Source organism: Pleuronectes platessa, chromosome 14, assembly GCF_947347685.1.
Source record: "Pleuronectes platessa chromosome 14, fPlePla1.1, whole genome shotgun sequence".
In the NCBI taxonomy this organism is placed as follows: domain Eukaryota; kingdom Metazoa; phylum Chordata; class Actinopteri; order Pleuronectiformes; family Pleuronectidae; genus Pleuronectes; species Pleuronectes platessa.
Genome location: NC_070639.1, coordinates 8,199,217 through 8,320,252, shown reverse-complemented (window position 1 = coordinate 8,320,252; position 121,036 = coordinate 8,199,217). Strand labels below are relative to the sequence as shown.

Sequence of the window (121,036 nt, the reverse complement as noted above, 5' to 3'; positions counted from 1 at the left end):
CTGTGTGTGTCTGTGTGTGTTTCAGTCAGTGAGTTGTTTCGCTGCATGTGCACCCATGTGTGTGTGTACGTGTCTGAGTGTATACATGAGTGTGTGTGAGTTGTGTCGTCGTCGTCCATCCATCATCATAAACGTTGGGCAGAGGAACAGTATCTCTGTGTCTGGGGTCCTCGGTTGGGTGGTTTTACAAATGTGGAAGGAAATGAGGTTTTCTAGCTGCAGGTTTGTTCCGTATTTTTTGTTTCATTAAATAAACACTAGTGACTTGATGATTAAGGTCCAGTATCCTCCCCATTGACTCATGGGAGATCGTGGCTGGTGGTCCACTGCTGTATAACCATTAACTGGAGTGTCTGTTCGCACCAGAGCAGCAGTCAGTGGGACAGTCAACATACAAGAGGGACATTTTCAGCTTCTGTCCCCCCTCCTTACACAAATAGACTTTATAGAAGACGTACCCTTGGCGGTAATCAGCCCATGTGCACAGATTGTTATCTTTTAACCTGGAGAATTTTCTGTAGTCTTCTAAATAATCAAAAAACCACAGCTTCCTCCAAACCAGGGGTGGATGTAAATGATGTGTATCGATTTACATTCAGGAGGATCCCATCTTTACTGGGGATACACATTAATAATCAACTGAACAAGGAATTCATTCAATGCCAGGGCTCTTAGAAGAGTGCATACCACCGCCAAGGCCCAAAAGTCCCCTTATGAAACCACGTTTTAAATTAAGATCAAGATTATATATGGATTTGCACCAAATTGCACCTTAGCATCAGTTCCCTAAATCTGTAAATATCTGTGAAAAACTTTTAACCTGAATACGTTTATTTATTTTTATTTGTTTATGTAGTAAAAACAGTGAATGTGCAAGTCAGCAAGAAAATAAAATAGGGTGTGGTACACAAAGGTGGTGAGGGATCACTGGACCATCCTCCTTAAGCTCTACAGGCCACACACATGTAAAGAGATGAGGTTCACAAAGCCCACTACTTGTGCTTAAAATCACATGAAAGACCCTTTTCATACCAAATAGATTCTGATGTAAAATGAACAAACCATTAGTTGAAAGTTGCAGTATTGTAAGGCTGCACTGATATAATCCATGGACTGTATTTAAAGATGGACGACACGTCTCCACTTCCTCCCACCATCCAGAAGTAAAGCGGAAATGTCTTGGATACAAATGCCAGCATCCAGCAGATTTGGCGTCTATTCAGTTGTCAATCTTGACAGGATAGAAGGATAAAGAACGTTGTCATTGCTGATTCAGCAAAGTACCCTGTCATCCCTCTGTTCTACACATTTCTTCTTTCTCTTCTTCCTACTCAGTCTCACCATCCTTATTTATGTAGTATTTTTTGTCTGAGACAAACTGTTTGCAAACTCATGCCCATTCAATAGAAGATGAAGGTACAACGGCTGTCCAGAGCAGTAACATACACACAAATGTCAGTTGCTCCCACAACAAACCTGGCAAAAATATCACTGAATAGTATATATATAGCTCTAACTTGTTAATAGCTCTATATCTAACGTTCTAACTCCACTAATGTATCTTGGCTTTAATCATGATTTGTATCTGCAATAAATGCTTTTTAAGATATTTTAATTTACATTTTTAAATATTTAATCTTTTTAAAAGTGGTGTTGATTCAGCTTCAGCAATTTCTCAGGCTGTACTTTGTGGTGTTATGATAGCATGCACTATTTTTCTGTTCTTCTATGTTCATTTATGCATATATTTACAGCATGTGCTTGAAGTATTACAATAAGAGTTTTACAAGCTATGATTCTGGTTTGGATGTGGGACAGAAGTTCAGTCTAAAGTTTCTAAAACTAGGATAGATTTTATATTTTAACCGGTGGTTTTTAGGAAAGTGCTCGGGAGGATCCGAGCTTTTCTTGTGGTTGAGATATTTGGACCTGAGCTGCATGGACGAGTTATCTCTGACCGCCCAGGATTCTTTCTTGGCTTTCCGGACACATTCCTGGTCCAGGTGCTGTGTATTTTCTTTTTCATTCTGCAGGAGCACCACATGTAAACTTTTCCAGGCCAAATTCATTTATTATTCAAACATACAATAAAGGGTTTCATCTCTCTGGCAGCCAGACCGAAACTTAGTGGGTAAGATAATCTGGTCCAAGCATCAACTCTGCCCCTTTAAACATGCAGCTTAAGAAGCATTGATAACATCTGTTTAGGGAAAAATTAATTTTGTGATTCATAGATCTAAAATAAATTTTACATTCATAAATGAAGGAAGCAGGATCTACTCTTCAATCACTCATACTCTTTTTTAAAACACATCAACAGGGGGTATAGTTTGTTACGGTGTCAGTTTTTAATGGGGGGAGGGAAGCGGATATTATAGGTGTTTCATCTTCCAAGACAAAATAAATAAACTGAAATGTGCTTTTCAAAGTTCAAAGGTCAACTTGTAGGAGGTCCATCTGCCCACGCTCAACGCCCTTCTACTGTATATGGAACGTGTTTGTGTGTGTATGTGTGGTCTAATGTTTGCATATGTGCTATGTGTGTACATTACAGGTTTTATTGTATGGTCTCCCAAGTAGTAACGAGCAGCCCAGTCAAACATTAGTGATAGATAGAGTGAGACTAGACACAGAGTAGACCACTGCTCCTGTTTAGTGTTATAATACATTACATTATTACATGTCATTTTTATCCAGAGCGACTTACAATTAGTGTATTCAACATCTATGAGGGGCCATTTAGGGTTCAGTATCTTGCCCAAGGACACTTTGGCTTGCAGATGGGGAAGACTGAGGATTGAACCGCCAACCTTCTTGACGACCACTCTACCCTGTCCTACACACATGGAATTGTGTATTGTTAAAATTCACTTTATTGAATTATACTGAATATTTGTTTGATTAATTTACTTTTATTTAGACATTTGAATTGTCGATGAATTTGAGAAAGCTTTTGAATTAGTTTGAAACAAGGATATATGGGTTACTAACACCTCCTGTGCCCCTGGAGGAGACGCATCTTTCACGTCCTGGAAAAATAAAACCTATATCGGATGCCACCATCTTGCGCTGAAGACGTCATTTGGAGCTGGAGTCTGCGCAGTAGTGATTGTGGTGTCACAATACATGTGCTTAACCAATAGTGAGTCTCATCTGTAAATCTTGATGTTTCACCATATTTTTGATAGCATCAGAACACTTTTTAAAATCCCCATTACAGTAAAAATTTGAATTTGAACAAATACCAGTGAAATAAGAACCACCTGAGATGACAGAAACAATCTTATGGTTCATGACATGTACTGCAGCCAGCCACCAGGGGGCGATCAAGATGATTTGGCTTCACTTTGGGGGAGTTGTCATGTCGTCCATCTTTACAAACAGTCTTTGATCCTACTAAAACTACGAATACTGTTGTTTATGCAACTGCTACAACCACCTCTACTGCTCCTACAAGTGGGACTGCTTTGTCTATCACTCCTACTTTCTATTTCTATTTCTATGCACTTTCCCTTTGGGATTATTGAAATACTCTAATCAACCTACATTCGACTACGAAACTCCTACTATTAGTACTAAAGAGACCTCTGCTGACAGCACTCACCACTTATTTCTGATGTCGCCATCCTGTTTTCGACATGGTACAATAAAGCCAAACAACTAAAACCTTGTGCCGTATTCAAGAACACACCTCTGTCATTAACCACATGTCATTTGAGGTTAGTGTGGATAAAGTTCTGCGAAAACTTGGACAAACACAAGTCACAGTTCTTAGAATAAATTTTGGCGCAGGGTTTATTTCAAGCGTAGTATACCTGTCACGCTTGCCTGCCATGTCAGAGCTCTTGGTTTGACATGTAATGAGGACAGCAGTCTGTGTAGTGTTAAATAACACAGGGCAGTGCGGTGGGACGCCTAATACGCAGCTCATTTGGGACTATGGACTGTACATTAGCTGTTCCCCCCCGGCCATGAGGAGGGCCAACATTTTAAAGTCATTATGCAGATTATTTCATCGAGCTTGCAGACACAAGGCATACATTAAACAGGGCTTCTGTGTAAGCTGAGCGCGGGTTAGCACAAACAATGATGGGTGGTTTGGTGTCAGAGGATAATCTTTTCATAATCCATGAAGTAAAGTGTAGTTAAATGTAATTTCAGCTATTGAGTGTTATGAGTTGTATTTTCAGCTTGTGGCACATTTCTGACTCAATACCATAGCGTAGAGAAAGAGAGGGTTGGAAGCTGGTTTATCCAGTTTTCATTATCCAGATTACAGCAAATCAAGTTTGTTTTTTTGTGGGAAATAATCACCAAATTGTCACTTTTCCTTTAGATAAATATTATTTTCCTCAGATTTTTCTCTTCCTGGATGTTTGTCTTCTTTTCAGGGCACCAAATGCAGACATGTTTTTTTCTTTCTGACTGACTCCACTCTGTGTTTTCTTGGTTGACTTTTGCCAGCGATTAAAACTTTTGAGACCTGGCAAATTGCAGAAGCCGGAGATGTCTTGTCTCCATGTGTTGCATCCCAGCATGCTATCTGTTTGTCCCAAGTCAACAATGAGTCCTATCAGCATTCCACACATACTAACACCTCACTGTAGAATACTCTACCCACAATGCCTTTTCAGCGAGCACCCGTGTTTAGAGCCTAATACCTTAACCTTTTACCTAGTGAGGAACACATGTATTATTTTCTATTTTATTCAAAAACAGCAGATAACAGAAAAATAAGGTACAGAATCATCATTTAACCTCTAACCTTTTAGCACCTAAAATTCTGCAACGAGTATGAGGTCGTATTCTGCACATCTTGTTTGTGCTCTGACAGGAGACGTTCACACTGATCCTCTTCCTCCTCTTTAGGCTAATTACTACAATGCCTCTCCAGCTATGGAATTAGTCAGTAGAGAGTTAGATCAGAAACTTGAATTTCAACGTCCTATCTGTTTTTTTTTATATGAAACTGTAGCCAACTTCCAATTAGAGAATCAAGACAGATAACGGCTAAAGAGGCCTGATTCTATCCCAACACAATTTGCCTACCAGGGCCTCCAAAGCTCACTAGCTTACACGTTATACTGTCTCTTTGTTGTTTATTTTATACAAGCACATTTTGTATCTTCTAGGAGTTTGTGGGACTATTTTCACTGATGACATCACCCGGGTCACTGTCTCAGGCTAATGTTAAGAACGTGAAGCATCAACATCTCCCACAGCTGACTGCTGAGGTTGGCTCCATCATTGTATCATGTGAGAGGTACATTTCATTAATGGCTTCCATTCTTGTTAAGGTTTTATTTCATACTGAGATAAGCCACTCAAGGGGCTTTGTCATGCTTTAGTTTTATTTCAGCAGTAAAACATAAGCAATTGTCATGAGTTCACAATAAAAATCAGACAGATTCAGGGTGTGATGGTCTGCGGCTTACAACTCTCTTATTACAGGATCGTTAATGGGTGTGTTGCTCCTCATGGAAGATAAATGTGAGGTGGCAGCTCAGCCTTTCTCCCTGGTGTTCGATCTGGCTGTGCAACTGAATGAAGGAGTATGGTTGCGGTCAGAGAGGCTGTGTTAATCCCAGCAGAGCGTGTGTGATATGCACACAGCCTGGCAGGAGGTGTTGCCTGGGAGGCTTGTCTCAGAGATGAAACATTCTTTTGCCTCTAAATTCTCCTGAGACCAGAAACTAGGGTAAATAGTCCATAAATCAGTGTGTTGATTGGAAAAATAATCAGTTAATCTCAAGGGTCAGCACAAAGCTATGACATTGAGATGGACCACACGAGTAGCTGAGTCTGTATTCTACGCACAGGACATGGGACAAGGACATCAGGTAATGAGACAGTCAGAGGACAGGACAACAGAACAGGCTTGAAACAACCAAAGCTTTATGCCCCTGTTCACTCCTTTAAATTTGTCACTATCACGTTTCTCCAGCTCACCTAAGTTCTGACCAGTAAATCATACACCTACACCTACAGACTGTCTGTCTCCCTCTGACATGTCCACTCATACCATTGTCTCTGTTTGCCAACTTGTGGGTGCAGGTGTATGGGGACAGGGCAGTCGTACAGTAGTGTGATGAGGGCGTAAGTGGAGGTTATGTATATATGTGTGACTTTAGACTGTTTTTGATTTACAGGTAGGTGTGACTTTAGCGTAAAGATTTCTTCCAGTGTGCACGTGAGCGGGGATCACAGCAGGCCAAACCCGTGTGAAGTGTGTGAATCCATGAATTATTCCCTGGGAAAATGGTGAAAATGTTGAAATAGGCCCATCTTACAATGTTAAAGAAAGGGGAATCAATTTCCTGGATCCGACCCCTGATGCAGACCTGCAACCAAATTTATCGGATTCTACTCTGGACCGTACCACCTCCTTCCAGCAAGATCTTTTCAGTTGTTTTTGTGTAATCTTGTTTACAAACAAGTATAAAAAGAAACACATAACATTCCGGAAGGATTTTCTTGAATATAGTCCAACCCTTTCTTTTTTTGAAGGGATTTCCAGAAAAAAGTGTTTGTGGATGTGCATTTTTAAGTCAGAAATGGGTTGTTATGGTAACTCCAATAGTACACAAATATGGCACGAGTGAGGAGCTGGGGTTGGGACGTGTTTAGGTTTAGTTTAACTTTCCATACCTCCCTTGAAGAGAAAGCAGACATGGAAATGTGCCAAAATGGGAACTATTTCTATAAAATATACGGATCACAGACTTCACTCGTGCGCAAATTCCTCTCAGACAAAAGCACGGCCCTTAAGAAACATCTCATGAACATGATTCATCCTTTTGGATGTCTTGTAAAATATTTCTAAGGATATATTCTGTTTTCACAAGACCCCAGGAAAAGAGAGAGACCATTGAAGCAGCCTCGACCCACCAGGTCACCTCATACCTTGTAAACCCCAGTGTCTCCCGGGACAGTGATGTCATCGTTGGACAGACCCAGGTGAGACGCAGGAATGTAACAGCCTGTTGATTGAGGGACAGGAGTGTGTGATGGGTGCTGTGTGTGTGTGTGTGTGTGTTTGTGTTTTAACATGTGGTATGAAGAGAGACTGTGTATGTGTTTGTGCATGTGTACCTCCACAGTATGTGCATGTTCGGGGGCTCTGCTGCAACACCGCTGTGTGAATACTCGGTGCCACCAGCTGTGAGCGGGGGAGTGTGTGGGCCGCCTGCACGTTCACAGCAAACTCACAAAGCTAAATAAGACCACTACTCACTTTGAGACTGAGATACATATACAGCATGATGGATATGCCACTGTAACCACAGGGTTTGTTCCTGGTCCCTGGATAGACAGAGTGGAGACTGTGTTGTTTGGGGTCATGAAGACTGGTCTCTGTGGTTGGGTCTGAAACATTGGCGCCTCCAGGGACGGTTACGTTACACATTTAGTTCCACTTTAGGAGAAAATTTGCTTAAATGTATGTTCAAGTAGCTTGTGTTGTTTTTAAGGAAAATTTCGTAGTGCATACTATTACTGTGACTAATGGCTTAGCATAGGAGCCATTTTTAGAGCTCCAGAAATTGTCAGGAAATTTGTATGGACATTTTCCAGAGGTTGCCTTTTACATATGAAGAGCGCAGCAGGAGATTGTGCAGGTCCGACACTTTCACTACAACACTAAAATCTGCGGAACATTCAGGCGAGGGGTGGAACATACAGGAGGCAGGACATGACGAGTAAATTCAGCTCTGGGAATCTTGTTGTCTCATTGTCATCCAAGTTGTCTTTATCATCATCTGTATCACTCCTCTTTTTTATCCTGAGATATTTGTATTCTTTTTGTTCAATTATTTTAGTTTTGCATTGGTAGCTTTATAGAAATGTAATCAATATGTAGTCACTTGTCATTCTCACATGGTCTCACTTGGACATTTTCCAAACATTTTACAAGGGGACTGGCAGGAAACGTTCTGTACGGAGCAACTGATTCAAACATTTGTGTTCTCACATACAGCCACTTCGGTTAATTTCAGGAAAATATCTGGAGTTCAGTGCATGTCTGAAAGCAGCAGATAAAGTAAAGCTTGTTGGACTTTGACTTTTTTGAAAAGGTCCCTTGATAGAGGGGGGAGGCAGTACAAGTTGTTGGAGCTCAACTGCGTGAGCAATGACGTTGTTTTCTTAAAATACTGAATAACAAACCTCTGGCCTTGTTGGTGGCGAGTGGGGCATTTTTTTCAAGTGACACAGGGGACTCTTAAACCCAGTGATTCATGAATAGACCTGAGGTCGGGGTAAAGAATGAAAGGTACCCACCCTGAGTGAAGCAGGTGTGGGGTGAAAGCTGCAACAGCGATGAAGTCATGATGAAGAGTGAGGGCTGAGCCTACTTCATGGTAACTGTAGCCTTTAATACATCTGCTAGCAAGCTAGCTTTCTAGGGAAATTATGAACATTTTACTGCATCAATTAATTGCTGCTATAAGAAACCATGGCTGAAAGATAGAAAGTCTCAACAAATACTATCAACTGGTATGATTCTGATTATTAAGCTGCTTCTGACAGAGATCGGTAGACAAAAGTCTTCTAAAAAGAGATGAAATATGATCTTCAATCAGTCCGGATTGAAGCTCAATTTGTTTCAAGAAAGAGATGAATTTAGCTTTAGGTTAAACCAGTAATGATAATGGCAGCTTGCTAACATCCTAATTAATACATATTTTACCATGCCTTCATAAATTTGGTTTCTGCTATATAGTAGTTTCTCCAAACATTGTTTTGAGTTTCTTGGTTTACTACCACCTCCTTTGTTAATGTTTCGGGTTAGTTCAGTGTGACCCCTGGGGTTAGAGAAGGAAGGTCAAGGTTCATTGTGCTGGGCACTGGGGCAAAAGTTCAAAATAGTAAAAGTCTAAAAAGAAACAAGCTGATCAAACACTTGTTGAAAAGCATTGTGGGCATAACCCTAATTTAGTTGTGGTGAGCTGAAAGAATCCTCCAGCAGCTGGATGCCCCTGCGTGACATCATGAAGAGGTCAATATTAACTCAGTGTGTGAGATCAGAATCTGGCAACAGGCACATGGATATTTCAGACTACATTTAGGTAACTATCTAGTAGAGGGATGCTCTTATTTTTAAGAGAAAGAAAGCAACAGATCCATGACTGACAAGGTAGATTTTAGTTCTTGTGTTGATGCCATTGACTGATCAATAGATCACTAGTATTTTTGGGTGCTTAGCAGAGCGAAATTCCACAGCTCTCTGTCCCTACGGGTGAGGTGACACAAACACTTTCAGATATTTACTTTTGTTTGCACTGCAAATTCCAAGATTGCCTCATGGTGAAGAGGGAAGGAGTGAGGAATGCGGACGCCTCACAAACTCAGATGCCGTAAACTCATCTGAAAATGTGACAGGACTGTGGGACGGCCCCTCTTAAACTGTTAAAAAACAGATTCTTAACAGAGAGTAACTGTGGTGATGGGCTGATTGTCTCCGCTTTATGACTGTAAAATGTCAACTCAAAGCCAAGCAAACGTTTAAAACTGCATCTATAGCCATGAGCTGCTTGGACCCTGCAGGCCTTTGGGCAACATGTGCATTCATTAATAAAACTAGAGCATGTACAGTTTGAGGAGCAGAGGTCGCAGAGCGTAGTGGTGGAAGTTGGAGACGGTGAGTCATATACAGCGATAAATAGCAGACTGGGCACAGATTGCTCTGTGGGTTACAAATAGATCTAATAAGAACACTTCAACCCATTTCCCCACTGTGACAAATTTGACAAAATGTCATTCACCCTGCCAGCTACTTTTAATTAACTCTGCCTGTAAGTGGCTTTCCACGGGCACGCTCTACCTAAAACACAAATAACAAATGTAACTTTCACCAGGGGCTCTGGACCGTGTCATGCAAAATCTGCATCATAAACTTTCTCAGGGCACAGAAGAGGTGTGTCAGCTGGTGGCAAAACAAAGACGCTCTATCTTACATACATACATCAGCCTGTTCTCACTAGGACTCAGCTGATGGAAGTATATGTTTCTGAAACGTTGCTCACTGTCATTCTTAACCCCACAGGAGAGTTGAAGTCGCGTGACAGTCCGAAACATTCCTTCTTCCCCGATCAACATTATATTTTTGATGCAACATTCTCATTTATTCACTAATTTTGAAGTTTTATCAACCATATTTTCTTCGACAATTATCATTTTGCATATTTTTAATGACTTATCATATACATTCAAAATGTACAACTGTTCATCTGAATGTTTATTAATAGATGTTATAGCTTTTTAGCTCCTTGTTTGATATGATCATAGTCATTTAAATTGTCTGAGTGTCAAATCCTATTTTGTTTTTTGAAACTCAAGAGGCAAATCATAAATAAGTTTTTCCCTATGTAACAAGTCGATGTACATTCTATATTAACGCTACTTTCAGCTCTGCTTTGGTCTCAACACACTCCTGACGGACACATCTGTTTCTTCAGCGGCTCAATGCTGCAGTGTGTTCATCAGCCTGGTTGTTTTGTGTGGCTGCTGTTTGGGGCTGCACAGGTTGAAACTAAAAGTCTCAACATTCAAAACAATCAGCAGATTTGAGGGGAACTGTACAGTATATTTAAAGGTTCACCATTATGAGTGACTCCGTCCAGATGAAGGCAGCTTCAAGATACGACTAATTTGTGGAACTGGCGAGAAGAGTCAACGATGAGGGTTTTACTGAACTCACGTTCTACTTTCACACGCTGCAGTATACAGTGCAGGCCGCATTGCGAGAGGCAGCGCTGAGGCCCATTGAGGCTTCATTAATGGAACAGGAAGAGATTTGAAGCACAAGGGCAAACACACACACAACTCATTACCCCCTGGCTATCGTGTACCTTTCACACTGCAACTCAAAGTGTGTCCGTGTGTGACCCTGTTTGTGTGAGTGTGTGTGTGTGTGTGTGTATGTGTGTGCGTTTCTGTGTGTCGGTGTGTGTGTGTGTGTGTGTGTGTGTGTGTGTGTGTGTGTGTGTGTGTGTGCGTGTTAGTGTGTGTGTATGTGTGTGCGGTGCATTTATTGCATTTATGTGAATTTTGTGTTTGAGTGAGTGGGCGGGTGGGGAACAGTTACAAGCTTAATTGCTCCTTAGAGATGAAAACTATATTTTGACTTAGTGTATAAACCATAGCAATGGAGCCAACATGATGGATTTGAGCTGATTACCTCATTAACGAAGGATGTTGTCATTGGAGCATTCTCTCACACCTTATAAGAAAATACAATATTATTATTTTATTGTGTTATGGACAAAATGTTATACACTGTTGGGAACATAACCGTGATTGAGAGTCTAATCCCGCCAAAGAGCAGAAAGTGGACTAACCTGACACCTGGCTGTTGGAGATGCAGCAGGACGTCCACCCTTTAACAGCACTGTGTCACTTTGGATCTGCATGCATCCCTCATAACCACAGACGTTGAGCCCTCACCCCGGACCCTCACCCAAGACCCTCAGCTGGGACACACTGCCGGCCTCTGTTCTGTTTCTTGACTTCAGGGAGCATACAAGTGCAGTGAAGGAAATAAAAGAGAAGGCACACAGTCACACAGCAGAGGTACAGTACTATTCATACTCTGTATAATGAGGTGGCTGGACACGTCAGAGTTGCTAGGTTGTTGTACGCCGGTGTCAAACCTGCCCTGGAAAGTGTCTGTCGTCAGAGGCCAACAAAGAACCTCTGAGAGAAAGATTATTTTTAGTCCGTGGTTGTGACTTAATGCTACTTCAAAATGTTTATCACATTTTTTACCAAAGCTTAACTCTGACTTCACTTTTCACCCGTGTGCTATGAAATGGTATAAAAGCATGGATGTTATTTTTCCTTCTGCTTATAGACAAATGCAGGTGTTGAACTAAGACTGATGGAGGATGTTTCATTCTACTGTTCTCATTGGTTGAAAAGGAGCCTAAATAGTTTAATTATAGAAAACTAAAGTAGCATTACCACAATAACATAATTACATTTTTTAAGTTAGTCTTGAAGTTAGATTTTGCTCAATTAATAGTTGGGTGGTGTGGTAGAATTATAAATATAAGGAAGAAAAAGGAATTATCAGAAGTAAATGTTTTCGAAATTTAAATTAATATGACTTCAGAAATTATACTATAGTAGAAATTTTAAAATAGTTTAATTTGTACTTAACACTCTATTGGTCAATTGACACTAACACTGATTATTGACTAACTACAACACTGACTCAACGCTTTATTGCCTATTTTAATGCTTAATCCTTAAGTTATCAAGTTATTTAATATGAGGTACAGCAAATCGTTATTTCTTATTTTTGTCTCATACTTTAAAAAAAAGTTAATTCACCCTATAGCAGCTGTGACATGCATATATGCCATTATATCACATGATTTGGGTAACGGAAAAAATAAATACTTACTACTTGAGGTTACCCTCATAAATAAATTGTTACATATCCGATCTGACAACTAGCTCCAGTGTGTCGAGGCTCATACACACAAGTAAAGATTCATTCTTTATCACATTCAGTGACAGTAGATCACACCGTTAATGAAATAAAATTCCCTCTTCATCACTGTCATTCTCTGCGGCTGCTCAGCATCGGGACGTGAGCATGTTTTGGATCTACAAATGGTGGCATAAGATTTTGGGAGGTTATATTTATTTGCGATCAAGTCCCCATCCCTCCATCCATCCATCCATCCATCCATCCATCCATCCATCCATCCATCCCTCCCTTCCTCTCTCGCTTTCTCCCTCTCTCTCTCTCTCTCCCCCTCCCACCCACATGGCTCCACCCTCCAGCAGATATAAGCTGTGTCCTTAAGGTGTGCGTCTGTTATGAGCACATATCCCGGGGCTCCCTCTGTGTGGTTGTCCGTCTGCCTGATATTCTGTCCGTTAGTCTGCAGTGATTATTTCCCCATAAACGACCACTCAAAAAGGTAAGCACCGCTCTATTCTCACTTTGACTAATGTTTCATATGCTTTTGATTTTAACCTCTACAAGTCATTCATTTGGGATTTATGCTAGAATTTTTCTCGTTCATCTTCATGAAAGTTGGTTTATTCCCTTGAGTGAATTCTTTGCCCGTTCTGTGATTTACTACGCAGCCAATAGAGCTTTTAATTGTGTGAATTCAGGAATGCAGAGTCGTTAAACATCCCATTTCTCACTCTGTTAAAACATTTTCCGTAATAAGATTTGATTCAGGTTTTAAACAAAAGTGCTGATTTAAATGAATCAATATAAATATTAGATATAACACAATGAAGAGAAATAATTCCTAATTCAAGCCCGAAATCACATGTTTATTCTCTGTAGTTGAAATGACTTAAAGTGTCAGTGGTATCTGTTCCCCGCTGCTGATGGGTTTTTATAGGCCTCACAGATTTGGCCTTCGATGTGGAGCTAGTATCATTTCGGTGCCTCATCATGGAGAGAACATATTCAGAGTGGTGTCTCTCAAATTTCTGTTTCCCTGTAGTTTAGCTCCTTTATCAAGGTTGACACAGAGCTGTACTGTGATGATCTCTGCGAGAGAAAGTCTGTGCTAAAGGCAAATATTTCAGCACATTCAAATGTTTCTAGGTTTGTGTGTGTGTGTGTGTGTCTCTCTGTGATTGTGTGTGTGTGTGCATGCAGAAAGCTGAACCCAAACTGTCAGATGTATGCGACGGGGGCAAGTGCAGCAGTTTGGTGAGACGAGCCTGCAGAGCAAACAGGGCAGCTCTGTCTCTGTGGCCTGGTTTGCTTTGTAACGCTCTTTCTCTGACGATAATCTTCAGTTCGAGGCCTCAGTCACACAAACTTTGAGATGATTCACTTGCTACAAAGATAAAATCTCCTGGCTTATATTCAATACTACCGCTTCGGAGGAGTGTACAAACTGAGGAATGGATCCGAGGCCTAAAGAGACAGAGCAATGATACGTTTATATGGGTTAATGTTAAACGTTATGTTTTCAGGCCTGTCACTATGAGGCTACACCTCAGATGTGATTTGTATGATTCAGAAGTAAGAATTGAATTCAGAACTTTTGCTTAAGATCGTCACACTTTCATACCCATACAGTAACAACCAGAACCCTTTCAAGACCAGAGTCCTTTGGTTGCATGAGTATGAATAAAAAAGCTGAAAGAAAAAGTATTTTCGTGTTATGTGGATTTGTTTTATCAATATGTGGCACCTAACCATAGTGTCTGCCAGTTTTCTCTGAGAGTTCTAATCTTTGGCTAATTATATTCTTGCTTTATTTGGAGGAAGATGACACTTTTTCTCCTCTTGGATGAGCAATATGTCACTTATTTCTACTCTACTTTGATCAGATGTGTTTGATTGGTGTTCATGGACCTACAGGAAAATACACATTATGCTGTGTACCAAAAAATCTATTAAACAATCTTCTAATGTCTTTTGATGTTCAGCATTTCTCCTTCTCGCTTTTATTTATCTTTCTCTCTTCATACTTTAAAACGAATGTATCGGCCCTGCATTGACCTGAGACTGTGGATGGTCCTGTGCACAAGAGATGAACTTTCAATGTAGTGCGTGCTTGTATTTGCATGTGCACGTGCATTGCACCTCCCTGTATCCGTTATTTGACAAACTTCAGGAATGTGCAGGACAAAGAGACAAAAGAACCCAATGAAAACCAAGAATGATGGTTGGGTAAAATAGAGGGAAAGAGGCAAACACTTGCTGCACAGCTGTGTCAGTGTGTGTGCGAGTGTGCGTGCGTGTGTGCGTGTGTACGTGTGTGTATGTGTGTGTGTGTGTGAGAGAGAGATTTGTTTGAACGGGGACAATCGTAGCGTGACGTGAAGAGGTGTTAATTTTATGAGGTGAGCTCTGTGATAATAGCTGCATTTAGGGAGCCGTGGAGCTGCAAATGTTGTTCCCTGAGAAACCATAGCCTCGGTGCACTTACCAAGATTGAGTGCGAGTGCACCGCTGGCTTAAGTTTGAATTTGTAAATGCTTCTCAGTGCGGGCAGGAAGGCAGAGCGGTTTGCCAAACATGTTCAGTGGGATTTAAACACTAGTTTTTGGACAGGCTTTCTTTTTTAAGCGAAGCAATGGGGGCGAACTTTAAGTAGGACCTAATGTGGCTGAATAAGTGACTGTTTTAGGTTGTAAATGCTTTTGCAGGCACACATAAACTCAAAGCACAAGTAATACGTGCATGTAAGAACACTTAAACCTCAACAGATCCATTGTTCAACCTCAAATGGCCACCACTGGACTTTTCTGTAGCTCTTTTCCCTGCTCTGTTGACAAGGTGGCTTAAAGAGACCTACCGTCTCCCCCTCTGACCTCCACTGCAGTAGGCAAGGTCACTGAGTGGCTCCAGGGCACTGGAGCTGGATGTTTCCAAAGGGAAGAAAAAAGGCAGATGGGGGCAAACAGACAGATGGAGACAGAGAGGAGAGAAGTGAGATAGAGGGTGACGCCGGTGAAGAACAGACACGGCTCTGTTCGTACAGAGATGCAGGAAGAAGTGGAGACGGTACGAAGAGAGGTGTCTGCATCCGACGGAGGTGGGGGGATGGACAGATGTGTCTGGAGACGTGTAGACGTAGCTGATATTTCCATCTTGGTCAGAGGAAAGGTTGAAAAGTGCTTTTGTGGAAGAATGTGGCAAATGTCAGTCCTGTCCCATCAGCTGAGCAATATACACAGATCAGAACTGGTTTTAATCTTGTTACAGATCAAAGTAAATCCAGGGCAACAGATTCAGGTGTGTTTCATGAGTGAGGAATCATGAAACACCTTCCTAGTCCTCACCTACATTGTGATTCTTATGATAAAAATCACACCATCTATATAGACATTAACAATTATTACATTTATGATGCAAGCATAACAATCATTTAGCTTTTTTGGCACACAATAGCAATATCCCTGCAGTCTTTTATCCCCCAAAATAATGGTCTCCCTGCCTTTCTTGCAGAAACAGATACATTTGTTTATTGATTTCTCCTGAAACTGCAGTAACGCTACACACCAGCGTTCATCGTTAATAGTAGCCATGATACTTCAATTATTGACAGGTGTTTCCAAAGCAAACTGGAATAGAACTCAGCAGAGAGCATACCGTACCTCGGCCAAGGCCCAACAGGCCCCTTATGAAACCTCTTTAAAATTCTCTAGATCCAGATTTTTATTGTTGTCTAGATGTATTTTTTTAATCAAAATCCATGAGTTATTCTCTGTAGAAATCTATGAGAATATTGAAAAAAATCTCATATTGTTACAGAAAGTAGAACAAAATCCAGGATCCCCCCAGATTCACAGTAAAGTTTCATGATGATCTGTGGGGTCTTTTTTGCATTATCCGGCTGACAAACAAAGAAACGCAGATGAAAAGAAGTAATAAACTTCATTATTGAACACAGCATATATTTTTTTTAGGTTGAAAATCAGGTAGATGTTGCTGCCTGATGCTCCCTGACCACTTTCCTGTAGTGGGAAATCACTAGTACAGCGGAGGTTGTTGATTCGCGGTATTTTTTTTTTCTTTCTTTCTTTCTTTCTTTCTTTAATCTTTATGGAGATTGCGTCTCGCATAATGTTTGGAGAAGGTTGACTCAGCAAAAACAACAGCTTACAGATAAATCACTCCCCCGAGTCTTCTAACGTCATACACCTGACGGACAGTTCACTGTGTTCCGCTTGTGTTAAATGTCAAGAAGACGGACATCTGGAAGTAGTCGAGGAAGCAGGGGCACACACATGCGTGTTCATACACACGTGGCACATGTAGACAAATGATGTAGACGACTCTAAGGTTTGCTTATTTTTTAGGCTGTCTGGCCCAGACAGGACATGCTGAGAGCTCAGTGGTGTATGACCAACCACATATGATTCTGGCAGCAGATGTTGAAACCACAGATATTTGTCCCTCTGGGCTGTTGTCTAATGGTAAATGTGTTGGCTGAATGTGTTTGGGTGATGGGATGGGATCAAGTGGGTGTGAACAAATTAAGAAAGGGTTTTTTACTTTTCTACAGAGCTATTCACACAATGGTTTGCAAACATTAGCTTTTACAGCCTGAGCAAATGTTAAAAAGTAGATCCTGGATGGGCTATTTACACATACCAGCAGGGACAACAGTGTCCAGACTGAAATACCTCAACAGCTACAGGACCAATTGAAATTAAACATTCATGGATCCCAAAGAATGAGTCCAAGCAACTTTGGTTATTTTAATCCAGCACAATTACAGTTCGTCCAATCCTTGACCTTATGACCAAGTAACCACAAAACTAATCTCATCCCCATCAGCCTCAGCTGTACTTTGTGTTTAGCACTAGCAAACATTGAAATGAAGACAGAATATCCTGAATGCAAACACCGACATCTCACGCTGATGATGTCATTTGACGCTGAGGTCCTGCTGATACACATGCTTGACCAATCACGAATCAGTCTCAGCTGTCAATCATGAGGTTGCACCCTGTTGTTATTGCATCAAATAACTAGTTATAACCAAACTTGCCTGAAAATGACCATTTGGACATAGATTGGTGTAATAAGGACTATCTTAAATGAAAGAAATCCTGTTGGAGAAAGATTGATTTAATGTGTACTTTGACTCCATGTCCTATCTGCAGCCAACCACCAGGTGGCGATTCAATGCATTGGCTTCACATTTGGGGATCAGTCATGGCGTCCATCTTTACAGCCTGTACTACTACATGTTAAACATAGTAGCCGCTGGCGTGCCTGTAGACTTTTCATTTTGTTTAATAAAAAAACTATGTAGTGCAATAAGATATAAATATGCAATTATATGAAACTCAAGTGATTATCAAACAATAGAAATGGTTCCAACTTGGTTTTAAAATGATTAAGTCTCAGAAAGTAGTAAGTAAGTAGTGTCCATTACATGATTTGTGTTTTTGTGCATATGTCTACAATTCTTATATATTTTCACGACTGTGCATGTGTGTGTCCTCTCCTGTCTCATGAACCAGTCAGCTAGTCGGTGTGGAAAGGGTGTGAAGTGAATCAACACACTCATGGTGAAATCTGCCTGCTATGAAAATGTAGACCATGGCAGCCATTCCTGTTCCTGTCACTGTTACGAATGACCGCATTTCAGAGAGTCATCACTGTGTGAACCAGAATGTTTTACACCAGACTGTGAAAATTTAACTGTAAATCCTACAATTGTGAGAAACAGCTCACATCACGTTACTCACGCCTTCAGGAATACTGTCAGCTGTCACATAGTCATATGTGACTTCATGTTTGTGTAAGAATATAGATGGAGGGATGACGCTAGCACTTAAAGGCGAATGTAAAGGGCATAATAGTCGTCTTTATAGTCACTTTGTTGTAACTGCTGCCTTCTCTTTTCCTATTTAGTCTAATAACAAGTTAAAACATGGAAATTGCTGGTGAATGTTTATGTCAGAGTCTGAAAGTGGCTCCACTGTGTGTACTAGTCACTCAGGAGGCAGCACCTATGGAGAAGAATGTACTTGAGAAAAAACGAGCAGGTGAAAATGGAAGGTGTTTCCACTACTCTGCGGTTGCCATGACAATGTTATGGCGTTGCTATGTGACACAGAACAGACCCTCGTTGTGCGGGTCCCTCTGATCTGTAGTTCAAATTTTTGTTATTTTTACAGCCCTTTAAAAACACCCACCCGTTCACACATACCAACACTGAGCTGGGACGTTCCTAAAAGGTAGTAAAACAGTTTTTTTCTTAAACCTCTCTATGAAAGTTGACATGATCATGTTCGCCTGAACGCTTACATCAAATTTCACATCAGATATTATTGAATCAGAACTATCTATCTAATTTAATAAATACATTTTTTATTGTAAATTGACCCTAAATAGCACAATATATTGTTTTGTTTTTATCTGATTTCTCCAGACTTTTTTGTTAGGTGGTCAATCTCTAAAACCAAGCCTGCGCTTTAATTATCACTCCTAATTTAACCTGATGACATATGTAAATAAAACTAGTTTTTTGGTATCATGACAATTGTCCTCTTATATAAGTATGGAAATGTTCTTTTTGTGTCATGAAAGCTTCTCTGTTTTGCTATTTAAATGTAGTGACAATTTCTGGCATGCAATTAGATAGAGGAAGAAAGTTTGCACCTCTTTCACAAAAACATGTCTTGGCTCTGAGTGCTTGTTGTCAAACATGTCTGATTATTTTAACCTTACAACTGTCTCAGTGTCGATGCTTCCCTTTTTTTCTTATCCTCACACCCAGTTCCCACCTTTCAGAAGTCTTTCATTTGCTATATATAGTAGATATACGATTCTGTAGTTTCAGCTTTTCTAAAGAACTATCAATGTCATTTGTTAGATTAATGAATCCACTTCTAAAAGATAGTTGTACTAATGAGAAAAGTTAAAATGCTATTAACAAATCAATATATATCCTCCCCCATTTCCAGCTTCTCAGTTTGTTATCTATCTCGTCATACATAGCATCAATCTGTGCAGCCTGAGACGTTAACACAGCCTCCCACACACAATGGGAAAAGCTTAATGCTCAGGTTTGACTGTGTTACCGGCCATTCCTGCGCTTCTCTCTGCAGACCACGATCCACTGAGGCCACAGCTTCCGCCCAGTGGTCAAAAATAGGCTCCGGTTCTTGTTGGGAAAAAAATAAATGGCATTCCTCTGGACTCTTCGGCATGTCTGGCCTCTGTCTTCGTGGAAACTAGGTGGGCTTCCTTCAAAGGCCAGTTCTCATGAGGGGAGACAGTGGCACGGCCATGTCAAAATCACCAGTCGACTGAGAAAAGGTGAAAGGGCGGAAGAGATCCAAAGAGCCAGTGATGGAGTCGACAGCGAGGATGTGGTTTAGGATGTAAATTAGAAAAGCTACAGATGACTTGGATGTGATAAAACTGTGAATGAAATCACGGTTGATCCTGGAGAGCGGGAGTAAGGCAGGAGATGTGACAACTAAGATGGAGATGGTAGTTGTAAAGAATGATTTAATAACAGAACTGAAAGTCTTAATCATGGACTGTGGAGCCAATGAAAAACCCATTGTTCTATTAGTGAGTATTTTAATCAGAAAGCTAAGAGGTGAATAAAGTACATAGCTGAACTGCCCAGCAGGACCAGTGTGTTTTCTCAGAAATCCGTATACTTGTTGGACCAGACGTTTGAATGCTAATAAAAGACTTCATATTAGCACAGTCACGTGAATGGCTTGTTCTTCCTCACTTGTTTTGAGTTTTGTTGTTGGATGTATGTTTCTTTTAGTTTGAGCTACTTTAAGTATTTCTTTAATGCTGTTCTCCTTCCTATGTCATCTATTCACTTTACTTTTCTTGTCATTAATCAGTATTTTTATTGTGTTGAGATTGAATTCATGGTATTCATGCAGGAACCACAAGAATGCTCCAATTAATGCCAATGGAAGTGATGTACAAACCAGTGCATTAGCTAGTTGGTGACAGAAAAAATTAACCCACTACCTATAAACTTAAAAGTTCAAGTGTCAAGCAAATAAAGTTCAGGCAAATTGTTTTAAAGCAGTGCTGAAGCACAACTTGTTGATTTACAATAAATTCTATGTAAATCCTACCTATTGTGTACATTGTCCAAACTGTCCTTTGACAAACGTATAATATTGTGCACATCAGTATGTTACAGGACTGCAGATCTTACCTCTCTAAAGATGAAATGTGGGGCTGCCAACTCAGATAATAGACCTGCTTAATTCCCCAAAGTATGAAAGCTTTTGATGCCCTCTTGTGGACAGCTGTAGAAAGATCACTCCAGCCCCCATTTTCGTGAATGACACACGGTTATAATGTCTTGAAAGTGTCAAACTAAAACTGCAATAGGAAGGTACAGAGCAAAATATATGGGAGGAAAAATTTGCTAAATAACAAAAGGTTAAAACTCTATTGCAGAAACCATTATGAAAATTGCTCACACAGTTATTTCATCTTTATGTTATAGCTCGGAATTAGTGGGTGTCTGATTTGGAACAAAGGCAATCGGATATATGTCTAAAAGTTATTCCTAAAAAGGAAAACTTTTCAAAATCCTGTTCTGAACGTTGTTTTAGTGTCACTGCTACGAGTAGAAACTCCTTAAAGGTCATTTATATAGAAGTCCACAACCTAACATATACCAGTGTTCAGCAGATCAATGCATAGTTCCAATGTATAACCAGCAGAGGTAGACAGAGTGTTGCCTTGAACTGCCTACACTTTGCAAACAAGTTTCTTGACTTTACTGACTTGAGGGTACTCATGATTTTTCAAGAAGTGCTAAAATGTTACCACACTCTAGCATACAGAACTGAAGAAGAGATAAACCCCTGGCTCATATCTTCTGTTCTTTATCTTCCATTCAGATCTTGGCCATGGCTCCTCTCCCTGCCCCCCTCTCCCTTACTGTGCTACAGCTTGCAGCACTGACTTATGTGTGTGGTGGTGCATACTACGGACACAAGCAACACCCTCAGCCATACCAGCCAGTGCAGCATCACCAACATATGGGCATGGGCAAAGAAGGCTTTCCCCAGCAACAGTACCTTGGAAAAGAGGTGCCTTATATGCAGTATCCACAGTACAGGAAGGAGCTACCACAGATGCCCATGCACAAGGGCAAAGAAAATGCTCGTAAAGGGGGTGGTTATAATGGTGGTCAAGATAAAGGTGAGAAAGATAAATATTTTCTACAGGTAGAAACACCCTTCAAATATAATATTTATATATATTCATATCTTGGAAATGTGACACAACCTGCTAAACCATGACAATGGCACAAATGCGTATATTTATCAGGCAAATTTTTTCCAAAAACCAAAAGTTTTGTATATATAATTTTTTGGTCTGTGTATTTTGTATTGTCCACACGGAATTAGTTTGTTCTGCCATGTTTGTGAATTGATTATGAAGAATTTGGATTTTCGATTTTACAATTTCACGTTGAATGTGTTGGTCATTCCTCACAGGACAGACAATTCCCAGTGGGGCTGAAGGAATTCCTCAAGGAGAGCCTGGTCCAGCTGGACCACCTGGACCAGAGGGGCCTCCAGGTCCTCCTGGACCTCCAGGAAATGGACAACCAGGGCCTGTGGGGCAACCTGGATCTTCTGGTCCACCAGGAGTGCCTGGGATGGGAAAACCAGGTTTGCCAGGGCTGCCAGGCAAGCCAGGAGGAAATAGTGAGGCTGGACCACAGGGTGAAATGGGTCCTAGCGGTGAGAATGGACCAGCTGGACAGCCAGGGCCTCAGGGTCCCCCAGGACCAGCTGGGCTGCCAGGGATAGGTAAACCAGGGATGCAGGGACTACCAGGTCAACCAGGGACAAAAGCAGAACCAGGTCACAAAGGTCTACCAGGACTACCAGGATTACCAGGACCCAAAGGTGATAAAGGAATGGGTCAGCCAGGCCAACCCGGTCACAAAGGTCTCCCAGGGCCCCATGGACCAGCTGGCCCAAGAGGACTGCCTGGTTTTGGAAAACCAGGCTTGAATGGGGCACCAGGCCCACATGGACAACCAGGAGAGAAAGGACATCCTGGACAGCAAGGACCAGCTGGACCACCTGGTGAAGGAGGACAGCCTGGCCCAACAGGGCTACCTGGTCAAGGAAAGCCAGGTCAAAATGGCCTTGCCGGACAGCCAGGTGTGTCAGGTGCCAAAGGACATCCAGGACCACCAGGTTTGCCAGGGAAGCCAGGACTGCCTGGGTTTGGTAAACCAGGTATCCCAGGACCAAAGGGTGATAAAGGTATGGGTGGTCCACCTGGCCTGCCGGGCTTAAAAGGAGAAAAGGGACACGGAGGGCTGCCTGGTATGCTTGGATCCCCTGGGCCAAATGGTCCACCTGGTCATCCAGGTCCCTTGGGACCACATGGGGGTATAGGTTCCCCTGGGCCTAAAGGAGACTGTGGGGAAGGAGGGCCTAAAGGGCTTGATGGAGGCCAGGGTGAACCTGGTCCTCCTGGGATACCTGGTAAGGGTGGTCTGCCAGGAGACAATGGAGAACCAGGGCCAAGAGGACCCCCAGGGCCAAGTGGTGTCAAAGGAGATGATGGACACAAAGGTCTGACTGGTACCCCTGGTCCTTCGGGACTTCCAGGGCTAAAAGGACACAGTGGACTACCCGGTGAAGTGGGACCTCAAGGCCCTAAAGGAATCCCAGGAATGGATGGTGCAGCAGGACCAATTGGGCCTGCTGGTCTTCCTGGGGCAAAAGGAGATGGTGGTCTCCCTGGTGTACCGGGAATTGTAGGTGAGGGGAGTCCCGGTATTCCTGGTCCCTTAGGACCCCAAGGAAAAGAGGGCCCATTAGGACCCCCTGGGAAACCAGGTCAGCCTGGCCCTCCTGGGCCACCAGGCCCAGCTGGAGCAACTGGACTGTCTCCTGACATGGCTGGAGTACTCTCCGTAATGGGCCCTGGAGTCGATGGTGTTAAGGCTGGTGGTTATGATAAGAAGGGCAAGTATGGCGGCAATGGGGAAGAAGTAATGGGTGTCAGTGGGTTAGAAATGCCAGCATTCACAGCTGTATTAACAACTCCCTTTCCACCAGTCGGCACTCCAGTTGTCTTTGACAAGCTCCTATACAATGGTCGCCAAAACTACAACCCCCAGACAGGAATTTTCACCTGTGACATGCCTGGCATTTATTACTTTGCCTACCACATCCATTGCAAAGGAGCCAATGTTTGGGTGGCTTTGATGAGGAACAATGAGCCAGTGATGTATACGTATGATGAATACAAAAAGGGTTTCCTAGACCAAGCGTCAGGGAGTGCAGTGATACCTCTACAACCTGGAGACACTGTGTATATTCAACTGCCCTCAGATCAGGCTTCAGGACTTTATGCTGGGCAGTACGTGCACTCCTCCTTTTCTGGGTATTTGTTGTATCCAATGTAGAACCACAAACTGCAATGAGAGAGAGGTTTTAGTAAGAACTAAATAGGTGCATAGTTTTGTATAATATAAAACAACTGAATTACCTGAGACAGAGCAGTCTTTTTTAATGTTAACAAGCTGTTGATCAATAACAGAGATGATAGGAGAAGATAATGAAGGGTTGTACACACAGCAACGTTTATCCTGTAAACCCTTATAGCTGTTTAATTGGGAAATAAAGATCTTTGTTTTACAGCTTTGAAAACAAAAAGAGTGCGGAAAAGACATTCCATGAAGACCTAAAATGGCTCTCAATGTATTTTTATACAGCACTGAAAAAAAAAAACAAGTGTGCAATTTGTAAACACATCAGAGGAATGTGTAAAGTTTATGGAAAATACAATTTAAAATGTAAAATTCTAGTGATACCATTTTGACCGTGTCAGATTTTGTCCCTGCACCTCCTCAAAACTGGCAGCTACTCCATGTGGCAAGGATGTGAAATACAGTAGGAAGACATTCTAGCCGGATATTCATAATTTTACGTTCACACCTTTGTAAAAATGTTGTCTTTGTATCTCCACTCTTCACAGTGATGCAGATAATGAAAAGTTTTGCATTTGCAGCAGCTTGAGTATTTTAGACATTCATGTAACCTGCAAATTGAGTGAGGTTTGTTATTTGAGAGAGAATCAAAGTAAAAAGAATGTAATGCAATTTTTTGTATTTGTTCATGGATGTTTTAGGGTTAGGTTAAAACATTTTTTTTATGCAAAATCACAAAGGTCAAACAAATTTGCGAGTGGAGTGGTTTTGATAGCCACTCCTTTGAATGGATAATAAACACTGCAATACATTTAACCAGATAGTTTGTCTCGATAAATATAGTATTTCCATAGGTACTAAATACGAAGAAACGTTGATCTGCGAACATGTACAATTGCGCAGTTATGACTTAAATTACTCGACAGAGGTTAAGTTATGTTCCCTTCAATCAAGAAGTCTAACAGAGGAGGATTTATATGAAGATTTCACTGTATTGTATTTTCAAACCAGAATAATTTAAAAAATAAATTGTTACCTAAAAGATTCTTACTTATTGTTTTTAATTTAATTTTCAACTGTTAATACTCTGTAACTGTTCTTTAAGTCATGATTTCAAGTTGTAACAACTTTATACATAACCCTATTGTAATTGTAATGGCAGCATAATTAAAAAAGTGACAAATGAAAATTATTGGTTACTATATTTTTTAAATGAAACTCTTTAACAGTGGGACTTCATATGTAACCAGTTGGTCTTGTGTAATTTTTTTTGTGATATAACAAAATTATGTTTAACAGTTTCCTTGGTGGGCTTCATTTAATATCTTGTTGCCAGGTTTGTAAGGAAAATATCCATTTGCAGTACAGTTATTGGACTCAAAGCAAGTCATGAACATTGCAGCAATTCATAGCAACAATTATGTCAATAATTTATTATTTTATCTGTTGATTACCTATATGCTATGAAATGGACATCAAGCACCAAAAGTTTTAAAGGAAAAAATAAATGTTTATTCTTTTAACCATGGTGCTAATAATTTAAGTGTAACCAATGAATATTGTGTTAATGTTTAATGTTTGTTATTATTGTTTATTGTTGTTTTTCTAAATAAAAATTGTTTAATTAAAACAACCTTTGACTTTTGTTCGGACATCTTTGTTTCAAAACTTACGGAAGACAATCCATTTGAATGAAGCTGGAATATAAAATAATAATTCCCTGACACTTTTACTGTTAAGGCCACACCATGTGTACAACAGGTTGGGAACCTGTTTTACTTACATCATCCTTCATCAATGGGAAAGACTTTATGTGAGGGCCACTGTAAATGCACCAACAATATGGATACTTATTCAGTCATAAATATCGTAGAACATATATAAGAATCCAGCGGTCTTTTCACACAGATGTAAAGTAGAGCACAATCTACAATTTCTGCTGGAAATCCTTATGTTGACAGCAGAGTGGAGAAGAGCGGATGAGTTGTTCCTAAACCTGTGTTGCAGGAACATTGAGCAGATGTCGCGGCTCAGATGACGAGAGGAGGGCAGATGCTGATGCTGCGGTGGGAGGACTTCCGGTTGTGTGTTTGTGTCTGAGCATGCGCGGACCCGTCGGCAGCATCTTTTCATCCCATCTTTTGTTTGCTCAAATTTAAGCAACGAGCTCGAGCGCACGTAAAGGAAAACACAGCGGTAAGCTTTGTTCATAAGATATGTTTGACCTTGTAACGTCTGTACTGACGACAAGAAGACGCCAGTCCTCATGTTCAGTGTGTGTGTTTGTGTGTGTGCGTGTGTGTGTGTGTCTGTGTGTGTGTGTGTGTGTGTGTGAAGGGAACGCTGAATCAGGTTAGTTAGCAGCAGCAGCAGCTAACCTGCCTCAAAACGAACAATTAGCCTGTAAGCTAGGTGTGAGCATTAGAAAGTGTCTGCTGTAGTTCTTATGGGTTTTTAAACCTAAACCACTGGTCTCATGTGTTTCTTATATTGTGACGTGAGCAGGTGAAAAGTGTAAAATGTTGCGTACCTATTTTAAACAACGAGTATATTTATTATGTTAAAAAAACTGCCTTACAGATAAACTGAGATTAGCAATGCTTTATTTCAGACGTATAGGTGCATGCCATTGTAAAAGATAATAAATAATTGACAAAATATAAACAGTACATGAATACAGAGATTCTATGATCAGATTTGTTACAGTCTTTCCAAACACAAGATGGCTTTTCAATCGTTTTCACTATCTTCTGGTTTGGAATTGCAGACAAAACAAACAATGTGAAATCTTGCCCTCTGTAGATACAGTTTTCACTTTTTCCTGACATCTCATGTATACTGGCAGCTCTGGTTTCATCATGTTCTGCCTTTGTGTTTTTTTTTTGTGTCATCAGGTTTCTCTCAACATGACGTCACGTGTAGGTCCGAGACCTGGTGGGACCAATGGAAGTGAATTTAAACTCAGAGAAAGGGGGACCCCACCCTACCAGATGAGGCAAGTCAACTACATCTGATGTCGCCTGTTAAAAGTAAATGTTATCTTCAAATTGATTTACATAACCTGTTATCCCTCTTTCCATTTCTCAGTGCTTCCCTTAAGTCAGAGGTGCGGAAGTTAAACTTGGTTCACCTTCTCATTTGGCTGCTGGTTGCTGCTCAGGTGGTCGTCAGCCACTTCAACCTGGTGTCACATGACATAGTGTCCATGCCGTACCAGTGGGAGTACCCCTATCTGCTCAGCCTCCTCCCTCTGGTCGGCAGCAGTCTGTCACTTCCAAAGAACAATATCAGTTACCTGGTCTTGTCCATGATTAGCGCAGGGCTGTTCACTATGGCACCTCTTATTTATGGTGGAATGGAGATGTTTCCTGTCGCGCAGCAGCTCTACCGCCACGGAAAGGCCTACCGCTTCATTTTCGGTTTCTCCGCAGTGACTGTTATGTACCTCATCATGGTGGTTGCTGTTCAAGTGCACGCCTGGCAGCTGTATTACATGAAAAAGCTGCTAGACTCATGGTTCAATGCCACAGAGGAGAAGAAGAAGAAATAGTGGAGCGATGAATGTTGTGACTGGGCAAAACTGTGTTTTCATCTTAATTTATAAATCAGTTATGAGACTTATTTAGTTAATAAATATCATAGAACATATATTATAAACCAGTGTTTTCTCACAAAGATGCTAAATAGAGCAAAATTTTATGCTAATAATTTACAATTTATGCTGGAATTTATTTATTTTAGTGTAATTTGAATTCAACCATCCTTGCACCCTCTATATCACTGCTTCAGGACTGCTACTTTAATTCAAATTGAGAAAGTGGTCCTTTAGGAGCAGGACTCATTCTCAAATAAATAGGTTGCTTATAAGTACATAAGCTTCTACTGTTTGTGTTAAAGTGACATTATTTTATTTTTTCTCCACATGTGCTTATGTTTGCTCCTTCATTACGTCTTCCTCTTTAAATGTAATTTTTACCTGATACATTTTTACCATTATTAAAGGAAGTAACCCACGGTAACTGCATGTATTGTTATGTTTTCAGGTAGTTTACCTCAGCATCAGATACCCAGTCTGTGCACATTGATAAAATATTCATTGTAAACAGCATAAATACAAAATAAAGGACTCTTCCTAACTTTAAAAGTGATGTTTTATTATCTCTATGAGTCGCATCACACTATGTCCCCGAGCTGTGCGGCTGCGCCCTGTGAATGCCACGTACTGTCTGACGTTGACAGTGAAGAGGACGCTTCCTGATGCTGGCCAGGACCCGGCTAGGCTAGCTAACATATTTTATTTTCACGGTTCGGGAGGAAAGCTGTGAAACACAGCGAGGTCTAGTCGTCTGATTCAGGTAAAGGACCCTCTCTGTATTGTGTTGTGTTTTCATTTGGTTTTAAACAGGCGGCGCTTTCCGTGCTAGCAATGTTTGACTGGTATGTTGCTAGCTAAGCGGCTAGCGTTAGCCGGCTAGTGTTATGAGCTAACTCTAGAGTAGCTCGCCCGAAACAGGTGTCGAGTCATGGCATGCAATTTCCAAATGATTCGTAACTAGTTCATTGTTGTCCAAATGAACAAGGTCAGAAAATACCATTCCGTTACAAATATGTTATCTTACATAGCTCTGAATGCGAATTAAAGGGAGCTAACACAAGTTACACAGGAAAACGCTTTTGCCGACCCATTGCTAAACAGTGAAATGAAGTGGACACTTATGCTCCAGCTCTTGTAATTATACAATGATATACTGTTGCTCTTGACTCAGTATGGCTGGTTATATTATATAACTGTGGACACCTTTAACACAGCAGTGGTGAAACGATTTAGCTAAGGTTAGCATTCAGTAGATAACTACTGTTTATGGGCCACTGACCGATGACTCTGCGATTGATCGTCTGTCCCGGTTAGCGTTAGCTTAATTACACCGTAATGACACTGTAAACACTCGGTGTGGTAGAGGTAACATCAGTAGAAAGCAGGTTGTTGTTGCTGTCCTCTTTTACTACTAGTCTATGCTATTGCTAAACGTTAGCTACAGCAAAATCCCTAGCATCCAGCCAATTATTCATCTGGCTACTGGGTCAAGCAAAGCCGCAGCATTTCTGGAATTAAACTGACAGCAGTGAACTGTGCAGCCGAGATCATGACCAGGTAACGTCATAGTTAATCCAGCTGGTGCCTACACGCACCCACGATAGACATGTTGTTTTATGGCAGAATAATTCAAATACCGTTAATATCTGCGAGTTTTCACCTATACGCGACATCGTCTTACCTAATCAGACGATATTTCGGGTCAAAGTCTGCAGGGAGGCTCGAGCCACCTCACTGGCTGATGTTTGACCCTGAGACCGCAGTTCAAGAGATACTGTGATGTTGGCGAACAGGATTGTTTGATCAAATCATCTGAGCAAAGGGCATCTCTTTCCTTTAATTCAAAAGGAGATATTTAATCAAGATAATAAAGCTCAGTAAAGATGAGTTGCTAATTTCATCATGATCTCCTCAAGAAACTACCACACAAGGCCTAAGTTGATTATGTTATCAGTTGCATGTGGTTAATATAAGGTATCTTGGATGGATAAATTCACCAAACGTTGTTATTCCCAAAAACCTCTAATTTATAAACCATACAAGGCCAGTCTCTCAATCTGTCAACGAAAACTAAAAGCAAGATAGTACATCATCAGAATATATATAATTCTGGGAATGAAATCTATCAATACTGAACAAGTGATTTTCATTGTTTTTAATCATGGTCTTTCTGCACAAAGTGCAGTTTTTTTAGCTCTCCAGAATGCAAGACTTTTATTATTTGCAAGCCAACATGCTAAGTTTTGTCATCTGTCTTGTTTGTTTTATTACTCACAAGACGGATGAAGTGACGCACATCAAAGTTTACAAAGCATTTTGAGTTTATTTCAGGTTTTTCATGAATCCATCCTGTCTCATAAATACAGGCAATGATCTAAGCTGAGGTTCACACAAATGATGTGCTTCCAGCAAAATAAGTCTCATGAAACACTTTGTTATAACACTTCATCACTATTATCTTATTAGTACATCTCAATCTCCATATATCCCTGTAGAGAACATCAATGATCTGTTCAAGTAGGGGCTCTGATGTGGCTAGAGCAATTTGGTGTCAATTGGACTATGTTACAGCAACTTCATTTTCACACTGATCAGTAGATGGCGCTATGACCCTGAGGAAATATTGACACATAGAGCTGTTCAGGCTTGGACTCTGATCATGAGCCAGAAGTTTTGTGATGATAGGACTATGCACAGTGGAGTTATGACAACATCGTATCCTTTGGCGAAGGATGAACCTCCGTCGTACCTCAATGTTTACACGGTTTGAGGAAATGTCCCAACTCTGAGAGAGACACAGAGAGATAGAGACGATTCCTTTGACCTATGACCACTGACACTGTCACTGCAGAAGTGTAGTGGCTCAGCATCAGAGGATTGATGGTCCATGTATGTCCGAGATACAGAACATTGTGTTTTGATGGCGTGTAATGTAACGAAAAGTTCTGTAAGAATTTGAGCATGTTAAAGCCCTCAAAAAGCAAATTCATTTACGTGAAGAAAACAACAAAAATCCTTACAATTTCAATAGGGCCTCCCACTGTCTCCTTCTGTTCGGTTCTCGGGCCCTAATAATCATGCATCTGGTTGCTAGTGTGCCAATCATACAAAATCAAGTGTTTTGTTTAACTTAAGGACCAAAACTTATATGACCTCAAACTGACATTAAGAAATACAGAATGGTAATGTTGATAAGTTTGTTGTTTATAACAATTTCCTGTCTTATTGTAGAGCGGTGGGAGCAGAGCAGGTCGAACTTCACAATGAACGGCCAGCTGGACCTGAGCGGGAAGCTGATCATCAAAGCACAGTTGGGTGACGACATCAGACGTATCCCTATCCACAATGAAGACATCACTTATGATGAGCTGGTGCTGATGATGCAGCGCGTCTTCAGGGGCAAACTGCAGAGTAATGATGAAGTTGCGATCAAATACAAGGATGAGGGTAAGTTTAGACACAGATTCTTTATCCGAATTGGTATTCAAAATAAAAGTAATTGTTGATAATATCTTTTCCTCAGTGGAAGATCATAGGGAATCATCTTGCATCTCTTTTCCGTTTTTCAGATGACGACCTCATCACCATCTTCGACAGCTCTGACCTCTCCTTTGCAATCCAGTGTAGTAGAATACTCAAACTCACTTTGTTTGGTAAGATGTTAAAGCATTTACTTTCTCTATTGGTAAATTCTGTCCAAAGGAACCGAAAAATGTATGTCTGCAGATGTTGAAATATTCTTAATCATCATGATAACCGATATGTCCCACATCAGATGTTACAGCAACTGGTCACTGGAGGGCAGTCTAGTTTATGTTTTACTCAACCCGTTTCAACTCTTCACTGACTATGCACTCCCCTCTGACACAGATTAGATGGAATTTCTGTGCGTCTCTAAGCATTCGTACAGCAAACAAACAGTGTCAAAGACAAAAGGTTTATTCACAAAAGACATTTGTGGCAGTTTTACTAGTTCCTAATCACGGTTTTAAATATGTGCCAGTTGTTCAGGAGGCCTATAGCAGTATCACTTTAGGTTTATGCCATAGAAGAATTAATAATAATTCCCAATCATCCAATAGGCCTCACCCTTACAAGTCAAACCTGTTAAGGTGTGTCAGAATACCAACAAGTTTAGATACAATTCATCATTAGACTGATTTGAGATGGCAAACTATTATACAGGGATTTGCACTTATGGAAACATCGATGTGAAGAAATTCAATTGTCCAAGAGTCATTTAGTATCAAAAACCATAACGCACCATATCATGATGCTGTTTTTATTAGGTTATTTGTCATGACGGTGTTTGCTGTGCTCCACTCTGAGTCAGTCTATCCCCCAGTTGCTGCTTTAAGATATATTTTTTTTCCCCTTTAAAAAAGGATTTTACTTACTCCCAGTCTAAACCCAGTCCTGGCTCATCATCACATGACATGACGTCACATGTAAATTATATCTTCAGATTCAGGGAGAGCGAGAGTTGCTGGGTTTTAATTGCTGCCCATGTTTGAGCACAGCGACTCGTGCCCCCTTGCAATTCTGTTCAACATTATCCACTAAGACAGGGAAACGTATGTGAGAAAAGAATGTCTGGTGATCACTACTCTCCTATTTATTCTTCATCAGTAATATATTTCACTCAATCAATTTGGAAAACAAAGGTTAAAAGAAGTGTCTCATGCCATGCAGTCCATGTAGGGTTGAATATTGTGAAGTACCTTATAATAAACTACAAACTATAATTTCATTAAGTGAACACAGAAAGTTCAAATCGGCTTTTAAGAGCTGCCTGACTGAGAGACGAGCTGGGTGGCAAACCAGTGCGCTCATGCCCAGTGTTCCCAGCTCCGGTGCCCCTCTGGCAGGGTGGAATTAATGAAGATGAGGCTCTAATTCCCTCTGTGAAAGATGATCTCTGTAGAGCCAGGTGTTCACACTGTGGAGCTAATAGAATTTGGGCAGATCGTCTTTCATAATCTGCACATACTTAGTATAGAATTATCAGCTTTTCCAGACCAATGAACTGCAGAAATCAGGTATCTCCTGTATTTATTTTACAATGTCGTTTTCATTATTATTATATATATAATCATTATTTACTTAAACATAATGCAGGATTTAACTTGCTTCTCAATATTATCAGTATAGTGTCAGTATTAATGTTCCTACAAATACTCACCAGAATCATTAGTCTGTATTTTCAATCTCTTTTCTTCCAATGTGAGGTTATGCCTGTTGATATTCTTGCCAGATTATATATTTGGTTTACCATCTGCGAGGCTATTGAGATATTTCTGTACAGTCTTACCAAGAGTTTCCTCTGAGGTCAGTTGGAGACAACAATCTGTGTCAATGATGCCCTATTAATAAAGGTGTTGACTCAACTAGAGGATTGTTGTATTCTGTAAAAGCAAGACTCAGCAAATATTCATCACCCTCCTGGAGGACTAATACAAATGTTAGTTTCAGTATCTCGATTGGCTCAACTGGGTCCCCTCTCTTTGTCTTACGCTCTGCAGTGAATGGTCAGCCGCGGCCTTTGGAGTCCAGCCAGGTGAAGCACCTGCGCAGGGAGCTCATCGAGCTCAGGAATAAAGTCAACAACCTCCTGGACAGTCTGGAGCCCCCCACAGACCCTAGCCTGGCTGCCGCAGCACCGGATAGTGGTAAGGAATCCGATACGAATGTACATGTCAGTACTTGAGCAGTTAGCTCAATATTGATACATCAATATTAGTGCACATGTGGGCTGATTTAAACAAATAAAAATCTATTGGCTAATATATCGTTATCTGATTTTTGTTGAGCTCGACCACCCACAGTCCAGCGCTACAGAATGAATTGGTGCCATCTTTTATCTCATCGGGGGGGGGGGGGGCATTTACAGACATTGTGGCCAATTTAGCACATTTTTGCTGGATTTACTGACCCAAATACCCATCTAGTTTTCTAAGTTTCTCTTTGAATCGTCTTTCATGGATACATATAAATTCTGCCCATCGATGTGACGCACCCACACATACTTGTGCGTATAAATAGGATTTAAAGTAGAAAACAAGTTTACAACTCTAAACACCTGCATCTTATGCGCCATAGAAAACTCGCTGGATCCACAACAAGCATTATGCCCCATTAGGCACTGGCAGATGTGCATACACGCATCCAAACATGAGTTTTCTCTGTTTCGTTTTTTATTAACAAACGTTGTGTTGGTTACCATAATCCGGCTGATTGGGACTACACAGCCTTCTTAACAAGCCCCCACTTGATCATAATCCAACCTTCTCGGTGCTGTTTGTATGAAATTATATACCACATTTTTATTAAATTATTTACTGTATATATACCATGTTAGAGATTTCAGCAGTTTGATTGTGGACACTCACTATCATACTCATAGCTCATGCAAAAATACGTCCCTCCCTTGTCTGAACATGTTTTAAGCTGAGGAGCATGTGCTGTCTAATTGTAGTATAATTTTAGACTGCTGTATTTTTCACCACTGCCTGAAAGCTGTAACTCAATGCAGTTTTTTATTTCTACTGACCCCTGAACTCGCAAATATTCATATATAATTTGGCTTGAATCAAAGGTTGGTTAAACCAACGTGATGTTAGGTTAATTACCCCCCTTTACAGCATGTTATTGTTCGTGTAATAACAATGTTTATAATTGACCAAATTTGCTACATATATCACTCTATTGCCAATTTTTTTTCCTCTTCCTTGCTGGTCTTTAAGATTTTCTCTGTCTATTTTTCTAGAATCAGTGGACGGACGTGAAGGCAAAGTTGTGGCAGGAGACCACACAGTTAAACAGGCCACTCCGGTCAGTGCGGCCAGCATGTCAGCCTTCGACCCTTTAAAGAACCAGGACGAGGTCAGCAAGAATGTCATCTCTGCTTTCGGCCTTAGTGAGGACCAGGCCCAAGGTACTGCTCACTGTCGAGCTGCAGAAATTAAAGGTCCTGTCTTAAGGTAGTCATGTGAAAAAGTAAGTTCTCAACATGGACATTTTTTAACATATTTGAACAAACACACATTTGATCCTCTTGGAAACAGTGTCGGTTAATAAAGGTGACATACTTTAACACATTACATGCAGTCGTTTTCTCGATTTAAATAAAATGAAACAGCAATTCATCACACCTTCAAATCCATAAATTAGACATTTGTTTGAAGTATGTCACCTTTATCTGCAGCCGCTGCATGTGAGAGGATCAAATGTTTGCTTGTTCAAATATTCAGAAAAAGTGAACAAAATCCATGGGATGGCCCTATGTTTTTTCACATGACTGTATTTGTATTGTTTCACTGTGTGGTTGTCCTGTGGAGTGGTCATATGTATATATATATATATATATTCAAGTTCCGTCTCTGTCTTTTTTACCTTAGTAGCTCCACCATCAATTGCAGCAGATGAGCGCTCAGGAACCCCTGACAGCATTGCCTCCTCCTCATCTGCGGCCCCTCTGCCAGGAGTACCGCCCCAACCACAGGCTCCCTATCCTGGAGTACAGCAGGGACCCCCAGCTGGCATGGATGGTAAGACACGTCCACACAGAGATATTTCTTGAAAAAAAACACTTATTCCTGTCATGTTTACAGCATATAGCTAAACACACAGACTGAAGCAGATATGTGGTGTAAAGTCCTAAAGACCAGAGGGAGTCAGAGACCCTGCAGTTTGTATGGTTAAGCAATTCCATGTGTTTTACAGTTTTGCAGTTAAATGTGATGTTTATCCAACATTATGACCAAAGTAGCCTCATTACATATGACATCATGTTGAGCCAGACAGTTTGAATATATTGCCCTAAAATACGGATCCAATTGGTTTCCAAAAGAGTTCTTCCTGGGCTCATATAACCTTAGTGTAGGAAGCCTATATCTCGTGACTTTTAGCTGATCTTATCTAGTTTACAGAACAGATCATTTTACATTCACATTCGCAGTATTGGTTTCTGTAGTAGAGGTGGCAGACGACTAACCAGACATATGGATAATTCCCAAAGTTTTGCTTCACATTTTAATATCAAGATTTATCTCACCTCAAATCTAGAGTCTAATCAAATGTTTCATAATACAAAAAAGGAAATCAGTGTGTCAGAGGGGTCAAAATTGCATGAATATTACAGAAAAATACACAGATACACAAAAGAGATAAAAATGAAAAACAGGCAACACTAAGAAAACTGTGCTTTGTCTCTGGCAGCACTCTGAAGTTGCTGATCCAGTGCATCAAGTAAAACGCAAATTAGCTTAATTGATTGAAGTCATTCAACCGGAAAGTAATGAGCAACTACTTTGTTACTTGATTAATAATCATAGTCACTTTTAAAGCAAAACTATGCCAAATATGTTATGGTTACAGCCTCTCAAATGGACAGAGCTCTATTTTCATTGCACATTAAATATTTTGAGGTATTTATTTTGTACTTTTGGCTCTGTGAAGTTGTGATGGGCATTTTTGGATAATTCCTTGATCTGTCATTGACAAAATGATAAGTCTGAAAAAAAATTGGGATTAATTAAAAGAAATTACCTGCAGCTTCTGAAAATGTACGCCTGTAAAATTGTTTATAGTTCAGTCCTCTCTTAACTCTAGTCATGCACATACTGTACATAACACTTGCATAATTCTGTACAAGCCAATGAACATACAGTACATGTATGACCCCATACTGTACTTTGGCCTGTTATGCAAGTTTTTTGTGCTTTTTTCTTTCTATCTTGCCAACTACTTTTCAGATATATTGTTCAGTCAATGAAACATCAGAGAACTGTCGCCAATCACAACTTCACAGAGCCAGAAGTACAAAATGAATACCTCAAAAAATGTGTTGAAGAAAGGCAGGAAAGGCTCCCACTTGAGTTTCTGGAACCAGAGAATATCAGAGTCACTCTTGACGCGTTACTGTAATTCCACTACTTTTAACGGTAACGCGCATGTAACGAAGTATTTTTTAAATCAAGTAGCGCAGTTACAATTTCTGAAATTTAAATGAGTTTGTTACTCGCGTTACTCTCTTTTGAGAAAACTGAACACTTGCAGACAAGAAGACAAGTGAACCAGATCCCTGAAAGATGGTCGAGATTTAAACTGATGTTCTGGTCGTTTATTTGAGCCGTCCTTGTAACACCGTACACCTTAATACAACTTTGAACAACTTAGAAACACCTTAAAACAACCGTGGACACCGTAAGACATTGTGCTTCTTCGGAGGGTTGCTAAAAACATAAACCTTTCCCGTAGCGCCGTTGTAGTCATCACAGGATGTCCGCGACTCTACCGGAACCGTTTCAAAATAAAATCATGTAACATTTTCACAATAAAACATTTTCACAATAAAATAACAGAAGTAACTTAAAAGTTACTTTGCCTAGTTACTAATTACTTTTGATATACAGTAACTGGTGAAGTAATTCAATTACTTTTAAAAGAAGTAACTAGTAACTGTAACTAAGTACTAATTTTCAGTAACTTGCCCAACTCTGCTCTTGACTGACCCACTTTTATTCATGTGTAATTTAGTTGCATGAAAGAATATTCTCAGAGAATGTCATTCCCTGTTACTGTCATTGTTTAGTGAGCTGTGTTTCCTTCTCCTCTCTATATTTCTCACTGGGACACAGACAGTATCTCTTTCATCATGTCAATAATCCTAAATTGATTAGATTAGGTATGTTTGATGTGAAGAGAGCAACAGATTCTGATAAAATGTTGCAAATAATTTAAATTAACTAAACAAATTGTAGATTAACTAATCATTGAATGAGTATATATCCAGAATCTTAGTTACCAATTGACATTGACAAATTTTCACAGTCTCTAGTACTACAAGCTTTTTAACTGTTTATAACTTTTTTGGTAATCAAATCCATTGTGTTGTTAAAACAGAGGGTTTCATTGAATCACTAGGGTGGAGTCTTAATCACAGTTTGTAAACAAGAGTATCCATCAAATAAAATGTATCTTACTCAGAGGAGGCCTTGTTGCAGCTCTCCCCCTGTGTGGGATTTTTAATATGATGTTTTACATACAAATTAAAGCTTCAGATAAAGATAAATGTACAAAGGATCAGTGAATATGCAAAAAAGTACTTTATACTTCCCTTATTTTCTCTGCACAATAATCTCAGGGACGTGGCTCAGGGGTTCTCTTTGCCAATATCCCATGTCTTTTTTCCCTTACTCGTAACTTAACTTTAGGGAATTCCCTTGTGTCCATTTTTGTTTTGAAGAAAGTCCCAGGCAGGTGCAGCCATGAAGGTGAAGCACTTTTGTGGTTAACCATTCTACAGTAAGCAGACTGGATTGTTTTCAGCTCATGGTTTTGGCCCAGATAAGGCATAAAAAAGATGCCTCGTGTTGCACCCTACGAGAGCTGTAAATTGCTCTTCGAACCATTACACCTGCCACACTAAAAACCAGCGCACATGTGCAATGAATACTTCCATTTGAACTGGTGGTTCGTGGTTTGGCCTGCTTGGCGTTGCAGGGACTATCCTCTCAGAATGAGTTAAGATGGTCCAGAAGTGTTACTCAGTCAGTGTTGGCCAGTGACGCACCATGTTGCATACTAACAGCTCAACTGAAGGCTGTTTATGTTCTTTTTCGTTCCATTAACACAAGGACAGAGAGAAATAACAGACCTCGTTGTTTAATTAATGACTTGTTCTTGCCGATGTGATGTTTGATTCTGATGCGGTGACTAAGGGACATCATTGTGGAGGTCTATACCTCGGTCCAAGCTCTGCATGAGTTTGAAATTGGCAGTTCAGCTTAGCTTGTTTTGAGGAATGATAGGGCATGGGTTTGTGGAACTGTTATTGTTGAGCAATAGTTTCAAGTTGCTCACGCTCTATCAACATTACACCGCATCTTTCTTGCTCTGTGACGGTTGCATGCAAGTTGACATTGGGTCTTTTTTAGTATATTTCATTTAAGTTATGATTATTAATGAGTTTTATGTCAGATGCATATTTAATCCACAGTTATAAATTAGGACACATTTGGAACAGGAACAGGGTTTTAAATGAAAATGTTCTCATCTGATGGGGCTGTTGAGGTATGTCAGTAAGCTAAGGGAATCTCTGGTCTAAGATCAGAATAATAAGTAGTAGGGCTGTCAATTTTTCCATAAATCCAGTCTCAACGTCTGTTGGGTGTAACCCACGGATTTATTGTCATTCCTTTAATGTTCAGTTGCATGGTACAAAGTTGTCAAACAGCCTCGCCTTTGCCTATTGTTTTGCTGTCTTAAGGTGTAGAACACAAAACACCTGTCATGCGCAGATGCTTTGGTGTCGTGATTGCACACTTAGAACGGATTGGGCTTTCCATTTTATATTAAATAAACGTAATGTCACTGGCTTACTTTACAAAGGCAAACTATATGAGAAAGCCTGATACACTTCTGGGCTTTATATTTTTTATTTGGTCATTAAGCTTTGAATATAACCCCATTAAATTGAATGTTCAAATTTTGTATAAAAAGTGAGGTAGGCTGAACCCCCTGTTTGATCAGATATTAACTCAGCTGAAGTATCAGCATTTTTGTACCAGATGCAGGGTAATTATCCTGCATCTGTTACCAGAGGTGAGTTTTTACTTTCCTGTGGAGGGAGACAAGTAAAAAGATAATGCACCCACTGAGATAAGTAAAGTGTTGACATTACCCACATTGGCAGCTCTGGCTAGTTTCCGTCACATGGCAGGTTGTTAAGATACTTCCAAGCCCAGCAGTAGACAATGAACGTCCTCTCTGTATCATTACCTTACAGTTTCCACTCTTCATCTCTTTTCTTAAATCCAAAGCTGCAGATGGTTGGCAAACAGAGACATGAGCTTGATCCTGCCCAGCCGCCTTTCCCGCTCAGCCGTTTCTTCACCCTTTGTCCTTGCATTATTCCCGTCTTTGCTTTCAGACTGTTTGTCAGTATGACATCCTCAAGGCAAAACAGAAAGCCAGTCGATGCACGAGAATTAAAAAAGGTAATGCATAAGATTCAGCGCCAGCTCAGCATGTGTGGCCTTTTAAAGGTAGCCTTAAGCTCACTTTTAAAGCAAGCTTAGATTGTTACCATAAGAATTCAGCTAACGAGATCCATAAGCAAATGGTAAACATTTCAACCTGTTGTCTCTCAGATGCTGAAGGAACCTTGGCAGTAATTTACCTCAGTGTAAGAATGAAACTGTAAACATGGACATTTAATTAACTGAGCAGCTGAGACGTTTGCATGCAGGTCTTTATCAGTTGGGCAGATGTGTGATATATTTATTTTTAAATAGGACCGTGCATACACAGAGGTCAGCAGAACTACAGCCAAACACTTATTTGTTCCATTGAGCATTATTCTTCTAATTTAGGGATTTTCTCCTGTAACAATGCTACGCTGTCTTCAATGAGTCCCTGGTCATTTCCTCGGCCGATATTTGACTTCTTGGCTACATTGGAGTAAAATGCTGGTCAGCGGGGTCAAACAGTTATTCTCCCATCCCTCTTACATAACACTCATGATGGATTACAGACCAGGGAGGACAGAAGGAGAAGCCAATTTCACACACATGCAGTTTCACACAATAAAGCGCACGGTGTTCATGTTTAAGCTGCTGTCAGAGAGATAACAGATGGTGCATCACTTCAGTGCCTTTAAAAAGACACCAGAGAGGTGCATAGTTTCTCGCTAAATATTTAGTTGTCAAGTGTCTTCCTGACCAATCAAAAATATTTGGCCTCTACTAGAGAAGAAAGAGTCTTAGCTGCTTGACTGTACAGCCAAAACATTATGACCTCAGCTGCACAGACATGCACTCTTAATGGTTAGTTTGGTCATTTGTTTCTGAAACACTTTATCTTATGTATTGAAATCCTCCTGAAAAACCTACGAATATAGACGAAAAAAACGAAAAGAACCCAGTGGACTGCGTAGGACCATTATAAACAACACCAATCATTGCACTGCCTGTACCAGTATCAGGCAGTGTGCGTTCATAGGTTCTCGAGGAATAGCTTTAAGAAGCAAATCCGTCACATGTTGCAACATCCTTGAGCTGAGTCATGGTTTGTTCCTCCTCTGGTCACTATGGACGCTGGGGACTGGCAGCACCTCATGAGCTTAATCGTGTTGGTCGTAAACATTTGACTTTTCTCAAAGTAGCTCAGGTGTTTGCATCTGCCCAATTCTACTTTATCCAACACATTTAACACGAGAGCCGGCTGTTCTCCTTCCATCTGGTGTATCCCAGAGTTTGACGTGAGCTCTTCTTACAGATGAAGTGAATATCGTTGATTATCTTGTGAGTGATCATAATGTTTTGGCTCACTTGTGTATACTTATTCAAATGTGCTAACAGAAAGTGTATTTTTTTTAAGTCTATGCTCTGCATGCAATGGTTTCAATTATGAGCTATTGGATACCTATTTAGGATTTTTTTTCAATTGGAGAGTATATTGATGATCTCTGACAGGACAGAATAACTCAGTAGTTCTTAGTGTCCTTTCGACTTTGTAACGGTTTTGAACTCTCAAGAACAGAATGCAACCGAAGCATCAATCCTCCCTTAAGACTGGAAAATCAGCACCAGTTTTACCAGCGGTTGAAAAATTGATGAACACCCGGTGCAGCCCTCTCTCGTTGCGCCTTCTCTCTTTTAATTTGTTGTCACTCCAGGTTTAAATGCCAGCCAGGAGATTATGAGTAAGATTTAGGCCTTGTTCAGGAGAACACTAGTTTGCCAAGTCCTTGCATGTTTCCTGAGCATGCAGGCATTCAGTGGAAAATGTAATGAGCAAATTAAAATAATTGAGAAAGTAATTTTCCATGTTTTTTGAAACTTGCAATGGCATCACTGTCGAGCAAAAGAGTAATGATCATAGACTCACTATTCAGATGTGGTTGATATGTTTAACTTGATACATCAGGTTCCTTGGATCCTGAGATGTTTTAGTGGATTTGATGATGGCTGTCCTCCACATGTGCACATAGATAGTGTGGTGGACTGTTGAAAACATAGTTAGAGTGACTGTAGCTTTTGCCCTGATGCAGGAAAATTTGCCCAGCGCCATGAATATTTATCGTCTTGAAGCACCCCACTCGTGGATACATGTGCCAGCCATATTGTATCGGGGATTACCTCTTTCTCTTGTTTGTTTGTGTTTACATCTGCTGAGTCACCTGCATGCTGCTCCGTGGCTCTGAGCCAATCCTGACTGTAATGTGCCACCAGGATTTGTGGGCACCAGACTTAACACTTTATCACTGTATGTGCCTTTGTGTACTACTTGGGTAATTGTTATTCAACAGAAAAGTGAACATGCAACCAAAAATAATTTGCTATTTAATCCCCGCCAGATTGTGTTTTAGAGAGATGGATTTAATGACCCCATTTCCCCCAGTATTTATTCCTCGAAACTATAAACTCTGTCAGATTGTGGTCTTTTTTTTTTCATCAAGTTCCTGATCTGTGAAAGAATATTGAAAAAATATGGGGGGGGGGAATCCTGAATCCACCGTCTGAGTCAGATCTGCATCAGAATGGGTTCCTCCCTGTTTGTTTGGTGGAAGGATGCGGTATGGTTCAGTAGAATTTTTGTAATTTAGCTTACAAGCCTACAAATATACAAACTTACCAACAAACATACAGCGGTGAGAAGGGATGTAATGGATGGTAAAAATCTTTTGTTCTGATCATGTTGATCCTTGTCTCTTCAGGTCAGGTGTATCAACAGTACCAGGCTCCAGGTGGATACCAGCAGCCTGGTGCCCCACCACAGCAGCAGTATGGTATGCAGTACCCTGGTAAGAGTGAAAATGGTTACGATTTAAAATAAAATAAAAGGGTTGCTTCTGTGTTGTGAACTTAGTCATCCTCTCTCTCAGAGTAAATTACAGAGACTTGCTTCCTTTCTCAGCAGGATATAGCCCTCAGCCCGGAGCCCCTCAGCCTGGCCCACCACAGCAGCAGCAGCAGCAGCCGCAGCAGCCGCAGCAGCAACAGCAGTTTCAGAACTACGCCCCTCCCTCCTCCCAGGCTCCCGCCCCTGGGCCAGCCCAAGCCCCTGCTCCAGCCCCGGGCTTCCAAGGTGGCCAGCAGCAGCCCCATCCACCTCAGGGAGGCCAGCAGTATCCACCAGGAGCCTTCCCTCCCCAAAACTATACCTCCCAGGCCTCCCAGCCTGCTAACTACAGCCTGCCGCCCAGCTCCCAGCCTAGCCCCGGGTACCAGCCCCGCCAGGCATACACCGCACCTCCAGGCACCACTGTCACCCCTCCACCAGGAGCTGGTAACCCATATGCCCGCAACCGCCCAACTTACGGCCAGGGCTACACTCAGCCAGGCCCTGGGTACCGGTAAAAAGAGGACAGCTGATGTTACTGATCCTCACACACACCCCAAACCCCCTACCCTCTGTGTGGCTCCAGCTGTTCTGATTGGGTGCAGGAAACATGGTTGACTGCTCTATATTTCCCTACTCGTACAAATATCAAGTCCAAATATGAAACAAGCTACCCCCTCCCCTCCTTTGCCCCAGTCTGATGGTTAGTGTTTGTCTCTTCAACATACCACAGTGTTCTGACCCTGCTGTGTTTCCCCGTTATTTTCCCCTCCTGACAACACCACCACCCTCCGCTCTGCCCTCTCGTCCCTGTCATTGTAACACAGTCTGTATGCACACACCTGGGAGACCAAAACAGGCCGTTGCACAAACTGTTTGTTGTTCTTTTCATGGTAACACTTTTTTTTGCGGGCAACATTTCCGCATATTTGTCACACATGTCAACCGCTTGTGCTGCGTTAACGTTGCTTAGATGCATTTATAAGACACTAAATGAAAAGTTACCCCTTTGTTGTTTTGTCCTCTTGTGTTTATTTCCTCTATTTTACCACCATGTCGGTATTAATGATGTGTTCTTGACTCTGCCCCGGGTTGGGAACACTAGCTAGGTGATGGCTTGTGGGAGGTGTAGATCCCAGTGTAATGAAGAAGGCTTGTTTTGTTCTAGCTCGTAATATCACCTTCAAAATAAGTTTGTTATTCCTCTTTCTTTTTTTTTCTGATCACTGGTTTTTACTAATATATCAAATCAAATTTCACCTTCAAATGAGATTAGTTGTTTATGTATAAACTGTAACATTTTTTTCTTTAACCTAATAAATGATTGAGACCCAGCTGGAGTTTGTTATATTTTTTTTACATTTTCATTTTGTGTTGCACTTTGCACCATTGTCTTGCTGTTTCTCTCTGTTAACACTATTGGTCGTTTATGAGTTCATGCTTCTGTCAAGTTTGGCTTCTCTCTCCCCTCTACTCGACGTGAATTTGGAAAGCTGTGGTAACGGGGGTGTTCATATTTAGTTTTCTTGCCTGTGGGTTGTGGTGGGACTGGGACATGAGGCACAGGGAGCGTGTGGTTAATCGTTCATGTCTAACCGTTGCACTGAGAGCAATGAACAACATGCACATGGTTTATTTAAGATTATTAAGAAACGGGTGTTCAGCTACTCTCCACCGAGTGTGCCAATTGAAATCATTTGTTGTAGATTGGTCCAATATAAATTCTCCTGCAATATTGACACAGTTAGCACAAAGTTAGGGATTTATCAAGTCTGGCTCCTGTCGACCGCTGGATTTAATTTCTGAATTTGATCATTCATCCAGTGGTTCATCCAAATCAGATCAATTTGTACTGGGAACAACAGTGCTGGTGGTAATGCACAGTTTGATAAACCACCAAAGGGGCCCCACAGGTAACTTAACAGTGTATTTATTTCCCCTCGGCACTCAGACACAGTACTTCACACATAAAACTAGAAAGGCACTCAGAAGAGCACATACCTCCCTGATGGTAGTCTCCTCATGAAGCCACATTATTCCCCTTAACGTGCCTGGTTGTTTCAAGATTCATTAGTTATTCGCTGGCAAATCTGTGAAAATGCCCCAAAAAGGTTCTTTCTTGGCCTGTGTCCCATTCTTCCACTAAGTTTCATGGAAATCTGTCCAGTGGTTTTGGCTTAATCCTGCTGACAAACAAACCTGTAGAATGGCACTTACCTCCACCAAAGCCAAACAGTCCCCTTAACTTCAATCAAGCTGCACCAAATTTACTACACTCTTTGATATCAGTCCCTTAAATATGTATTATTTTCATCAAGATCCATAAATGATTCCATCTGGCAAGCGATCAAACCAACCAACTTAACCTTGGATGAGACACTGAGCTGCAAACAGTTTTGCCTCCTACACTAATGTCATTTTAATCAAGAGCGGCAGTTTTGATCATCACATCTCTAGGCAAGAAGGCAAATGTAAGTATAAAAGTAGAAAATGGTGCTTCCCAAAATGTTAAACCTTTCCATTACTATAAAAAGCACCGGAGTCAAATGGAAATAAGTATCAGTATATATAAAAACATGATTTATTGCTGGAAACATAAGTGGTCCATCAAAAACAACTGCCAACGTGACAGATGTGGAAAAACCGGCAAGTTACTCTCCAATGATTTAACACAAAACATAAATTATGTCATTGAAGCTCAGTTTATTTCTATTTTTACAAACGTATATATATATTTTATTCTTTATTTTATTCTACAATACAAAACTGCACGGGCATAAAAAAATACAAATGCTTTTGTTTTCAAGTGATTCCACAGAAACTCAAACGTTGATTTCTTACAAACAGATCAACAATTTGGCTAAAACTGTTTTATGTTTTACCTGAAATGTTTCTGTGGTCACTGGTTTACAAACTGTACTTGACATCATATACATATATGAAAAAAAGTTTAATACTGTGCAAACTGCAACTGCTAATAATCCCTTAGGGCCAGCAGAAGGTCGATTCTGCATGTCTGTGTATACTTGTACTTTGCAGGGTCCAATTGTACAACGAAAAGTATGATTTGGCTGCTTTCTGTGTACAAATGACGTTTGTGTGTGCTCACTGACATGCAAGTACCGGGAACAACTTTTACTTTCTTATCTCAAAAGCCCAAGCACACAGAATATTCAATAACAAACCCTTGATAAATAATATCATACACGTTATTACACTTCGGGAGCCAGCTTCCCAATAGTTTTGCCGATTACTGTATATTCAACATTTTGGTTCACTTACACTCTTTTGTCCATCGTAGCATTTTGGATAAATAGAGAAATTACGACCAATGTTACAAATGCATGGGACAGAGTTCTGTGACACATGATCGTTCTATAGAGGTTCACACCTGGGAGAGTAGGCCGAGTTCCAACTGACAGTGTCCATGGTAACATTATAGAAAAGCTTGTCTTCTTCTTCTTGGAAACTAGGGAGCCATCCTCCGGGCCAGCTCTGTGGGATCTTACCACTTCCCGGGAATAGGTGTGCCACACTCGTACCAGCCCACATAGGTAACGTGTGACTTTCCTCCGATATCTCCAAATTGGACAGGTTCCTGTCTCAATGCTCTGTAGAACCCTGGTACAAAGACACAGACAGAGGATGTTTTTTTACAAATGTCTTCATTGGAATCAGAAAAACTTTATTGTTATTGGGTTTGGGGAAATAATATTTGTTATACAAGTGTATTATGTTACCACAGTTTTACATTAAGAAAAGTGTACTTTTTTAAAATCTGAAATGAGAGATTTGTGTCAAAGTTTTAGCATTTCCCTTCGTTCAATGCTCAAGTAGATAATTAAAGTGGACCTAAGATAGACCCTTGTGGAACATATAGCGACTTTAACAGAACTTGATTCTGAGCTAAATAAAACTACCCCAAGGGTTACGGTAAGGGTTAAGGCAGGTCCAAGAAAAAATTCAACACACTGGTGACGAGTATCCAGGACAATAACTAAATCCTCTACAACACAATGAAGTTATTGTTCTATGAACTATATATGTTTTCTCTAGAAACACTTTCAACCTACATGACATCACTGACACACCTGGATGACATGAAAACGTTTCTGATTGGTGGAACTAGAATACCTAGCCTGCTTGGTAGCTGGTCAGCAAACATCTGGGTGCCGGTCCGTCCATCCAGGAAGGAGTCGACAAACTGGCAATGGTCCTCACCGTGCCCCGTCTGATCTCCAATGTTGTAGAACTTACCTAAAGAGATGGAGGCCGTAATAATATCTATCAATCTCTCTTCAAATGTACTGTGGTTTACAGCATTTAGCATCAAGGCAATATAAAGAAAGATTAGAACATTTGAACATCTAGAATTTCATGAAAATTTGAAACTCTGATCAACGTCATCCGGTGATAAAGGTTTGTACGATACAGCTGAAAGGTGTTTAAATATTTTTGTCATATTCTTCACTAAATGTTCTTCTCTGAATTGGGTTTAATTACAGTGTAATTACCATTGAGCGAGTCACTCAGGTAGAGTTTGTATCTCAGCGAGTTGCAGAGCTGGATCCCTACGAACTTCCTGTACCAGGTTCTCTTCACGTATTGCTTCCCATTGCATTCAGAGTAGGCGTCTGATTTAAATGGGAACTGAGTCCAGATGGCGTCTTTGCCTGTGAGGAAATCATTAAAAGCAAATGCTTCATATACTGCCCATTAACGGTGTTAACATAAAATAGAGAAGGTTCAACATATTAAACTGCCTAACTTTACAGCAACAGACAAATAATAAGGAAAAAACTAGAATATTCACCTGCAACATATTCACTCACTCGTGGATCAGCTGCAAACACGAGAGAAAGTTCCAATGAATAACGTTCTCAAAACAAACACGAAACTTCTTGAATTATTGTGCGAGACAAAGCCAAACTTATATCAGAGCTGATTTGCCACAGCACAGCGCCGATCCAAAAGTGTGGGCTTTGATTGCAGCAGGGCAAGAGGCCAATTCAGCAAAGCTTTCCTGTGTCTGTGTGTTGTCATTGTGATTTCAAACACAACATTTCATCAACTCAGGGCCTTAATTCAGCTGTTTTATGACTGCTGCATATCTAACTTTGTTCACATAGCGCTCTTATCACCAGGTTAAAGATTTCTGTCTTTTAGAAATTAGGATATCTGGCAATCTGACAAGACCCGAGAGTCTAATCAGTCACACCTCAGTGTCACGTTGAAGTTATCAGACTGACAGCCAACCCTTTGAGATTCGAAACGAAGCAAATAATGTACAGTCGCGGCAACGTGCAGCTATTTAGTCTTCGAGTTCTCTGTCAGTTTGACTGTAGTGGATAAGATGTTTAAGTTTGTTTAACTTGCCTGATTCTGTGCTAAAGGTCACGGGATCAGAGGAGGGTCCGGTTCCCAGCTCATTCTTTGGTGTTACTTTGAATTCGTAACTGAAACATTGAGAAGAAATCTGAGTTACATGCACAAAAAAGGAATTGACCAAACTCTTTAGCTGAATTCCTCCAATCTCCAGAGCTGGGAGACATATTTTCATGCCTTTGAAGGCTAAGTATGGGTCACATACACACGCACACGCACACACACACAAACACACACAGCTCATGCTTATTCCACGTGCTGCATTCAGATGTCCTGGCGAAATCTGGGACAGAAACCTAGCCCAGGGGTGGGTTCTGGTGAGTTTCGAGATTTCCAGATGTTGAGATCTAATTAAAAAAAACACTCCACCCACATTTGCTCAGCTTTTGTGTCGCTTTTGCCATTTTTGCAAAACGGGATTTACTGCATGAGCTGCGAGAGAACAAATGCATCTTCAGTGTAATTTAATACTTGTCTGCAGTGAACCTTACTTTTTGTAATCAGCCAGTAGTTCAAGCATAAAGTATTTATTAAACAAAGGGTTTATTTAGACAACCTTACAGTAATGTAAACCTGGTGCTTGTTACCCAAGTGTGCAACAGTAAGAGGAATTGACCAACAGGAGGTTTTTTCCATGACATTATTTTGTCCGATATCTGGGTCACATACTTGCTCTCCGGTTTGAGATTCTCCACGGCCGTGTGTGTCTGGTTGGTCGTCAGTATGGAAACTTCCTGTCCATTCGGTCCTTTAGCGGTGGACACAACTTCATATTCTGAACCAAGACAGAAAGAATTTAAACATTATTTTTAGCCATAAGTAATAAGCTATTAACAGTCAAAAAGTATATGGCTTCTTATCCTTAGCCTTCATTTAGTTTTTCATAAATATCGACTGACTCTCCAAGAGAAAACTTGTAATTTAATAAAACAGGCTCCAAGTATCCCGACACATTCCAGATCCTGACGACAGGACTTTAAAAATAGCCCCAGCATGTGCTGCACCTCTGGTCTCGTTGTCAGTTTTCTGCCAGTCAAGAATGACAAAGGACGGGCAGCCCTCCACGGTGACCACGGTGAGGTTGGAGGGAGGGATGCGGGGTGGGGTCGTCACATTCTGATCGCTGCCCTCCTCTTCAGGGAAAAAAGAGAGAGAGGAGGTGATGGAGCACGGCTCGTCTGGCTTTTTATCCGTCTTGTAGATCACGTGGGGAGCTGGAGAGAGAGACATTCAGTAGAGCAGTTAATTATCATACATAGTTTTTGATAGAAAGCGGAAGATTTCAATAACGGAGGCTTAAACCCTGTAGCAGAGATGACGTCTTACCTACAAAACGCTTCTTGCCCATGATGTCTAGGTCTGATGCCGGCAGGGGCCTGAATATGGAGGAGTTTTCATATATGTCAAAGTGGCTGCCTGAAGAGGAAACAAGAGAGAGCAGTTATGGTTGGTTTGATGTGCCAGTCGTCCCTGGCAGCTCTCTCTGTACTCAGTTTTACAGCTCTGGGCAAACACCAGGCCCCCGGGCACCAGCTGAAGCAACACTCTCTTTTTCACGCCTCTGTAAATTAAAAATGTATTTTCTTTTATTCTTTGTTGCACATGCAAGCGGCATCACCCATATATCCTGATTATTATCAATGTACATGTACAAATGTTAATCATATATTTTCAAACACCCATGGATAAGATAAAAACGCAGTTCCTCAGAGGACTCATTAAAAGTTGTGTTTCTCTTACTGTTTACTGCCGGGGCAGAGGTGGTCGTCGGCTGTCTTCGCTCTTGTTTGGGCTTGGCTGTGACCAGAGGGAATGGCTTCAAGATGGACTCTTTGTCTCCTTGTTTTAGGTCCATGGGTTTATCTGAGGACAGAAGGGAGGAGGAAAATAGATCAGTTCTTCACCTGCGTCATCATCTGACTCACAGTCGCAAACACAGTTGTGGTCCATCTGCTCTGGCCATCTTCACTGAACAACCCTGCTGCCTTTTCCTGGCTGCAGAGAGATCAGAAATTTACTTGTTGAGTAATGTATTTTGTGCTCTTTGAAGGGGAAAGGGTCTGCCTCAATACATCTGCTGTGTCCATGGATGCCCAGATGCTCCGAACCATGAACTTATTTACACTCTTGACATCCCACACAAGTACACTTGTTCGAAGACTGTAAGAAAAAAGGCTATGTGCTGCTCTGCAAAGACAAATGCTGTTTGGTGTATTCATAGAAACGGTATCATTAAAAGCGGTTTTGACGGCCATTTAAAGGTACAATAAAATCTGATATTTCAAAAACCTATAAAAGAATAAAGTGGTAATTTCCCCAAATGCCATGCTGTCCCTTTAACTTGCATATTTTACATTTGTGGAACAGAGGGAAAATTCCTCATAATTTTTGGCAAACATAACAGCTTACAAAATGGTAATAAATGTTTGAGGTTTTGGAGGCGTTGTAGTATTTTCTAAATTTAAGGAGTGGATGAAGGAAAAACAGTCACTGGCTCATGAATCAGTGTGAGTCAAGTCTTCCCCTTGGGTGTTGCGTGTGTAATTACAGTACAAGGGACAAGGTGCAGCAGTGTTCAGTGCATCCATCACTGTCGCCCTCACCATGGTCAGTTGGTTTCCCCACCAGGTTGGGTCTCTTGTTGACGGGAATGGGGGGTTGCAGAACTGCACGGAATCATGGGAAACAAGAGTCCATTTCAGGTTAGAAATCACAACTGAGACGGAGCAGCAGGTGGCTGGCTCCGAAGAACAGATGCAAAACTTAATATAAGTGTGGTTGGTTATTTTGATGAAACGATGAACGATGAAAGAATGACAAGTTTATAGATTCAAAGACATAGGCGACAACTGGGCTCTGAAAAAAAGAGTACAAACAAGGACATGAAACCAGAAACGATGAAGCACATGAAGCCAGGCCAATTGCATGTTAAACGCTGAAGTCACTGTGTGAAGTGCACTGCCACAGTCTCCAACTAATGAAAACAACGGTTTTACTACATTTGAACCAATAAACCACCGCTTCATCCGCTCATCCTAAAAATCCCCCTAAAGTTAAGCTGGGGAATACAAAAAATAAGATTCTCTGTCAATCCCTAACAGGAAACCAATGTTTAAAGTCTAATAACTTTTTTATATGATTTTGAACCCATTCTATGAAAGTTATTTTGGATCTGTTGAAGTTTGATTATCAAATTTTCCAGAAAATCCCCACACCACAGAAAGTACAACAAAATAAAGATCGAGCCAAGGTTGAGATAAGACCAGATCCCTTTTTTGATGAACACAACAAATGAGATAGATTAGGTGAACTGGAGTGAGCGCACGAAGAACAGGGCCGTGTGATGAGAACATATTTGCCACAAACTGTCAGACTCAGATTTCTTAATATGAGTGTTCTGCCATGATTTCATCCTGTTAAACCAGAGTAATCTCCTAAGATCTTTGTTGTGATTCGAGAAGCTCTGTGAGGTTTGACACATGGACTATCAGTAACATGCATCACAGCTCAAGAGCTAATCCATTTTCAGAGATGGGTCCATTTGTCATTTTCTTATCACAGAGATTCATCAATGGTCCCTGTTGAAAGATTCCGTATATGTCCAATTATCATCCCATTTTCGTTTGGATTCAGTTCCTCCTCGCTGGAGCTGACCTCCCCCTGAGCAGCATAAATCAGGGATCTCTGACATCTCCCCCCGAGAGGAGCTGAGACTATCAAGACAAACTAAAACGGCATCTGCCAAGTCTCACTGATTAGCACTGTGAATACACTCTAGTAGAGACTCTGACTCACTCGTGGCATAACTGACAGCTAATGGCAAACATATGCTTGTATGTTGTCAAGCAAAATGTTGAGGCAGTGATTTAAAAGCGTTGCAAAAAAAGCAAAAATACACAAGACAGGGGTACGTGAGATATAAAGAAAAGACATCTCAACAGGGTGAAGTCATGGGTAACTGGGCAGGGAATGAAAACACAGCCAAGGTGATGTCATGTGATAAGATGCAATGTCAACAAGGTGTATAAAACGATCTGGTCAGTGTTTAACAGTTTCTGCAGAGGGTTGGTTTTGTTTGCCGTCTCACAATTAACCAGTCAAACAGAAAGTCCGGGCCTCTGATGTGCCAAAGGCCTCAGACTCTGATCTGTGATTTAAAACAGCAGCATTGTTGCGTGTACGCTGGTTTCTGTTGGATAACCTCATCTTCAGAGAAGGTGGAAATATGTGCTGTCAAAAGAGACTTTACTTTCAGGCTGGAAAAATATTCCCATTGAAATACTACATACCAGTTTTCTCTTTATATCGGAAGTTGAAATGCCAATATGAACCAGAACTCTGTAAGATTGTTTAGGACACTCTCTAATTTACCAGATTTTTAGTACAAGATACAAAGCTGCAGAGTGTTGTTTGGTTTAAGAGGTAGTAATTTAGTTGTTTTTATTATGGAAAAAAGAAAATAGTCACTTTGTGTTTTGAGGTGTGTGCAGGATGGCAGGCAAAACAACTTCTCTTTTTGTGTAGAGGTGCTTCCGTAGAGCCTTGCGACTCCTAGAAGACCTCTGAAACTGTCGATGTTTCCAGAAATGACACACACTAGCTGTAACATGAGACTGAAGCGCAACTCGTCTTCACAACTAAGAGTGCCACAATTAATTCATGTGGTGGTTTGCATCACTACTCGTGATGGATTTCAAAAATCAGGCTAAGCACTGTCAAAAGATTTCAGATTTCAAGCTTTGATTAAAGATCAACGTGATGGCTCCCTACAAGGGAAGCCAAAGCATCATGATTGCCCCCTTGTCTGGTAACTGGCCGCAGTGTAGGTCATAAATCATTGATAGGGGAAATGGACCAAACTAAAATGTCAAAGTTCACGTGAAATACATTTTTCTTTTAAAAACATCTGCATTTCACACAAATCTTTGTTCAAACGCTCATTTATCTAGTGAGATTCATTGACTATCTTATGATTGGTTGAGAAATGTTCAGCGGGACGTTGGTACCGCAGGTCCATTCCACAATCACTACTGCTCAGACTCTGGCTCCAAATTACATCGTCGGTGCAAGATGGCAGTATTCATATCCTGGGTGTTTTAGCTTCATCTCTTGATAGTGGGAGGAAGTGGAGACGAGTCATCCATCTTTATTTACAGTGGAGAGAAAATGTCTAAACCAAAATTAGATTCATACTGTATGCGGCTTCAGTCTCAGTCAAGTGTACTATGACTACGTCAACACAAACCTCAACAGACAGGAAACATCACATTGACAAATGAGTTGAACATCAGAGAGGATGAGAGAATATGACAAAAGCACAGATCAGTGTGACTGTGTGGGACAAGACATGACAGTGCCTCATGGGTTAGTGACGAGGAACACTGATAGGTGATCATCTTGGTTAGTCTTTACCAGGGTTTTCTTTGGACCACACCACAGGCTTAGGAAGAGCAATGGGCCTATGATGAACCCCGTCGGCTGCTGGAGGAAGAAAAGGGTCGGTTGAAAATTATTTGGCTCAGAAAAAATAAAAAAAACCTCTTTCATATTTCTTTCTCATTGTCAAATGATTGTGAAGATTAGGCTTGAAACTTGCTGGTGTTTTCAACCTAGTTTTGCAGTGGTGCTTGATACAAACGGAATTGACTTTATCTCTTGACTTTTCTGACTTTGCCTTCTTTCATAACTCTTAAAGAAGTTTGAGTGTGTGTTTGAGAGAAGAAGAGATACAACAAGAGAAAGAAGGGAGAAGGGAGATTGGTTGTAGCAGCTGCACTGTCTGCACAGTTCTTGGACTGGCCTGGTTGGTGTAAAATGTGGTGTTTCCTGGCCAGGGTCGTGGCCAAACTCCCCACCCTGTCAGAATAAAGGACTGTAAATCATGTTAACATCCTGACCCCAGAGAACCCACAATTGCTTGACGTAAAGGTTTGAGATACAGACTGAGCACATGTGGCACAGCGTGGATAACATATGGACTGTGAGAGGACATGAAGCTGAAAATCAAAGCAAGAGAATGTAAAAGAACAATCATTTCTATTGTACATCTACATCAAGAACTGTGAGTATCCTTGTCTTGTCCTGTTGATGTACAACTGCAGAAGGAGTGGTGAAAGGAAAGGATAACCTGCTGACGTTGGAGAAGGAATGAGAGGACGGAAGAAGAAGGGAATGAAAGTGAGTACTCCATTACCCCCGGGTGTGCTGGAGCTGCGAGAAGAAGTCAATGTCTTGGATGAAGAACCTGTTCTGACACCACCACCAGTGGAATGAGGGGGAATCCGGGTGCGAGATAGCGTGTTGTTTCTTGCTCCTGTAGGAATTGATGAGCTAATGGGAGTACGAGGGACTTCAGCTTTGGATGGTCTGTGGATGCCAGCACCTAAACGTGCAAAAAGTCAATTTGGGAGGTTAGAGACGATCCACTTGAGAACTTGAGAGCTTTACCTAAATGGAATAGATGACAGAACAGTGGGGGGGGGGGGGGGGGGGGGGGAATGCAGATGAGGACAATGAATTCAGTGACAGAGACATAAATGAGATTGAAAGATAGCCAGACCATTTGGTTGTGAATGGGTAGGGGTGAGGTGACTGTGCTGGACTGAAAATGGATTCACACATAGAGGCAGGGATAATGATTGGGTAGGGTGTGTAGGGTGGTGGGATGGAGATGGCAATGGGGAAGCAGTGACATCATCCAATGGGTTGAGTTACAACTGAAAGCACTGGGTTCCATGTGGCTTGACGAAAAAGCAGAAATGTTAATGTGACAAACATGTCATGGTGTTTACCAAGATTGTAACTACCGGCTCTCTCGGTAGCCAGGGCAGGTCTTGGTAGAGGCTTGCCCTCTTCTGCTGGACTAGGAGCTGTATGAAAAAGAACTCACTTGAATTCTAAGAATATTTATATATATGAAAATGTTTGAACTTTTAAAAGGGGGCATATCCTACACTTATTCTTTAATACAGAAGGAAATGATTGTTGGTTCTAAATGAGAGCTGTGAAAAAAGGGTATTTGTTGCGCTTATGATATCCACGAAGAGTCATCTTTTACATGTAGTAAGAGAATACTGAACAATATAAAATCATTCGGATGGGGACATAGTTTTTTACGACGTCCCTGAGACTACTAGAAAATGGATCAGATATGGTTAAAAAAGTCAATACAAATAGAACCAACATTTAAATCAATACGCCCCTTTTAAAATGTAATTTAAGATCAAGTGTTGAAGCTTAATTATGGTTTGCTGATGGCAAAAAGTAAGGTCTTTACCCGTAGGGACAGTGTGTCTTGGGTTGGCCTGGGTGGGTTCAGAGTAGGTCCTGGTCTGAGGCTGCAATGGTGGCCCAAGTTGAGGATTTGATCGACTCTTAGATGTAGGTTGTGGTTTGGGAAGAGGTTCAGGTTTGGACTGAGTCTGTGTCTTTGGAGGAGGTTGTGACTGTGGTGTTTTTGCTTTAGTTTGTTGTTTGTCCATGGTTTTAGGCATTTGTTGATGTTTACGTTGCTTTTTTTGGTGAGTTATTGATTGGGGGCTCGGTTTTGTCTTGGGCAGGACTTTGGGTTCAGACTTGGGTACGCTCTTTGGTTGAAGTTTGGGTTTCGGTTGGACAGACTTAATTTTTGGTTTAGATGCTGGTTGGACTTTAGGCCTTCCCTTGGCATTTAGCTTGGACTGTGGGTTGTTCATTGGTTGAGGGTGTGTTTGGGTTTGTGGCTGGGGTGTATTTGAGGATTGTGGGTGAGAGTGGGGCTGGATGTGAATCATGGGTAGTGCTTGTTGGGTATGAGGTATGTGCTGGAGTGTTGGTGAAGGTGTGTGGGCATGTGCCATATATGTGGGCTGGGGAGATGGTTGAGCATGTGGTTGAAGTGGGGTCTGGGTCTTTATTTGTGGTTGTGTTTTATGCTGGTCCTGATGTTTGAGATGGAGTGTTGTTTGAGATTGTGCATCTGCCCAGAGCTGCGTTGTGTTTTTAGGCTCTGGTTGGATATTGAACTTTTGTTGAGATTGTGATTGAGACCGGGTGTGGAATTTGGGCTGGGATTGGGGTTGGGTTTGACTTGGGTTATGGCTTATGGGTTGAGATGTTGTTTGGGGTTGTGGTTGGGTCTGAGGTACTGGATGGGATGTTTGTTGGGATTGAGGTTGGGTCTGATGTGTGGGATGGGATGTTGATTGGGATTGTGGTTGAGTCTGGGGTATGAGTACTGATGTTGTTTGGGGCTGTGGTTGAGTCTGGGTTACTGTCTGGGATCTTGGTTGAGGTTGGGTCTGCGGTATGAGTTCTGATTTCGGTTGTGGTTCATGTTTGACCTGGGACATGGGCTTTGATGTTGGTTGAGGTTGTGGTTGGGTCTGAGAAATACGTTTTGATGTTGGTTGGGATTGTGGTTCGGTCTGGGGAATAGGTTTTGATGTTGGTTTGGTCTTGGGTATGAGTTTTGATGTTGGGTGGGGTTGTGGTTGGGTCTGGGAAATAGGTTTGGATGTTGGTTGGGGTTGTGGTTGGGTCTGGGGTGTGAATTTTGATGTTGGGTGGGGTTGTGGTTGGGTCTGGGGTATGAGTTTTAATGTTGGGTGGGGTTGTGGTTGGGTCTTGTGTATGAGTTTTGATGTTGGGTGGGGTTGTGGTTGGGTCTGGGGTGTGAGTTTTGATGTTGGGTGGGGTTGTGGTTGGGTCTTGGATATGAGTTTTGATGTTGGGTGGGGTTGTGGTTGGGTCTTGGGTATGAGTTTTGATGTTGGGTGGGGTTGTGGTTGGGTCTGAGGATTTAGTTTTGAGGTTGGTTTGGGTTTTGAATCGGTCTGGGGTATGAATTTTGATGTTGGTTGGGGTTTTGGTTTGGTCTGGGGTATGCGTTTTGATGCTGGTTTAGGTTGTGGTTGGGTCTGGGGTATGAGTTTTGATATTGGTTTGGTCTGAGTTATGTACTGTGATGTTGGTTTAGGCTTTGGTTGTGGCCGATGCTGTGGGTACACTCCATGTTTATCCACATTTGTGTGGGAGACTGGCACCGACACCACAGGGGGAGTAATGTGTAGTGTAGGATGGACCTTGGGACCTAATGGAATTTCAAGGAAAGGAGGCAAGACAGATCTGGAGAGGTCTACTCCACCTGGGACGTCCAAGAAAGAAAACATGAAGCTTGAAAATATCATTTCAAATATAATAGATTGTAGAAAAGGTTACTTTAGAAAATGAAATAGAACAACATATTTTACTGTATAGAAAACATTGAAAACAAGACATAAAGAGAGTTAAGGAACAGTTGAAATTCAGATAATCAGAATCACCCAAGAACTCACCAAGCTGGACTACAGCACAGGTTAAACAATAACTCTCGAGACCCAACTGATAGAAGGGTTCAGATTTCAAAGGCAGAGAGACCATATGGAGGTATTTTCAATGTTACAGCCGTGTTACTACAGACAGACTCAGCTAACAGGGCCAGAATACTTGTGAATGACAGCCATCCAAATTCATTGGCTGTGCCTTGAAGAAGCTTTAACGCATTATGGTTCAACAGTTGCAGATTGATCACTGACTGTGGGATTTTGATGGACCATTCTAAATTGATTGCTTAATTCGTTCAGGTATTCACCTCAATGAGCAAAAATGTGAAGGAAAGTGATGAATATAACATGAAGGCAAAGAAAGTAGTAGGTTTTTGCTAGGAATTCAGTGCCTTTACCTAACTCTCATGTTATGTCTAAAATATTTTTTTTGGGGTTGTTGGTCAATTCGGTGCAATTAGCTACCATCCAAGAACTGGGATTACAACACTGTCCATCAGAGTATTTATTGGAATTTCTCCTTTAATCACAGAATAAAAACTATAGTTGTATTTGAATTTAGACACATGGGTCCTTCAAAAGCTACCCGATCAAACGGAGTCCTTTTAGAGAACCTGAGTTGGTCCCAGTTAGACAGTAAAGCTTCACCAAATTGTAATACACTAACAGAAAAAAGAGGGTTTACAAACAGAGAAATACAAGTTTACAAAACAAGAACATAAGATATTCTGCTGAAGTTCCTGCTGGAAGAAAAGGAATGTCTAGTGCATGCAACGTTGTCATGCAGACTTCACACCATCACCTGTGTTGCAATGAAAGCAAAAGCGGCTGATTTAACATCGGCAAAAACCATTATGAAATATCAATTGATGCAATGGATACTGAAAAGGAAAAAAATGAGTTCATTCATAAGAAATTGGAGACAGATACAGGGCAATCAAGAATTGCAATGGGATGTATTTGAGATATGACTGAGTTGAAATTGGCACTGTTTAGGTGAGCAGCAGCTAACAAGCTTCTCAGTGCCGACTAACATTCAACTCTTTCAAGGGTTGGGGAAGATCCTCTGCAGTACTCATGGCTTGTCCTACAGATTTCCGAAAGTAAAAACAAAGGAAAAGACACAACAGATCTTTCAAACCATCATTAAGAATCCCTTGAACTTTGTTGTTGCCATGCAGCCAAGACCACCTATCGTACGCTCAGTGCAATCCAAACAGCTGACACCATCAGCTAGTTTCCACAGGAATGGCTGAGCTACAGTACCTATTCATTGCATGCCACTCATGCAGGTCATTACAAACACTGTAAAGCACTGACAGCCTCTCAGTTACAATCCGCCAAGTCTATGATTGCAGCCGGTAGGAGAGCCATGAAGCTTTTTCAAGAAGAGCTGTGATTCACTGTTTACCGATTGGCCGTTTGGTGACGGTAGGCGGTGTGGGTCCAGGAGTTGACAGAGATTCCTGTGTAGTAGTTGTAGTAGTACTTGTGGTTGGAGCTGAGAAATATAGTGTATGTTATTAGACCTTGGAGAAAAGTTGTTCCTGTAAGTGCTGTAGAATGTTGAAAAAATTGTATGTACAGTAAACAAAGATTTCCATCAGGAAAGGGATAGAAAAGTCAGGTACACTGATCAGTTATAAGTTCAAGTTGGTTCTTTCTGACTGCTGAACTCAATTTGTCATTACCAAGAGTTGTCTTTGACGCTATGCTCCGGGAGATGGGCAGTCTGCTCTGGGTCTTGTTATGGAGAACTGACAAAAACAGAGGAGGAGAGATTCAAGAGAAGGACTTGAGATTTAAGATGCCTGCAGAGTCCTAAAAAAAATTATCTGTAAAAGAATTAAGTCCGTTAATTTATTTTACAACAAACAAATACATTTCAGAGAAAAACATTATGTCTCAAATGTGGTTAGGGGTCATTATATTTTTCTTCAACATTAGGATCTGTATCTTTAGCTTTAGCATCTCTATCAGCTGTTAACCAAATATATCCAAGCCAGGCACCTAAGGAACAATATGGTTAAACGTACAATAATCTGCCATTAATTGGCAGCAATGAGCCCAACTCTAAAATTGTCCAATAAATAATCTTGAAATTTTGAGCAAAACGTTGCCTATCAACAGTTAAAGAACAAAACAATTATTTATTAATTTCCACTTCTGCACCCGCTAGTTGCTGACGTTGATCGTCTTTTGAAGAGGGATTTTTTTTGGGGGGATGAAAACAACCAAAGTCGATGATGAGGAAGGTAAAGCGGTGAGATTTAATCAAAACAGAAAAGTACTGGGCCGTAAAACCAACACACTGAGCTGAAAGAGGCTTAAACTTAAAGAGTTCAACGAAACTTCGAACTGCGGTGATAACAACCTCAGCCAAAGAGGTTATGTTGTTTTCATCCTTGTCCATTAGTGTTTTGCTTGAGAGCAGGATTATGCAAAGACGACTGGATGGATTTCTACGAAACCTTTTTACTTTCTTTAAGATTGTGAGATATTTGTTTGTTTGCTTTTTATTCTTTTACCAATTTCCCAGGATATAATAGATGGATTTTCATGACCAAATCAAGAAGGTATGTTTGGGGAACTAAAATCGATGAGTGTGCAATTGGGTGCATTCTGAATTTAAGGGAACTGTCAGGCTTTGGAGGAGGGATGCGCTCTGCTGAGTGGCATCCTAGTTGCTTATGGGTTCAATGCCGAGTAACCATTTTTCATTATTCAGTCAGTATTCAGTCAAATTAGCATCTGCAATTAATCCCCCGAAAACATTGATATAGAATAAGTGCGAGGTGGAAGTGACAAGGTTCTATTTATAAAACAATTAATCATAGTTGGAGTTCAAGTTCTTCCAGTTCTGAATCTTGTGAAGTCAATGAGAAGACAAGAAACAGATATTTCTGAACAGTGGTAAATCAAAGTGTGTGATAAAAATTCTGCTGCTGTATTAAAAGGGTTCAGTGGGTTTAACCAAATGCAGCATGTCTCTGTGGGCTTACCATGGCGAGGAACAAAAGGGAAGGACCGTGGACCTGCTGCCATAGGTTTCTGGTGGGTGAAAGATAAGAAGACACAATCACAAAAAATACACATTTACCCTCACTGTCATCTTTTTTTTTTATTCCCTGACACTCACACCCTCTCCTCCATGTTGATTTGGTAAAGTACCCAGTGAAAGAATTGTTATTCGGAGTCTCCCTAGAGATAGGCTAGCAATGCAGCTGATGCTCAACAGCTGTGGTGTTTTATGGGTTTGAGTCCAGGAGCACGTGACACAGCAGCCCCGTGCTGTCAGAAAATCAATGCCACCTTTCTCCTCTCAACTCGTTTCCACACCGTTATCATTCTCCCCCTGTCCCTCCATCCAATCTCCCTTCGCTCTCTTTTACTACTCCAGAAGTTAGCTAGCTGCAGCCGGTTTCTCTTGGCTTGGCCAACCCTGGCTGCACTGATGCTGTTTCCACTGAGCCGTTGGATGGAAAATTAATGAGGCAAATAACCCTAAGAATAGCATAAGCTCACTAGTGCACATAAAACAGACTTTTAAGTATATTGTCTGTTCCAACTACCTGCTCCCTAAGTTGTAGTGACACTTCTCACTCTTGTATTTCATATTATTACAATAACATTCTAGTGTTAAATACGTCATATTAGTAATACTTAGGTTATGTCTTGATAATACATTATAATAAAAGTGTGTTCAATACGTACAACAGGGTTGAGAGGCCGCTTCAAGATTTTCCTGATGGCCTTCTCTGGGAACACAAGAGACAGATCAGTGAAAAAGTCAGTAAAGTGGAACCAACAAAAGTGAAGGAAACAAATAAAACCACATTTCAAATATGCTTTGTCCAAGATGTGTTTAATTGCATGATGATGAATGAGGAGTCCTTTGTAGTGGCTTAATAAAAATAAACTACAAGATGGTTTTGATTCAGTATCTCAGTGGATTGTGCTTCATAAGCACATGATGTTACCAAGGTCACTTGCACTTATGGGGTGAAAACTATTTGCCGTCACGTATTCACATGAAAAAAACATGGGAGTGAGCAACAATGTTGTTCCCTAAATTACAGAGAAACACGATACAGAACAGGAACATCATGAAAATATTTTTTGTTTTGTTGATGAGAAAGCAGAGTGTTCTTCTTTTCTTCTACAACTAATAAAAAAATGTTTACAGGGAATCAGAACTCTCCCTGGACAATTGATAAATCTGGCTAAACGGCCCCTAATGCTTTTTGCCAAAGATAACAGCAAGACCTCCAGTCAATTTTCACTTTATCATCTTTATCAATCTATGATATAATTTTAGAGGTATACTAATGAAAAAGTAGCTTAATGTCTGGACATCTAAACTTTTTAACAATCCTTGCCTTTTTTTAAAGAAAGGAAGCAAATAGTGGAAGTATTTATTTAGTTAATAAAACCTTTCTATACTTGTTCTCCTTCTATATACTCTACAACAGTGGTCGCCGATCCGTTGACCGTAATCTACTGGTCGATCTCGTTAGTCTTCACTGTCGATCTCTGAAACAAAATGTCATGACTCTACGGTATGAAGATCATCAGGTCTGTCGATAACGATCAAAGCCTGTTAAAACAAATGAATATATTCAGAAAGTGAAACGCTGGAGTGTTTTTACTTTGAAAAGGGTTCGGAAACTGTTGTAAATTAATTTGTGCTATAGACAGATAAACATTGTGTTCAACTGCAGAATAAACAGAGAAAATAATCATAGTTTTAATGTTTATCTGATGAATTTAGTCACAAACATAAATGGTTGAACACATTCTACATGCGTTTCAAAATAAAAGCACTACAGCCTCCTAAGTGGGTGGTAGATCTCAGCTTACGTTTGTAGTTTAGAGGGATTTGGGGCTTGAAAGGGTTGGTGACCACTGCTCTACAATGATGAGACAAAATCTACTGATCACCCCTTCCTAATATATTTCAGTTCTTCATATTCTTCACACCAAAACAGCTCCAACCTGCAGAGGCATGGACACCACAAGACTTCATAATGTCTCAACTCAAAAATGTTGTCCAAAACCTGATTCCTTTAGTTCTTCAGGATACTAGGTTGTTTTCTCTCTGGCTTTGCTCTACCTCCCCATTTATAGTAGCAATAGCAAGTGGCTCTCAAATGATGGTGAGTGAATCATGTCAAAGATACTTACTCTCTAATCCCCCCGAGCTGATGTTGTGAATGACCGGCTTGCTCCACATTCCGGTGACATCCTTGGCGCTGGGCTGAACACCAAACTCATAGACTGTGTTGGGCTTCAGATTGTCGATGACCGTGTCGCTGGTAGGGCAAGTCTGGTAGTTCCACTTCCTGCTCCTCTCACGATAGCGCACCGTGTAGTGTCTAAGATGAAAGACAATAGAACATACTGATAAATCTTAAATGATATGTATATGGAAAAATGGCCTCTATTTATATGGCACTTTTTTTTGTCCTGCTGACCACTCAAAGCTCTTTACAGTACAGTTTCACATTCACCCATTCACACATACATTCATACAGTGCATCTATGTGCAACACTTGAGAAGAGAACAATTTGGGGTTCAGTATCTTGCCCAAGACACTTCGGCATAGTCCTGCTATAGAACTACCGCTCTAACCCCTATGAGCCGCGGTCTATGAAGAATCTGAGTCACTGTAGTGATAGAATATGTACAAGAAATAAAAGGAAAATGGATTTGCCGATTTAGTTTTCTCATTCATTCAAGAGGTATCATCTGTTCTGTTTTTCCGCAGCCTTCAAACCTTTAAGGAACATTTGTGATTGCATTTCACAGAAGACAATTTATGGTTTTAGCTTTTTCTTTGTTACCCTGTGCATTTAGTGTATATGTGTGTATGTCTGTGTTACTGTGTAAGCTCACCCGTCCTCAACACAGTCATTCATGATATTGCCCTCATGAGGTGTTTTCAACAGTGTCCCCCAGGACAGGAGCACTGAGGTGGGCGTAACTGATCCAATCACCAAGTGTAGCGGCTTCTGCAGTTCCACTTTACCTGAGAACAAGTTAACACGTCTTACTTTAATAAACATGTTTGCCTCCATCCATATCTGAATGTCACTTTTACAGAGCCTTACCTGTGCAATGCTTTTTCACGTCGTTGGTCGGGATGGGCTGGACGGCTATAAGGTACTTTGGCTCAGCATCTTTAAAATGAAGAATAAACTAGTAATGTTATAGATTATCGATTTGCACATTCTCCTCTTTCCTTTTAGCCATGACAAAAAAAGGAAAAACTAATCTACATTGGATATAGCAAATGAATAGCCCGCCTTACCAAACTCAGTCTCATACGGCTCTCCGTTCTCTGGCAGCGGAATGAACTGTTTGGAGAACATGCTGCTGCCATAGCCCAGGATGTAGCCCTCAAGCTTGGTGTCAGCGTTTGGTCGCAGAAACTTCATCACGATGGTGTCTCCTGTGGCGTTGATACGAACTTTCATGTTCTGACGTCGCACTGGGGAAGCAGGAGAGGGCATACATGAACCATTTAATGTAAACACAATTCTGTTAGTCTTCGGTTTTGTCAGACACAAAGAGAATCAGTAACCTAAAAGATGGAGAAAAGGAGGTTCTGCAAGTGATTAAAGACAAATCCAAGGTTTTAGTCACAACTAAGTCACTGTCAATCTGCTACTTAAGGCTGATTCATGCTTCTGTGTCAAAGCTACGCCATAGGTGCACACATAGCCTATGCAAGGGCTGAGCATTCACAGTTTTGTGTAGGTGTGTGTGAGACGCCCTACAATTACATCGCCAAAACTCTAGTGGCGGTTTATATGCTGGTGTTGAGTATCTTCCCGTTTCTGATCTGCTTATTTACAAAATCTCTGGTGCTAACTTCAGAACAATGGCAAGTGTTACTAAGTGTATCGTGTTGGAGTTGGAGCCGATAAATGCTGAAGAGCGATTACTTTTTCTAAAAGAACTGCAGCGAAGAAAGAAAATAAATCGTCTGTATTCGTTAACATCAACTTAATCCAAAAATCTGAAAAGTGAGTCTGCAGTAGATGCGTAGTTACATTTTTGGGGAGGTGCACCTCAGGGTACAGAGTAGGGCTCTGTGTAGGATACAGATCTACCTGTAGGCTATAGCGTAGCTACGATGCAGAAACAGTTTACAATCATCATGAACTGCAGACGTTGAAGCTTCTATATGAGCTGTGGCGGCAACGTGCATCAATAAGCCCCAAGATAAAATCCAGTGACGGGTCAGTAACATTTGATCATCTCGTTACAAAGGCATTTGTCAGGGGTTGGAATATATTGGGCAGAAAGTGAAGGTCAGTTCTTAAAGTTGAGTTTGAAACATCAAAATTGGGCGGTCAAAGGATCTGACTTTGGGGGAGGACCATATTGTGATAGATGGTCTGTGTATCGTCAGGTCTTGTCCGGTGTTCCTGGCATGCAAGGGTGGATTTTTTACAAAAGTGCTCAAAGGAAGGCCAAAGTTTCCGTTTCTCTTTGATGGCCACAGTATGTTAGGAATTTGTTACGGTTTGTGATTCAACCATTTCTGTATCTCTGCCAAAGGCGGATTGTCATCACTCATCTCAACTCTGTATGTCGTAGAAGTACTTAAGTTTCTAAACATTCTTGCCTGTAATCATAGATGAACTCAAGTGAAGTGCACAACAACCAGTGAACAGACAAGAAATCCCTGCAAACACAATGCATGAAAGTATTTGTTTATTTTTCTCTCAATACTTTCCTCAGTCATGTGGCCTTCAAAACTAGCCAAGAATTCAGCGTGCTAGCAATTAGCGATCTAGAAACAGAATGAATTGCAACAGAAAACTCTGATGAATGCAGCGAGGCCAGAAGTGTGACTGACAGTTGGCTGCTGCACATGTAAATCAATAAATAACACCATTGGATTATCAGTGGTGAGAATTCGTTATTAGAACATAAACAGCTTTGTTGAATGAAACTTTGTATATTGCAATTCTTTTTTTCAGAAATCAAATACGTCAATACATTTCCACAACATGCCTTGTTTTTGTATTTTCTATTCCACAGTGGAAATTACAAAAAAGTCGATGGGACTCTGACTTCCACCTCCAGTTGGGTACGAGGCTTAAAACTTTCTGCCTGGATTATGTAGTATATTTCTCAAGAGTACATGTCCTTGGCTCAAATTGAAGCTTCATAGCGCTAAATGAAATAGTGGAACTTTGAACGAGGAACGATTCCAGCTGCTGCCTGATGCCAAAACAGACACTGACAGGGAACGAGGGGGAAGCCCTGGATTTGAAAAATACCCTCGCGCTTTTCCAGCTATGTGTTTCCTATCAAAACGGCATTTGTTTCGATTCTCTCATCAATATTTCCGATAGAACACAAGTGATATTGGCTCTGAGGGAGAATGTATGAAACATTAGGAAACTTCTGGCAGCACCTTTCTAACTCCAGTACAAGCAAACACTGGCGTGGCCCCACGACACTGTGGCCATTTGGCCCACGCGCCTCCCAGGGACTGTTGAGACTTATCAGTATTTCCAAATTGAAATGAATAAAGCTTTAGGAAGAGATCCAGTTACAGCCCTGGTAATCAATCATCTACAGTACAAAGGGAAAATGACTGACATTTGGTTAGCCACGAAAAAACTGATAATCTACAACACGATGTTGTGTGTGTTTGTGTGGGAAAAATGTTATGAAAATAATGAGGCTGTTTAAATTTACACACTTCCTGAGGTCAGCTCTGCTGGTGATTCTGACCCTGTCAAACACACAAGCTCGCTGAAGATTTACTACCTCAACAAAAGCTGTAACTAAATATAATCAAATCCACAATCCCCGCTTTCATAGCCACGGATAAATGACTGAACACGTCAAGACAGAGCCTTTGTTTAATTTATTTTTGGAAACTCAATGCAACAAGTTTAGAGAGACACAAAACGCCTACAGACACACAACATAGGAAGCAAAGTGAGACACAGGGGGTAAACCGACATAACACATAAAGTACCCACAGTGAGACAGAAAGCAACAGAACCAAAGACGACAAAAATGTGCGAATCAATCACAGAGATGCAAACGAGCACAAAGTGACACAAAACTGCTACGGAGACACAAATAAGGTTGTTTTTCTTTTGTGTATGTCCCAATATGGGTCTTGCTCTCCAAGTCTTTTACATGTGTGCTTCTAGGGCCTATTGAGTTTCAAATGTACGTATGGAAAGTTGGTGGCAGATTTTTGCAAACGGTTTCGCAATAACATCAATACATACATGGGGGGGGGGGCTCACTTATATAACATTGTAAATCTCATTAAATTAAAAACATTTATACCGTTCATGCAGAGAACATATTCGATCCATAAACAATTACTGTACAAGCAAATCCATCGTGACTCTTGGTATCAGCCAATAAACACGTTAGATTATACAATAAACGATGCCACAACATTCAATAAGTATTTCACCATCGTATCCAGACTGTAATGGACAAAAACACAGACCATTTAATCCTGCTGGCCTGAAACAGAGAAACACCCTGACACTGGAAACTCATGTCAGAAGTCTTGGCTCAGCGGAGCAGTGATCATGGAGCCTCAGCGGTGATGGATGATCCTCTGGGAGAAGGACTAGGTTAATGGGGGTGTCAGCGCAACACGTTCAGCTGCTGGGCAACATGATATTTTTATGTGTGTTTGGTGTTTGAAAATAAATATATTCACACCAGCAACTGCGATATTGGCATCAACAGATCAAGATTTACCGTCCGACGTTATCAAGCCAGACTTCCACAATCCGCGGCTCTCTCCTGCTCCGCTGTGTCTCTCTCTCCTTCTCCCGGAGGAAGAGTTAGAATAAACACTGACAATAAATACGCTCGTATCATGTCAAGACTTTTCCGTGAACTAATGAACTATAAATATCTGAAGCAAAACCTCGAAATGGAAAGGAGAAACTTGGCGCAGGCCTTTGTTATCAAAGATTTTTTGCTCTTTTTCGGAGATTGGAAAACGGACACGGAGGCATGACGTCATGTGAGCTTGTCTCGAGCATCTGACCATCACAGCTGAGCCCAGTTAGATGTTAATAACTCCATCCAAATGAGGCTATAAACTCTTCCTATTGGTGCAGTTTATTGCTAAAAAATCCCCTCGTATCACACACTTATAAATCCATAAACGGACCTTTCGTACCACACTCCTTCTCCCAGACTCAGGGTGTTTTTACATGGCTCTGGTGTAAAGTATTTCAGCCTCACAGTCCCGGAGTCAGAGATGGAGGAGACTTGGCTTCCTCCACCGCAGAGACACATGTTTTATGGCCCTTGGTAAAACATAAAAAGCCTTCATTTAAGACAATGGAGTGTGAAAATCTCGCTAGGTCTTGTGCCAGTCAGAGCAGCGAGGATTTTAAATAACTTAGCTGGTGACCAACCAACAGCTGCACAGACCTATATCGGCTGTGATGGGAAGAACCTGAGCCTGCAGACTGCAGTAACTCATCCCTCTGAATATCGACTGTAATCCTCCAGGAGCCTCTTTGATCCCGTCCCTCTCTGGAACAATCACAGCTCACAGGAGGCCGTGACGTGCGGCCCAGTGGTAAAGAGCCTTGTCTGGGATCGAACCACGACATTTTCCCACCTGCCTCGGCTGCGTCCATGCAGGTCTCTCTGGTCTCACACCATATATATCCCCCCTGACAGATTTCCACGGAGCAACAGCTGTTTTCCCTTCCACTGTGGCACCGCTCCATCCGTCCTTTCCTCCTTCACTAATTCATTGTTGTCCTATATGTGTCAGCGGCCTTTTCCCATCAACTAGATCCTCTTTCAGCTTCCTTAAGTGCTTTAATGTATCTGTCTTGTCCACTAATCTCCCCCACTTTGCTTTTTCCTTCAATATTTCTCTCTTATTAATGTGTACCTGACACAAGGCCATGTTCTGTCCGACTCGGCTGAAGTTTCCAGTTCGTTTATAGTGCTGAGATGAGTTAGTGGCGAATCATTTCTTGCATTTCTAGAGATTCAACTCATTCATCTCCTCTGGCTTGCTCGGCTTAGTGTAAATATTTCAGAACTCAAACACATTAAAAGCTGTGCAAAGAACAGATCATCTAACATTGCATACACCTGTCAACTCGATTACTATGCTCTGATATCACTGACACAAGAAAACAAACACTTGCATTCTAAAACCATGAGTTTGATCCAAGAAGAAAAGAGATAGAGTTTAACTCTCCTCCCAAAAGAAACACCCACCCACGCACACGTCTCATTTCAACAAACTCCCAAAGCTGCACTGTGTGAGATTTGTCTGCAAGTCAAGTTCAGCCTGCAAGTTATGCACTGGAAGCAGCTCTTTCCACTGCGCTCAGCTCAGCTCAAATCACTTTCACTACCATCAGAGTCCTCAAAGGATGACTCTGTGTGTGTGTGTGGATGTGTGTGGGTGAGCCAGAGAGAGAGAGAGAAAGAGGGAGAGAGAAAGAGAGAGAGAGAGAGAGAGAGAGAGAGAGAGAGAGAGAGAGAGAGAGAGAGAGAGAGAGAGAGAGAGAGTAGTGGGATAATGGGAGAATATGGAAAACCGTTGTGGAAAATGTGCAGTTTTTCCAAGAAATTTGCTCTATTAAGTAATTTTGTCCATTAATGTCTTATATAATGCAAAAATGATGTAATAATTTCCATGTTGCTCTTCAGATTTTGAATATATTTATTTTTGGCCGTTTGCAGAGGCCCAAAAATGTTATGTCTACTGTGCCTGAGTTTATTGTGAAAGACTCTCTTCAAGTATTTGAAAAAAAAAAAAAAATCCATGTTTAAAAAAATGAAACAATCAATGTAAAATTCATCAGCCTGAAAAAAATTTGCTTAACATATAAACTTTTCACATTGACTGCTTCATGGGCTCGGTTCCAGGAAAGCCACCCCATTACTTTGTCTGAAAGCCTGACCTTTGACCCCTTACCTGGAAACGTTTTTTTTATTAAAGCCTGTGAACGGTAACTGATCTGTTTCACCCTGTCTCTGTCTGCTCGCCTCGTTTCAGGGAAACAATCAACTAAACCACACCGACTGTAAAAACAGTTTCTCATCAGTTTCTCATCATTTGAAAGTGTTACAGGCGACTCAAGAAAGGAAATCGGAGGGTTAGCATAATATTTAACGACTAAATGAAGGCTCCAAAATGAAAATGACATAAACATCAATCCTGTGTAATTTCACTATTTGTGCACTGCACCGCCTCAAAGCTTGTTTTGTTCTTTGGATACAGAGAGCAACTCTGGATAAAACACATGAGTCGAGCTACATTAAAGCCAAATGAGGTCATCACGGGTTGCATCTAATTACAGTGCTACATACACAGAAAGATGCCTGAGGATGAACCCTGTTGCTTTTTCTTTTCTGCACAATAAATCCAGTTTTATTTTATTTTATTTTTATTTGCATCTGGGGATTCCTGCAAATTAGAAACGCATTGTCCTTTTTGGAGGCAAAGCTCTTCTAACATTCATGATAATGGAAATAAGATTTCTTAAATAGCAACCACCGTCAATATACTTTGCAGAAATTTGCCCTTAGAAAAAGCCCTTTCTCGTGTCATTTGTCTTTAAGACAAATATCCATCTTTCAAACTCTAGCACAATGTCCATCTAAGCTTATCCCAACATGCATTCAGAAGGCAGAGAACGACCATGGAAAAGCAAATAGTGCTTCAGAGGGATAACACAAAGCAAAAATCCCAATGATGTGCACTTGCATGGATTTTCCACTTTCAGAGGACCATGATGACCACTGCACCACTTGCAATCAATAATATTCCCTCTTGTGAATATTTCAGTATAAGGCAATGACAACAATGCATGAGTCACCTACCTCTGCTCCTGCGAGGAGTTGAGGGACCAGACAGCGCTGTCCCAGCGATGAAGACCAACAGGAGTAGGACCAGAAAGCCGTGTGAGTCCTGCTGCATCCTCATCATCATCATCTCTGCTGAGTCTCAGGTGCAATGAAGCTGCTGTGATCTTATCTCAGGGACTCGCAACAACTCAGCGTTATCTCAAGGATTCAATAAATCTTTGGTAACAGGGTGAGAGTGGTGTGTGTGCTGCAGCTGCAGGAGTCAGACTAGATGTTTGTGGGGCGGCTGGACTACTTCTCTGAGCTTGGGGCTCTCAGGACTAGCACAGCTCACAAGACTGAACTTCTGGACAGCACCATCTATACCTCTATAATGGAAGGAGGGGACAAATAGAGTTGGACACACCCATTCTCCTTTCCCTCCCTCATCTCTCCTTTTCTTTAACTCTCCATCTCACACTCTCTTTAAGAGAGAGAAGGAGAAAAGGAGTAGAGTAAAAAGAGTTTTGTCCAAAACTCCTGCCCTTTTTCCCCCCCTGTTCTTTTTTTCACTGCTTATTCTGGTGTGTCCACATCGATCCTGCTTTCCATCTAGAGAGGCCTTTTGACACTTTTATTTGCTCCTTCTCTTTCTTCTTTTCTTAGCTTCTCTCACACTTAGTATGGTAATATGCACTCTACTATCCATTAGTCGTATCTATGCAAATCCATCCAGGTTTCTTATCGTCTGTGCACCAACCAGTCAAATATCAACATTCTGCAAAAACCTGGATTATGCTCTGCCGCTTCTTTCTGTGCAATTCCGAATTTACAATTTTCATGTTCAACATTATCTGTGCACGACAACTGCAGTATGGTTGTCATTGCGGAGGTACTGTGGTTATTGCAAATACAAAATGGTTAAAGTTAAACCAGGCTTAGGTAAAATACACTGGCTTAACAGGGCATGCGATTTTTCTGCATGTGAGTCCGACCACCACCCTAACCTAACTTTCTGCTTTGTTTGATGAGGTGCACGATTCTGTAATAAAGTTCTTGGATACAGGTCTGCTGCACGCAGGTGTGACTTTGAATCCTTAACATCACAACCACTTTGTCTTTTATGAACTGAGCCACCTCAACGGTTAAGGAGAACATTTCAGTCTCTGGCAGCTTCAGTCAAGATAATTTGAAGGGCAATTGGACTGGTCACATAAGCTGCGTGTATCCAAAAAAGGAGCCATTATATTCCATGGAAACAATGACTCTCATCGTCCAATCTATAAATATATTTTCTGCCACTGGCAGAAAACACGTTTACATAACGAGGGGCACAGACCAAAAACGTGTCGCTTGTGGCCGTGTGTCGCACACGCACTGAAGACTATTTGGTGCATCACAAACACGTGAGGACAGCGTAGCATCAAGAGGTTACTTTGAAGTCAGGCTCCAAGTATTTCATTGTTTACGGCCAGTCAGTTCACTTTCTGCATCTGTACGTGTGCAAATGTTTGTGGGTTTTTTCGAGCCAGTTTTAATCCTGGTCACCCAAGACTCTCCGCCAAAGTCGGGCCTCATGTCAAGGAGCGTGTGTTTGTGCACGGCCCACACATGTCTGCTCGCATGTGCATGTGTATTAGTGTGCAGTCCAACATCTCAACCTTCCAATGCAGCTGATTGTGTCCCACGTGTCATCAAATGAGACAGGAAATTGTGTTGTGCACCAGAGGAGGAGTATTTCCAGAGGAAGTCCCTGAACAGATTGTTTCGGTGGAACCCCAGCCTTCGTCACGCCAGAACACATTAAACACAGATGAATCATAAGACTGCACACAGTACAAACCATAGAAGAGTTTGGGGGTGTAACCTATTTTGACTTATTCTGTTTTGCTGATGGAATTTATTTGTCCATGGACTCACGATAACACGAGAATAAGAGACAGTAAGCCCGGGAAAAGTACTTGGATCATTTACTCAGCACAAGTACCAAAATAGTAGGATAAAATTACTCTGCTACAAGTAAAAGTCCTGCATTCAAAATAATTTGCCACTTTCACGTGCTCCTCGGTTTGTCCCATTTCCCAAGATTAACAGTCGTTCTTCTGGGTGAATGTGGAAACAATATGGACGCTATGCACAAACATGTGATGTACTTTATTGCTCAGAGCATTTAAACAACACAATATTTGAGGGTTTTTCCTCAGACCACTAGAATATGGCTTTAGTAGACTTATTGGCAAAGATGTTTCCATTAAATAACTATTCAAACTCATCCAGGTCACTCTACGTCAAGCGTGAGGAACGTGCAGTCCCAAGGCCGTTTATACCGCACTAGACAGTTTGATTCAGCCAACAAGGCAACTCAGACATCAAAGGGAATTGTTTTTTTTCTGTGATAAAAGAAAATTATTTTGTTGAAAACAATATTTCATAATGGCCCCCAAAGGATGTTATAACTAGAATTACAGCCTCAAGTTTGTAGGCCTCTGCCAAACAGCTAAGTTGTGATTTACATCCATGTCAGTCCAGACTCATGTAATTTATGGAGTGAAAACTTTTATAGGATCTAATAAGATGTATTACGTTTGTTTTGTCATAATTGAAATTCTTGTGTTAAAATAAAAATCAGATCTGCAAGTCCAAGTGAAGGTTTTTGCCAACTTGAAGGGATTCCCTCAAAAACGTTACTGAGATATCACATTCGCAAAAGTGAGACAGATGAGTGGGTGGACATAGAAACTTAAAAACTGAATTAATCTGGCTATGGCTGTTTCCGACACAGATGCAGGAAAGTTAAAATGGTCCTTGATAGGAAAAAGGTTCCCCACACCTGCTCTGCATGGAAACTAACTGTTATATAATTACCTTTTTACATTTAGAACCACCAGTAAATGTAATTTTAGAAGCAGCACTAAAAGTACTGGTTGTGCAATTCAATTTCTATTTTAATTTGAACCACCCTCTCTTAACCTGTTTTCAGATATGAACCCATATGAAGAAGGAAGCAGCAGATGGTACGTCCGACACGTTCACGAAAGGGAAATGTACGTAATATTCAGTTGTGCCTGCTGAGAACATGAAGGAGGTGGGACATGATATATAAATCTGCCGTTTCACTCTAAAATACATATTTCACAGCACAACAACACTGACATTAGCCTCATCACCAAAAGCTATTCAATGTTGTCGTCACATTCTGCGTTCTGCGGAAAAGCGGAAAATATGATTAATGGAATATTCACACCGTCTCTCAAAGGTCAAAGCTGCCTGGTTTCACATCCCACTTTTCCTCATGTGGAATGTAGTCTGGTTTGTATCAATAGTAAAATCTACTTGTAGACATAATTGGCCCCCAACTTTCTAACTGACCTAATTTCGTGTTACCAGTTGTCATGCCCTGAAGGCCTCTCTCTCTTTTAGTTTTTTTATTGGGTAAGATTTCTTTTCATATGGGATGAGTCCTTGCTTGGTTCTTGTTGTGGCAGGAAGTGATATTTTTTGCAGCCAAAAGTACATTTTAATAGAGTTTTCGGGCCATTTGACTATTTGGGAAGTTTAGAAAGAATGTTCTCTGATGTTAGCTTAAAAAGTGTATTTTTCTGGTTTAATCCTTTTGCCTCCTGTCTTTTGGCCTTCTTCTCCAGCCAGAGGATCCATCACTCAGTCTGAACATTGTGACAGTCTATTTAGTTTGCTAAAGAAAAACTTGAATCTCTGTACACTCAGGTGTCGAAGGGCCAAGGCTGAACATTGTGTTCCCAATAAAATCATCGGCACTGTTCAGGGATTCAAGCTGCACTCTCACAATTAAATTTTCATACGTGAGCCACATTTCCAACACATAACTATTTTAGTTTGTCACAAGAAAAATAAAGCTCACCTGCACACAATCAATCATTAAGCTAAGACAGAAACTATTGCAGATCAATTTCATGACTAAATTAAGTAAATCATTTTCTTGTTTTTTTTACAACATTTCTCATTTGTAGTGGTTGCATCACAAAAGACACAATAACAGGGAACAAGACATGCTGATAAACTCTCCACTGAACCAGTGACGCACTTACTAACCAAAAGCATCAAAACAAGAATTTTTCATAACTGTTAAAAAATCTGAATTTGAAAGAGACTATACCTAAAATTCTTGACTCATCATGTAGCAAAGGCTCAAGATGTTTCCGATCTCATGTGCATGTCTGTTTTCCTTTTTACAGTGCAGGTGAACTCTTCTTTGTTGAGAACCAGCTCAAATTTCACAAGGTTTCACAACCAAGCATTACATACTCCACTATCATAACTGTGTGCACTACTCTAATACACCAGTATGCAGTTAGCTAATCACCAATGGATAGAGATTATGACTGAATGCACCTGCTTTGCTTCCTTTTTATTACTTTATTTAAAAGATATTACACCTCACACTTCCATCATGTTTTCTCGGAATGGGCGGAGAATTTCCAGCTGTTGCTCCTCCCACAACCGCTGATGTAAATGGTTTTTCATTAAAAAAAAAAAAAAATGAAATCAGCATATATATACAGCCATGCTGATATATCTACAATGAGTTGATATCCACCAATATATCAGCCTGGACCAAGTACTAGTCAACTTCTTACAATAGAGCGGCCATGCTTTGCTCTGCTACAGTGAGAGAAAGGTATTGTTTCTTTATACCCAGCATTGAATGTAAATGTGCTATTTTCTTACATTGATTTAGCTCCAAACATACCTGAATTTGATGGGTCATCCTCCTTTTCTTTCATTCTGTTTTTGTCACCATGTTCCTTTTCCGGCTCTTCTTTCTTCCCTCAGGCTTTTCTAAAGGACGCAGAGGATTGAGGAGAACGGGTCAGGCCCACTGTCCTCGCTCTGCTTTTGTCATCATGGATTTTTCATTCTTTTTCTTCGTTTTTACAGCTTTTCAACACATCAGCGTCGTCGACTGCCAACGAGTGCCACGCTGCCAGAAAACCCCGTCAGGGATGGGTACCAAAAACACACTCGCGCATTAGCTTTTGTGTACATCAGTTTCCATTTGGTTAATGATACTGATAGAAAGGACTCCTTCTCCTCCACAGGCTTGCAGCCCCCATGCTCCCTGGAGAGTAATCACCTTTACTCAGGTGGAAAACCACTCAGAGAAGGCCTCACCAAAATCCCTCCCAACATGAAACTGACATGTTAAAATTTTAAGATTACTTTTTTTTTTCTCGATTTCTTCCTTCCAGGAGGTTGGAAAACGTTTGCTGCCTTGGCCAAGAGCAGAAGGTCTTTCACAGCTCAGTCGAGTGTGCAAGTTTCCTCACTTGGACTGGTTGTGATTTTGAGAATGGAAAAAGACAATAATTTCGATTTTTTTTTTATTAAATTTTTTTTCCACTCACTTTTTCCAATCTGCTGATGGCATGAATGAAGTGCCTTATTGAGTTACAGTGTTCCATACCAGGTCGGTGCAGCTCAAGACCGAGAATGTTGCAGACATACTTCTCCTACTCGACTTCATGGCACACAACGGAAATCTACAGAGAACAGTGATGACTTCCCTGTCATCACTACTTCACCACATTTCTATATTTTAGTCTCTCTAATGATGCCTTTATTGAAAAAAAGGCCTTGACTTCTGATCCTGATCCATTTTTGGTAATTTTATTGTGCCTGTCAGGATGTGTGGCAGTGCAGTGAGTCTGGTTTTCCTGCCAGGTAAGTGGGCTCCGCTCTGCATTCTGCAGGAAAGTGGAAAATATGATGTATGGAATATTCACACTGTCTCTCATAGGTCAAAGACTTGCTTGGTTTCACTTGCGCACAAAGAACAAATGTACACACACATACATTCATATACACACACACACATATGTGGAGATAACAGGACATTTATCAGACCGTGATATTAATATTAAGTCCGAAAATTCTAAATCTCAGCTGTACCTGGATCCAACCTGAGCATGACTTCATTGCTGATTACTGTAATAGTTGTGTTTTTTCCTCAACAAGTAATCTCTGTTACAATTGACTCCCACACACATACACACACACACACACACACACTTGAAAAAAAGGTGGACAAAACCTATCTTCCTGCAGCTCATGAGCTTTTTTAAGTAAAAAACTTTTATTCAGTAGGTTTGAAGTACTCCCATCACCACAGGCCAGGGCCGGTAATTCCTTTGCGAAGATGAGACCACAAAATGATCACTTTCGATTGAAGGTCTAGTGTTATTGCCAACTGCCATGTGGCAATCAGTAAATCTTTTTTTCTGAAAAGCTTTGGGGGACGACAATGATGGGTATGATGAAGCAGAATAATTTAGGGGGACTAGAAGACAGAGAAAAGAGACAAATATAATTCATCCACTCTAAATGTGTCTACAACCTGCAACCAAAAAGCTCAATGTGGTTCTCATTTTGTGGGACTTTGTGTGTATGTGCGTGCACACTCTCGCTGTGCCTGTGTGAGCATGAACCCTTTTTGTATGAGTGAGCCTGTCGGGATGGATCCTCCATTTGAAAGATAAATAGCCACATTACATGGGAGGATTAGGCCTGTAGCTTAGAGCTGACAGCAGACCAAATCTGGCTCTGATAAGGCAACACAAGAACATACAGATGTCAGCATCATATAAGCCACACTTTTTACACGCTGTCTTCCCTGCTACTGAGACTTTATTTCACTCCCAGAAGTTTAAAGACAAATGTAATGAGGATGCTGGTTGACCTCTCTACAATCACTTTTCTTGCAAAGGTTTTGGGGAAATGTATGTTTCCTTTCCACTAATCTGAGAAAACAACACCTCTCCCCTATCAACAGTGGATCACTTATCTGCTTGCACAGGAAAGGGACGACTAACAGTGATGGAACTCCCAGAGAATTATCACCCAAGCCCTCAGCTCCTTAGAGCATTAAAGAATGATTCGGCTCTTTGTTTTGGTTTTTCAGCCAGAAACTTCACTGCTCTCACTAGAGTCATTTGCAGACTGAGCAGCTGCTAAGAGAGAAACGGTCTTTGACTAACACCAGAAACATTCTGCAGCCAGCCAATCAACACAGTGAGATATTCTGAAGAGTTGGTGGAGACCAAAAAGGAACTTAAAAGGAGAGGATGATGAACTTTTACCAGATGACCAGACTGTAAATGTTATATTATGTCTGTTTAATATATATGCTAGCTGCTGCCACTGAATCCCACATTTTTTTTTGTTAAAGGTCAAAGTGCCTGTGACGTCCAAAAATATGTTTTTTTTATTTGCTATTACTCAGGAATTACTGCCCTGGGCATTGCATTTTCACAGAAAACATAATGAATACTTAAATGTATTAAATGTATTAAATGTACTTAAAAGGAACACAAGGAGACTACGACTGTAATTCATCCATCTTGATTGGCAAGAAAACAAGTAAGCGAGTTTCTCAAAAAGTTGGAAAGTTTCTTTAATAGAGATCGAAAGAAAATCTAAATCAGAAAAACATTCACTATCTGTAACCAAGAGGAAAATAAGCATAAAGAAAACAGAAATAACTTACTTTACAATATGGACTGAATTCTCCATGATTTCACTGGTCTATTAAACATCCAGATGCAAAACACAGACGAGTGGAACATGTAAGGGGAATGCATCCTTGACAATAGTTTAAACAGTGAAAACGTCATGTTACGCTTTCATGACTAAAATCACAGAGCAGATGCACTTCATGCTAAAGTAATTTTCTGGCCCTGACACTGAAAAATACTCACCTCTGCTGTTCTTCAAGTAAAAATCCAGCATCATATTTAATTTTATAGCTAAGACACACATGATTTAATGTTTTATGGTGGAACGTTGGCGCGCCATCAGAGTGGGTCAGTGTGCACACAGTGCAGCAGGACTTCAGAAGCCATCGGATAAATTGTTTACAAGTGTTTGTGCACCGTGCACATCTACACGCTCCATTCCTTACCTGCACTTCATCGTTTGTGATATTGTGAAAACTTAATCTGCATTTTCTCCAGAGAAATAAAACACTGTCAGTACGAGCGCTTGTAGCAAAAAAGTTAATGTATTTTTAATGTTTCCTTTCAATCTTGGTGACATATCGTCCTATGCTAAGCTAGTATGGAGCCATCGTGTAATGGTGTAAGGTCTGTCCCTCATCAGCAGGAACACAACTTATTAGAAAGAGTTTCAGCGACTGAGAAAAAAAAAGAGAAACGAGACGAGAAGGAGACACAACCTCAGAGTGAGCGAGTTTGTTTTCCTGGCTTGGTGATATGATTGTACTAAAGCCTTCTTTGGTCTCGGCTCCGTCTTTGTTCCTCTGAGTGATTAAGACAAATAAACCTCGGGATCAGACTGAGACAGGCCCTGGACGACAAAACGGACGAAGACAGGAGAGATTTGCGTGAATTCAGTGCAAATCAGTGAGTGAAAGCAAACTGGACGACATTGCAGTGGACTGTGGAAAATAATCCCCAAACCCAATAACACATCATCACATTATTTCACACTTTCTGAACAGAATACGAATGCCACAGTTTACAGTATTTTTCTATCATTACATTTATCTGTTAAAACAAGGTGGACTGCACAATAAAAAAAAGGGATCTTCCGATGACGACTTCTGGAAACAAACAACCGTAATTTCACATGTGAAAGACGAACTAAAAAACACCATATGGACACACTGCAGCGAGTCCTTGTTTGACCTCGCATAACTCTCAACAGGTGTCTCTGTAAAGGTTTCATCTATTTGTCTTTATGTCAAACTGTGGAAGGTTGGCGCCGCCGCAGCAGAGCTGGTTACTGCATCGTGTGCTGGCACAATATTCACCAAATGACAGATTGAGGGAACGAAAGAAGAAGAGACGGAAGAATAGGATCGTTAGAGCCAGAAAAAACAGCAGTTAGAGAAAAATGGGTCTGCACTTGGTGTGAAAGACAAGAAGTAAAGACAGAAGCACATTTTATTATAGATTAATTTATGAACAAGAAGCGAATGAAGTTTCCTCTAACTTGGACCAAGTTTGGACCTACCAATTTGTGGTGTCTCTCTAAATGTCCTTTTACCAAGGACATTTTGAATGGGAACCTCATTCTGGAGTCATGACTTCACCGAGTAATGGCAAAAAAAAAGGCAGCACCTGGGACATGTAATTAGAAATTCGAATTTATACCCACTTGGGTCCTTCTACTGGTAATTACAACATTTAACTCCAGTTACATAAGTAAATTGTTCACATCACGAAACTTGACATCACATAAATGAAATCCGACTGGTCAAGACACACAAGCAGTCGGGTGATCAGGCTGGAAACAAGCCAACAGTTTAGCCAAATTATATTAATTTGTTATGGTAGAACCAAAAATATGAAGCACAGAAAATGTCAGTATTAATCTTTCGTGGTTCAGAAAACCTGCTACAGTAAGCACAGCAGGTAAAAGTTGAACCAGACACTGAGGTAAATGTTTGAAACAGACAAATTGTTAGATGGTAATAATTGTGTTCAGCAACATCTGCATTCTTACTTAAGAGAAGACGGGAATAACAGATGCTTATTTACACATTCAGCAGTTACAATGTGATATTTTCATTCATCTGTTATTTAGAAAAATATCGATCACAGCTGCTTTAAGCATTGAACTCACAGCCCAGTATTAAATGAGCTTGTGTAACTTTTTCCTCACAGCGTAGAGTTGATAGATTACAGGCGGGTAAGAAAGTTTTTAAGGGAGACACATGATGCTTTTTTTTGTTTTTCTTTCCACTTGTGGGCGATTTAGGTTTTTTGTGTATGTCAAAGGTCTGAAAAGTCAAAAAGACCAACGTCCCTTGCAGAAAGCACTGCTCCTGGTTACTTCAGAAAGTGCACATGTAGTGGTTAGTTCACGCCTGCAAACAAAGCAAGGGAAAACCGACTGGAAGCAGTTGACCCAACACAACGGAGTGGACAAGCTGGCCAATCAGAGAAGACTGGGCTTTATCGTAAAGAGCTTTATCGAAATCTTTATGAACCTTAATAGGAAAATAATGTCTCCTTTAATATGTTAGTTTAATATGACTCCAGAACTTTTCTGTTCGAAAGTTGGACCCAGAAAGATTAGATTGTTAGAAGAAAATCTAGCGATCATACAAATAAAACAAACAGACACCACAAATACCAGAGCACATCTGCACGTAACTTAGTATGAATGTACCCCACAAACCACCAATCTGAATGAAACTAAGGCCGAAGCTACAAAAAGACGATTCAGACAGTGTGACACTCAAAATATAATCTTAGCAGGCAGGAAGAACAAAGTGGGATTTGTTCATAATCCTCCTCTAACACTCAGCACACACTGGAAACAGACTGAGGCCTGGATGTGATGATTCCAATCAGCACAGACACTGCTGCACATTGTCTTAAGTTAAAACACCCGGTGTCCAGAGAAGCTGCACGTGAAGTTATTCTGACGGAGAGCTGACGATGGGCCAGTAGAGCAAAGACACTGCTCAAAGCAACGTTCCAGGTGGGGAGGGATGTCCCAGCGCTGCCAGAGAGACCAGTGAGCCAGGGGTCTGTGGTGGTTTGCAGTGTTTTCAATCTCTTTTAATGACAAAAGCACTCCATGCTCATTTACACAGACTCACATGGGGAAGGGACTGCTTGCTGTGCAGGGGAGGATTGCAAACAATTCAAGCTGAGGGAGGAACTGGTTTTAATACTAAAGTGACTCTTTGCATTTGGAAAAGATTGAACATGCAACCGTAATTTATCTGCACCGCCCTGCAGCTTAGGGAGAAGCAACAGATCCCAACACAGAGTAAATGGATGTATGGAATGAGACTGTTTTACACTGAGGGCAGATAGTCAGGGTTTAGAGATGCTCTGCTGACACCCAAGTGATTTTACTATCCTCCGAAGACCTTTAATGTATTGAGACCAAATATTTGAGCTGTCCTTCCTCATGCAGAGCCAAAACAAGGGCTGAGCCTTAGGATACTTAACTTATAATTAATTCTTTCTTCGATAGAGACAAATGACTCCCTAATGGTTTGGCATGCTGAGACCATTAACTACAAATCACATGTTGAAGTGTTTTGCTTTCCATTCCCCAAAGCACACTGTCAGGTCGTTTTTTTTAATTGATTTTCCAAACTTCAATGAAGGCATTGTTATAGTTTGCTATATAAAAAAAAATCAACTTGCTTTTGTCGAGATGTAGAAGCTACAGCTGGTAGCCTATGTTAACTGTATGTGCATTTTCAACGGTTCATGTTCTATCCATTCACTGTATATATCCTCACACTGCATATATTTATTCCTTTCTTTTCACTGAGTATACCAGTTTAATTACATTCCTATTTTTCTTTATTTGTATGTATTTTTTATATTCCTTACACTTAAGTATTGCATGTTACTTATTACTTGCTGATGTCTTTTTGACTGTTGCTGCTGTAATAATGGAAATTACCCCGTTGTGGGACTAATAAAGGATTATCTTATCAACTGGACAACTCCACCAACCAGTCATTATCGGAAATACTTTCCACAAACTCCCCCACTGTTCCTGGTGTAGAAAATGGTTAGAAAGTTTCACTGTAAAGTTAACCTTTGACCTTTTTGAAATCAAATGCCATAGCTTTGTTCTTTTGTATTAAACATTTGTGTGATATATGATAATACAATTAGCATATTAATTAATATTTGTGAGGATTTGTGAGGTCATACTGATCCTGGACCTTTGACCTTTAACTACCGATTCTAATCAGTTAACTTTTCGGGTCCCAATGAAAGCTAGCACAAAATTTGAGAACATTATCTGAAGTTCTTTTGAGAATTTCAAGATGCATTGAAAGGCTTTTTTTGGAGTGGTTGTATATTAAAAACAATCCCAAAATTAAAAAAACAAATACGCACAAAAACAGATGTACATCTAAGTCTAATTCGTATTCTTATTTTTCGTCTACAGCATTGTCTTCCCTTGCAGACGCTAGTAGTGTATTAATGCAATCACAACAACAGGTTTCCTCCGTCGTCAAGAATAATAGTCAAGAGGGAAATACAAGTGAAAACAATTAGAGATTCCAGGAAGAAACCTTCACCTCACCTACATGTGCACGCTGGCTTCCAGCAAAGAGCAGAAACGTGAATGAATAAACACCTGAGAGGCTTCCACAGTAAATAGAAGTAGACTGAGCCGCAGTGAACTGCAGATAACCTGACATCATGTGCAACATGTGGGAGATATTCTCCATGGCAGCAGTCAGGACCAGCTTCAGTAATGACCATGCTAATGCCTGATTGGGTTTAATTTGATACAAATGAGCACATTATCCAGCAATTTACCAGGAGCAATTATTACATAAGAGCTCACTTCATTACCAAATGGGGTATTATGACTGGCAGGTCAGATGCAGCAAGTGTCAGTTGTGATTTTTTTTACTTTTTTATTTTTCTCCAAGACCATATCCTCTGCTATGCCATGGAGAGGAGCTGCTGGTGTTAGAAACTACGATACCCCGAAAAACTGCTCAAAAAATTCCTGACAGAAACAGGCCAACATCTAATTGGGTTTGGAGAAGGGGGAAGTTCTAGCTCTTACGTTTTTTTTTGTTTTTTTTTACATTATCCACCCCTGTGTTTCCCATTAAAATAGTTTCCAGCCACTGAGAAGAGGATTTGAAACAGCCAGCCTCCGGTTGTACCTGCTGGAGTGTTTGTCAGACAGTTGGGCTGAACTCTAGACCCTGTTTTGAGTGTTGGACCCTTTACAATAACCTAATCTTTCTATACTGATTATAAAAAATTAAAAAATAAAAACACGCAACTCACGCTGCATAAAACACGCTGTGTTTCAGAGAATCTCTCGTCTATTGTAGGTTGTTGTTTGTTCGCCCTACACATGACTGATAAACCCACACTAAACATAAGCAACTCTATCAATGCAGTTTAAAAGGAGATAAAAACTAGTTTTGCGTTTGTTACCTATATAGACTTCATCTGCTATATAGTAACCGAGGTAAGATGGATACAGGCGGCCATGTGGACAATGTGTTGTACATGAAATAACACATTTGACAGAAGAAAACATATCCACCAAAACACTTCCATCTGTGGTCGCACATGATTTTCATCCAGCTGGAAAACTGCTTTCAGGAGAGTTATGCTTCGCTGACCATGTTGTTTACGCATTTTAACGGCAAAGCAAAGACACACTGAAATCACTAATAACAACCAATCCCACGAACAGACCAAAACAAATTATGAATTTATCCTGACATCAAATATTTTGTGTGAGAGTTCCTTTGTACTTAAAACATATCAATATTCACACATTTACACCACTCAAAAGATACTTTAGGGGTCACGTTCATTTCCTAAGGGAATCTTATATCACCCGGATCCCTCATCCACCGTCTTCCAGCCATAAAGAATCACTTTAACATGCTATTTGTATTTGACTGCATCTGAAAATAGTTCCCAACAAATGCAGCCTTTACTGCTGTTTGAAGTGTTAAAAGCTACAGTGCTCAGATGTTAAATTATGTGGCTTTTTTGTAAGAAATTGAGTATTATGACCGTTTTTTTATTTACTGAAATGAGTACAGCTTGAGGAAGTATGACAAAGCCAGCCAGGGCCTTTCTGTGTTTTCTCCAGCTTTGTACCACAGTCCAAAGACATGCAGGTTAATTGAAATGGATACTCTAAAATTGTTCAGAAGTGTGAAAGTGTGTGGATGGTCATTTTACTCTATATGTCAGCCCTGTCATACACTGACGACCTGTCCCGGGTGTATTGCTCTACTTGCCCAATGTCAGCAGGGATTAGCTCCAGCCCCTGCAACCCTCAAAGGATACTCCATTTAGAGGGAAAGAAGGAAGGAAGGACGGATGGATGATGGATAGATGGATGGATGGACAGATGGATGGACGGAGGGATGAATGGATCTAAAACAATGTTGTTTCTATAATACCTTGAACCAAGTCCCAAATCCAGATCTACAAATACCAAGTAAGATTAAAGTCATCTGCTTTGTGTTTTAAGCCCAAGTTGTGTTGTGCACTTTCCTTGTTGTTCAACCAATTTCATTACTTATTAAAAGCCAAAAAACGGCATTTGCTCTAAACTTTGGCATATATTGGCATTAAATTGGAACTGATTCAAATCATAGGTAAAGTAAGGGTAAAGTTTTAGTAAAATCACATGAGTCGAGAAAGTTATAAAATGTCAGCTCTCACAAATGTAGATACCCTGACATAGTTTAATGTCTTACTAAATATCCATAAGGTACCGCACGCTTGATGGTAAAACCATGACGCCAAATTTCATTGACATGAAAGTGAATTTCTGAGCTCTACTTTACTGTTCTGCTTCCAGTCCTTGACGTGTTTGAGCGAGGCCCCGTCTGGACAGTGATTGCTGAGGCCGTAGAAGGAGAGAAGAGCTAAGACATCCAGGTCTAATTGTGAGCAGGTGACCGGGAGGCAAACGGTGGACAGATTAGAAAAACTGCCCCCACGTCCAAATGCCACAGTCACCCCAACTGGCCCTTCTCCCTCACGGGCCTTTCTAATTTTCCATAGCATTCCTTAATCCACCTGGCCAACTCTGCACTCACCATACCCAGACACACGAAGACAGACACACACAGATGCACAGGCTTTAACATTCTAGTTCAGCACTGCATTCAGCAGACGGATGAGTGTCGGCAGCTTTCAGTGATGCATGAAGCACATAAAGCACAGTGTGTGTCAACAAACATCAGCGAAAGATCCACAACAGTCAGAGCGTGAAGGATACGAAAAGGTCTACATTACATAGATGCATTGTGTTACACTGTGATACAGCGTACATGGCTGGGTTGTTTATCTTTGGCTGACAGGTTTGTGTGTAAGCCACAATCTCTTGATTACACACACCGGTTACAGCCTCAGAGGACTTGTTTGGGCAGAGGACCATCTGGTTTCCATATGTCTGTCAGAAAAAACTCTTACCATTGGCTGGAAACCAAAACGTATCCACACTGCTAAACTCTGCACTTGGCAAAAGGGCTTGTTGCTTCCTGATTGGAACGGGAAACCCTCTGATCTATTAAAAACCAAACACAAAGATGGATGCATCGCGGAAGTGCGGTTGCATCCAAGACTTTGTATAAAATAATTGATAGTGTTAAAAAAAATACATAAAACCACTAAGTTCTAGAGCGTATCATCATAGTACCATTGAAAGATATAGCAAAACTGCAATATTGATACCGCACTGTATGCTAAATTTGAGGCTACCACCAATATACAAAAGTTTAGGCTGTATCCTGCTCGCCTATCAAACACAGTAAAATCTTTATGGATGTTTAAATGAACATTGACACGTGTGCTGCTGATGGTCAATCTGACAGCAGGTCAGAGGGTTGTATGTGAAGCAGAGAGGGCTGTCCTCCTATTATATACTATTTGTGTTCAACTTTCAGTTACCCGTGTTGACTTTAGGATGCTAATCAGCTCAGAGATTTCATCCAGCTAGGGAAGCTGAACACAGTGAGGAATGTGCCACAGTTGAATATCCTTCAAGATTTTTAGCCAAGCGGACGAAATATGGCAGATAGAGAAGTAATAAGCCGAAGTCAGAAGTCATAAGAGGGGGCTTGGGTTAGACGCGAAAAAACAAAACATGGAGGACTGAGAAGACAATCTATTTAAAAGGGTCCCTCATGTTAACTTAGTTGGTAAGCCACAGTTTCCTCCTCACAGCACCATGCATCTTAATCATTACCACCGTTGACCACAGAATATATAACTCAACAGAAGGGCCAATCAAAACAAACCAAAGTGGTGAAACACAGCAGGGCTGATAAAGAAACAATTGTATGGAATCTGTGGTAAGTTTGCAACTGGATCCTTCCTTCACCCTCCCTGTGAACTGCAACCCAAGAGGCATCATATCACTTGTCACTATGTTGGAAAGATGATTGGTATTGATTTGCTGGAAGACTAAACGTCTTCTGTTTTATTCTTCATGGATAATAGTTATCCTTTGGTTTTAAATTGAAAAGATATGGACACGAATTCTAAGAAAAATACTTTCTGGAAAATGAAAAGGAACATTGAACATATTTTGTGTCTGGTCTGAAAAATAAAGTCAACCCGAGTGGGTCATTTGATCTTTTACTGAAGGCCCCACAGGTTTTATAACTGTTATGAGACCAGGAGAAGTTCCCTGTCCCCAGTGAGGGAGAGAGGAACATGATGTGACTGACGGAACTGCTCCCTCCTCTTTAAACTTGCCACACATTGCTTAGTCTATCTGCCATCTCTTTTGGCCCATATGTAAAGAGTATATCTGTGGCATATATGTTGAACAAAAGGCCCTTTGACATTGTGCAGTTTTGGGCTCTCAGAGATTTAAATTGACGTGAGAGGGATATGGTGGGATAAACAATAAATAAATAAAATTGAGGCAAAAAATGTAATCGATGGAGGTAAAAGGCGAAATATAAATGAATGAATCTAGCTTTGTTCAAATATTCAAACCATAAGGGCAGCGGGTGACACGAGCTGAGGACGTAGGCCTGCAATCTACATCTACTAATCTTACATGACTCACACAATCTGATTGAGACCAGCGTTCAATTAGACCCAACATGCAAAGAAGGACCTTGGATCTCACAACAATAGTCCAACCTTTGTTAAATCCCTGTGGTTGATTGAATAATCTGGTCAACTAAGCTGTTATATAGGTACAACCCCCTGGAAGACGTAATGTAAAACCCCAAAGGTTATGTAGATTGATGTTTTGCCTTTAAGACACTCCCACCCGTTCATTTCAGCACGATGAAGAAACATTGAGTTGTGATAGATCACTATGAACATCTCATTGGCTTCATTTTTCACATTGATACATGGTCATCCAGGTCCAAGCTGGGAACGATTTGGGAAAAATTTCTTTGAAAGTGCATTTGAGGAAAATCCAGGGCTACACATAAACCACCACCCATTACAAAGCTGAAAAAGCACAAAACTAAAATTTTGCTCTCCTCAAATTCCATGTTTGGTTGTTGTTTGACACGGCCAAGACAGTTTTCAAATGGATACCTGTTGCCAACTGGAGAGTAAAAAGAACTAAAAATACAGATACACTTTCACTTTAATGGATTGTATTGTTCCAGAGTCTGGTCTCAACTAACTAGTTAAGTTTCATATCACAGGGAGAGTAACAGAAACTCATGGCTACCTGGGAGGCAGGAAATGTGTAAATCCTCCGGTATGCTTCAGAGAGCGAACAGGAATACTACATGACATTTGCTCAATGAAAAACAAGAGTTCAGAAAATGTATGGCTCATTAAATACAAGAGTTTTGACGACTGCAGGAAAGTATCATCAGTTTAAGGATTTCAACCAATTTCTATATAGGTCACTGAACAACGTTGTCATCTTCTGGTGACTGGTTTGCATCTACTCGTATAATACCTGCTGTTGTGAAAGCTTTTTACATACTCCAATTATAGTAAACAGTGTGTTAAACCAAATGAAAATGATCTGGCCAAACTACTAAAGGCTGTAAACAACAGTAATAGCTGCCAGATTTGAAAGAAAACCCTAAATGCCCTCCTCCTCCACTATTAAGCCATCAGAGCAACACGTGTCCTAATTCAATGACTAGAAAACAACAAAATGCAGAGAAATTTATGTTATGTCCCCATTGAAGGAAAGGCATTAAAAGAGTAGTGGAAAAGTTCTGCGAGTTTAATATTGTGGCACTTACAACTTAAGTGTTTTAGATAAGATAAGATAAAGAAAAACTGTATTGATCCACACACTGGGTGAATTCAGTTGTTACAGCAGCAGGCAGGTCAGAATGAGATAAACAAGAGAAGAACAATCTATATATATAAAAAGTATGCTTCTGGACTAAGTATGCTTAGTATGTACATTATATACTCCTTTCCCTGTAGTGGTTTGCATAGAAATGTTATAAAATAGAGTTAACTTTGGATTATGGATTGGTTGAACTTCTGGAGGATGATCAACAGTGTGATTATTCTGCTACTGTCTGTGATTTACAGACTTTAATTAGACAGTGCAGCTCCCCTGTCCACATGAGCGGAGGTCCTCAGAGGGCGTTTGGTGCTCTCTGGTTTCTACACCTGCACACTGTCTCAAACCGTTTCCTTTTTCCACTCAGTGCCTTTCTTGTCCAAACGCTGCCTTGATGCTCCCGCCAGCAGGTCAGCGGTCACACACATACGCACACACACACACACACAAAGCATGTGGGGTTAAAAATGGAGGCGAAAGACTGCACTCGATCATAAATACCAATTTTGACATTATTTGGGGACAGAGGTGGGTGAAACCAGAACTTCTGGGTTTTGTTACAGACCAAAGAGAATAGCTTTCTAAATTCAGTGGACACTCGCAATGGCAGCACACTAATAGCTTAAAAATGTAATTGGTAAGTCCGAACATTGCAACTTGATATTGACACAAAGCAGGGAAGGTAATTGACAGACATAACAGATCACTTATGTTTATTTTTCAGCTTGCTTCTCAATTTTTAAGAGTTAAAAATATAACTTTCAGTCCTAATTCCAAGCAAATGGATAGTCAAAGTGCGGGGGAGAGATTTCTGCAGGCCATCTCCCACCACCAGAGAGAAACATGTGTTCTGCTCAGCACATAACGCAAGTCAGAGCATCTACCGTACACCCTGACTGGCAGGGAGTCCCAGGCCTTTAACCTCATGTGGGGCTGTTAACACCTTCAGGGTTGTTAACTTGAGATCGGTGTGGGACCCATCTTGAAACATCCTGCTAGGAGATACGACCTGACACAGGGATCACATTATTGCAACAGCTCCTTATGATTGGACGCAATTGTGTTATTTTTGGCACAGTTGCCTCTGATTCCCTCGAAATCTTGCATACCACTGTTACTGTAAATGGATGGAAAGTGTTACGCAAACCGAGCTTGAAATAAGTATTTAATCCACAAGTAAAATAAAAGATTTATTTTTTTACTTTGACTATGACACAAATGCTGTATAGACTATACATCAAGTGTGGGTTTGGTAGTTTTTTTTTTGCATCTTCAGTTCTCTCTGGTTTTGCAAGAGCTGTCAAGGTCAATCGTCCAGTATCTGAGTCAATATGGCAAACAGCAGCTTGAGCAGTGTTGGCAGCTTATTCTAGTAATTTTCACTCCTCTTTCAGACACTGCAATGTCTCAGTGACCGTGCCCTTGTGCAAGATTAAAGTCCGTCTTTTTTCCACACAAACAAAAGGCCAACCAAAGAAAATAAAGAGAGATGTTTCTGACTTTGATCTAAATTGGTGCAGGGTCCTGTCCTGTCCCGTCTACTCTCATTAGCAGGCAGCATGGCGCCGACTGTTGTGCAAACAAAACAGCAAATAAGGCCTCCAGATGATCACGTCTGATGTCGCAACATCAATATTGTGAAATCCTAATCCCATAAGCAATGAGCACATTTAGTTATTATGAACAAGTAAATATTAAGCAAGCCACTAAAAGCCTGTGTAAATGCCAACAGCGTGTGAGCTCATTGGATATGTGAGCAGCCTCTTACCAATCCAGAAACAGCAGAGTACCTGTCATTCACTATAAGCCAAGCAATAAGCACAACATTTTCATACACGTGAGCAGTTGTTTGCTCCCCCTGCTCCGCTGACAGAGGGTCTGGAGCGAGACAGCTGAGATCATGTTTTTCACAGTCACATGTAGCAGCGACAGTGCAGTTACACATCCAGTCAAGGGGTGAGTGCTCCTCCCACATAATAGCAAAGGAAGATAAATGAAAAAGATGTGAGACTAATTTCGCATTTCGTATTCCAGTGAAAAATGCTTAGTTTTTTTTACATAGACTTCCCCTGCTTATTACTGTGGGTGGAGTCTTTATACAACACAACAACTATCACCAAAACAGACTGATTGTTGTTGCCAAATATGTAACTGATACTAGCTGATAAACGGCCAATGGTTAGTGTTACTGCCAAAGAATCTGGTTTGAATCTTCCCCTAATTAAAGCAGCATGAAAATAAGAGCTGGTTGAGATTATAAACTTTATGTTTTAAGGTAAATCTTAGCTGCTTCAGACAGAAGCTCACATTGTATCTTGAAACACGTCCTCCCGCATGGGAAGTTATTTCAATTAATCGAATGAAGAAGAAACAACTTCCTGGAAGGTGATAGACACAACTGTTTGATGAGTAAGTCTAGATTAGCAGTAACTCTCAACTAGGTTTACTTTTGCGGGTGTTTTTTTTGTTTTCTTTATATATAATATATAAATATTATAGTTGGCTTCATAAACAGCTATAATAGCTATACCTAATACCTAATAAATAATAATTGAATCAATATATGGCATAAACTGATAGCTAGTACTAACGAGTCAAATGGGTCATAAATGTTCAAATGTCTAAAAGTGATGGATTGAGTTGTTGAGAAAGAGTAAGAGATAACTTCGTCTTTTGCTATTTGAAGTGATGGACGTAGTCCGATGCAAATTAGGAAAACATAATGTTAAAGAAAGTTAAAAGAAATCAGGGATCCGCACCCACATTTGATGGGATCTTTCTTTGCCCATATAACATCCTTCCATCAATTTTTTTGCGAAATTCAATCAGTCGTTTTTGAATAATCCTGCAAAATAATGACCACAAAATTAAAAGTATAAAAAGTACAACGCACCTCATCAGTTTCTTCTGACTGATGGACAAAGAATGAAACCAAAGTCTCTTAAAGGGAAAAAAAGAGTATAAAAGCCCTTTTCATTATAGCACCACAGGACCCTAAGTGTTTCCCCGGCAGACTCCTTTGGACGGCTCGGTATCACAGCTAATGGCGTCACATTCTCCACAGAAATACGCACACTACTTCCAAACAGGAAAACTGCTCATCCCAGAACATCTGTGCGGTATAAATCACCCTCAGAGAAGTTACCTCTCACACCACCAGGCCTTAGAGTGACAAAGCAAGAAGCCCTCTGCCGTCAACGCCAAGCAAGAGAAAGGAATCTAACCATCACAAATTGCAATACATCATTTTTAATTGCCAAAACACTTAAATTATGCTTCAAGTGGGATTTGGGGAGGAGAAATAGAGGCAGGCGGAAAGATGGGCTGATGCAAAAGCAAGCAGAAATCAAACCCTGTTAGGGTAAATGTATATCAAAACAGGTCTGTAGCGCTGTGTGGATCTTAAACCGTCTCATTTGGCTGCAACTATACTTAAAATGATGCACTGAAGTTCAGAGACCAATAAAATTATAATTAATGTTCTAAAAATCCTTTCCGTGTAAAACAGCATTAGGAATTACCATTAAGGTCCAAGTGAATTTATATTTCAAGAAAGTAGAGCCCCACATTCCCCTTATGCAACCACATTTAAATCTACTATCTGGATATGTATTTGTATCTGCACCAAATTCCACACACTCATCAAGATACATGAATCATTCTCTGAGAAATCAAGGAAATATTGAACAAAATTGTTTAAGTTTTGTGGAAGCATGTCCAGGAATGTTTTTGCGTAATCTTGCTTTCAAATAAAGGAACAATCAAAAACGGAAAGGAGTGAAAACAAAGCCTCCTTAGCAAGGTAAATCATCTGCTACAGTATCCATGTGCTCTCTAAAGCTCGGGAAACCTTTTTCATGACTGTGCCCACTATTTCTGCATTGATTTATCAAACTATCATAAATTCTGGAGAGTGTTTTTTGTTCCATTTCAATGAAATCTTGGCATAAACCATAAGGTCACGGTTCTGTCACAGTTAAACTTGATTTTTATACGTGTATTGTTAAAGCTTCATTAAATTATTTTTTGGTGGCAGTGCAAAAAGCTGTAAAAACAACATTGATTTATTATCACCTTCAGATGTTGCTATGGTGAACTCAGTTGCTTATTTCCACATCCAACAAATAATACTTCAATGGGAAATATGAGTAACACCACTGAGAACAGCTGTCCGCTACGTTTGGGACACTGCTAATAGGAGAAGCAAGAGTGAACCGAAACAGGAAAGTTGCAGGTTGAAAAACATAACAAAACATATAAATAACATAAATTATTATACATATAATTCTCAAGAAAACATATTGATGATTAATGAGTCTGACGCAATGTTCAGGCCAGCAGGACTAAGACTTGCACTCTCGTATCAGCCGGTGAACTCTTGCACTGCTCGACTGATGAGGTACGTGGGCCGAAACAAGAGAAGTATTCCAGCGACGTGTTCTGTTTCTCAACCTTTCTCCCTCCATCACAATCGCTCTCATCCTCATCCTCCTTCTTCCTCACTCCAACACACACCCACAGAAAACCAAGTGGAGACGTTAAAGGGAATCCCCAAAAATGAAAATTACCTCATTATCTCCTCACCACTATGCAGATGGGGGGATGAAGTGTTTGAGTCAACAAAACACTTAAAAAACAGCGTTGCAGCCATATCCAATAGAATACAAGTAACTAGGGTAACTTCTTCAAATGTAAAAACCCCCGCAGACAACAGTTTCTGTAATTTAGACCATGTCCTCAGATATCCTTTTCACAAGCCACGTCTGGCGTCGGTTACAGCGGACGCCGTTTTGAGTCGAATTCGAATGTCGTGTTACTGACACTTGGTGACACCACAGGAGCAGTATGGAGGTGTTTTCTGTTTTCATTATTTTTGTTTATTTGTCGCCCCGTTACTTGAATTGTTTTGGATTTGGCCGCAACGCTGTTTACCCCTGAAACTCCAAAAGTGTTCTGTGGACTCAGACACTTCGCCCACCCCTCCGTCAGCATAGTGGTGAGTAATTAATGAGTGAATCATAATTTTTGGGTGAACTATCCCTTTAAACCTGGCGAGCGTCTGCCTGGGAGTTCTAAGAAATGGTGTTTTTATCTTGGTTTTCCCCTAATATAGTTACAAGAACAAAAGAAATCCCCGGCAGCTGCTCTGAGCACAGAATTAAACAAAGTAAGTACTGGTAAATATGGTCACATTCAGAGATACCACATTTTGCCAGTAGCAAACGTCTCCTGTGAATGGAAACTCACAGGTTTATATAACGTTCTTGTTCCTTCAGACAACTTCGTGCAGCCTCTCACAGCCAGCTGGTGAGGGCTAGGGTTACACTTCCTGCTCACTCTGTCATTTATCTGCTCATAAATCAGCAGACTTTTATAAGACTCTTAACAAGGGTCTGCAAACACACAAAGGAACGAGCTGCAGACTTAGTGAGATATCAAGTAACACCTCTGCAGGCTTATCAGTATAATTACATGTTGGGGAAAGAGCTGCACACTTACATTATCCTCTGAGTTATTGCCTTACGAGTAGAAATCTCATGCAATCAGGTATTTAATGTGCAAAATTTATGTGCTTCTGCCAGACGTCATATCCAACACAACATTATTCAATCTGCCATCAGTGTCTCCAAACAGATTTCTAAACTTTCTCAAACACGTACACTAGAATAACAATGTAAAGGTTAACATTTTCTAGAATGCCTCCAATTCCCTGATATTTGATATACACATTTCAAGGCTCATTTCAAATGAAAACATAATTTATTTGAGTCGAGATTTATGAAGCCAAAAGTAGACGGATACACGGCCCTCTTGTGGTTGGACAACATCAGACACGTCCAAAACAGCAAACTCACCACACCTTCTTCGCTCAGGAATAGATTCAACGATTTTCCCAGGTCCAGGGTGACGTCTTTAAATGTAATGTTAAGTCTGAGTAACAGTGCAAATTCCAATGGAAATAAAGGAATAGAGCAAATATTCACAATTCAAAGGCTTTAACTCTCTACTCAATCAATCAACATTATTTCTTTTATCTATTGCCGATATATCCTAAAACTGAGTTTTATTTCCTTTAATCGTTGATTTATTTATCTAAAAAAAGAACATCATGGTTCCCAAATAGATATATATATATATATATGGTAACTTTACATAAAAAATTTGGAATTTGGAATTTGGGATATATATGTATATATATATAAATACACCAACATAAAGACACATTTTGAATTATTGGATTTTAGTGCATCAAAAGCATATTTATTTGAGAGCTTCCACGTCATATGACCAACAAATCGAGTAAGTGGGTCACATGATATAAAAGATATATATATTTTTTTTTAATTCAATATAATGAATCATTTAAAATATAAGAACCCTGAAAATATATGTAAAAGCTGCAATGTAGCGTCTGACCAGGGGGGCGCTGTTTCACTGATTCAGGAAAATGTGTCTCACCCAATTAAGTGCAAATTTGAGATAGTTGTATTTTCCATTGAGTATTTCTACTTAATACAATGAGTACTTTTATACCACACTACTTTTCAGAGGGAAATGTTTAATGCTATCTTTATTTTGTATTTATTCAGTGTTTTTATATATAGTATATTTGTCTTCTTTTATTTTCGTTTTTTAGGCTTGTTGGTAAACTGTAGCTGTCTTAAAAATGCTATATAAATAAACTTTGACTTGACGTGACAGGAAATTATTTATACTATATATAGGCCCTACATATGTTACTGTTAACACAATATTTACTGTATGCCTTTAAAATGAATCTACCAAGCAGAAATACAACTTTTGATATCACTAAATGTCGGTGCAGATTAAATGACAATATAATGGCTGCTGTAATAGTTACATTCATCATGTTGCTCGGAGGGTTTTCTGTGTGACTGTAGAGACAGGATGGAAGAAGTTGGATTCGTTTTCATTTGAAAGAATGATTGCAGGGGAATGACTTTACCATATATTACACACCCAGTGAATTGGCAGCGACTTGAGTGGAGGTCTGTCGCTGGGATCAGATGCTTCTCTCACATGGACAAGCTTCAACGCACCTGGTCAAGAACAACTGACGTTAATGGAACTTCTCATCTGTTCCTCGCTCCTCGACCCAAATTATGCTCCGGCACGAAAACACTGCATGTCACTCAGTCAGCGTGCAGTGACGATTTCCTCCCTCATTCTGTGTTTTCCATTTTTCACCCATGTTGCCCTGCACAGAAGTGACACTGACTTCATACTGGTAACTTGTCCAAACTGGGTCAGTACACAGCCACTTGTTGCTGCCACCCCTTGTCCAACAGTAACATTTAACATGGTGAGACCGAAGGCGGGCACACCCTCCTGCTCTATTACCGCAGTGAGGTCGATTTTCTAATATGAAATGAAATCAAATGACACCATCGTTGGCCACCAACACACACAATGACCTCACCAAACCACACCAAATAAAAGCCAAACCCCTGGAACAATGCTCATACAAAAAACATAACAAAAAGGGCAGATGGATGCAATTTCTTCTACATGCAACACAATGACCCATTGTACTTGTCTTACCAGGCTGAGGGTCTGTTTACACAATGTGCTGCACTTGTATAGGATTTAAAACACCCAGCAAGACTCTGGCAAACTTGTTAGTGTGTGACGCAGGATGATTACTGGCATATACTCTTTTAGAAACTGTCATGGCTACAGACGATCCTATAATCTATACCTGCTGGGGCTAATCTGCTCTTCAGATTACCTGGACGCAACTAATCAACTGACCAACAACATGTTGGGGGGGGCCACTATATCAGTGACTCTCTGCGGAGCATGGACAGTCCTACCAGGTACTAGAATTGTATTTCACCACTGTTCACACAAAGACAGTGTGAAAAAGTATTACAATACAATATTTTACCCTAGTTAAAGTACTATTTTTACTATTAAATACTATTTATACCTTGTTAGCCGACTAATGTCCGCCCAGGCTTAGTTGAAACCAAAGTATCTCCAGGATTAATGTTGCAACGGCATACACAAGTTCCATTATTAGGGTGGCAGTGGGGATAGTATGTGCAGCATTGTGTTACCATTTGCAAGTATCTTCTCTTCAATGGGACACGGTGAGCCAAGGCAGACTCATGCAGGGGTTGTGCAGCATTTGGGGTCTAACCCCATATATCTATATATATATAGATATATATAGAGATCAGGTGAATGCTCTTATAAGGGTCCCCAGGATTAGACCCCAAATGCTGCAAAACAAATATATATACAAAGAATAGGTACTAATCATGCAGCGATCTAAAAAATTCCAATAATATTGTATTGAAGTAAATGTACAACGGAGCCTAAGTCTGCATTTTATATAAAAACATTTTATTTATTTACACTTTTTATTCGAATGTTTACACAGCTGCACAGTATGGTAACATGGTTAAATTGGTGAAACAGTATAAAAAGAATATCTGAATATATTGAAACATTTGAGACACACGATTCACAGCCTACAATGCAACAATACATTATATTCACTGTTATGTACTTGACAGAAGATGGTGTGGGATGATTGGCTGTTTGTGGCAGTTAGAGGGTGTTGGACTGTGTGCAGACACACAAAAAGCATGTACATGTATATAAAAATGACATGGAAGATGCAGATTGCGAAAGGCATGACACCGTCACAAGAGTCTGCGTCGCCAGTGTTTATCGCTCGTGTCTGAAGGGACAGCAAAGGGACAAGAAGCATGTAATGTAAACAAGAAGCTAGGACGGGATCTACGTGTCGATCGGACCTCCGAACCGAACTGACGGTCACACTGGATGAGAAAAAACGAAAAAACCTTCAGATCCTAATCCGCTGCAGCTGTGAGGATCCACTCGAGGGACGAGAGGGGTCAAGCACAACAAGTCCAGGGAGGAACGTATGAAAATACCAAAGAAAAACACTGGAATTATTCTGTCACAAGGTTTCACATTGAGGAGCAGGATAATGGCCAAACTGGTAGGCAGATCATTCTTTACCAAGAATTGCTGGTAACCTTGACGTTTTTTCAACATGAGCCGCAGCTTGAGGTTGTCTCTCTAAAGCACACATGTTATTTATAAGCTTGCTTTTCCTATTCTTTCACTTGCATTACATATGAGATCTGAAAGCAGACCATTTGATCAAATCCCTGGGCGGCTTGCCCCGGAGCATTTTTCCAGTGAAATGTGTTTTCAATTATTTCTGGATCCCAGCGCTATAGAGGGTTCATGCTCCGTCTTTCTCGCCTCACCACTGTTTTCATTTTATCATGTCTGCAACGCTAGACATTTACAAACATAACACCGAAGCTTCTGACTGATGAGGCCCTCGAAGAGGCAGGAAAATCATCTGCCTGTCGAAAACTAGCCGGGAATGACTCTGCATTTATAGTTAAGACTGCTTTTACATTGATGTATGGTAAGACACAAATGCTAACATTAAATGTGTCAACATTATAGTTCAACGTTTTGGGAAATATACTTAAATGATTTCTAGCAAAAACGTAAATACGAATTTTTATATTTTTACGCGTACTTCATATGTGAAAGACAAACTCTGGATATTGTCCAGGCCCAATTTTCCAGACATTTTCCGGACATAATGTCAGAAAGCGGTTAAAGTTTCTTCCAAAAATACTCATATAGATATATATATATATATACTCATATTTCCCAAAATACCAAACTAATAAAAATCTATTATACAGTCTTGATCCTTTGGTGTTGCTTTTAAATTGGAAAGCTTAGTTATTATAAATCACTACATTTCAAAGAGTATTTTTACATTGAGATAGCACCATTGACTAAAAAGCAGCAACTTTCTCTGCATCTCTCTTATGAAGACCTAAAGAGCCCATTTGAGCCTTATACAGACACAAACTCGTATTCAATAATATCCTATCGACTAGCAACCACTATATACATATTTAAAATCTTCCCTTTTTTAGAATGGACAAATAGAATATGATGAAACAAAAAGCCCCTACGCAAAAGTACTACACAGTATTTCATTAGTGTCTGTGAATATTTCAAGTGATAGGATGCGGTCCGGTCTGACCCAAAGGAAGATGTCCTGTGTATGAGCAGCAGAAAAAAAACACAGATCCTTGATGTCACAGCTCAAGTCAGGAGAGGAAGGCACCGAGGAAGAAGAGTCAGCAGCTCTGCCCACACAGGCAGGGACAGACGCACAGACAGGGGCCCTTCATTAGGAGAATCATGGTACTTAATGGCAGTCCTTTTAAACAGCTAGGTCCAGGCTCCGAGAACCACGGCCAAGAAGAAGAAAGTAAAAGAGAGCTTCAGGTCACACAGAAGCATGTTGCTGTAAAGCAGAAGATAGAGTTTATAAACACCGACTTAAAACACCACATAACAGCCCTTTAGTGTTTTGTGCAAATATTTCAAACTATAAACCTAAGTAATTGGTTTTAAAGCCTTATGAAATGAACCCACTAAAAGAACAGTTCAACGTACACTTATCTTTGAAAAGATTGATACCACTAGATTGTTTGGTTATAATAAAGCTGGAGCAGCTGGTTAACTTAGCTTAGCAACTGGAAAATGGTGAAACAGAAAGTCTGGCTCTGTCCAGAAAGAAATAATTTTTCAAAATCATAATCAAAAACCAAACCTTAAAGATGATAATTCATCATATTAGTGGGGATTTGTACCGGACTATTTCTTGGCTTTACGAAAAACTTCCTGGAGAGTCGTGTGTTTTCCCGCCAGCTGCTCATGGCCAACGACAAAACCCTGCAAGTGAACCTCTGCAAAACGTTGACTTGATATTTCTCCACTTGTTTTTTTAGGGCTAAACAAATGAGATGTATCATGTTGATAAGTGAGCATTAGAAGGCACTGCTGGACAAATTCTGTTGACCCTGGACAGAGGCTGCTTGGTTCACCACTTTCCAGTCATTATTCTAGACTAATCCAAACGTCAGCTAGCTTCAACTACAGTCAGGAGAGAAGTATTGATACAACAAAGTTCCTTTGTTTCCTACAAACTGCTAATAGTGTTTTGAACGGATATTTTCCTCCATTTAAAATGTCTCCAACCAGACAAGATCATAAAAGTTACCACAAATGCTCAAACAGCATTGCAGGGCAGTAGGTGGCGATAAAGTCTACATCAACTATCCGTCTAATCAGAGAAGAACATTGTGAGCATTTCATCTCCTTCTGACAGTTAGTTGGTGTATGTATTTACACTTGGTCACTTTACACAATAGTTTTTATTTTCAGCTAAAAGAAAGTTCTCAGTCACTCTTTCTGTTCATTGCTCTTTGTTCAAAAAGACGTGCATTTCCTAAACATGCGTTTCATCTACAAAGAGAAAATTGAAGGCTGTGAGATCGGTCGGCGTTCTCGTTTCACTGACGCTACTAGAAGTAGAATATGTCCAACTTGAATGCTGTGGTTTTAACTCCGCCCCTGCAGCCGTCGGCAGATCGAGTCGGCAGTTCGGTCGAAAGTGACTATATAGAAACTTTTTTATATATCTGTTATTTGGAAGGGGTGGACAAGAGGCCAAATACGTAGATGCTAATATGCATCTAGACCATAATTTGTCCCATTCCTAAAACCTTTGTTCTACCTTTGCATAGGCCTTGACGGAAAAGTATGTATTATTCATTGGTATTTTACCAAAAACCTTGAGGAAGATTGTACTGGAACTTTAACTCTACAAATGAAGTGGAAATACCTTCTTGTTGTTGACAGCAAAGTTTCAAGTCTGTGAAGTGGAGCTCTCATTGCGGGTATCGATGACCCTGCAAACACACATACACACACACACACACACACACACACACACACACACACACACACATAAACACAAACACACACACACACACACACACACACACACACACACACACACACACACACACACACACACACACACACACACACACACACACACAAACACACACACACACACACACACACAAACACACACACACACACACACACACACACACAAACACACACACACAGAAACACATAGGATATGAGTTACTTTACTTACTGCACAGACAAGTGTCCACAACTTAACTTAGGCTTTTCTGGCACAAAGAATCTGCATGGCACAGACAAGAGGCATCTTCAGCCAGATCCCTCTTAAATACCCTCACAGCCATTACACACAGACACTGTTCCTGCCAAACTGTTGGCAGACAATGGAATGTCTGTGTGTCGTAATTGTTTCTGTCTCACTGTATCAGCTCCGGGCCTGGCTGCTGAAGATTTGGTAATGATAGATGTGTCTCCTCACTGATTTGGCATGGCTTGCATCCTTCATCTCCTCCAGCTTTCAACCAACCATTTTTTCACTTTGATTTCGTTTTTTGTCAGCATTCATTATCTTAAACCCACTTCCCTATTTCTTCATATCCTGCCCGGCCTGTTTATCTCATCGCAGTGTAGAAAAGGGGGGAAAAACAAGACGGAGAGAAACTCACGCTTGATGCTGCCGTACAAAGTCTGCAAACTGCCGGTCCTTAGCGTAGAGCTCGATGATGCGTATCCTGTCTTGGATTTCCTGCAGAAACACATGATATCAGTCCAGAGGGAAAATTACATCAGCGCATCACGAGCAGATAAACAGTCAAATGAACGGAATGTGGCTCAAACAAAACACAACAACTTTCTGATTTCAAGGATGCAAAAGTAATTGTTGGAACGAAACAATTCTGCAGCCTTCGAGTTTGCGGTCCAGATTCATTTCAGGTCAAATGTGGAGGTGAGAAAAGAAAGATGTGCTTGGCTGTGCTTGGTAACTGTCATCCAGATGGCATTGAGCGAGACGAATTTACCTGACTGAACTATCCATCCAGACTAAAATATTTATTCTCCAACACACCTTCCAAAAATAGAGCTGTAGCGGCTCCAGAGTGTGTAAATCATGAAACACAAGTTAAAAAGCTGAATCTTTTATTCGCCCCTAACATTCTCTTTGATCTTTTATTACCTTCGCCAAGGAGGTTCTGTTTTCATCAATGTTTGGTAGTTATTTAGCATCAAGCTAAAACTACTGAATGGGTTTTCATGAAAATGTGTGGAGGGGTGGAGCATGACCCATGGGAGAACCCATTACAGGTTGGAGTGGATCAGAATAAATGGGTTGATCCAGGATGTTTTTTCCAAGTAACAAGTACACAGACACGTTCTTGCGTGAGAGAGAGAACTGCATTGATGTCACTTGCGGGTAGACGCACAACAGCAGCTGATACTATGAGGTCGGACTGTCTGCGTGGATGGTAAAAACTGAATGGACAATAGTGTGAGCAAGCACATGTTAAACAGGGCTGCGCACCGCTATACAGTGAAGCAAATGAGCAAAAAACCAAGTTAGAGTTCTCTTATATTATTATGAGACGTTCAAAACAATGTGTAGGTTTGTTATGTAGCAGTAACGGGGCACATTATTATAAGGCGGGCTGCCACAGTCTAGATAATTAATGGGAAACACTGCTTGGACATAGTGAGATAGGGCATTAGCAGAAAAGCACGACTGCTTGGTAATATTTCATTGAATAATAACGGTATCAGATTTTTTTAAACAGTAAAGGCCTCATCATTGTGACTCACACATCAATCACGGTACAGCGGTGCACAAACACACCTCCTTGGTTAATTCACTGTTCTCGTAGATGTGTCGTATCTCCTCGCTGCTGAAGTCCGTGGAGGCCTCGGCACTGGCGCTGCTGTGCACTGGATATTCCGGATAGCGGCGGTAGTAGTGGCTATAGCCTGTGGTCACCTCACTCTCATACATGGGATTGTACTTGGTCGCCCTCTCCAGAGACGGGAGGCTCTCTGCTCCCCTGCAACACAACACACAGAGAAGTGAGGAGAGGCCGGCTGACACACAGCGACACCCTGTCTTGGGAGCCACAAAACAAAACTGAGCTGCATTGAATAATACTTTGATTAACCGTCCCTGACCTTCTGTTGTTGTCCCGGTCAGACACCAGACAATCACAAAGCCTCTTGTGTTGGGTGTTTAAGGCTTTTTGGAAATAGATCAGTGCTATATCTGATCAACTAATTGGCTCTGAAGGGCTGCTGTGGTACCCATGCCAGACACACACACAAACACACACACTCACATAAACACAGAGAAAAAGTGAAGAAGACAGGAGGAAACAGAGGGAGAGGGAGACGTTGACCACACTGCTGTAAACTATGGACGATGAAGAGATGGTGCGGTGGATCATTTTGCCCGTTCAGCTGAGGATACGGTCACAGGATGTCTCAGTTTATTCTGAACCCTCAAGATAATAACCAGACTCCTTTACCATAAAGCTGATTACGTGGAAGAGAGAAAGTCGTCAGACAAACTGAAGTTTCTGTTCACTATCAGACAGTTGTGTTTATACACAGGAGTTAATGGCTTTTGCATGGATGAAAAAAGAATCCTACTGGTTAATCCATCATATGGCGTTTGTCAGATTAAGCTGCATGGTGAAGGTTTAATGTAATGAATATAATAAGTCTAATAATCCCATATTGTTTTCTTTTATTTATTCCAACCTCCTTCTGTAGGGAGAACCACGGATTATAATCAGAATTGATTCCAACAACATACACAATTCACTGTTTTGCATCTAGCATTTCACTTTTTATTTCACTTTTTATATCTTTTATCTATTATATATTCTTATTTAGATATGTTTATGTCTAAATAAATGTTACTTTGTATAAATATTAGAAAAAGGGAGTAAATAAGAAGTAAATAGTGAGTAAATATATATTGTTTCTTTTTATTGCTTTTCTTATGTGTGTTGTTTTTATTGTGTTTTTATGTTTTTATGTTTCTATGTTCATTGTATGCACCAATAACCAGAGAAAATTCCTTGTAGGTGTAAACCTACTTGGCAATAAATACTTTCTGATTTCTGATTTCTGAATAGAAGTGCAATATTATTATTCTCTCTCAAATGTAACTTTGCTTATCTTATTCTAATTTTATTGATATCTACTAATAATCACTGGTTCTGCATTACTTGGTATACACTTAATTTGATCTTATTTATATACACATTCACTTATAAGACAGACTTGCTCTTCCTCACCTTATGGGATCCTCTGACTCATCCTTGTCATACTGATCCCGTAACGTCCTGGCGAGGAAAAAGATCACTCCGGAGGCCACCAATAAGAAACCGGCTACGGAGGCGATCGCTATGCCAACCACCAGTGGCTCGGACACATACTCCTCACAGTGTTCCCCTCGGTACCACCAGTTCTCCCCGACACGACACCTGAGATGACGATTAGTCACAATGTCATAAAATAACTTCGGCAACTTGCTTAAACAAACAAAAACAAACAGGCGTAGATTCCCTGTAAAAAAACTTGTGAATCATTCAGGGAAAAGCAGAACAAGGTTTCACTCTTATCAATGGTTTTCTGTTTCCTGTTCTCTGTTGAATGACTAAAGAATGTGGTTAATAACAGGTCTACAGGTATAATAGTCTGTATGTGCTATTGAATAATTAATGCCATGTTTTAAAATTAAAACCACGTATCAACTGTTTGTTTTCCGTCTCCATGGAGCAAAGCAACCCTTTCAGATCAACAGCGAGAGGTAAACAACAATCCGACAGCATCTGGAGCTGCCTGAGTGTTTTATGATGTCGTAGACGATTGTAAACTAAGGTTAGCACTTTTCTTGGCACACACAATCTCTCCTGTGTCTGTTCACAGTCATGCACGTCGACACTTTGCACATCTACAAAGGCCTCAATACAGCCAGAGGACGTGTTTCTATCACTGATTGCAATAGAAGGTTTGCAATGTCTGTTTGGACATGGAAACGTATGTATAGATTCTTTAAATGGATCAGAATAGCAAATGCTAAAGCTGCACACTTGCTTTTGCATCCTCGAAAAAGAAAAATAGTTTTTGGTGTAATGTCGTTTTCAGGTTGAGCCACAGTCTGCTCAATACAATCAGATCTTGGAGATTATGCCTTAACAAACTGTATTAGTTATTTTTATACAAGCACATTTAATGCTTTAGTGTCAATAAATGAACATCGTTGAACATTTTCTTAAATACTTTGGCCAAATGTATAATTATTTGAAGATGGTTAATTGTTTTTTGCAGCCAACAAAGGTGTAAACAAATCCTGATTCCATTTAAATGTTTACAGCCTCATTATATTTCATTAGCCTTGAGACCTGAACATATTTTGCGTCACAAATACATAGAACTTAATTTGAAAAAGGCTTTTTGAACAAAGGTTTGAAACGCACCGGGCATCGCTCCTCTACACATGATCCACATCCAGCCAAACAAAGCACCTTTAAAACTCAAAGCTCTCAGACTCTGGCCTCCTGCATGATCTGCGGTAACGCTCGGAAATCTGTTTTGGATTACGCGATGGAGCCCTGGCGTCGCAAACCTGCAAACTCAGACGCTCTTTCCCGCACACACACACAGAAACGATCACTTCCCCTAATCCCCACCCACCTGCAGATGGCTCCCTGGCCGGGGATGATGTCACACTTTCCGTCATTGAGGCAGAAGTCAGTCTGCAGATCGCAGATGCTCTGACAGGGCAGGTCGGCCACGCTGAAGTAGCCGGCGTTACAGACACACTCCGCCTCCCCCGACCACTTGTTCACCTTACACTCTGCATACTCGTTACAGGCCTGGAACTTACAGGGGTCAGCCTGGTCACCTGGATGATAAAGAAACAGGAAGAGTGGTGATTGATTTGGGGTTTGCTCTGTAAAACGTGATCGAAACTTAGATTTATCAATATGCTACAGATTTTTAAAGAGGTAACTGAATTGAAGAAATAGACGGATTTACTTTCTTGTTGAGAGTTACATGAGAAGATCTACACCACTTATGTCTGTCTGGTAAACACAGAGTTAGAGCTGCTTAATGCAAGGAGATCCAGCCTTGTGCGTTGGCTGTGACTCAGACAGATAATCAGCGCTCATCCAAAACAAAAGCATGAATCAACGGTATCATCAATGGCCGATTACAAGCCGACTGACACACAGGAGCCTGGAGGAAAATACTAGATGAGGAAGTGAAGGGAAGTTCCCAGAAAATGTTGTGCTGGGTCAGATAATATAACTGAGCTATATTATAAAAAAGAGGAGGATAAAACACACACTAAAATAAAAAGACTGTGAATTTATCATCAAGTGTTCTGTTGTTAATAAAATGTGCTGCAGTCCAAGCTCTACAGTGTCTGGACAGGGGATTCACATTTAATTGAAAATGCAGAGTGTTAACAATATCATCTAAATCTCAAAAAGCAGTGAATAAGAGAATTTCTTATTATTCGATTATTCTTTTAAGAAACTGGTGACATAAGCCACAACCACATGATGCGGTGACAACATTAGAGCGTTCTTCACCCACCTGACTCGACATCCAGAGAGTACTTATCAATGGCCAGGTTCATGGTCTGGTAGGCTGTGTTACAGAAGTCTTCCAGGATCAGGTAGACGGAGGAGGTGACGGCCTGAGCCACAGGTTTCCCAAATTTCATCCGGCTGTTCACCACAATGCTTCCGTTCCGGAAGTTCAGGATCTCCAGGTTCTCAAAGTTAGTCAGGTTGGACTGCAGGTAGGGCACGAGCTGGGGGAAAAGATTTTAGAAAGATCAAATTGATTCTACGAATCAGTAGAGGGGAGAACGATGATACCCATGAGTGACTAGGAGAAGTTTACCAGCTCTAGAAAGCGTTGCTCCAAAGCTTTGTACTCTGGCGAGTTCTTGTTGAACAGATCGTCAGAGAAGATCATGTTGGTCACCCTCAGGCTGAAGAACACCATCAGTGCTCGTCCAGGGTTCGCAGGCATGGCGATGCTGACCTGGTCGGAGCCGTAAGCCACATCGAACGGGAATCCAGTGCTGCCCTCCTCTGTGTGGTTAATCAAACCATAACCATAATGAACCACGTCGACGCCCGGCTCTCCAATGGTGGCATCATCCAATCCTTCGATAGAGGTCTGGATCTGAAGGAATACACAAGTGGATATAGATAAAAAATCATTTTTGCTACAAAATCAGCATCCTGTTTACGATGCTTGTTTGGACTTTTGTACCTATTTGTTTTAAATGATAATTTGGTGTATGGGTGGTTTTTGTTTTAGCTGATGCTCCTGAAATGTGCTGGGATGTGCGTACACTATCCTGAGGCATTGATGATTACCTAAGTGCACACCTACACGAGTGTTCTCTGGGTCGCATGACTTTTGACTTACTTGCTAAAAATAGTTTGCTCTCTGAGTTCCAACAGTAAGTGGACCAGGATGGAGGTGACACTGTCAGACGTTAATTAGCTTAATCTGTGATTTGTGCACAGCTAGTCTATTAGTCTGTGAGTCCATGTGTGCTAAGATTCAAATCCTGGGGTTATATACCGAGGGCTGAAGTTACAGGACTGTCGGTTTTGACAGTCTGGTCATTTACCATCACCACAAACTTACCATTGAAAGAAATATATGAAGTACTGTACCTTCTTCTATGTACAATGCAGGAAAAACTGAGTTGCCAATTTCTGAACGGTTAGCGTCATTAGCAGGCTAGGCTAATTTGGTTCAAATTCTTCTATCCAAAATATTGTAAGAAAAGGGACTGTTTGTTTCCTATGAGCTGCTTTAGTCAGGAGCACAACATGAAAAATGCTGTTCCCATACTTTTTATGTTTTTGATTTTTTCCTTATGGACTTCGTTATGTAGATAATGAGGTCAGGACCCGGGCCAGGACGGGGAAAGCTAGGTACATTTTTTGGGTTTGGACAGAAACTTGCGTCCCAAGCTGCACTCTAATGTGCACATGTGGTCTTGTTTATGCAAGACATAAGTAGGTAGTATAATTATGCATTCAAGACCAAATCTTGTTACAGTTTTCCTCTCATTTTTACCTCCACCAGTGAAGGGATGAAGATGTCAGGTAGCCCCTCAGAGGCAGGGTTAACGTCAGAGACGCGGGTGAAAGGCGACTCCTTCTCCGGAGACAGGGCGGTTGGTTGGGCAGGATTCAAAGAATCTAACCCATGTCGTTCTTCTTCATCCATGTTCACCAGTAAAACCTCGTCCTCTGTGAGATCTTCTGTTGAAATTGAGGGAGCTCCTGTGGCCTCGTTCTCTACAACCGGAGTTTCAGGTGTTTCCAATTCCACCTTCACCTCTTGTCCTTCTCTCTCTGCTGCTGCCTCCTCCAAACCGTGATCTTCGTTTACAGATTCCTCAACAGTTAGAGATTCGGTTATCACCTCCACCGACTCTCCGTCCAGAGAAAACAGGCCAGTTTCGGCTGATTCTGGTTCTGCTGCTTCACCTGCTCCATCTACAGCCTCAGGAGGTGGGACGAGAGCAGGCAGACTTTCTTCTTCTGTGATTTCGGTCACAATTGTGGAACTCTCTGGAATCGTCTCCTCTGGAATCTCCAAGTCCTCTAAGGCTTGGGTCGGCTGCAGCGAGACTTCCAGGTCAGAGCCCGAGGCCTCGATCTCCATCGGCGGTTCAGGCAGCGTGACGTCCTCTGGCAGCTCAGTGGAGGGAAGTTCATCCGGTAGCTCCTCTGGTGGGGGGTTCTCTACAGCAGGAGCCTGCACAGTGTCCTCCAGCAACAGACCCTCCTCCTCCATGCCTGGAAAAACAAAGATAATGAGTTCAGTTTGTCTGCTGGTCTCCCTTTTCCGAAACTGGCTGCATTTCACCAGACCTCACAAGATCTATGTGGCAAAACAGAGAAAATATTTTCGTTAAGAGATTAACAAAATGAGAACTGAAAGATATAGAAAAATGTCAGTGCAAACGCAAAGTACGTTTTGTAATGTTTTGGACTGCATCCTCTAAAATAAGAGCCAAACAGTTTTTTGTTTTTTTCAGGGCTGATATAGATATAGATATAAGGGAGTAAAAGAATTTGATGCTGAATAAATATTGATAATGATTTTTTGCTCCCAAGATGTTGTTATCAAACCCGCAGGACAAAGAAATACAATTGAGGCTGGGTATTTTAAAGTTTAACCATAAACTGAAAATATAAAAACCTAAATAACTGTAAATAAAAAGAAAACACAAATACAACAAAATAAATTATATAAACTAAAAATGAATATCAGAAAATAAAACAAAGGATACTGATATGTCAGGCTCTATTTGAATCCCTGAGTGTGAGATTGTTATAAAAAGGAACAACTAGGGTGAGGGGGACAGGGGGATTTATACTCACTGTCAGTTTCAAGTGCACTGGTGACCAGGACAGGAGCCGCAGACACAACAGCGCTCTCCTCCAGAAAGGTAACATCGTTTCCCGCCGTTGATGCTGTGAAGGTTTCTGAGGGTTCGGGCAGGTCAACATCTTCCATGTCCTCTTCCAGGATCATGATCTCCTGCGGCTCATCCACAACGACCGCCTGCATCACAAACAGCTGCTGTCATGTGAACTGTTTAGAGATATTTCATCAGAGTGAGCTGTGCATTCAGGAACTGATGATTGACACACTGTTTCACATGTGCAGGTCAGGGCCAATCAGAGCTCCTGTAGCTCACTGCTGACATACTGTATATTTATACTGGGATAATCCATACAGGGTCTGTCTGAATTAAAGAGAAAGCAGAACCACGACGTAACTGTTTTAATGACTAGATCATTTTGTCCTTTGACATTGAAGTTGTTTGTACCCCTGTGTGTGTTTGTTTGTAAACTAGATGACATAAAAACAGTTTAACAGATCACCATGAAACTTGGTGGAAGGACGTGATATGGGTCAGGGAACTTAAAATATGTTGTTGTAGATCCGGAGGGCGGCGGATGCAAGAAATTATTATTAACTTCGGGATAGGGAGTTTTTCAACATTTGCACTGTCCCAGTGAATAATTTATGGACCTTGATGAATATTATTTCACATCTAGAGAGCTGATATTGATGAGATTGAATTTAATGGGACTATAATATATGTATAAATGTATTTACCTGTTTTATTATGCAGGATCCATACTTACAATATTAGCTCAATGAGAACAAAAAAAGAAGCAGGAGCTGAAACTAAAATGTTCCGAATGCAAACTGGGTTAGTGAAGTGCGCCTGTGGCACAGTAGCTCTCCGCTCTGGACTTTGAATCAATTACTGATGAAGTTTGCCAATTCCCCCAATTTATCTAATGAGTCAAATTAATCACCCGGTAAACGGAGCTATAAAGTGAACAAGCAGACACATTTAGTGCAACATAAACTCTGATGATCATTAAAGTACACTCACACACAGTGTTACTCGTCTGAATGGACTCATGTGTGCAGTGTCTGCTCCTGACGCTCTGTGGTGTGGTGCACTGAAGCCTTTGCCCCGGAATAGCAGTGGACTATTTTAGAAAGAGCCAAACTAATCCTGAAAGCTTCACTTCATCCTGGCTGGTGAGCTCATCCCCTACCTGCACTCAGTGGTGTGGCTCTGGCTAACATCACAAAGCCAGTTAAAGGTAAAGCCAACATCAGTCATACTGCGACTGTCAGCGTCATGAAACAAGAGGGATTCATCAACTTTGTGTGTGTGTGATGCTCAAAGAAGATGGGAAAGCCTGGAGAGAGAGAGAGAGAGAGAGAGAGAGAGAGAGAGAGAGAGAGAGAGAGAGAGAGAGAGAGAGAGAGAGAACGATGGTTGTCACAATAGCTGCAGAGGTAACTTGTAACTCACCATGACTCCGTCTGCAGCGCTGACAGACTCTGGGATTTCAGACACTGTGAAACCAGAGGTGAAACGAATATTAATACAAACTGACACAGAGGAGGCCAACGTGCCAAAAGGCCTGAATAATCCTCCCTGCCAGGATCTAGAAAATCATTTAACAGTCGCCGCCTCGGCACTGACAGCCTCCGATCCTTCGTTACCTTCGGGGGTAAACATCCACAAATCAGTGCTAGAAATCTGGAGTGAATGTCGTCCACTGTGAGCCAAGGCTATTACTGCGAGCAGAGACAACGCCAAGCTGTGCCTTTAAGTTCCCCCAGCCACACATGCCGGCCATATGAGACTGTTTAGCCATTATTCCTCATGTCGCAGCCCATAACTAATGGAAGCATTAGATGGCATCCATCTGCATGGGAGGTCGCTAACACTGTAAACTAATGACACACCTTCTCTGGAAAACATGAGCAGGGGGGGGTCTCACAGGAGGAGGTGGACGGTATAGACATTATCACACATCACCTTCACTTTCCTCACATTACTGGAAAACAGCCCTGAACAGAAGTAAGAGGTGGCTACCCGACTTACTTTCTAAATCCAACAGATGTAATGGTTTGGATCTCCCTACAGTGTGTGTGCGTGTGTGTGTGTGTGCGTGTGTGTGTGCCCGTGCAGTGACTTTAAAGGGGAACGCTGCCAACTCATCCAAGTCTGTTAACAGGTATTAGGGAGCACTGCTGCATGTGGGTAAACAAGAGGAGCGGTTTTGTTACCTCCACCAACAAGGTTATGTTTCCGATTGGGTTAGTTAGTTAGTGGGATTACGCAAAAGTCACAGGACAAAACATGAGGTACAGCAGAGGGAACGGACCTAAGTACTGAGCACTGAAAACTAGAATCTAAATACTAGGCAGAAGCGGCGAATAAATACAAAGAAAAAAAAAAGAATCTCATACTAAACAAGGATATAAACAATGCAAATTAAAAAGGTGCAGATGAGTACTGATAAATATGAGTATTGATATTCAAGTATCAAGAATTATTTCTGACTGATAATTCATCAGTCAGAAATGATACATTACATTTTGGTGTCAATGCAGGGTTTTTTTTTCTTCACTTTCTTCAACATTCAACAACAGGATGGGCACATCTAGGGAACTGTTGCCAATGAGAGTGTGAAATTGAGTCCAGTTTGATTGAACCTTAGGGAACTAGGAGGTATGTGCTCTACTCATGTTTAAGTGCCATTACGAAGGCGACTGATGTTCCTTTGGGTTCTTGAAGTTGTTTTACCCTCTCATCTGAAACGCTGCTACAGAACTGCGGAGAATGACCTGGATGAGTGAGCATCTTCACAGACCTTCTCTATTATCTCCCTGACAGAAGAAATCCTACGCTCACAGCACTTGTTGCTCATCGAATATGACTCAGCCAAATCTCCAACTCAAGGAAGGTTTATGACGAGGAAGAAAAACATGGAATGTGAAATATAAAAGAGGATTGTGCCGAATCGATTTGATTCATTGTCTTATGCCCTCTGACAATATCAAATCAGTGGAGTTTAAGAGTTAACTGTGATTATTAGCTGGTGTAAGCAAAATTAAAGGATTAAATCGAAGACTAAAATACTGAGGGCTCTGATTTCAAACGTCCTTTTTTGCCAAGTTCGACTGCAGACCGTTTAATAACGAGGATTTAACTGTGGCACAGAGTAAATACACAGATCTTATAACTGAAGACTCTGTTATTTCTTCACATTTAGATGAAGCTCGTTATAAATACGTGTCCGTGCTCTCTGACAGAGAAGGCAGACAAATGGGAAACAGATGAGACTATTATAACCCTGGAACGTTTTCTCAAGTGCTGTAAGCATACGTTGTAATATTGCTGCGTCTACGGTGTCTCTATTTGATATGACACTTGGACGTTCGCCCTGCCCTGCGTGCACGTCCCCTGCCAATGTCTTCCCAGTGACTTTGCTGCAATGCCAAGGAAATAATTGGCTAAAGAGAAAAATATAAGAGAGGCGCGTGTGAGTCCGGTTACAGAGCAGTCATCGTCTTACCAGCCTCCAGCTCGTTGTTTTGCAGAGCCTCAGTGACAAAGTTCTTGACCTCGCTGATGGTGTGCACCACTGTCGGCCGCTCCTTGACCTCCTGGTACGAGTTCTCCACCCGGTTCGACTGCAGGGTCAGGTAGTCCAGCTGTTCGTTGCTCACCCCCGCTGCATCCACGGCCACGGTGACGGCGTAGTCCACCACCACGCCATCCAACCTGAGGACACCAAAGACAACTCAAAACTAATTCAACATATAATGACTTTTGTTTAAATTGTACATAATGATATTGTTGCCAATTCACATACTTCATTGTGCTAATTAATACCTTCTTGCCAACTATAACTGTAGATCTCAAGAATTGAGCTGTCTGTCATTGATATAAGAGGCTAGATGAGATACAGTCACCATGGAAAACACTGTAGAATTTCCCCGTCGTAAAAAGTCATGGTTTCTAGACTTGCTTTTGAAAAGACTGCATTAAAAAAAGTGGACCCGACACTGTGGATGGAACCCGGTGATCACTTGATCTGTAGTTTCTCCTCCTCTTCTCTGTTGTGCTTTGTGTTCTTCTATCATCCTTATTATGTCCAAAGAGGACGTTACATGTATGTTTTCATTGAAGTTTCAATGTCTGTTAGCGGGATTACCCAAAAACTACTGAACCGATTTTCTAGAAACTGGGTGGAAGAGTGGGGTCTGGGCTGAGGAGAACCTTTGGAAGGGATTAGATTAAGGGGAATACGTTTCACTTTCTTTCTTTAACAGCGCAAGATATAGTTTTCTCAGTCAAAATACCACAAGGATAATTTAAAACACTCACTCGCTCGTCCAAGGCAATGTAGCGAGAATCCCTACATGGGCATGGTGTGACTATGACGTTTATTTCAGTCTTAATCCCATTCGACGCACTCTAGCGTCTTTCTGACATAGAGGAACCACAACAAATCGCGGGAGTTGTTTTTTTACAGAGTTTTTGGGACGGTAGACATGCCAGATACCCAAATTAACGTGTAGAAGCACTACAAAAGTGGAATTTTCATAATATGTCCCCTTTAAAGCATTTACATTAAGTTGACTGCTGAATATGTTCACATATTCTCACACCTTTCCACAAGCTTGTTAATGGATCTCATGGAGACATTGTTTCCAAAGTCAAAAATTCTATTTTAGTCTAAATTCTCATTCCTTTTAGTATTTTTAATTCCAGCCATATTCCCTAGTCCTCTCTGTGTGTTCAAAATCTAAATATATATTGAATTTATATGCATATTTTTACCAGGAGAGTTTCATAGGGACTTGAGGGTCCTCTATCGAAACTAAATTGACGTTGCCAAGGACTAACGTAATCGGCCGTTTTCATGAGCAACCTCTCAGCTTGTGGCCTCGGGCAATTGCCACCTTGGCTGACCCCGTTGCGACGCAGCAGATCTTAAAGTCAGAAAGTGGTAAACAAACGTCTCCTTGATGAGGGAGCCGCTCTCCAAGAGGATTGGAAATCACTCCCGCATTAGTGTGATTTAATATCAGACTTGTGAAAACAGTTGTAGAGCTCTCACAGATGACTGATGACTGCAGTGATCTACTCGTGCCTGGAACGCAGGGGTCTCAACCATACATGTCAGAAACGGTCCGAGTCAGCAGAATAATCAATATCATCATAATAAACATGGAAATCTCACAACCTAGATTCCAGACTGTGGAAAAAAAAACATATATCAGCCTTTATTTGACTACTCTCCTCTCTGACCTAGTTTGTGGGGATTCTGGCAAACAGCTGAGCATGTGCCAAACCTCAGTCGGGCCGTTCAGACAGAGATCGTTATTTTCCCCCTTTTAGCTTCACACACTCACACAGAGCTGAGATCTGTAGTGTGCAGCACCAGTCACTGAACCACTATGGGGAAATGTGAGCATATTTCTCAATGTACATGATGTTATCACCAAAAAGTATAGGAACATTTAAATCTATATAAACTTTTCTTGTAGTGTACAGCAATTGATTACAACTAAATCCTTTTATTATAATACTTTGTAGTACAATCTCAAAGTGACTTGAATATTTCCATTTACCGCCAACTCATAGTTATATTTCGTAATATTTCCTTGTATTCCCACTCGCTGAGCACTTTATTAGGAACACCATTACCAGAGCTTCTCTTTACTCTCAGAACCTCCTCAGTGTTTTGTTGCACAGATTCCAATAGATTGTGGGAAACATTTCACTCTGGTTCACATTGTCAGCTGCAGATTCCTGCTGCCACATCTATGACATCCATAGGTTTTCTGTTGGAGTGAGATCTAGTGATTGGAGGCAGTTTAAATCCACTGCATTCATCGTCATGCTCATGAAAGCAGCTTGAGATGACGTTTGCTTGGTGACAAGGTGCATTACCACACTGGAAGTAGATCAGTGGCCATATAGAGGGGCACATGGTCAGGAGCAATATTTAGATAGTCATTAAAATTATTGATTGATATGAAGGGGCCCACAAGAAAACATGTTCCACATCTTCAAACCATTACCGCCAGGTTGAGTCCATGGATTCATGCTTTTAAAACCAGATTCTGACCCTGTCGTCTGCAGCCTCAGCAGCACTCATGATTCATTACACCAGGCTACACTTTGATTTATTCAACCACCCCAACACCAAACGTTAGACGACAAGCCTGACATTTATATGTGTTAAGCTCATAGACTGTATAGGTTAAACTTTGTATTTGGAGTTAAAGGTGGACGAAATAGAGCAAACACCAATTGGTAGGTACATTTAATTTTTGAAGACTCAGATTGCCCCTCTTTATGCTAAGCTAACCTAACTGGCTACTGACTGTAATGTTACATTAACCATATAGACTTGAGTCTGAGACCTTTAAGTTTAATATTTGGATACTTCCTCCACTGCTCGTACAGTAGCACAAGAAACTGTCCCAGCCTTTTTTGAATTTCTCCTCTTAACCTCCTTTTCCTTGGCACATACTCCATCTTTCCCTCTAGACCTCCTCCTCCGCCTCTCCACCCTTCCACCAGAGGCTAATTGGTGAGGTCGTTAAGCCCCAATAATCGTCTCTATAGATGAACAGATGCTCGCTTGGTTGGAGCCATCTGATCCCACTTAACAGGTGAGTGACCGTACTAAGATCGTTACCACAGGCAACTAGTGACACACCTCAACACGTGCCCACACCCACAGGTAAACACAGAGTGGGATGAAGAATGACGCCACACACACTCACACTGCTGCAGCTAAGGAAATGTTTCTGGGGATCTCAGGGCTTAGATACCGGACAGGACAGGAGGAACAATTCAAGGTAAAACTGCCTGAACTGATGACTCACCCTTGGCTGTCCTTCTGAGACCTGCATGAAACACAGAGAAGCTGTTAAACCTCTGCAGAGAGTGGAGAAGGTGTTGAAGCTACAACTTCAGGGAGGCTTGGTCGTAACGTGAGGTCAGAGAGAGACTGACCTGAAGTCCAGCACTGACACACTCTTAAACCCAGGAAGACCCTCCAGAGCCTCTGCGATCTGCAAAACACAAAGACGATCAGGCATCAGATGTGAGCCATAGCTGGTTGTTTCTCAATGCATCTATCAAGGAGGTTTTGTTTTCTCCCTCGTCGGTTTGTTTGTGAGAAAGATTGTGCAAAAAAACGACTGAACGGATTATCAGGAAACTTGGAGGAAGGAAGGTGTGTTGGTCAGGACAGAGGCCCTTTGGGGAATAACTCATGGATTTTGAGGAAGAAAATCAGGCACGTTAGGGGGGCCGATTTCTGTGAGTGTTTGTTATTTGATGCAGCCTGATTGGATTTTAGTGGATTGTTGGGCCTTGGCTAAGGAATGTGCTCTGTTGAGTTTATGTGTTAGCAGAGTTAGGCAAAAAAGTACACAACCAATTTCCACCGAACTTGACAATCGTGTTGAGGATATTTCAGCCTTGCCAGAGGTATGAGCCCTACTGATTCTAGGATTATGATAAATTTTTCTGGCAAAAGAAATCAGATTTCTTGGTACATAACAGAACATTTTCAGTTTCTTATGCTGTGGCCCCGATCTTTATCCTCAAGAGGCACACTACAGCACTATGTTCCCCTCAAATATATATATTTCCCCCCAAAGTCTCTTACATCTAAACTCACTGACCGAGTTCATTTAATCCACCAGAGAAGGAGGATTGCAAAAAAAAATCTCTCAGGTCGGTTCTCTCCCCTACCTCATTAACTACCTCCGGTCCCTGTCCCTCCACTTACACATAGACCTTAATCCTTTAAGGCACGTGAGCTTGTGTGTAAAGTGAAGGTACTTTATGTAAATCCTATGTGTACAGCAAATCTCGGCAGAAAACTAAATTCAAGTTGAATTCTTAGTTCCTTTACAGACATAAAATCAAGTATGTGTTTAAGATGTGATTGTTAACAAGCTGTGTGTGTGTCTGTGTGTCCATCTGACTGCTGGGGAAAGCACAAGTCCCCTAAGGTGAGTATCTGTGCAAACATATGTGGATTTTATCTTTTCCCAAAATGCATCATTAAGCTGTATTTTTTATCACATGGTTATTTCACACAAAAAAAAAAGTGTAACATAAAATCTTAGCTCTCTGAGCCCCGGCCTCAGAGAGGTTGGGTTTTTAATCCCCTATGCAGTTAAAGTGCACGTTATTAAGTTAACAACGCATCCATCACAGAACATAAACCCGGACATACAGTAGGTCCAGACCAGAGCCAAGATACAACAGCAGTGACGGGAGTCATAAAGAGCGACAGGGACTGAGCCAGAGACGAACCTTCTCTGCCAGCTGTCGACTGAGCGTCTGGAACTGGAGGCTGGCTGGATCCTTGAGGTCGCTGCTGTACGCCTGTCTGGTCAGGAGGATGCTGAGCTCCACCACCTGCTCCAGCATGGCAGGCGTGGGAGGCTGCACGGCGATGTCATTGTCCAGCTGCAGCACGAGAAGGAGACACAGATTAAATGCAATGCAGGCGCATAGATTTAGAGTGAAAGTTCTACGGATGTATTTGTGTGCACTCACAGTACTCTCCTTCACATCTGGGGCGTTGGTGACTGCATCCACCACCACCACCACCACCTCCTCTCCCTTAGCTACTCATTGGTGGAGTTCATGTGCAGAAGAAAAATGGAAGATGTGAGTTTATTCCAGGTGGAGCTTAAACATTTAGTAACTACGTCCTCGACTGATTCCTGATGGCTGCATAGACTAGATTGTCCTGACCCTGAGTTCTTTCTAAATCTCGGGCTAAAGTGGCCTAAAGCCAAGATCACCCGACCAACCACGTAAAGATGCATTCACATTAACACACCACAGTGAAAGCCTGATATACGATCATGTGGGACAGGTGCTAATATGGACACGGTGCTTATCTGAACACCACACGATTTAGCTTCAGCGAACAATGTCTCGTAGCAGTGTTGTCTCTGACCTGGCTGAGGAGCTTCTGATGTGTCTGGTGCCGGAGTGCTGTGAGAGACAAGAGACTCACATCACATGACTTAACAACTATTATAAAGAGAAGACACAGCACACATGCTTTAAAGGGAGATGCACACTCTGTAGGGATGAGATGAGACTGACATCGTTTCCTTTTTTGAAATATCACAATCCCAAGGAGAGACAAAGACAATAACTTTCTTATCTGACAAGTATTGTTGCAGGCAAATAGTTTTGTGTTCCTTTGTCTTGGAACTGCATTGTTGTCCTAAATTATTAAAACACGTTAATTAAATTTGTTATATTGGACGACATTTAAAATTATTACATTTTCCATGTCCAGAGTAGTTTATTTTAATTAAGGATAACGGAAATAATAGAAAATAAATTTGCAGTTTAAAAGTTATTTGTTAACAATTAAAACTTCTGCTGTATTCTATATGTTTATACAACAGCCGCAAGTTATGGATAAATTTGTTGTTAAAAGAAAACTGTGAATAAAAGTTTTACAACAACTATGGTATTATGTGTAATAAGCGATTTAAAATGTTTATATTGTGTTAAAAGAGGCTACATGTGTGGTGGGTCGAAGGTAAAGGTAAAGTGTAGAGGCTTGGCTTATTTGTGTTTTTGTATAGCAATAATTTGAAGGAATAAGCTATTGAAGGTTGTTGCTATATATAAAAACTGGGATTTGAGAATCAAAATAATAATTAGAAAATAATCAAAACACAAAAGAACAGTGAGAAGGCAAACAAAACAGTAAAACATTATAACATCCAAGCGTGAGACACAGAAATAGAACAGGGAAATAAAACACATACTGATAAACAGGAGACTTCTGACCTCAGGTTGTAACTGATGGGTGTGAACATGAACAGGTTGGAATGAAAAGTCTTGAATAACTCACCTGCAGATATTTTGCCAGGACCTGGTGGATTCACTACAGACAACGAGAAAAACGACACATTAACAAAATTCCGATTTTACGAGATCGGCGATGTATCATTGAATCAGTGTGTGAGCACATGGGAAGTTTTGTTTTACCTTCTCACACCAGGCCGGGAAATTCTCTGAAAAAAGAGAAGAAGTATTGTTTAGTAACAGTATCAGCAACTTGCAAAGGTGTTTATTATCCCCTGTGTTGCTAATATAGAGACTTTTATTAAATCATTAATCATCCACAAACCTTTTTGACCAGAGTCTCGTGCTCCTCGGACTGGCTGAAGTAGCTGCCAACATTTTGTGCTGTGACTGTGCCTTCCTGGCACTGGCTCATCCAGCTTTGGTACTCCTCTTGCTCGGGGAGTCGGTCCCAGAAGATCTTGAAAGCCTCCCATACGGTCTCCTGGCACACTGGTCAGAGCAGGGAAACACAACATCCACTTAAAACTAAGTTACACAGCACATTTAGAGAAACATTTTCCCTATTATTTTTCTTTCTACAGCTCGGTAACGACTGCAGTGCACTCTAAATTCTTATTAAAGGCATTTCAAGGTTAGGAAACCCACTCTGCTGGCTCATTAGTGGAGGAATAGTAACTTTTAAATCGTTCAAACAATGAAAGACCATTTGCAAAAGTATATATCCTCAGCTCAAGGTGCTGACATTCATATCTTACTCTCTCTGCCATGTTTGCACCATGACATAACCCCCTTTTCATGAGTTAGCTGACTGGGCAGTGATCCAAAGTCTGTGCATGGACATATGGTCCAATCTCCTCTAATCAACACCGTCTGTGAGACACAAGACTCGAGTGGTCACCTCCAGATCCAAATCCTACTTCTTACATAATAAACGTCAACTTTTCACCATTTACACCCTCACAGCCGCACATATGTTGAACACTCCTCTGCACCTGGTGCACCGCAGCTCCCCGAGCATCTGTCTCAAACGTATTCTTACTTGACCACAGATGAATAAATATCTATAAAATATCTAGATTCTTGACTTCATGGAAAGTAGAGCTAACCCAATGCAAAAACACATCCTGCATTTAATTATAATCATATAATCATATTAGTAATTTCATATTGTTCGATTTTATTTGTTTCTTTTGACCAATGATTGCTTGAAGTTTAAATAGTTTTTAAGGTTTTATTATTTCATCTTGTAAAGCACTGTAACTTTGTTTTGAAGAAGTATTATCATTAAAATATACATAAAGTATTAAACTACTGAGTATTAAAGAAAACTGACCCCCCCACTGCTATTCATATCATTAAACTAAATGACATTAACGGATTAGTGTTATTTCAGCATTTTACTGTTGTATTTGGTCAAGTTGGAACTAATTTGAACAACTTAATGCACAGTTGGTTCATTTGTTCTATAAAAACTGACCATATAAAGTCTTTGTTTCTCCAGACGGGTGAGAAATGGCCCCAAGTGATCTCAACTCTGCTCAGGGCCAGACCCTCATACCAAATGCAGGTGGTTGAGGTGCATTGTGGGTAAAGTAGGCACCCGATATTGATACGATATCTCTGACCCTGCTGTATCGATTTTCTTTATTCTTTTTTCTTTTCTTTTTTTAAACTACCTACAGTCTATCTAAACTGGTTGAGTTCTGGATGAAACCCTAACTACCTGCAGGAATAGATGTCATTAGGTGATTTCATTTTCTAGTTTGCTTAAACCGACTCTTTAAGGAGACACATGGACCACAGTCTGTTTCAGTGTAAATCTCATCAGGCCTAATTGCTCCTGGTGATCTCCGAGATTAACACTCTTTCCTAATGGACATTTCACTCCAGGAACTGATCTCACAAAATCGGTCTTTTCACCTCCTGCTGTTTCTGTCCTCACTCCTCATCCCAGTAGACAATAATCCTGTGAGAGCGTTTCTCTACACTGTGCAGTGAGCTCCTCTGTATCTCACCTCTCAGATGAAAGTAGCTCAGGTGGCTGGAAACAACCTGCTGCGCTGTCTCCTGAGCGCACAGTTTGACTCCGCTCGGGTAAAGGATGTTCCTCTTCTTTCGAGAGACGACCGCGTGGCCTTCACGTGAAGCGTTCACATCGGATACTCGAACGATGTTTGGGAACGCCACCGGCTCCTGACTGTAAGGCAGACTGAGTTGTCCCATAGAGGAACCTTCCAGGGTTGCACCTTGAAAAGACAGACAGTTAGGACTTAAATTTGAATCTTAGAAGTGGACCGGATGCTGGTAATAGGAGAATATATACATACCTGTCCTTATGTCCAAAAATATGACGAGAAAACTGAATGCGACAGGATAGAAAACACATTTCCACGACACAAAACTCATATTAAATCCGTGGTTGTGTTTAAATCCGTAGAAAAGGGATCAAGAAAACGTTTACTTCCCCACAAGTCGTGCAACAGTGATGTGAACAGCCTCTCACAGGTTTGCATAGTTCGCAAATCTTCAGGCGTGGAAAAAAAACAAAAATCCTAGAATCCCAATGCTAGCAATCATTTGACGATACAGTCGCATACTGGTTTCTGGGGAGGTGTGTCCCATGGTGCGGAGCGAGGACAGCTCATGGCTCAGGTAAGATAGGCAGATGGCCCTAAGAGAGAGGGGGGGGGGGGTCTTTTTTTGAATGCCCTCTAATCCTGTTTACTCTAAGCCTTTTAGAGGAGCTAGTTAGAGGAGCAGTGCTGGTGAGGAAGGACACTTACTGAGGAGAAAACAGCCACGGACAGGAGGTGAGAAACGCTGCAGGATCAACAACAAGCGCAGGAGACGCAGCACACGTGGATATTATGACTTTTGAGGGACTCTTGTAGGGGATTGATACAGGAGTTAATGTCTTCTGAAGGAAATCTTAACATCTCCAGCCCTGGTGTGTGTGTGTGGGGGGGGGGGGGGGGGGGGGGTCCCAAGCCTGACAATCGCCTGCAGACATCATAATGACTCGTGTCTGGTGCTGTAAAACAATCACTAATTCCACTGCAGTATAAAAGAAACAAAGTGCTGATCTGGCAGCTTCAGACAAGTTTGAGAACTTTTTTTAATAATCTGGCTCGCAGCTGTTGTCCAGAATTCCCACACACAAATCTCTGCCATCCCAGGAATATATACTGCAGTGAATGTGCGCAGGTTCAGCCGCAGAGGCGTCAGAGCTGAGCAGCTGAAATCCTCTAAGTATGTATATAAATATGACCGCAGAGTCGCAGGCTTAGACGACCTTTAACCCCAGACCTCTTGCAATAGGGTTTATCCTGTTTTTAA

At 40.9% G+C, this 121,036-nt stretch overlaps 5 protein-coding genes across 10 annotated transcripts; 3 read left to right on the top strand and 2 right to left on the bottom strand.

Moving 5' to 3' along the window:
- The first annotated feature begins 12,802 nt into the window (after window positions 1-12,802).
- Window positions 12,803-25,539, top strand: col8a1a (collagen, type VIII, alpha 1a). The gene is made up of 3 exons (XM_053440530.1): window positions 12,803-12,929; window positions 21,343-21,646; window positions 21,946-25,539. The coding sequence occupies exons 2-3, from the start codon at window positions 21,352-21,354 to the stop codon at window positions 23,880-23,882; spliced, it is 2,232 nt and encodes a 743-aa protein (XP_053296505.1). The 5' UTR covers window positions 12,803-12,929; window positions 21,343-21,351; the 3' UTR covers window positions 23,883-25,539.
- Window positions 25,540-26,025: 486 nt separating this feature from the next.
- jagn1a (jagunal homolog 1a) lies at window positions 26,026-27,582 on the top strand. The gene is made up of 3 exons (XM_053440174.1): window positions 26,026-26,102; window positions 26,801-26,901; window positions 26,994-27,582. The coding sequence occupies exons 2-3, from the start codon at window positions 26,813-26,815 to the stop codon at window positions 27,454-27,456; spliced, it is 552 nt and encodes a 183-aa protein (XP_053296149.1). The 5' UTR covers window positions 26,026-26,102; window positions 26,801-26,812; the 3' UTR covers window positions 27,457-27,582.
- A 521-nt stretch (window positions 27,583-28,103) lies between these two features.
- Window positions 28,104-43,679, top strand: tfg (trafficking from ER to golgi regulator). Of its 3 annotated transcripts, none has more exons than XM_053440171.1 (8): window positions 28,104-28,261; window positions 30,733-30,948; window positions 31,071-31,154; window positions 33,024-33,170; window positions 34,268-34,435; window positions 34,902-35,048; window positions 42,221-42,307; window positions 42,421-43,679. In XM_053440171.1, exons 2-8 carry the CDS (start codon window positions 30,765-30,767, stop codon window positions 42,861-42,863), a joined length of 1,260 nt encoding a protein of 419 aa, XP_053296146.1. In that variant the 5' UTR covers window positions 28,104-28,261; window positions 30,733-30,764; the 3' UTR covers window positions 42,864-43,679. The 3 variants fall into 3 exon arrangements, with proteins under 3 accessions (XP_053296146.1, XP_053296147.1, XP_053296145.1); XM_053440172.1 differs by having other exon boundaries at window positions 34,899-35,048; window positions 42,424-43,679; XM_053440170.1 differs by having other exon boundaries at window positions 34,899-35,048.
- A 1,266-nt stretch (window positions 43,680-44,945) lies between these two features.
- Window positions 44,946-70,244, bottom strand: LOC128456465 (target of Nesh-SH3). Of its 4 annotated transcripts, XM_053440645.1 has the most exons (23): window positions 69,901-70,244; window positions 63,344-63,523; window positions 63,144-63,212; window positions 62,929-63,061; window positions 62,217-62,407; window positions 60,747-60,790; window positions 60,035-60,083; window positions 58,724-58,789; window positions 58,444-58,533; window positions 55,007-56,854; window positions 54,522-54,599; window positions 53,924-54,112; window positions 53,143-53,211; window positions 50,334-50,396; window positions 49,471-49,593; window positions 49,057-49,146; window positions 48,735-48,944; window positions 48,400-48,505; window positions 47,722-47,801; window positions 47,159-47,188; window positions 46,860-47,018; window positions 46,480-46,602; window positions 44,946-45,966 (listed from the first exon to the last, which is right to left on the bottom strand). In XM_053440645.1, exons 1-23 carry the CDS (start codon window positions 70,010-70,012, stop codon window positions 45,851-45,853), a joined length of 4,218 nt encoding a protein of 1,405 aa, XP_053296620.1. In that variant the 5' UTR covers window positions 70,013-70,244; the 3' UTR covers window positions 44,946-45,850. The 4 variants fall into 4 exon arrangements, with proteins under 4 accessions (XP_053296620.1, XP_053296621.1, XP_053296622.1 ...); XM_053440646.1 differs by lacking the exon at window positions 58,444-58,533 and having other exon boundaries at window positions 44,947-45,966; XM_053440647.1 differs by lacking the exons at window positions 54,522-54,599; window positions 55,007-56,854 and having other exon boundaries at window positions 44,950-45,966.
- Window positions 70,245-96,076: 25,832 nt separating this feature from the next.
- On the bottom strand, window positions 96,077-120,106 carry impg2a (interphotoreceptor matrix proteoglycan 2a). The gene is made up of 22 exons (XM_053440322.1): window positions 120,028-120,106; window positions 119,716-119,946; window positions 118,023-118,189; window positions 117,881-117,906; window positions 117,744-117,776; window positions 116,826-116,863; window positions 116,417-116,487; window positions 116,171-116,326; window positions 114,854-114,912; window positions 114,724-114,744; window positions 111,393-111,601; window positions 109,337-109,380; window positions 107,874-108,057; window positions 106,558-107,285; window positions 105,358-105,645; window positions 105,046-105,265; window positions 104,137-104,347; window positions 102,735-102,923; window positions 101,282-101,483; window positions 100,119-100,198; window positions 99,362-99,428; window positions 96,077-97,978 (listed from the first exon to the last, which is right to left on the bottom strand). The coding sequence occupies exons 1-21, from the start codon at window positions 120,104-120,106 to the stop codon at window positions 99,386-99,388; spliced, it is 3,279 nt and encodes a 1,092-aa protein (XP_053296297.1). The 3' UTR covers window positions 96,077-97,978; window positions 99,362-99,385.
- Window positions 120,107-121,036: the final 930 nt, after the last annotated feature.

What these genes read in the sequence shown, in the direction of transcription:
- col8a1a (XM_053440530.1), top strand. Translation starts at nt 21,352, where the DNA reads ATGGCTCCTCTCCCTGCCCCCCTCTCCCTTACTGTGCTACAGCTTGCA. An exon ending in TAATGGTGGTCAAGATAAAG is followed by an intron (nt 21,647 to 21,945) that starts GTGAGAAAGATA and finishes CATTCCTCACAG; the next exon opens with GACAGACAATTCCCAGTGGG.
- jagn1a (XM_053440174.1), top strand. Translation starts at nt 26,813, where the DNA reads ATGACGTCACGTGTAGGTCCGAGACCTGGTGGGACCAATGGAAGTGAA. An exon ending in ACCCCACCCTACCAGATGAG is followed by an intron (nt 26,902 to 26,993) that starts GCAAGTCAACTA and finishes TCCATTTCTCAG; the next exon opens with TGCTTCCCTTAAGTCAGAGG.
- tfg (XM_053440170.1), top strand. Translation starts at nt 30,765, where the DNA reads ATGAACGGCCAGCTGGACCTGAGCGGGAAGCTGATCATCAAAGCACAG. An exon ending in TAGTGAGGACCAGGCCCAAG is followed by an intron (nt 34,436 to 34,898) that starts GTACTGCTCACT and finishes TTTTTACCTTAG; the next exon opens with TAGCTCCACCATCAATTGCA. An exon ending in ACCCCCAGCTGGCATGGATG is followed by an intron (nt 35,049 to 42,220) that starts GTAAGACACGTC and finishes TTGTCTCTTCAG; the next exon opens with GTCAGGTGTATCAACAGTAC.
- LOC128456465 (XM_053440645.1), bottom strand. Translation starts at nt 70,012, where the DNA reads ATGATGATGATGAGGATGCAGCAGGACTCACACGGCTTTCTGGTCCTA. An exon ending in AGCGGCCTCTCAACCCTGTT is followed by an intron (nt 60,084 to 60,746) that starts GTACGTATTGAA and finishes TTCACCCACCAG; the next exon opens with AAACCTATGGCAGCAGGTCC. An exon ending in CCCTTTTGTTCCTCGCCATG is followed by an intron (nt 58,790 to 60,034) that starts GTAAGCCCACAG and finishes TGTTTTTGTCAG; the next exon opens with TTCTCCATAACAAGACCCAG.
- impg2a (XM_053440322.1), bottom strand. Translation starts at nt 120,106, where the DNA reads ATGAGTTTTGTGTCGTGGAAATGTGTTTTCTATCCTGTCGCATTCAGT. An exon ending in CAGTGCACTTGAAACTGACA is followed by an intron (nt 107,286 to 107,873) that starts GTGAGTATAAAT and finishes TTGTTTTTCCAG; the next exon opens with GCATGGAGGAGGAGGGTCTG. An exon ending in TCATCCCTTCACTGGTGGAG is followed by an intron (nt 105,646 to 106,557) that starts GTAAAAATGAGA and finishes GTATTCCTTCAG; the next exon opens with ATCCAGACCTCTATCGAAGG.